This window comes from Microcaecilia unicolor, chromosome 7 (genome assembly GCF_901765095.1).
Source record: "Microcaecilia unicolor chromosome 7, aMicUni1.1, whole genome shotgun sequence".
NCBI classification, from domain to species: Eukaryota; Metazoa; Chordata; class Amphibia; order Gymnophiona; family Siphonopidae; genus Microcaecilia; species Microcaecilia unicolor.
Genome location: NC_044037.1, coordinates 49,647,531 through 49,791,709, shown reverse-complemented (window position 1 = coordinate 49,791,709; position 144,179 = coordinate 49,647,531). Strand labels below are relative to the sequence as shown.

General features: G+C 42.5%; 2 protein-coding genes across 5 annotated transcripts; one reads left to right on the top strand and one right to left on the bottom strand.

The window, feature by feature from the left end:
- The first annotated feature begins 13,167 nt into the window (after positions 1-13,167).
- AGTR2 (angiotensin II receptor type 2) lies at positions 13,168-61,171 on the top strand. 4 transcript variants are annotated; one of them, XM_030210170.1, is made up of 2 exons: positions 13,168-13,238; positions 27,545-29,559. In XM_030210170.1, exon 2 carries the CDS (start codon positions 27,613-27,615, stop codon positions 28,759-28,761), a length of 1,149 nt encoding a protein of 382 aa, XP_030066030.1. In that variant the 5' UTR covers positions 13,168-13,238; positions 27,545-27,612; the 3' UTR covers positions 28,762-29,559. The 4 variants fall into 4 exon arrangements, with proteins under 4 accessions (XP_030066030.1, XP_030066029.1, XP_030066032.1 ...); XM_030210169.1 differs by lacking the exon at positions 13,168-13,238 and adding an exon at positions 20,564-20,648; XM_030210172.1 differs by lacking the exons at positions 13,168-13,238; positions 27,545-29,559 and adding exons at positions 20,576-20,648; positions 60,888-61,171.
- A 6,799-nt stretch (positions 61,172-67,970) lies between these two features.
- Positions 67,971-140,610, bottom strand: LOC115474101 (sodium- and chloride-dependent neutral and basic amino acid transporter B(0+)-like). The gene is made up of 14 exons (XM_030209428.1): positions 140,424-140,610; positions 128,150-128,294; positions 125,301-125,432; positions 120,699-120,860; positions 116,877-117,009; positions 108,201-108,333; positions 107,157-107,297; positions 100,748-100,976; positions 97,344-97,469; positions 95,988-96,106; positions 93,183-93,282; positions 87,176-87,285; positions 72,774-72,941; positions 67,971-68,700 (listed from the first exon to the last, which is right to left on the bottom strand). Exons 1-14 carry the CDS (start codon positions 140,490-140,492, stop codon positions 68,536-68,538), a joined length of 1,932 nt encoding a protein of 643 aa, XP_030065288.1. The 5' UTR covers positions 140,493-140,610; the 3' UTR covers positions 67,971-68,535.
- Between the last annotated feature and the right edge of the window lie 3,569 nt (positions 140,611-144,179).

Genomic DNA, 144,179 nt, shown 5'->3' with positions numbered 1-144,179 from the left:
TTCTCTGTGTGTAACTGAGGCCAGGTATTCTGTTTGCATGAATTTTCTCTTTTCTATTTTTATTTATTTGCATTTAGCTCTCACCTTCTTCAGGAGTAGAGAAAGGTGAGTTACATTCAAGTGCAGTAGCTACAGTGCTTTTTTTGTGCTGATATGCGCCAGTATGGCGTACTGACACCTTTTTTGTGAGGTTCGGTGGTATGCTGGAGCTGGCTCGCACCGGCTCGCAAGAGCCAGTTGTTTCTTCAGGGCGAGCCGGCTCTCCTCACTCCCTCCCTCCCCCGAGCTACAGGGTCCCAGTCATACCTGAAGAAGGCAACCACCCAGGTTGCCAGTGGATTCTTCGGGGCAGGCAGGAAAGATCCCCAGTCTTGCCTGCCTGCTGCCGGCGCTGACCCTCCCCCACTGCCAGATCGCTCTTTAAAAATGGCCACTGAGACTTCTGCTGAAGTCTTGGAGGCCGCCCTTGTAAGTCTTGGTGGCCATTTTGAAGAGCAATGCAGTAGCACCGCGGGAGAGTCAGCGCTGGCAGCGGGGAGGAAACACTGGAGATCTTTCCTGCCTGCCTTGAAGAATCCACTGGACAACCTGGGTAGCTGGAGGAGGGGGGCAGGGGAGCGAGGAGAATCGCTGGGTATGGGTGGCTGGAGGGGGGCAGGGGAGAGAGGAGAGTCGCTGGACATGGGTGGATGGAAGGGGGCAGGGCAGGGGGAGAGGAAGGTTGCTGGACATGGGTGGATGGAGGGTAGGGAGGAGAGGAGGTTGCTGGACATGGGTGGGTGGATGGAGGGGAGGGCAGGGGAGAGGAGAGTTGCTGGACATGGGTAGATGGAGGGGGGCAGAGCAGGAGGAGAGGAAGGTTGCTGGACATGGGTGGATGGAGGGGAGGGTAGGGGGGAGAGGAGGTTGCTGGACATGGGTGGATGGAGGGGAGGGCTGGGGGGAGAGGAGGGCTGCTGGGCATGGGTGGAGGGGGAGGGAAGAGTGAGGAAGGAGATGAGGGAAAAGGAAGAGAGGAGAAAAACTGCACATGGGTGAAGAAAATAGGCAGAAGCTGGATCCACTGGACAGTCAAGTCTGCGGAGGACCCAGCTTTTACTTACAGATGTAGGGCAAGAAATGAAGTTAAGAGGATAGATAGCAGCAGAATCAGATACTGGGCCAGCATGATCAGTAAAACAAAGTCACCAGACAACAAAGGTAGAAAAAAATCATTTTATTTTCATTTTAGTGTCTGGAATATGTCCAATTTGAGAATTTACATGTGCTGTCTTATTTTGCACTGAGTATACTGGGCTGTAACAGCTTACAGAAATTATTTATAATGAAAAAAAAAATCACTTTATTTTTTTCTCCTATACTAGTATAATATTTTCAATGATGTCTGTTTATATGTGCCACGGCTGGTATAAGGGGTGTGGCTAATGTGGGTGTGGCTGTCGCCTTGTCGCATTGTTTCTTCATCTTCGTATCCTCCGTCACCAACACCCCGAGGTCTCTCTCCTGAGTCGAGCTTACTAATCTCTCCCCTCCTATCCGGCATCTGTCTTTTGGGTTTCCGCACCCCAAGTGGATCATTGTACACTTTTTGGCATTAAATTTTAACTGCTAGACCCTCGACCATTCTAACATTCGGAGATCCCTTCTCATCGTTTCTACTCCCTCCAGGCTATCCACTTTATTGGCTATTTTTGTGTCATCTGCAAAAAGGCACACCTTTCCTTCCAACCCTTCAGCAATATCTCCGACAAATATATTAAACAGAATAGGCCTCAGCACCAACCCCTGAGGGAACTCCACTGCTCCCCTTCCTTTCCTCTGAGCGGATTCCATTTACCACCACCCTCTGCCACCTGTCGGTCAACCAGTTTCTTACCCAGTTCACCACTTTCGGTCCTAAGTTCAACCCTTTCAGCTTATTCACGAGTATTCTGTGGGGTACTGTATCAAAGGCTTTGCTGAAGTCCAAGTTGATTACATCTAGCGCACGTTCCTCATCCAGTTCTTTGGTCACCCAGTCAAAAAAGTCAATAAGATTTGTTTGGCAGGATTTTCCTTTGGTAAAGTCATGTTGCCTCGGGTCCTGTAACCTGTCTGTTTCTAGAAAGTTAACTATCCTTTCTTTCAGTAGTGACTCCATTATTTTTCCTACCACTGACGTGAGACTTACCGATCTGTAATTTCCCACTCAGTGGCGTCGCGAGGGCAGCTGACACCCGGGGCGGGTCGCCGCTGCGCACCCCCCCCGGGTGCAGCGCAGCACACCCTCTCCCCTCCGGAGCGCAACCCCCCCCCCCCCGAGAACATACCTGGAAGGCGGTGAGGGGCGGGCGGGAGAGCCAATCCACCGAGTGCACGCCACTGGGGGGTGTCGGCGCCTCACTGGTTCCCTGCTCTCTCTGCCCCGGAACAGGAAGTAACCTGTTCCGGGGCAGAGAGAGCAAGGAACCAGCAAGGCGGCAACACCCCCCAGCGGCGTGCACCCGGGGCGGACCGCCCCACCGCACCCCCCTTCCTACGCCACTGTTCCCACTTCTTCCCTGTCTCCACTTTTGTGAAGTGGGATCACATCCACTCATCTCCAATCTCGCAGAACCTCTCCCGTCTCTAAAGGTCTATTAAATAAATCTTTAAGAGGTCCGAGGGATACACAGCCATTTATGAGGATGCACAGAAAGGCCCACCTACCTTTACTGGGGAAAATTTTATGGGAGGTCTGGAGTAGCCATGGTATGACTTTCCTTCAGGTTTTTGCCAAGACCGCATTGCTTTATGCCGGTCTGTGGACCTCTTGTCCATGTTCTCTGCCACTGCTCATAGCCAGGTTATGTGGAAGATGATCTCTCAGCCATGTATGACTGCAAGTTGCAGTGCTAAAGAAAGTCGGATACTACTGCAGCAATAGCCACTGCCAACTCTTCCTCTGCTCGCTTGTGAAGAGAGGGAGTGAACTGGGCTACGTGAGGGCTGTGTGGTCCTCTCAGTGTTGCGTTGCTACCTTCCGGCTTGTTGCCCGCACTGGAGAGGGAGCTCCGACTTCTTCCGCCTGTTCAGAGCTTCCACCTCTCTCTCCTCCGCAGTGCTCACTTTACATGCTAGATCTGGAACAAAAAGAAAAATAGCTAAACACAGCTTTCATACACACTCAATAAACCTGTGTGTGAGAGCCTTGTATAGCAGTGGTTTTGCTGTACTGGGATTGTTCAGCCCTGAAAATAGAATTTGCCACCATCCCAGTGTCTGCGTCCTGCCCCTTTGGGCTTCCTGATGACTTCTGTTCTGATCTGTGCATGCGCAGGGTAGCCACGCTTAGCAATTGACTGTTTTGCGCATACCCTGGCACCTTTTCTTCTGAGTAGCATGGTAAAAGTCCATGCTGCTCATTTCTTTAGTGAATTGCCCACTATTTCCACCTTGGTAATAATTACAGGGGTGGAAATAGCAGTCGGTTGCTTCTGGGGACTTTAGTGCATCAGCCCCAGGGTGGACTGACCATTTGGGCAAATGGGCAGTGCCCGAGGGCCCAGAGGCTCTGCCCAGATGCCCACCGCACACTACATCCCTTTCCGGTCCTACCTTAAAAAGCACCGCTGGTGATCTAGTGGCCTCTGCTGGGGGGAAAAATGGTCCTTCCTGCCCGTTATGCTGCCACTATTCCCCCTCCATGGCATCACAATATTTTTAAAAAATGGTGATCGAGACTTCCTGCTGAAGTCTCACAAGTCTGTGGAGACCCTCGAGACTACCGCGGGAAGTCTTGGTCACCATTTTGAAAACACGATGGTGCCGGCAGGCAGAGGAATAGTGGCCATGCTGTGGACAGGAAAGAACATGCTTCCCCCCCCCCCCCCCAGAGACCACCAGACTACCAGGGCCCTTTAGGTAGGACTGGGACAGCAGGGGCATCATCTGCGGCGGTAGGGGGGGCAGCAACACGGCGGTAGGGGGGTGTTGTGCAGCGGCCAGGTGGGGGTCAATACCACCCTCAGTGCCTGGGGGCCCAGACTGCTCTCAGTCCACCCTTGATCAGTCCCTTTGTGAGCAATGCTAGATACTCTGCGTGAGGCTGCCATCTCCTGGCTTGAACTGGAGCCAAGTATTTGCTTAGCAGATTGCTTTTTTAGTGAGCACAGTTATTTTTTTTGAGAGGTGGCCATTCCTGGATTGAGCTGTATTACCAAGGTGGTGAAGTGTCATTTGAGCATCACTTGGTAATTTTTAGCCCCTGACACAGCCCTTGCATAGGCGAAACACAGCCAGTGTTGGGCTTGCTGGTGTTTTATGTCAATAATAAAGGTACTTGAAGCTCACACTGAGTTTAATCTGCTTTGGTTCACTGCAGTGTGACATGTAGGACTTTGAGGGGGTTGTTTTAAAGTATCACAATCTGCTGTCTGAGGCAAGGGATGAGATGGCGCCTCTTCCTTCCTCCATCTCTCCCCCAAAAAGGGGAGCCTCCTTCACTCAGAACACAGATCAGGCAGTTGCCTCCCACCCCAAAAGAAAGCAACTTATATTCCCAGGCTATATCATTTAAAAACATCTTTGCAATCACTGGTTATATTCAACAACAATAGTAGCAGTTTAATTATGTAGGTTGGGACTCGCATAAAAAAAAATTCTGACCCATACTACTGCACACTGGACTGTTATGTGTTAATAATATAAGTATATTTTGCATCCACAGAAACAACCCATGGTCTCTTCCCCAACAATAAGGGCAGAGCAAACAGAACTAGGAGACAATTCCCCAGAGAACTCACCATACCAAAATAAAATCCCATTTTGGTGCAAAGCACACCTGAACCGAGCTAGAACAGATTTACCCATATGAAGTTGATGGTACTAGGCTCAGGTTGGTGTCCCAGTGCCTCAGACTGTACTAAAGCTAGTACATCATCTACTCCTGGAAGTAAGGAATAAAATGTACAATATTAACAATCCAGTACTCCTGGTTTCAGGAAAGTCAGTTGCTGGTTCATCCAGTGACCATGGAAAAGATACTAAAGCACACAAATCTGAGCTGATATGATACAGACTTCCTCAGATGCAGTTACCAATACTTAGGTTGAAATCCACGATCTTTGGACATGCTGCCGTTCAGATAGATTTAATGAGCCAAGGGGCCTGGTTCACCATGCCCTGTCAACTGTTTAACATGAAAGTTACCATGACACCTTGCTGCCTTCAGCTAACGCAGCAGGGGGCCTGTAAGGGTTGGTCATGTGTATCTCTTAGGAGTCTTTCTTGGCAGGATTCTCTCTAGTACTGAATTCATACTGCCAAAAACGTGGTCATTCATTTTCCAGAACCTGACCTGAAGTACTTTTCAGAACTGGCTTTAGACTGTAGAAATGATTCAAACAATAAAAATGCATGCTAGTACACGATTTATTACTGTAAAACTGTCATTCAAGCCAAGTGTCATAAGTGGTAGATCTACTGTGCTGTTATCCAGCAGTCAGCTTGCTATTAACACTTCATCACATGTATTGCTCAACTCTCTTAAGGCGGATCAACAAAGCAAGCACAGGACATTAGCTATCAAGTGGATGCTGCAAATCTGTACTTACTGCCCTGTTTACTAACAGTAGTTTCAATATTTTCAAATCTAGGATCAAACCTTTCATTCTGATTCTTGTGCACACCTAATTGAAAATTAGCATCCCATTTGGAGCAGTACCTAGCAGAGAAAAACGTTAAGTTTCAACAAAAGTATAATAACCCTCAGATTGTTTTGAAGAAACAAAGCAGTGAGAGACAGAGGGGGCATTAATCTCCTTGATATTTATTATTGCTCTATTATGCTGTCACTTGGTTACCTAAAATAGAAGCTGATGTGGGTGTTCCCTCCTAGTTAAGGACTGTGAGAAGTCTAGGTAGGAAAGGGGATGGGACTTGATATACTACTTTTCTGTGGTTACAATCAAAACAGTTTACATATTATATACAGGTACTTATTTTGTACCTGGGGCAATAGAGGGTTAAGTGACTTACCCAGAAGGGCAAGGAGCTGCAGTGGGAATTGCATCCACTTCCCCAGGATCAAAGTCTACTGCACTAGCCATTAAGCTACTCCTCCACTATTCCAGTAAATGTTTGTGAGGAATGCAATTTCCCATTTTTTTTCAAGGTTCTAATTATGAAATCCTGGCTACCTATAAACCCCTTAGGGATCTTGAAAAACTCTTAGAAAGCCAAACGGAGTAATAGTATACATTTACCAATTTGGCAGACTAGATCAAGTTCAAATTCAATTTTTTTATATATATTACCTATGTAGTTAAAATTTAAAATGTGGCAATTCTATAAAATCATGCCAAAATCTAGGTGCCACAAAGGAGTAGGCTTTGCATCAATTCTATAATGGCTTCAGTTTCCTAATTCTAATTGTGTTGGTCCAGTCTCTGGTTAATGCATTCTTGTCTTCTTTTAACTCTTTCCAGAGATCTCATGTGCATTTTTCATTTTTTCACTCTCTTCTTGTCTTCTTCGTCTTCTTCACTACATCCATTTTCAGCACTGATCTGTTCCTTTCAGCTTTCTTCTATTTTTTTTCTGCCTCTCTGTCTGCTCAGATTTCATTCTAATTATCCAATCTTCACTTTCCATCTTTTTACCTCATCTACCTACAGTTTTCCATCTTTTACCCTCACCCTGGCCTGCAGATTACCTTTCCTTTTTGTTTCCCAGTCTTTCACTGAATCTATCCCTCCCATCCAGTATTGCTTTTGCCATTCAGCCTCTCTTCCCATCCACACCATCCAGCATCTTCTCTCTCTTTCTCCCAACTCCATCCAGTATCTCCTCTTTCTCTCCTCTCTCTGCCATCCAGCATTGCTCTGTCTTTCTCTACCCCTAGCATGCAGCGTTGTCCTATCTCTCTCCCTATTACTGCCCATCTTTCTCTCTCTCTCCACCTCATGCACATTGTCTCTGTCTATCTTTATCCCCTTCCATTCAGTATTGCTTTCGTCTTTCTCCCACTATCTAGCATTGCTTTATCCCCCTCTCTCCTCCTTCCATCCAGCACTGCCCCATCTACCTCTGTCTATCTCTAACCCCTCCCATCCAGTATTGCTTTTGTCTTTCTCCCACTATCTGGCATTGCTTCACCCCCCTCTCTCCTCCTCCCATCCAGCACTGCCCCATCTACCTCTCTCCCCCTCCCATCCAGCACTGCCCCATCTACCTCTCTCCCCCATCCAGCATTGCTCTGTCTCTCTTCCCCTCCTATGCAGTATATAGCTGTCTCTCTTTTCGCCTAGTCCAGCATTTCCTCTGTTTCTCCCTCCCCCATCTATCCCTTTCAGTATTATCCCATTTCTCTTTGTCCCACTCCCATCTTGTATTCCCCTTTCTCTCTCCTATCTACTCACTGCTTGCAGCATCTTCCCTCCCTCCTGCTGCTACCTCCCCTGGTCCAGCGGTAGTAAATTAATAGCAAAAGATGTGTGGAACTGTGTCTCTCTCTATGCACTGGTATTTCCTCTGCCTTTCCTGCTCCCTCCAAAAAAGGAAATTGATATCAGAGGAGGCAGTTCCAAGACAGAAAGCAATGGAATGCAGAGATCCTCAGTTCCACATGTCTTTACTGTTAATTTGGTATGGTGGGCCTGTTAGAAGTGGCAGCGGGAGGGAGAGAAGATGCTGCATGTTGGCAGGTAGGTAGGGGACAGAGGGTCAGTACAGGATGGATAAGGGGGGTGGGTATGGATAGTCACAGCTGGGGCTAGGGAACTATAGCCTCCCCATACCTCTTATATGGGCTGCCTATGGGGTGCATACCTTACTGTATTTTCAATGAAAAGATGAATGAATACATGGCATAAGCAGTAGAAAATGACATTTCTATCTAGCAAACATGAATTTTGCCAAGGGAAGTCCTTGCTTCGCCAATCTGTTACATTTTCTGAAGGTGTGAGTATGATAGGTAGATAGAGGTGAACCGGTTGATATAGTGTATCTGGATTTTTAGAAAGCGTTTGACAAAGTTTTGAGTGAATCAAAAAGCCATGTGATAAGAGATAATGTCTTGTGGATTGGGAACGGGTCAAAAAATAGAAAGCAAGAGACTAAGATTAAATGGTCAGTTTTCTCAGTGAAGAGAGGTGAATAGTGGAGTACCCCAGGGATCTGTACTAGGACCAGTGCTTTTTAACGTATTCTGAGAAATTAGAGGAGACAGGGCATTCACATGGCAGATGAAATTTCATGTGGACAAGTGCAAAATGATGCAACTAGGGAGGAATAACTCACATTATAGCAATTCTAGGTTTTACCCCAGTCCACTGCCTATGCTATATATCATTCTATGTTGTGGCTGCACCTTGAGTACAGTGTGCATTTCTGGTTGTTCCATTTCAGAAAAGGTATAACAGAATTGGTACAGAGGAAGGTGACCAAAGTGATGTGCAGCAGCATTTTTTATATGATTTTCAAATGGTGAAATAAATGTTTATCGGAAAACGTCTAAAAACTCAAGTCCATAATGGAAGAAAGAACTAAACATTTTCCGATATTTGAAAATACAGAAAAAAATGTTTAGAAAGAGGACACACTGCAAAAATCATAGATGTTTGGGGATAAATGCTTCCACCAACAAAATACAGCTGTACCTGGAAAATAAACAAAACCTCCCCCTTCTTACAGAGGCCCAAAGTTGGTGAGTAAAAATTAAATCAGGTAGACATAATTGATTGAATATGATAACATCAGTATCACCACTCTTGACAATAAAAAGTATAAAAAAAAAAAAAACCAGCTAAAACTCAGCAATGCATAAAAAGCTCAACCCACTGTCAATTAATAAGGCTGGGTATAATAAAAATATTAGGGTCGTTATTCAAAGTCTGTTAACCTGTATAGGGTTATCCAGGGATAGTCAATGACACTTGAAGGGGTAGTGCTGTTGAATATCCCCCCTAACTGCCGAAGCCAAAACCGGCTATGTTTTGGGTAGTCTGGGACGGACTCAGAGCTCAGTCTGCACTTATGTGATTAAGTGCCAATATTCAGCACTTAACAGGGTTAGGTAACCAGATAAATCAGACCACAAAAAACAAGTTTCAAGTGTATTGAAAATGTACTATCCCACCTAATGGGAAGTACCATCTAGGCGGTGTACAATCTAAAATCAAAGAGGGATTAGACTAATAAGACTAAGTACATAAGTAATGCCATACTGGGAAAAGACCAAGGGTCCATCGAGCCCAGCATCCTGTCCACGACAGCGGCCAATCCAGGCCAAGGGCACCTGGCAAGCTTCCCAAACGTACAAACATTCTATACATGTTATTCCTGGAATTTTGGATTTTTCCAAGTCCGTTTAGTAGCAGTTTATGGACTTGTCCTTTAGGAAACCGTCCAACCCCTTTTAAAACTCTGCTAAGCTAACCGCCTTCACCACTTTCTCCGGCAACGAATTCCAGAGTTTAATTACACGTTGGGTGAAGAAAAATTTTCTCTGATTTGTTTTAAATTTACTACACTGTAGTTTCATCGCATCAAGCTTCACATCCACCTGTTCCACTCCACTCATTATTTTATATACCTCTATTATGTCTCCCCTCAGCCGTCTCTTCTCCAAGCTGTATAGCCCTAGCCTGCTTAGTCTTTCTTCATAGGGAAGTCGTCCCATCCCCGCTATCATTTTAGTTGCCCTTCGCTGCACCTTTCCAATTCTACTATATCTTTCTTGAGATGCGGCGACCAGAATTGAACACAATACTCAAGGTGCGGTCGCACCATGGAGCGATACAACGGCATTATAACATCCTCACACCTGTTTTCCATACCTTTCCTAATAATACCCAACATTCTATTCGCTTTCTTAGCCGCAGCAGCACACTGAGCAGAAGGTTTCAGTGTGTTATTGACGACGACACCCAGATCCCTTTCTTGGTCCGTAACTCCTAACGTGGAACCTTGCATGACGTAGCTATAATTCGGGTTCTTTTTTCCCACATGCATCACCTTGCACTTGCTCACATTAAACATCATCTGCCATTTAGCCGCCCAGTCTCCCAGTCTTGTAAGGTCCTCTTGTAATTTTTCACAATCCTGTCGTGATTTAACGACTTTGAATAACTTTGTGTCATCAGTAAATTTAATTACCTCGCTAGTTACTCCCATCTCTAAATCATTTATAAATATATTAAAAAGCAGCGGTCCTAGCACAGACCCTTGAGGAACCCCACTAACTACCCTTCTCCATTGTGAATACTGCCCATTTAACCCCACTCTCTGTTTCCTATCCTTCAACCAGTTTTTAATCCACAATAGGACATTTCCTCCTATCCCATGACCCTCCAATTTCCTCTGTAGCCTTTCATGAGGTACCTTGTCAAACGCCTTTTGAAAATCCAGATACACAATATCAACCTACTCCCCTTTGTCCACATATTTGTTCACTCCTTCAAAGAATTGAAGTAAATTGGTCAGGCAAGATTTCCCCACACAAAAGCCATGCTGACTTGGTCTCAGTAATCCATGTCCTCGGATGTGCTCTGTAATTTTGTTTTTAATAATAGCCTCTACCATTTTCCCAGGCACCGACGTCAGACTCACCGGTCTATAATTTCCCGGATCTCCCCTGGAGCCTTTTTTAAAAATGGGCGTTACATTGGCCACCCTCCAATCTTCCGGTACCACACTCGATTTTAAGGATAAGTTGCATATCACTAGCAGTAGCTCCGCAAGCTCATTTTTCAGTTCTATCAGTACTCTAGGATGAATACCATCTGGTCCAGGAGATTTGCTACTCTTCAGTTTGCCGAACTGCCCCATTACGTCCTCCAGGTTTACCGTGAAGTCAGTAAGTTTCTCCGACTCGTCCGCTTGAAATACCATTTCCGACACCGGTATCCCACCCAAATCTTCCTCGGTGAAGACCGAAGCAAAGAATTCATTCAGTCTCTCCGCTACATCTTTGTCTTCCTTGATCGCCCCTTTTACCCCTCGGTCAACCGATTCTTTTGCCGGCTTCCTGCTTTTAATATACCGAAAAAAATTTTATTATGTTTTTTTGCCTCTAATGCTATCTTTTTTTCATACTCCTTCTTAATTTGCGCCTTGCATTTGCTTTGACACTCCTTATGCTGTTTCTTGTTATTTTCAGACGGTTCCTTCTTCCATTTTCTGAAGGCGTTTCTTTTAGCCCTAATAGCTTCCTTCACCTCACTTTTCAACCAGGCCGGGTGTCTTTTGGACTTCCGTCTTTCTTTTCTAATTTGCGGAATATGTATGGCCTGGGCCTCCAGGATGGTATTTTTGAACAGCGTCCACGCCTGTTGTACAGTTTTTACTCTCTCAGTTGCCCCCCTAAGTTTTTTTTTTTACCGTTCTTCTCATTTTATCATAGTCTCCTTTTTTAAAGTTAAACGCTAACGTATTTGACTTTCTGTGTACAGTTACTTCAAGGTCGATGTCAAAACTGATCATATTATGGCCACTGTTATCAAGCGGCCCCAGTACCATAACGTCCCTCACCAGATCATGCGCTCCACTAAGGACCAAGTCTAGAATTTTTCCTTCTCTCATCGGCTCCTGCACCAGTTGCTCCATAAAGCTGTCCTTGATTTCATCAAGGAATTGTATCTCTGTAGCGTGTCCCGATGTTACATTTACCCAGTCTATATTTGGATAATTGAAGTCACCCATTATTATCACATTGCCCATTTTGTTCGCGTCTCTGATTTCTTTTATCATTTCTGTCTAGACAAGAGACAGTAGGGAAAAGAGGGAAGAACTCCATATTTTGATTGAAAAGTTGGGGGAGGATAAAAACAATGAAGTACTCTGTGCCTTGTATCCAGATTCACAGTGATTTCACCATTTTCTGGGATAGGTAGCAATAGCTGTAAGAGTAGGAGGTGGATGGAAATTCATCTCGAAAGAGGAAGGTTTTAAGCTCTGATTTTAAATTCATTTATAGAGGAGCATTGACACAGACAAACAGGTAATGAATTCCAAAGGTCATGGCCCTGAACAGAAAAAAATTGCATGTCTAGTATGTTCATGGTGGATATCTCTATAAGTGGGTATGTGGAGACTATATTGTTGAGCAGATCTAAGAGCCCAGGAAGGAAGATATGGAATCAAATAGCAAGCTAAGTATGGGGTCTCATCAAAGGTATGTATCTTAAAGACTAGCAGTAAAATTTTGTATGTGATCTGATGCAGGATGGATAACCAATGTGTAATTTCAAGTGTGGCATAACATGGTCAATTTTGTTTTGAGACCATTAATGAGTTTAATTGCAGTATTTTGGATAATTGTGATATTTCACTTGGCTACCTACATACAATGAGTTACAATAGTCTAACTGACTAATTACCAGAGAATGCACTAAGATATTCAGAGAATGGGGGTAGATCAAGGATTGAACAGATCTAATTAATCATAATTTGTAAAATGAACACTGTGTTACTTGGGAAATTTGTGATTTGAAAGAGAGTTCGGAGTCCAGAATGACTCTAAGCAGTCAAGTGTTCAATAACTATGGGAGCACAGACAGTAGATTGGGTCTGATCAGAAAATAAATGTCTTTGATTTGTGTAGATTCAAGACAAACTTATTTATATGCAACCAAGAAGTAATGGCCTGGAGTTTAATATTAATGCTTGCAATCTATGTAAGAGAACTTAGAGGCCAAAAGATTTGAATATCATCTGTGCATATAAACATAGTGAAATCCAGACCTTATGCTAGAGTGGGCAGAGGTGCGAGGAAAATATTGAATAGCGTGGTTGAAAATATTGAGTCTTGGTGTACTCCAGAAATAGATGTGAATGAATCTGAAATGGTACAATTTGAATGAACATGATGTCTGTCATGTAGGTATGAGGAAAATCACTCTAAAATAGCTACAGTAACCCATAGATTGTATAAACGATTGAGAAGGATTTTGTGAGCGATAAGGTCAAAAACGGTGGAGAAATCTAAAGAAATCAGTAGAACTGGCTTTGATTTATTTGTGCAAATAAGTGTGGTGATCCCGAATAATGCTGTTTCTGTACTGTGATGGCATCGGAATCTTGTCTGAACTGGGTGAAGGGCATTGATTTTGGTAATAAATTCTGAGAATTGGGAGTGGACAATGTGCTCGATAATTTTAGCTACAAATGGTAGATTTGCAATTGGTCTGTAATTTGAGGAATCTAAGGATGAATTTGTGTGATCTTTGATTGTAGGGTGAATTGAAGCTAACTTCAGCTCTGGTGGGACCTTTCCTGATGTAAGAGATGCATTGATCATGGATTGGAGAAATGGAGTCTGGGCAAACATTTATGATGAGGGAAGTGGGCCAGTTCTACGTTCAGTTTCATTTATTCAGTTAAGGACTGAACATTGGCTTTAACCAAATAAGTGCCATCCGTCCACATATACCTGGATATTCAATGCCATTGTCCAGACATGGCCTGACTTTGAGTATTAGGGCATAAAGCCAGCTATCCTTCCAGTTAGCAAGAATATACACTATGCTGTATTTGGAGCAGCAACAGTGAAACTTACTAAGTACCTGCATGCAGAAAAATAATTAAAACAAGTCTTATCTTTTAGACAACAGGTTGAAATCTCACAATTATAATAGAATGACATAGTTCTACTATTAATGAGATTTTATGATTATTCACATAAGACACCATACAAAGCCCAGGCAAAACAATTTCAAGATCAATGATGGATTTTCTGAGGAGATTCTGAGGTGTATTTTTAAAACACTTAGACTTAAAAAGTTTCATAGTAAGCTATGGAACTTTGTAAGTCTAGTGCTTTGAAAATAAGTCTCATAGCTAAAATGAAATCAATCTTATCTTATTCTCATGAAATATTCATTACCACTGTAATAGGTCTTGCTCTTAAGTGAAAGCTAGAAGCCCCTTCCCTTTGAAGAACTGAAATCCATTCTTCACAGCACCTCTGCCCATTTCATAATGAGAAATAGGACCTTGATCTACCAAGCAAACCCAGGTCTCTTGCATGACAGTGCTACCCTTGAATTAGCCCCTGAACTGGCATTTAGGTTCCATTTGGGTGACTAGATGAACATTTGTTTTAAAGATGGTGTGAATCACTTTAGAAAAGAAGGAAAAATCCTTTTAGGGCAGTTTTCTGAGGCAAGCTAGTCTATTTCATGTACCTCTACAATGAAGTTGCCTGGATCTATCTATGATATGATCACCCATTGAGTAATCTGTGTAGTTCTCTTTGCCACATTTTCAAAAACTGATAGCAGAACTAGAAACTGTAGAAAAGGGTAGCAAAAATGATAAAGGAAATGGAAAGGCTCCCTTAGTGGACAAAAAGATTAAATGGATTAAGGTTCTTCAGCCTGGAGAAGAAATAACAGAGAGGACATGAAAAGGTTTATAAAGTAACTAGTAAGAAAGGCCCATTTCTGGGAGAGATGAAACGGGCGCTAGCAAGGTTTTGGGGCAGAGGGAGATGGGGTTTGCAGCCTGTAGAGGCATGTTCAGCGAGCCAGCTGTCCCCGAAGCACCCTGCAGGCATGGGGAGATAGCGTTTGGAGCCTCGTGACCGGCCGTCAGCGAGGTAGTTGTCCCCCAACCCCCCCTCCCCCGCCCGTCATGGAGGCAGCTGTCCCCCAACCCCCCTCGAGGCACCTGCGAGCTCCATGATGGTGTTTCTGTCGAGATGGCGCGTTACTTTTGTGCAGTGTGGGGCGCCGCAGATCGCGTTTGTCTCCTGCAGTGTGGTCCGCCCTCGTCGTCATGACGTTGTGACGCGAGGGGTGGGCATATGGCGCTTCAGAGTTCAGACTTCCGATTTGCAGGCATGGGCAAACAGGATATCTCTGGCGCCTCACTGTTCCGGTTTAGAGGGGCTTTTGAGGCTTCATTTAGAACGTTGGGGTTGCGAATTATATCCGGAAGGGGTGTGGCTGAGGGCGGGTCTTGAGTGACAGTGAGTGTGGTGCATGAGTGAGAGTGAGTGTTGCTGGCAGCCTAGCCTTCAGTGTTTCCCTCACACAGAGTGAGTTTCAGAATGTTCCAGGTGAGAATTATTATATAGGATGTGTGGGGTAGGACTAAGGCAGTGCTTCTCAACCCTCTCCTGGAGGCACACCTATATTGCATTTATTAGAGTAATTCAAGATTACTACAATAAATGCAATATGTGCAATACATATATTCATACATAGTCATTGTGATAATCCTTAATAGGAACCATATTTAGTGATCAGCTAGGATGCCTCCAGGAGAGGGTTGAGAAGCACTGGACTAGGGGACACTCTATGAAACTAATTAGCAGATTTAAAACAAAATTAAGAAATCTTTTTTTCAATCGGTGCAGAACTAAACTAAACTCTGGTGAGCCATACTTCAATACTGGATCAATACAGGAATGTCGGGAGTAACAGTGGTGTTTTGAGGTTGATTGCAACCGTTTTGTCAGAACATGTATTTTTCAGTTAACTGGGAGATTCCACGTCAGACCCAAGAATTCACAGGTGTGTTGTCTTCCAGAGATCTGTATTATCTCCAATATTACTTAACTTCTTTATACAGCTCATTCAAGGTAGAGAGAAAGAAGAGAAGACAGGTAATGAAGAAATATAGAGTGAAAGGTTGGAGAGGGGGTATGATAGAGACATTTACATACTCAAGGTTCTTCTATCAGCTTTTTGATTTAGGTGATTGAATCTATTTTTCAATACCTTTATTTTGGATGGCTCATTCTGTCACAGAGTCCCTAATAGGGACCCCTGAATCTTAAATATTAGACTAGAAGAAGACAAGAACTAGGAGTGTTTAGGTAAGTCTTAATGTAATTGTACCCTCCACAAAGTACATCCAGCACAAAAGGGCACACAAGAATTACTGAGAGCCAAGATTTAATCAGGAACTATTACCAGAAATGCAAGTTGCAGCTAGATGAGGGCTGGCTATACTAAACTCTCAAGAAACAGAATAACTCTTCTGGAAGGTGGCAGCCTTCCAACTCAAAAGTCACCATTTAAATCTGGCTGATGCCTGAGAACTACTAACACAGGCAGGAAAAGCTGAAATTTACCAACACTGGGAAAAACAGTATGAAATAATAAGGGTGTGATAGAGTGTATGGAATAAACCCAGTTCCCCTTAAGGATATTCCCTCACAGGGTCACAGTAAGATAGCTCTACATCTGGACTGCTTAACCAGGAGGGGGTGGTCCAGCCAGGGGGAAGTAAAACTCCAAGTCAGGAATAAGATATCGAGGTCCAGAGGGAAGAAAAGGAGCCTCCGGAACTGACTGTAGGATTGCCAGGACCTAGTGAAAAGTTTGAAACTCATGCACTGCAAGCAGTGCCGTAGCGAGGGTGCCTGACACCTGGGGCGGGTTGCCACTGCGCACCCCCACCCGGGTGCAGGACACGGCGCCCCCCCTCCGGAGCGCCCCCCCTGAAACGCACCCTACCTTTCAGCGGGGGGCAGGCGGGAGGGCCGATCCGCCCCCAGTGCGTGTCACTGGAAGCTGCATCGGCTCTGCTGCTTCCCTGCTTTCTCTGCCTTGGAACAGGAAGTAACCTGTTCCGGGGCAGAAAGAGCAGGGAACCAGCGAGCCGACACCCCCCACTGCGTGCACCCGGGGTGGACCGCCCCACCGCCCCTCCTTCGTACGCCACTGACTGCAAGCTACATTTGTACCCACGTGAACCCAGTGGTAACCGGGCAGCATACGGCACTGCCCAATTACTGCCGGGTAAACACCAGCGCTACAAAAATGCAAATATTTTTGTAGTGCCAGAAAGATGCGCACTGGGGGTGGGAAATACCGCCGGGCTGCGGTAGGCCAGCGGTAGTTCCAAATTAGCAAGCGGTAAGTCTGCGTTGGGCTTATAGCCCCCTTCGTAAAAGATCCCCCTGGAAACATTTTGCATGCCCACTTAGTTGCTACATAGGGAAAACAATAAAGGGGCTTGTGTTTTGCGTTTTTGGTAGGTGATTTTATTGAACAGCAAGTCATTTACTCTTCAGTTGTATCAACTTAGAAGACATCAGTGCATTAAAGGTAAATATTGTTGTGAAGGAGTTTGTGGAATTTAACAGGCTGTGCTGTGGAATATTCTGAATGATGCAATGTTTCAAAATGTTCTAGCTGGTTGTCTTACGGCTCTCTTGAGTTTTAAGGCCTGCCAAATGACATATGCAATCCCCAGATGCAGGAGGGATTCCTGCAACTAGTTTCCTCTACCACAAAGTACAAGAAAAATTCAGACACAAACTCCTTAAAAATAATACAACTTTCCCTTAATGTAGGTCAGGATTAGAGTGGATGGTTTAGTGGATCATTGCAGGAACACAGAAACTTTCTCCTTGATGCTCTCATTCACATCCAGCCCTGGTTAGAATGGAAGAAAAGCCATTTGACATATGTAACTCTCTAGGGGGCCCTTTTACTAAGATGCACCCAAAAATGGGCTGCGCTAGTGTAGGTGTGTGTTTTGGGTGCGCGCAGATCCATTTTTCAACGTGCCTGTAAAAAAAAAAAAGCCTTTAAAAACGTTTTGCCAAAAATGGGCGTGCTGCAAAATAAAAATTGGTGTACGTCCATTTTGGGTCTGAGACCTCGCCACCAGTCATTGAATTAGCAGTAAGGTCTCACATGTTAACCATGTGGTAATTGTCTATGCATGTAGAATGATTATTATCACCCAGTTTCTGCCATGCACCAGAAAATAAAAATTATTTTCCGGCACACATAGCAGATGCGTCAAAAATGAAATTACTGCAAGGGCCACGTGGTAGCTATGAGGTAACTCCAAACTGACTTGCTTTGGACACTCGTAGGCGCCTACATAGCTTAGTAAAAGGGCCCCTAGATATAGAAAGTTTGATCTCTGTTCAGAAATCCACTACTGCAATTGCCAACCTTGTGCATGGAATCAGTAAAAGAGGGTTTGAATTGAATCGTGTGGTAGGATCACTTGCCTTTCTAGATCAGGGTGAGGACAAAACAGTGAAGTTCCCAGAGCTCCTGTCTGTTTTACTTATACTGTAAGAACATACAAATAGCCATACTGGGTCAAACCAATGGTCCATCTGACCTAGTATCCTGCTTCAAACAATGGCTAATTCAGGTCACAAGTACCTGACATAAACCCAGTCAGAAGCAACATTCCATGCTACCAATCCCAGGGCAAGCAGTGGCTTCCCACATGTACGTCTCAATAACAGACTATGGACTTTTCCTCCAGGAACCCATCCAAACCCTTTTTAAACCTAGATATACCAACCGCTGTTACCACATCCTTCAGCAACGAGTTCCAGAGCTTAACTATTCTTTGAGTGAAAAAATATTTCCTCCTATTTGTTTTAAAAGTATTTCCATGTAATTTCGTTGAGTGTCCCCTGGTCTTTGTACTGTTGAAAGAGTGAAAAATCGATTCACTTTTACCTGTTCTACACCAAACAACAGGATTTTATAGACTTAATCATATCTCCCCTCATCTGTCTCTTTTCCAAGCTGAAGAGCTCTATCCTCTTTAGCCCCTCCTCATATTGGAAGAGTTCCAGCCCCTTGATCATTTTGGTTGCTCTTCTTTGAACCATTTCTCATTCTGCTATATTTTTTTTGAGATATAGTGACTAGAAGTGAATGCAATATTGAAGGTGAGGTCACACCATGGAGTGGTACAGAGGCATTATACTATTCTGTCTTATTTTGCATCCCTTTCCTAATAATTCCTAGCATCCTGTTTGCTTTTTTGGCCGCTGCTGCACACCGGGCAGAAGACTTCAGCATACCATCCACAAAGACACCCAGATCCTTCTCCTGAGTGCCGACTTCCAAGGTGGACCTCAGCATCAGTTAACTATGATTCAGATTATTCTTCCCAATGTGCATCACTTTGCACCTGTCCACACCAAATTTCATCTGCATCTGGATGCCCAGTCTTCCAGCCTCCCAAGGTCCTCCCGCAATTTCTCACAATCTGCATGTACTTGCCAAATATATTAGTGGAGGATGGTTCTAGTAATGTCAAATCAGCATCTCTTACAAAATTTAGGAGGGGGGGCAGTTGATCCACCATACCCCCCAGGATGCTTGTAAGCTTTTTCTGGGAGGGGGGCGAGGGTCCACTGGACTACCAGGGATTTTATTAATGTTGGGAGAGGGCTTGGGCTCAGGCTTGTTAGGGGCTTGGGGGGTTTAAGGGACTGTGACAGCAGACTTTCCAATCAATGCTCAGGCACTGACAGGAAAGTTAGCACAGGACCTCAATGGCAGCTCCGGAGCTGCTGTTAATTTTTAGCCACTAGAACAGGGGTTTCCTGTGCACTGGTTTTCTGCGCGTTGTACGTAATTGCTAATGAACTCATTTTAATACAAGCAAACTCATTAGCATGGGACTTTCACTCACTACTTCTGTGCACAGTAAAGCCATGGCTGAAAGCCTCTGTGAATTGGCTGCACAATAATGTTTCATTTAGACTGGCTAAAACCAGTCTAAATAAAACATTGCAAGCCCAGGTTGTTTTGAGCACTGGCCCTAAATCACTAAAAAGACAGTGTTTGATTATATAAATTGGTCAAAATATCCTTGATCCTGCTTTTTAATTAATCATGCCAAGATAAAGCTGTATGCTAGAAAACATATGATTTGTTTCAGTGAATTTCAGAGGTCTTTAAAAAATGTATACATGTATATAAATATGTATATGTTAATATATGTATATATGGATGTTTTTGTTTTCTAATTTGGAATAATTTACATATGGGCTCTTTTACCAAACAGTGGTAAAAAGTGGCCTTAGCGTGTCCTTCTGCAGATCATTCCCGCACACTAAAGCCATTTTTACCACAGGGTAAAATGGACAATTTTCCCGTTTTCATTATTAAAGGTTATGTTCTAAATTTCTCATTAGTGAATGAGCCCTTACCGTCACCTATTTTTATTTATTTATTTTTGGGGATTTATTAACCGCCTGTATGAAGAGATTCACCCAAGGCGATGTACAGCAGGTACAGTTTAACATAAAACTTGCAATTTTGTTAATAGCATAACAATAGTAAAATAACCAAGAATAAACATAAATACAATAAATAAGGTAAACTTGAAAACAGTAAATTAAAACCTAATAACAGAACTACCATGAAACAGTATCAAAAATATACATATTTTGTAGGCAGTAAGGGCTCACGCGCTAATGAGAAAATTAGCACTATGCACTAATTGGTTAGCGAGCGGCAATGTAGCTGCGCTAACGAATTAGCACAGAACACACCCACTCTCCGCCTCCAGACCCACTCCCAGTGCTGAAAGAGTAATTTTATATTTTAGTGTATGGGAGCGCACATTGATCCCCAAACTACTGCAGGATGCCTGCATGCGCTGCGCCCGTGGTAAGACATTTTTAGCCGCAGTAAGTATGCGTCAGTTCTTACTGCAGCTTGGTAAAAAGACCCCATAATATGGGAAGAGGAAGACTTCTAAACGAATATTTTCCTACTAGATGAGCCTTGGCAGTGTTTTGTCATTCCTCTGCTGGAGTTATGTAGGCTAAAGGCTCCCAGTGGAATAAACAGTGCTCTGTATAAGACAGAAACCAGCGTGTGGAGAATTTTTCCAGACTGGATGCAGCACAGAGCTGGCCAATACTTCATCTCTGTTCCGTGTTCATGTCCACACGTTTTAAGGTAAGTTCTTTTGTTAATAGGATACTTACTCTCACAGCTTTACCTGTTCCAAGATATTGTAGTTCCTATGATAATATTTATCGTTAGTGTATCAACAAAAAGTCCAGGATAGAGTTCACATTTGCATTTGAGGATATCAGACCAACTGTTTTAATCAGCTCATCACTGCTTCCTTTCTGTACGTTAAACAGAAAACAAAGCTAGGAATGGATGGGAAGAAATCTTGTATTTGGAGGGGAGGAGGGTAAGAGAAGTATGGCCAAGAGAAAGGAGATAGAAAAAAAAAAGACCTAGTGATATTTTAAAACCTTTTCAAATTGAAAGACCATCTATTTATTTTTTTTAACAGATAATTTTCATTAGATGGAACTATTCAGGTGTGTTTTTTTTCTATATAGTTAGTAGTATCTGAATTTATATTACAGTATAACTGTTTCATCATTTTTGGCATTATTTTGAAAACACCTGGAGTAGAAATGGAAGACATAAAAATTCATGCTTGCTGAATTTCATGCAAACATAGCTACAATAAATCCATAGGATAGTGGCAGTTTCAAGTAAAATCTTGCTGTAACGTTCTTGAAGCTTTCAGACATCATTGTCATTTCTTTGGACTATTTCAGAATTATTGCAGGTACTTTTTAATCAGTTAAGCTTATTTTTGTTTAGGTATATACTAAAGTTGACCACTATCAGGCTTATTTTCGAAAGAGAAGGGCGTCCATCTTTTGACACAAATCGGGAGATGGGCGTCCTTCTCCCAGGGTCGCCCAAATCGGCATAATCGAAAGCCGATTTGGGGCGTTCTCAACTGCTTTCCGTCATGGGGATGACCAAAGTTCACGAGGGCATGTCGGAAGCGTAACAAAGGCAGGACTGGGGCGTGCCTAACACATGGGCGTCCTCGACCGATAATAGAAAAAAGAAGGGCGTCCCTAACGAGCACTTGGGCAACTTTACTTGGTCCATTTTTTGTTACAACCAAGCCTCAAAAAAGTGCCCTAAATGACTAGATGACCACCGTAGGGAATTGGGGATGACCTCCCCTTACACCCCCAGTGGTTACTAACCCCCTCCCACCCAAAAAAAACTTTTAAAATATTTTTTGCCAGCTTCTATGTCAGCCTCAAATATCATACCCAGCTCCATGACAGCAGTATGCAGGTCCCTGGAGCAGTTTTGGTGGGTGCAGTGCACTTCAGGCAGGCGGACTCAGGCCCACCCCCCTACCTGTTACACTTGTGGTGGTGGTAAGTGTGAGCCCTTCAAAACCCACCAGAAACCCACTGTACCCACATGTAGGTGCCCCCCTTCACCCCTTAGGGCTATGGCAGTGGTGTACAGTTGTGGGGAGTGGGTTTTTTTTTGGGGGGTGAGGGGGGCTCAGCACCCAAGGTAAGGGAGCTATGCACCTGGGAGCAATTTCTGAAGTCCACTGCAGTGCCCCCTAGAGTGCCCGGTTGATGTCCTGACATGTCAGGGGGACCAGTGCACTACGGATGCTGGCTCCTCCCACGACCAAATGGCTTGGATTTGGTCGTTTCTGAGATGGGTATCCTCGGTTTCCATTATTGCCAAAAATCGGGGACGATCATCTCTAAGAATGACCTAAGTTTTGCGATTTGGGCATCCCTGACCGTATTATAGAAACGAAAGATGCACGCCCATCTTGTTTCGATAATATGGGTTTCCCCGCCCCTTCACCGGGACGTCCTGCGAGGACGTCCTCAAGGAAAACGTGGGCACCCCTTTCGATTATGCCCCTCTATGTATCACTGTTGAATAGTTATGCCTTATTAGAAAAGAAGTACACAAGATACAGATGTGAACTAGGGAGTTTTATGCAAAGGAAGAACAGCCACAGTCCTATCAATAGCTGGGCATGGTGTTACAGTGGCAGAAAATCATGTTTACTGCCACTGTGTCGAGGGATGAGTATTAATTTTGATGAAAAAAAAAATGAGAAATACAATAAAACAGGTTTGTTTGGCATCAAAACAAGATAAAAACTGGATGAAATATAATTTTTTCATTATATCAATAGTGTATGCTATTTATAAAACAGAACAAAATGTAAAAGCTAAATGTAAAAAAAATAAATTCATGGGGAAAAAACAGTCAAAATGATACAAAATGAAATAGGATAGTTTTGGTTACAAGTCGGGTACCTTTGCTGGCGGGGGTCCCCAACCCCCGCCATCTGAAGTCCTCTTCTCCGGCGCGGCCGCGTTGCTGATCTGCAAGGGCAGGCTTCTGTTTCTGTGAGTCTGACGTCCTGCAATGTCAGACTCACAGAAACAGAAGCCTGCCCTTGCAGATCAGCAATGTGGCTGCAACGGAGAAGAGGACTTCAGCTGCCCGCCAGCAAAAGTACCCGATGGCGGCGGGAAGGGTTGGCGGCAGGAGGAAGGATTGAAGAGGTCGGCGGCAGGGGGGGCAGGGCCAAATCTACAGGGGCCCATGCCCCCGTGGCCCACATAGCTATGCCCCTGCATGAGGCAGTGCCTGATTACTGCTGGGTAAACACTGGTGTGCGCTGGGGGTGGGAACTATTACTGGGCTCCTGTGGTAACCCAGTGGTAGTTTCGGATTGGTGCTCAGCAAGCCTATTGCTGCGAGCCAACCATTTAGTAAAAGGGTACCTAACATGCTTAGCGCAGAAGAACTCACTCTCTGCCCCATAACATGACCCCTGAAAATAATATCTTTTAGCGTACAATTAGTGCACACTGATTTGGCAGTTACCACAGGATGCCTGAGCGCATCCTACAGCGTGACTTTAAGCTGCATTAGGTGTGTGTTAGCATCTAACGCAGCTTAGTAAAAGGGCCCCCATGTTTGTTGGGGTAATAAATAGAAATAAAACAAACAAAGAAATAAGACTATACTTTTTTTATTGGACTAGCAAAACATTTTTTTGACTAGTTTTTGAAGGCAATACTTTCTTCCGGTCAGTAATGAGCAAACAATGACAAATATCAGAATATGTAAGTGAAACATCAAAGTTTTCCAATGACATTTTGCAGGTGAGAAGCAGACAGAGATGGATGGGTGATCAGAGGATGAAAAAGAAGTATAATTTTATGTTTAATAATATGATAGGAAACCCAGATCTTTGTTAAGTCCTGTCTGGTGGGTGTCAAAATATTTCATCATTTCAATTTCAAATATCTTTCTTGGGTTGTTTTACAATTTTCTTTTAGTATTCTCACCATAAAGTCAATGATGCAGTGCTCTGATCTTGAAAAGTGCTCTTTCACAGAAGTATGGGTTTCATACAATGCAAGTACAATGTTTAAGGTATACAGTACAGTATTTTTCAAGTGGCTACTAACATAATTTTTTAGTTCATTAATTCTGTACCAATGAATTAGCAATAACTTCAACAATCTTAGGGTTAGGTTTACTAAGTGGCGCTTTGGGCGCATTAGTATTTTTAATACGTGTAAATGGTGCACGCGCGTTAAACACTAATGCGCCCATAGAAATGTATAGGCGTGTTAGCGTTTAACATGTCTTAAATTTACAGGCACGTTAAAAATGCTAACGCGCCTTAGTAAACATTAGTTTATAAACATGGTTCAAAACTACTGTTGTGACTTTTCTTTTTGATAGCATGTAATATACTAGCTTGCTACACATACTGTAACTTAGCCCAGGTTCTTTTATCTTGTTTAACTGTACAAAGAACTTGCCTTGAGTTTAACCACCCATCTATTTATGCCAATTGACTCCGTACCACCCATCTTGTCCCCATCTATATATCTACACTTGGCCCGCAGCTACATGTTAAACTGTAGTGTAGAAAAGCATTGGCATTTCTTCTCCTTCACTGCTAACTCCAGACTCCGTTCCTTTTATCTTGCTGCACCATATGCCTGGCATAGACTTCCTGAGCCTGTAGTCAAGCTCCCTCTCCGGCAATCTTCAAATCTAGGCTAAAAGCCTACATTTTTGATGCTGCTTTTAACTCCTAACCCTCACTCGTTCAGTACCCATGCTTTATCATTCCCACCTTAGTAATTCCTTTATCTCTTATTTGTCCTGTTTGTCTGTCCTAATTAGATTGTAAGCTCCGTTGAGCAGGGACTGTCTCTTCATATCCAGTATACAGTGCTGCACACATCTAGTAGCACTATAGAAATGATAAGTAGTAGTATTATAACTGTAATCTGAATTTTCTAACACGTGCTTATTAGATGTTTCATTAGTATTCTGCTGACATTACATTATATCTCTGTTGTTTGAATTTCAGTGCTGTTAAATATGTATATTTTTATATTAGTTCATGGTAGTCCTATTATTAGGTTTTAATTTGTTGTTTTCAAGTTTACCTCATTTATTGTATTTATGTTTATATTTGTTATGCTGTTAACAAAATTGTAAGTTTTCTTTTAAACTGTACCTGCTGTACACTACCTTGGGCAAATCTCTTCATAAAGGTGGTTAATAAATCCCAATAAATGAAAGTAAATAAATAAATAGTGCACATATCTATGAGGCATGTTTTCTAAAGTACCCTAGCGTATGTTTTAGTGCACACTTTTAGTACATGCCCACCCTAATGGCTACCATATGCTAGTAAAAGCCAGGGCAGTAAAAATCCCTTATTAAATGGGGATATTGATTGGGTAGGACAAAGGCAGAGATTTGGCATTGATTATACATTGCAATTGTATACATTGTGGAGGATTGGCCTAGTGGTTAGAGTGGTGGACTTTGGTCCTGGGGAACTGGGTTCGATTCCCACTGCAGGCACAGGCAGCTCCTTGTGACTCTGGGCAAGTCACTTAACCCTCCATTGCCCCAGGTACAAATAAGTACCTAAGCTGCATTGAGCCTGCCATGCGTGGGAAAGTGCGGGGTACAAATTAAAAAAAAAAATTAGTGCACGGTAATTAGTATGTGTTAAGTGTCAGATGTGTGGTTAGGGCTAGATTCTATATATGGCGCCTGAAAAATCCAGCAGAAAAAAATACACCTAGGCATATTCTCTAAAGTACACCTACATTTTATAGAATAGGCTTAAATTTCCACGTGGTATATAGAATACACTTAGCGCCTCTCCACGTGACCAAATTTGGTCTTGTCTATTTAGACCATGGTTTACTTGGCATAAATTCCAACACCTATATTAAGCGCAGAGCGGGTGTATTATATAATAATGCACACAGATTTTAGAAACGCCCATTCTATGCCCATAAACATGCCCCCTTTTCAACTAACCTGCTTATTTTCGAACGAGAAGGCTGGCCATCTTCCAACACAAATCGTGAGATGGCCGGCCATTTCATAAACCCGGCCAAATCGGTATAATCGAAAGCCGATTTTGGCCACCTTCAACTGCTTTCCATTGCAGGGCCGGCCAAAGTTAAAGGGGGCATTTCGGCAGGGTATGGGGGCGTGGTTACGAGATGGCTGGCTTCGGCTGATAATGGAAAAAAGAAGGCCGGCTCTGACGAGCACTTGACCGGCTTCACTTGGTCCATTTATTTTTAGGACCAAGCTCAAAAAAGTGCCCCAACTGACCAGATGGCCACCAGAGGGAATCAGGGATCACCTCCCCTTACTCCCCCAGTGGTCACCAACCCCCTCCCACCCCACAAAAACATTTTTTAAACATTTTTGTGCCAGCTTCTATGCCAGCCTCAAATGTCATACCCAGCTCTATGACCACTCAAAATCTCCTAAATATTAGAATCTTTGGTAAATTCAACTAGACTTAACACCAAACCAAAGAAAAAGAACTGATGGTATGCACCCCTTGTACCTATAGGAATTTCTAAAACAGCTCTATGACAGCAGTATGCAGGTCCCTGGAACAGTTTTAGTGGGTGCTGCAGTGGACTTCAGGCAGGCGGACCCAGGCCCATCCCCCCCCCCCCCCCACCTGTTACACTTATGGTGATAATTGTGAGCCCTCCAAAACCCACCCAAAACCCACTGTACCCACATCTAGGTGCCCCCCTTCACCCATAAGGGCTATTGTAGTGGTGTACAATTCTGGGGAATGGGTTTTGGGGGGGGCTCAGCACACAAGGTAAGGAAGCTATGGATCTGGGAGCAATTTATGAAGTCCACTGCAGTGCCCCCTAGGGTGCCCGGTTGGTGTCCTGGCATGTGAGGGGGACCAGTGCACTATAAATGCTGGCTCCTCCCACGACCAAATGCCTTGGATTTGGCTGGGTTTGAGATGGCCACAATAAGTTTCCATTATTGGCAGGAAAACAATGGCAACGATCTCTAATGCCGGCCATCTCTAACGCCGGCCCAAATGTTGAGATTTGGCCAGCCCCGACCGTATTATTGAAACGAAAGATGGCCAGCCATCTTGTTTCGATAATACGGTTGGGTATGCCGCTTTCTGGGGCCGGCCTTGGAGATGGCCGCCCATATATATGGCTGGCCCCATTCGATTATGCTCCTCCACGTGACTTAGAATTTGCACATATCACATTACAGAATATATTTAGTGAGTTGTGCTGAGAGCATCCAATTGACAGTGCTGATCAGCTAGTTAACCAATTAAGTTACGTGCAGTATTATAGAATACGTTTTGATTTCCACGCGGAAATTAAGGTGCGATGTATAGAATTTCGGAGTTAGTGCAAAAAGTGGAGGTAAATGCATCTTTGCTAATTTCATTTGTCCGTAAAGTAACTGCAGAGAAAATACTAAAAATGCCTCCAGTAGTTACTGTACAGCCTTTGTACTTACTGCTTGCTGGGTTTTGCACCTACTTTGTACTTACCACACTTTAGTAAACAGGCTCCTATATGAATATGTATATCTATGTGGATATATTCCATGTTTCTCTCTCTACATTTGTCTATATAGATATAAATATATATATGGTCATCATTTGATCTAAAAGTGAATGCAATTGTCATTTTTAGGAAAGGAAAATGATGCAGAGGTCAAAACCACTGGGACTTCCAAGAATTCATTTCTTCAACTCCTAACCATGTACAATAAGAGTTACTCTCTCCTCACCATCACGGAAGAAACCTTTCAGGATCCATCTTCCACATCTGCAAACGTATCACCTGAGCAATCATCCACGGATTGTCAAAATACCTTATCAGATTACCAATCAGAGCTCATCCCGGCACTCTGTGGGATTATTTTTATAATTGGCTTTATTGGCAATGGTTTGGTAATAACAGTACTTTGTCTCCATAATGGCCGAAAAACAGTTGCCAATGTTTACATACTTAATTTAGCTATAGCTGACTTCTTGTTTCTAGTAACACTTCCCCTTTGGGCAACCTATTATGCTTTTGGTTTCAACTGGCTCTTTGGATTGATGATGTGCAAGATTTCCAGTTCACTCTTGTGTGTGAACTTGTTTGCCAGCATATTTTTTATTACCTGTATGAGTATGGACAGGTACCTGGCCATTGTTCACCCTTTTCAGTCTCAAAGGAGAACAGTGCAACAAGCTTATTTTATAGCATTCGCTATTTGGGGACTTGCTTCTTTGTTCTCTTTCCCCACTCTCTTTTTCCGAGACATACAACGTATTGAAAGCCTGGGAGTCAGTGCTTGCATTATGTCTTTCCCCCGTGAGCAGTATTCAAAATGGTGCGCTGGAATGGCCTTGATTAAGAACGTGCTTGGATTTCTCATGCCTCTAATTGTGATAGTCTACTGTTATTTTAGGATTGGACTACATTTGTGGAAATCACAGGGACCTTGGCCAATCAAGCTGAAAAGAGACAAAAGTCTGAAAATGGTTGCCGCGGTTGTTTTGGCATTCATAATATGCTGGCTGCCATTCCACATTCTAACCTTTCTAGATGCCCTGACATGGCTGAACATTGTTAATGATTGCAGGGTTATGACGGTCATCGATGCTTTAATGCCTTTTGTTTTTTGTATAGGGTTTGCTAACAGCTGTGTTAATCCCTTGTTGTACTGCTTTGTTGGAAACCAGTTCAGAGAGAAATTCAAGCATTTATTTAAACTTATGCCGGCTCACTTTGTCAGCAGCAGACTAAGTTCCTCTTCAAGAAAGGAAAGTGGCCCCAGAGAAACCGTTAGAGCTGGCAGCCCTGAAGAGGGAAGGGCAAGACTGATGAACGAATATTGTTTCCAGATGGAGAGAAAATAATTTTGTTTTATACAATACCTGATTAAAATTTATCTAAATCATATTGTTCCTTCTTAATTGTTCTTGTGCATATTTTCTGACAGAAAAGTGTTTGAAGAAATAAGCATGTACGTCCTATCAATATTCTTAAGTGATTTGCCTATCAAGTGTTGTAGCTTTACTTCACAGAATTGCATGTGTGATGAAACAGGCAAATGCATTTAGAGCACTGTGGGGCCTAGTTACTAAACTGTGTTGAAATTTTGCTGTCAATGGTGTTAACAGCAAAAGTTAATCTCCGATAGCTGCTAAACCTCCATGACAAATGTTGGGGTTGTTTCTGGCACTTTGGGAGAGCCAGCCATGCCACTAAGGTGGGCGATGGTTGTTACTGTGCATAACAGCATGGCTGCAAACATGGAATGCAGTTAGTACCTCTGGAAGTCTTGCAGGTGTATTATTAGTTAAATGTTCTGTGTTATCTCCTATATCAGCAATTAAAGCATGTGAATAAAACCCATGCTAACTGGAAGGTACATTCCCTGCCTCTTCTATGTTATGTGTGTAACGTGACAGTTAATGTAAGCTAATTGTTAACTCAGCACCATAACTGTTTCAGCATTACTTTAACAGTTCAAGTGCTTTAAAACCTTTAGTTACACACCAAATATGGTTCGATGAAAAGGCCCCATATGCTTTTTCTAGTAATTCCACTGTGTTTAATGCAGTGTTTATGTAAATAAAGTTACATTCTTATCAGGGGCGTAGCCAGACTTCGACAGGAGGGGGGTCCAGAGCCCGAGGTGAGGGGGCACAATTTAGCCCCCCCGCCGGCGCCACCGACCCCCGCCTGCCACCACCGCCAACTTTCACCCCCCCGCCCACCGCCGCCAGCTTTCACACACACCCCTGCCGCAACCCTCTCGACCCCTCTTCCCGCCGCCAACCTTCTCCCGCCGCGTACCTTTGCTGGCGGGGGACCCCAACCCCCGCCAGCCGCAGTTCTCTCCTCAGCCGCATGGCGTTGCTTGCTGAATGATCTGATCAAGTTTCTGTGCATGCGTCTGACGTCTGTGCAGGACGTCGGACGCACGCTCAGAAATTTGATCAGATCATTCAGCAAGCACTGCCACGCAGACGAGGAGAGAACTTCGGCTGGCGGGGGTTGGGGTCCCCCACCAGCAGAGGTATGTGACGGCGGCAGGGGAGGGTTGACAGCGGGAAGGGGCGTCGAGAGGGTCGCGGCAGGGAGGATCCAGGGCCAAATCTACAGGGGCCCAGGCCCCCGTGGCCCCATAGTAGCTACGCCCCTGATTCTTATATATCATTCAGAATGTGCAGGGTGAGACAAAAGAGAGAAATCCCCTAGAGTTTTTTGTTGTTTTCTCAGCAATCGTTTGAATTTCAATGAGAAATTATATGTATTTATTTAATCATCATACTTATGTGTTACTATTAAACAACATTTAATTATCTTAAGCTATGTTGATGTTATTGACATTTTAGCATTACTACCTAGCGATTTTTGCACGTTAAGTGTGTGAGCTAAAACACAGTAAAATAACATCATTCAAACAATGCAGTTAATGTGTCAGAATTTTGCAGTCACTGTGAATGGTGCAAGTGTGTCTCCCCCCCCCCCCCCCCCCCCCGCCCCCAGCTTTAATACAGGCATTCGGTCGCTATGGGAAGTTCTTAACAGCCTTGTCGATTGGCCCTTGTAGCAGACTGTCCCAGATCATCTGCAGCGCTTCCTTGAGTTTGACAATTATTTGAGGCTTTCGGTGGAGCTTGTGATAGGCCTCCAACATCACTCCCCAGACAAAAGTCTACATCACTGTGACATCATTAAGAGTAAACTGATACCCCATTTTTATTTCAAATTATGGTAGTTTTACAGCTCAAACATTTTTGAATACGCAAAAACCACTGAATGGTAATGCTAAAAAGTCTGTAACTTCACCGTATTTAAAGATAATCTCATTCCACTCAGCTCATAAGCATAGCTAGTAACAACAAATAAAGCTATAACGTTTCATATTGAAATTCCAAGCAGTTGCTGAGGAAACAGCAAAAGTAAAGGGGTTTACTTTTTTTTTTTTTGCCTTGCTGTGTTTCAAAACAGACAAGGAGTCACTTGGCAATGTGTAGACTTAAGGGCCCTGTTTACTAAGGTGTGCTAGCATTTTTAGTGTGCGCTAAAAATTAGCACGTGCTAATGCTAGATACAGGGTGTTTCTAGCGTTATTAGTGCGCGTTAATTTTTAGCGCATGCTAAAAACGCTAGCGTCAGCACGGCTTAGTAAACAGGGCCCTAACTTACTTATTGAGGCATGAGTTATTGAGGACAAGAGTCAACTTTTGTCCTCAACAGCTCATGTCTTAATAAATTGATTTGTGTATAAGATGCTACCAGCCTCTTTGACATTTTTATTTATTACATGTAACCTATTAGTGTACTCTGTTATAGCTGAGAATAACAGATCATAACAAGAGACCAGAACATTTACTATTCATAAAGATTTTATTGTACTTTTTTGTGATTAATACTCCATTTTTTTGCTTTCTCAAAGTATAATCAATAAATATATATATTTTAAAACTTTTTCAAAGAACACTTTTCCTGAGTGTAATCACTTTTTCCTCTCAACTGTGCAACAAATCAGTTACAGTAATTCCTGTAGTAATAATATGATTTTTTTTGAGGGGGAAGGGGGGGAGATTAGAAGACATTTGGCCTTTTTTTTGGATGACACTAAGACCTGCAACAGAGTACATATGCTTCAATGAGAAGTGACTTAAGAAAACTTGAGGAACAGTGAAATTATTGGCGGTTAAGATTTACGTAAAAATAATGCAATATTAGACATTTTGGGGTGCAGAAATCCAAGACCTCAGAACAAAAGTTTTGAGGAAGGATATGTTAATGTGCACTAAGAGAGAGAAAACTACCCCCGTGGAAAGGCATGACCTAAGTACTAAAATATCTTCAGATAATTGTGATTGATGATTTAAAGTAGGCTTTTCCAAGTTCAGTCCACAAGGGTCATAAGCAGGCCAAGTTTTCAGGATAAACCCCAATGAATTTGGATACACACTACCTCCACTATATGCAAATCTTTCTTTTGCATATTTATTAAGGATATCCTGGAAACCTGGCCTGCTTGTGGTCCTAAAGGATTGAACTTGGATAACTCTGTTTTAAAGATGGCCAAGTAGATGGATAAGGTGGTGACCAGAGTCAGAGAGGATACTAGTGTGCATAGGGAAAGCTAAAACCATTAATGTAAAGGGGATGATAATATCTCTATATAGAGCATTGGTGAGTCCTCTCTTAAGCCTCTCTCGTCTCTTCTAAATGACATCTATTGGGCGTTTGATAAAGGATCACAGGTTCTTTTAATTTCCCTGGACTTAACTGCTGCCTTTGACTTAGTGGATCACCCTCTCTTACTCTCTCACCTCATCTTCCTAGGTGGTTCTGGAACAGTTCTCTCTTGGTTCACTTCTTTTCTGTCAGATTGCAAATTTGTAGTTAAGACATCCCATGTACTTCTCAAACTTTTCCCAGTGGTGTTCCACAAAACTCTATTCTCTCTCCCCTTCTCTTTAAATTTTTTCTATTCCCTTTGGCACCTATGATGCAAAATCTGGGTTTCCATTTTTATATTTACGCAGATGAAATTTTTCTAATTTCTGTTCAAAAGCCTATTGCACCCAGTCTTTGTGCCCTGCAGGGATGTCTTCACTCTATTTATTTATTTTTATTTATTCATTCTTGTATCCCACGAGTATCCAAAAATTAAATTTCGGTTCAATGTGGCTTACAACTGATTAACAAGATGAGGTTACTATCTGGATGGACCCTTTGTCTATAAGCACTGGACAGAGATAAAGTAAATTGCTTAGTTTAGTACGTCTCTGTAAAGATATAGGGATAATCTTGGCTTTCAGCACAGAAGGGGTAAGATCTATTAGGGTAGCAGTTTGTGGTTAGTATATGCTTTGAGCAACCACTTTATTCTTTGACATATGATACATATCTAATATCTAAATTTAAATAAAGATATTAATTGTAGCTATTTTATTTTTACTTGTTTTTTTCTGTGTTGTCAAACAATTATGGATGTAAGCTCCACCCCTGGCCCCACCCCTAATCCCGCCCCCTTTAGCCTCCCCAAACAGTTGGGCCACCGACCGCCTATGACCCTAAGTAATGAACAGTCCTATCATCGTTTTAAAACTGCTCTTAAAATTCATCCTTTCACCATGGCTTTTCAATAGACTTCTACTCTTAACACTTAACTAACTGACTGGTCAGCTTTTTGTACTCTCTTGCTACCATTCTCTTTTAATTGTCTTTGCTGTTTTCTCTTTCTCTTTTTCAGTTGGCATTCCTTTCCTTTCTTATTGTGCTTTTATTGATTTTAATTGATAACTGCTTTGATTTTATGAAAGGCAGTGTATCAAATGTGAATAAACTAAACTATTTGGATTTACACGTGCTTCTGCCTGTACACTATTCTGTAAAGTAGTACTCCGTAATTGTCTCATGCACAACCAAAAAGATGGTATGGCTATGGTAGAGTAGGGGCATGGGCGGGTCAGGGAAGTTCCCCTAACTTAAGTGTGATGTTATTAAATTCCAGGGTTGCATGTTCAACTTGTGCACCAGGATTTACATCAGGTTTCACTTGGAGTAAGTTCACGTGCCCAAAGTTCACCACGCTAATCTATAAAGGGTGCTTGGCGCAGAGTGCCCTTTATAGAATGTGATTTCAGTGCAGATCTTTCCTGCACCTAACTTTATGTAATGTACTGAATCTAAAGTGCACGGAGAGCATATTCTTCTTAGAGTGTGCATTCTTTCCCCAAAAGTGCACACATGTGCAATCCATCACACATGCACACTCTATCTGGAAAGAGTGTGTACTTTTTAAGAAGTGTGCATCTGCTGTGCACATAGGGGTGAATTCTATATATGGCACCCCAAAAAAAAATCAGTGTTGATAAAAGCAGTATTCTATTAACTGTGCTTGTGTCCTTCTGTCTGTCCTACCCTTATCCCTTATTGGTCCTGTCTGTCCATCCTGATTTAGATTGTAAGCTCTTTTGAGCAGGGACTGTCTTTTCTTCGTGTTCAATTGTGAAGCGCTGCGTACAACTGGTAGTGCTATAGAAAAGATTTATAGTAGTAGTTGTAGAAGTGTGGTTTATAGAATAGCACTTATGCCTGGGAATCACACCTCACTTTAGGAGTGGCTGTTTGCACCAACTAAAACAAGGTGCAAATGTATGCTCTTAAATTAGGCATGTTATCCCCCTTATTTTATAACTACGCATGTAATTTTTAGGAATGCCCCCATTCCACCCATGATCCTCCCTTTTCCATGCCCCCTTTTTAACTCATGTGTAAGATCCGCGCCTAAATTTATGTATGTATATTTCAATTAAATCTAATTAGTGCCAATAGTTGCTCGTTAAGCCAATTATCAGTGCTAATTGCCTCATTATTCAATTAAATTGAACACACAAATTGGGTGCATGCCCAAATTTGCTTGTGCAATTTTTAGCGACTTTTATAGAGTTCAGGGGATAATGCGCATCTCTATTCTCCTTTACAGGAACTGAGAGCTTACTAAGTCACTGGTCACTTACTACGTTATCATATAGGAACAAGATTTTAGAATGTGTTTTTTTGTAAATCATTATATATATCATTTTTCATACACTTAATAATTCCGATGGTGATCTGGTATTTATTAACTTGAAAATGTGGTACAAATTTTTGTTTTGTTGCTTTCATTGCTAAACAAGATATTGGTCAAGAACTCTGCTGTTCATTGTGACATCTTTCATTGCTAATAACGAATCTCTTAGCAATCACTTGTGGGTAAAAGATGACCGCAAGAAATAATTCAGGCTAAGTGAATTGACTAAACAAAGCAATGTACAGTACATTATGTACTCTCCTTGAACAGCTATAATATATATATGCTCGAACGCAGATCGACTAATAATACAAAAACAAAAATTACAGATCTGCAGTCAAAAAAAGATTAGACCCTTGCCGCACTTAATAGCAGTGGAAAAAGCCTCAAAGTCCCTTTAAATCTGAGTGAACATAAAAGTTCTATTATAACCAATCGAATTGGTCTCCCATTGGTAACACACTGTAACATTCAACAACATTCTTTTGAAGATTTAAGATGTGTAGTACTTCAAACCATTTATCAGTCCCAGAGAGGAGGTGAATATCAAAAGCTCCTTCTACAAAACGAGCAAAAGTGGATATTTAGGTTAAGGTCTCTGCATCCGACAGGACTAAACCATCGTATAGAATGGAAACTTTTTTTGTAAACACCCCCCTGGATCGTCGATGCTTTTAACAGCGTCTGACGTCAGTGAACTGTTTATAGAGAAGCCATCTTTGATTGAAAAGTTAAGCAGTAAGGAAGTGTTTAACGAAGCTGTCCTCTCAACTCGGTGAGTGTGGTAGTTCTTTATGATTTTCAGTGTGTAGATTTATAGTATTAGGTTATGATATGGGTATCTTTCAACAGATAGTGCGGTAGAAGCCCTGAAGCAGCCTTGCGAAACGCTGGCCACCGTCGGCCCTGCACCAGTTGAGAGCAACGAGTACAGCGCAGTTAAGCTGCAAGCATCCACCCTAAAGATAAGTGTGGAATTAGGTGTTTACCATAACATAATCACGGTTAATCATAAATGAATAGTTGCACAAGCAGTGGTTTTTTATGCCAGTGATGATGAAAGAGGTCATTTGACCCGTTATATCTTTTTGAATCAATTCAAGATTTAAAGGGACTTTGAGGCTTTTTCCACTGCTATTAAGTGCGGCAAGGGTCTAATCTTTTTTTGACTGCAGATCTGTAATTTTTGTTTTTGTATTATTAGTCGATCTGCGTTCGAGCATATATATATTATAGTTGATTCTAATTTAGTTGGTTCGTTTTTGAAGAATGACTTCTCAATCTCACACACAATCCTGGAAGACAGGACATGGCTTCACTACTGATCACATCTCAGACACTCTTAAAGGCGTGTCTCTAATGCAAATGCAAGAATCATCAAGTTCTACAACGTCTTGGAGTGCTTTATCCAATGGAATGAAAAGATTAATTAAATCAGAATTACATAGTGCCACGTTAATTGAGTATTGTAAAAATGAAATAATACCACGTGGTTTACGAATTGTAAAAGAACCAAAAATATTTTTGAATGATAAAGATTTTCTACAGAAATGGGCGGGCATATTAAACAAATGTTCATTGGACCTAATGGTTTTGATTATAGATAAGACCACAGAAATTACTTCAAATATTAGAGTTGAAATCAATACACTTACAGAAGGTTTAAAAGGGAAAGAAACTCTTGAAACTTTTCAAAGGCAGCATGACGATCTTCAATATAAGATTGATTTGTTCAGATCGGATCTACAGAAGCTCAAAGTTAAGAAATTTCAAAGAGATACGAAAGATCATGAAAAAAATATTTATTCCTGGTTAGATAGAGCAGATGAAAGTACCTCAATACCCTTCGATGAAGATGAGAGAGATATTTCTGAAGATAGCTCATCCAGTGTAGAGAGGCCTTTTTTATCGAGAGGCAGAGGGAGACGAGGCAGAGGACGAGGAGGCAGATCGAGAAGAGGTGGGCGGACGGTAGATTATCCCACACAAGAGCCCATCCAACAGAGGCCAACTACTCGGTCCCGTCCTCAATAGTAGAAACTGTAGTGGTAAATTTATCAAATCATACACTATCGGAAGATGAGATTAAGTTATTATCCAAGGGTCTTTCTTTTGTTCCCGCAAAATATGTAGATTCCTTTCAAATAAGAATGGAACTAGAAAAGTTCATAAGGAAACTGCAATTGAGAGTATTTTTTGGCGAGGAAGAAGATCAAAGACCGGATATTTCTATTGTTAAAAGAAAATCCAAATGGGTTCCTCCTGAACCACTGCATCCGGTTTTGTCTGCGTTCCGTACATTAGTGTTACAAGATTTTGAAGTTATTGAACGGAGTCCAAGAAGTAACTTCAAAAATAATTTGACAAGAAAAGAAAGGGACGCTATAGAGTCCCTAAAAAGTAACAAAGAAATTGTTATTAGAAGAGCAGACAAGGGCGGAGCTATAGTGGTCATGAATCGATCACAATATAGAGCTGAGATTTTGACTCAACTCTCAGTATCTACTGATTATTTACCTTTGCAAGTAGATCCTACATTACAGCTCCAGGAACACATTTTTAATGTTACTAAGAGAGCATATGCAGCCGGAGTCTTGACACAGAAAGAATTTCACTTTTTGAATACAATGAATCCCAAGATACCGGTTATCTATGCGCTACCTAAAATTCATAAAAGACTTGTAGATCCACCAGGCACACCGATCATATCGAGTAGAGGCTCAATTTTAGAGCCTTTATCGATGTTCGTCGATTGTTTTTTGCAACCTTTTGTAAAAAGTGGGGCATCCTATTTAAAAGACACAACACATTTTTTACAACTATTGGATTCACACAATGGTAGAATTAACGGTATGTTGATGGCTACATTAGATGTGTCTTCTTTATATACAGTCATACCACAGGATGAAGCCTTGGAAGTAATTGAGATGTTTCTAAATGAAAGAGAACAAAGTAGGTTTCCTACCTCTTTTGTTTTAACTCTTGCTGAGTTAGCAATGAAAAAAAATTTTTTTCTTTTTGAGGAGCAAATATATCAGCAAGTGTCAGGAGTAGCCATGGGTGCAAGTATGGCACCCTCTATAGCGAATTTATACATGAGAGCTTTTGAGGAGAAATTTATATATACCACTGAGCTTTATCGGTATGTAGCCCTCTGGGTTAGATTTATAGATGATATTTTTTTACTATGGACTGGTCATGAAGAACTTTTAATGCAATTTGTATCAGTTTTGAACAGTAGTCATCCACGCATTAAATTTACAGCACAGATAAATGCGATACAGATTTCATTTTTAGATGTACTTATTACTAACAACAATGGAGACATCAGTACATCTGTATTTCATAAACCCACGGATAGGAATACATTCCTTAATTATACCAGTTGTCATCCTAGATCTTTAAAAGATAATTTACCGTTCTCGCAATTTTTAAGACAACGGCGGATTTGCTCCACTGACATTGAATTTAAAAAACAATCCAAGAGATTAATGCGTAAATTAGCATTGAGGGGCTACCCTGATTATATACTTCGGAAAGCATACAATAGAGCAAGATGGAATACTAGAGAATTATTATTGACTCCAAATGTAAACGATCAGTCTGACTCTGATACATATATTACATATGTTACTCAATACAACGTGAATTCATTTGAATTAACAAAGACTTTAAAGAAACATTGGTCTTTGATTAAAACACTACCGAATTTTGAAAATATTAAATTGAGGTTAGCGTACAGTAGGAGTTCTAATCTCAAGGAACAACTTTGTCCATCTGTATTGCCTTTAACTACTTTGCTCAATAATGGACATAAAGGGCACCAGAAATGTGGAAGCTGCAGTTATTGCTCCATTATGGAAGAAACCCAGGAATTTATTAACCCTGTAGACAACAAGAAATACGTATTGAGACACAGTACGAATTGTAAAACTAGTGGAGTGATCTACAGTTTACGATGCCCATGTAACAAAATTTATATTGGGCAAACTAAAAGGTTGCTAGCAGTGAGACTGAGTGAACATAAAAGTTCTATTATAACCAATCGAATTGGTCTCCCATTGGTAACACACTGTAACATTCAACAACATTCTTTTGAAGATTTAAGATGTGTAGTACTTCAAACCATTTATCAGTCCCAGAGAGGAGGTGAATATCAAAAGCTCCTTCTACAAAACGAGCAAAAGTGGATATTTAGGTTAAGGTCTCTGCATCCGACAGGACTAAACCATCGTATAGAATGGAAACATTTTTTGTAAACACCCCCCTGGATCGTCGATGCTTTTAACAGCGTCTGACGTCAGTGAACTGTTTATAGAGAAGCCATCTTTGATTGAAAAGTTAAGCAGTAAGGAAGTGTTTAACGAAGCTGTCCTCTCAACTCGGTGAGTGTGGTAGTTCTTTATGATTTTCAGTGTGTAGATTTATAGTATTAGGTTATGATATGGGTATCTTTCAACAGATAGTGCGGTAGAAGCCCTGAAGCAGCCTTGCGAAACGCTGGCCACCGTCGGCCCTGCACCAGTTGAGAGCAACGAGTACAGCGCAGTTAAGCTGCAAGCATCCACCCTAAAGATAAGTGTGGAATTAGGTGTTTACCATAACATAATCACGGTTAATCATAAATGAATAGTTGCACAAGCAGTGGTTTTTTATGCCAGTGATGATGAAAGAGGTCATTTGACCCGTTATATCTTTTTGAATCAATTCAAGATTTAAAGGGACTTTGAGGCTTTTTCCACTGCTATTAAGTGCGGCAAGGGTCTAATCTTTTTTTGACTGCAGATCTGTAATTTTTGTTTTTGTTTCTCTCCTTGAACAGCACAGTTTTGCTGAGTTTTGGCATGAGCTCAATAAGTGTATTAAATAATCTTTTGCTTACTTTAGACCAGATTTTCTCTTCGTTGGTTGGACTAATGAGACTATTTTCTTCTTAAATACAATAATGCTTAAACCTCATTTTGATTAGGTTCCAGCAAATGAGGGAGGCATCATATCGGCACCATTTCTAGACAACTAATTAAATGGGAAAAAGATGGAGAACAGGAGAGAAATTTGGTACAAAAGGATCAAGACCAATTAACATTTCTGTGCCTATCCCATAGCATAGCCCACTGCCTCTCCTGCAGACAATGTAAGTGCTTTGCTAGGCATCAGGGCCTTTTATGCTTCCAGAGCTATAGCAAGGGATTTTGAAGTCTAGAAAAGTTTTCAGTTTGGTCTTTTTCGTCATCTCGTTCTTATACACTATCCTGCTCATATCAGTTTTCTGCATTTCTTTCTTCTCTGGTCATTACCTCACTTGCTTTCTCTTTCCTCCTTTCTCCCTTTTATGTTCTCTCTTCTCTCTTTGTCTCCTTCAAGCTGTCCAAAATTGGATTTGTGATTTTAGGGAGACTGGGGTGGAGGTGGTGTAGAAATAAGGAAAAAGAGAAAATTTGCAGCTTGACGCCACCCCACGCATTAAGATTGATAATGTGCTACCAAGTACAGAGCAGAACCACGAAGGAGTATCTATCCATCTATCTATCTATGAAAGCTTAGATCCAAAATTTTGGAAACTAAGGGGCCCTTTTACCACAGCAAAAAATAGCATACTGTGGGGCACGCTGAGGCATCCCACAGTAATTTCAGGATGTCTGTGCTCTACTTACGTGCTACAAAAATAAATTAATTTTTTTGCGGTCAATGTATGTCTGGAGGTAGAGAGTGGGCGTGTTCTGTACCAATCGGTTAGCATAAGTACATTGCTGTATGCTAACCGATTAGCATGTGAGCCGTTATCATTTACAAAATGGATGGTGGTAAGAGCTCACATGCCCTTCACCCCTCAGTCTTATATAATTCTAGTACACTAATTCACTATTTTGGTAGCCTTGCTCTGATCCATCTCTAGAATTGTTACATGCTTTTGCAGGTATGGCTTCCAGAACTATTTAACCGGCCAGGAACGGCTCCTGGCCAGTTAAATAGGGTTTACGTGCCTAACCACAGACACTAAAGATCATAATGCTCACTAAACAACTATACCGATGCACAATTCCTTCATGTGGTTCTCCCACATGAACCTTTCTTATCACAATCATAAGCTTGTATTTGTTTACTCCGGAGACCACATACACCTCTCCGGTACTATGTATGCCACATTGAGCTTGCAAATAAGTGGGAAAATGTGGGGTACAAATGTAATAAATAAATAAATAAATATTCAGCACCTAACCAGCTATTCAAAATAAGTCACTTAAATAGCAGGCCTATTTTTGACCACTAAAAAGTTAACTTTTTAGTGGTCAAAATAAACCCAGATATTCAATGCTGGTCACCGGATATGGCCAAGCATTAAATAGAAACATAGAAACATGACGGCAGATAAAGGCCATATGACCCATCCAGTCTGCCCATCCTCTGTAACCCCTAATTTTTCCTGTTCCTATGCGATCCTACATGCTTATCCCATGCCTTTTTAAATTCTGGAACAGTCCTAGACTCCACCACCTCTACCGTGAGGCCATTCCAAACCTCCAACACCCTTTCTGTGAATTAGTACTTCCTTAGGTTACTCCTAAGCCTATTCCCTCTTCACTTTGTCATATGCCCCCTCATTCCAGAGCTCTCCTTCATTTGAAAAAGGCACTCTTCCTGTACATAAATGCCCCTGAGATATTTAAACGTTTCTATCATGTCTCCTCTCTTCCAGCGTATACATGTTGAGGTTCATAAGCCTGTCCCTATAATTTTTGCATTCAAGACCGCTTACTAATTTTGTAGCCGCCCTCTGGACCGACTCCATCCTGTTTATATCTTTCCGTAGGTGCGGTCTCCAGAACTGCACGCAGTACTCCAAATGAGGCCTCACCAGAGACTTATACAATGGCACTATCACCTCCTTTTTCCTGCTGGTCATGCCTCTCTTTATGCACCCAAGCATCCTTCTGGGGTTGACCGTCGCTTTTTCTACCTGTTGGAAGCTTTATGGTCATCAGACACAATCACCCCCAAGTCCCGCTCTTTCTTTGTACACTGAAGCACTTCATCCCCTATACTGTACCATTCCCTCGGATTTTTGTGACCTAAGTGCATGACCCTGCATTTTTTGGGTTTAAACCTTAGTTGCCAAATATCCGTCCATTCCTCCAGCTTCGCTAGGTCCTTCCTCATGTCATTCACACCCTCCAGGGTGTCCACCCTGTTGCAGAGTTTAGTATCATCCACAAAGAGACAAACCTTACCAGACAGCCCTTCCACAATATTGCTCACAAAGACGTTAAAAAGAGCCGGCCCTAGGACCGATCCCTGTGGTACTCCACTGACGACATCCTTTTCTTCAGAGCAAGCCGCATTTACCACTACCCTTTGTCTCCTATCATTTAACCAATTTTTAACCCAATCAGTTACTCTAGGTCCCATACCGAGGACACTCAATTTATTTATCAGTCGCCTGTGCTGAACCGTGTCAAAGGCTTTGCTGAAATCCAAGTATACCACATCAAGCGCTCCTCCCACATCCAACTGTTTGGTCACCCAGTCAAAGAAGACAGTCAGATTCGTCTGACATGACCTGCCACTAGTGAAGCCATGCTGCCTCGGGTCCCGCATTCCATTTAGTTCAAGAATATATGGATTTAATGCCAGCGGCAGACAGAAAATGCGCTGCCCGCTGAATATCAGGCCCAATATTCCCAGTGAGGTCTCACCAATCAATCTTAATGGCCATGTACTAATTCTATCTGGTTCTTCTATTCTATCTGGTTCTTATATATCGACCATTGTTCCGAAGCTGGATTCACAACGGTTTACAGAAAAGAAGATCTCGTCATATGAGTGAACAGTTTACAGAAAGCCTAGGATCTCAGTATGAGCACTGGGTTAACCATCGTATAGATGGGTTTTGAGCAGCTTCCGAAAAAATATACATGAAGGTTGTGTTTTCAGAAGCAGCGGAGTGCATTCTATTGACGTGCCCCCTGAAAAACGAATGGTTTTAATCTAACATTTTTTGTGGAAGGGTAACTCAGTGTTAAAAGGTAACAGAGGTTTTTTGTAAAGTGAGGGAACTCCAGCAGGTCCACCAACCCTTCTGCATTAGCACATGGCCATTAATACAAAAAAAATTGGAAATTCTGCCATTTTACCCCAACAGTAAAAACGGCCTTAGCACATGGGAAAAACCAGCATAAGGGCGCACTAAGGCCACTTTTTACTGCTGTTTGGTAAAAGGGCCCCTAAGTTTAGTACCTGAATTAACCTATTTTCAGCCAAATTTGGAAGCATACATTCAACTCAATTAGAGATCCTAAAAGGATCATTTGTTTAGATTTTGTGCATTCTCTGGCCAGCTTGTGGGTTCTATTTCTAAGAGGACTAATGACAGAATATGTGACATTTTTGATAGGTCATAGAAGTAGGAATTGAGATGTACAACTGCATGTCACATAACTTTTATACATATATGCAGTAATGCAAATTTATAAAAAAAACCCTTTTCTGCTTATAAAACAGGATTAACATGCTGCAGAAACTGTATATAATTGCCCCCCCCCCCCCCAAATATGTATTTCAGTGTAAAGTAATTTCTAAGGGGCCCTTTTACCAAGCTGTGTGTGCTTACCACATCATGTGGGGTGCGCTGAATCATCCTACAGGAATTTTATCATGCATGCGCTACTGGTGCACTAAAATATAACATTAATTTTATCATCAAGGTGGCATGTTTGGGGGTAGAGAGTGGGCATGTCTGTGCTAATCAGTTAGCACATCTACATTACCGTGAGCTAACTGATTAGAGCAGGGGCGTAGCTAGACCTTGAGGTGGGAGGGGCCAGAGCCCAAGGTGGGGGGCACATTTTGGTCTGCCGCCCCCCCTCTGCCTCACAGCCCCTCTCCGCTGCCTCGCCACCCTACCCACCCATTGCTGCCACTGTTAACATATCTTGGCTGATGGGGGTCCCCCAATCCCCGCCACCTGAAGCATTGCTGCCACAAATACCTTGGCTGGCAGGTCAACCCCCAGCATCTGAAGCCGTTAGCCAGCGCTGGTTTCCTACATGGCCGCATTGCCTGTGCTGCTCTCTCTTCCCCTCATGTCTGGCACGCTCCTTTTAGTAAAACTGAGCATGCTCAATTTCACTAAAAGGAGCATGCCGGACGTGAGGGGAAGATAATGCAGGGCAAGCAATGCAGTGGCACTAGAGACCAGCGCTAGATCAAGGCTTCAGATGGCGGGGGTTGGGGACCAGAGCAAATTTTTTTAGGTGGGGGCCCAGGACCCCGTTGCCCCACATAGCTACACCACTGGATTGGCGCAAGCTTAGTGCGTGAGCTCTTACTCCCTGCAAAATAGGTGGCAGTAAGGGCTCATGTGCATTTTCATTTATTTAATAGGATTTATTTACTGCCTTTTTGAAGGAATTCACTCAAGGCGGTGTACAGTAAGAATAGATCAAACATGAGCAATAGACAATTACAGCAGTAAAAATATTCAAAAACAGTACAAAGTATGGCATGGTATACTATTTACAATGTCAACACAATACGTAATAGAACATTATAGGTGATAGCGAAGGGTAAAGCAAAGATGTATCATATAGAAGGGTGAGAAAGTAGGAAGAGTTAGAAAGTAAGGTGATTGATTTAAAGAAAATTGCACATGAGGTCAGAGAAATGATTAAATGTTATCTTAGCTAGGGTATGAGATGATAAACATGTCCCGCTGCAGTATATGCAGCCTGAGTACTCCTTGTGTGTGTGAATGAGACTAACGAGTTAGTTACCTCTTCCATTAAAGGCTTGGTTGAAGAGCCAAGCTTTCACCTGCTTCCTGAAGTAGAGATAGTCTTGTGTTAAGCACAATCTTTCAGGCAGTGCATTCCAGAGTGTGGGGGCTACTCCGGAGAAGGCTCGCTTGCGGGTATCACATCGTGTAATGTCTTTTGGAGAGGGTATGGTTAGCGAAAGTCCATTAATCTTAGCACATGGCCATTAAATTGGAAAAAGGAAAAATGGACATTTTCTGGTCGTGGCAAAAATTGGCCTTACTGCATGAAAAAGACCCACATAAGGGCGTGCTAAGGACACTTTTTGCTGCAGCTTAGTAAAAGAATGTCTACGTAGGTGTATTTCCACAAGATGGCAGTCAAGTAGTAGCTAATGGCTTCAAGAAAAAATGATCTGTACATGCATCACACATGTATTTTTAAACTTTTTATTTATGCAGTTAGGGCTAGATTCTATATATGGTGCCTGAAAAATCCACACGGAAACAAAGTATGCCCAGGTGTATTATCTAAAGTACACCTACATTTTATAGAATAGGCTCAAATTTCCATGCGGTACATAGAATACGCTGAACAACTCCCCATGCAACCAAATTTGGTCACTTCCATTTAGACCGTGTTTTACTTGGCTTATATAAGCACAGCTCGAGTGTATTCTATAATGATGCACAAAGATTTTAGAAAAGCCCATTCCATGTCCATAATCACACCCCGAGTTGAAATTTACATGTACTCTTAGTGAGTTGTGCATGTAAATCATAATTAATACCAATTACTGCTGATAATTGCTTGTTAACATCCAGTTGGCAGCGCTGATTAGCTAGCTAACCAATTAAGTTACACGCATTGTTATGGAATACGCTTCAATTTCCGTGCAGAAATTAAGGTGCCATATTGTTATGACTGGAGAAATGTGAGCCCTTGTGCCCCGACTGAGCACAGCTAGGATGGAGTGACACCGCACTCGGTCAGGCAGCCAGACAACCCCTAGCTTCACCTGGGGAGCGACCGCCGTTCCCTGGGAGTTGAGCCCCCAGGTTTGGGTAGCCACCAGGACTTCTGGAACCGGTGGGGTTGCACGACCACTGACCAGACAGGCAGGCAAACAGACACAGTCCAAAAGCCAGGTAAATCCGTAGGGCAAAGAGTAGTCAAAAACAGTCCAAGGTCAAGGCAGGCAGCAAACAAGCGAGGTCTAGAACACTGGAACTGAAGGCAAGGAGCACCGGCATGGACCTCAAGCACAATTGAGGCTGTAGCAATGAAGGACTGGAGGCAGGGCTTTAAATAGTGTAAGAATCAGTCTCAAACATGTGCAGCTGATCCAAGATGGCTGCCCCCATCAGCAGAGTAGCACAATGCCCAAATATGGGCTTCCTTCCTGTTCTCATATACAAGATGGCTGCCCCCTCCTGAGCTAGCCAAGATGGCTGCTGTCCTTGCTCCAAGCCGGTGATGGCTGCCAGACTAGGAAACCGAAACATGGCTGATTCCCCTGAGTCAACCAAGATGGCCGTGGTCTTGATCCAAGCTAGATGATGGCTGCCAGACTTAGGAAACAGAAACTGAAATGGACCTTCCTAAGCCTGATCCTCAGCCCTTTCTGAGGAACCCGTCGCCCGAGCCAGTCTGGAGGAGCGCCGAACAGGTGAGGAACGTGACACATATATAGAATTTGGAGGGTATTCAATTACATCAAGAAGATCTTGAGAACACCTGTATTCATACATATGTGGAGGGTAGTTTCTAAAGCCATGCCTAGATAACACTCATTTTCATGTACTTAGGGGGGATCCTTTTACCAAGCTGCGGTAAAAAAGGCCACGCGCTAGCGACGGGGGCCGCTTTCACCGCATGCTGAGGCCCTTTTTACCGCAGTGGGTAAAAAAGTTGAAAATAACCATGGCCATGCGATAAGATTGCTCTTAGCGCGTGGCCATGCAAGGGGAACACTTACCACCACCTATTGAGGTGGCGGCAAGGTCTCCCGCACTAACCCAGTGGTAACTGGGTAGCGTGTGACACTGCCCAATTACTGTTAGGTTAGCGCCATGCATGCTGAGGCTGGAAACTAGTGCTGGCATCCACGTAGCTCCAGATTAGCGTGCAGTTAGCCTGCTTTGGACTTACCACCGCTTTGTAAAAGGGCCCCTTACTTTACAAACTCAAGTATGAGCCTATTTGACTTTATGAAATACAAACAGGCACAAAATCCACGCATATGTGTACACATCAGCATTTACACCAGCATATATTTTGCAAATACGTGTGTAAATTAAGGAGTTTTATGATTTATGGAGGCAGTTCTACGGTTGGACACCTCAATTTGGAAACCCCAAGGACCCACGGTTGGAACCTATTTTTTAATTGCACCTGGGTTCCCAGGTTCCATTTGAGAATGCAAGTGTAACCCCCAGTATCCGTCTTTATTTTTATTCAGATTTACTATACTGCCTTACGTAGCTAGCAATTCCAAGCGATTTACAGGCTAAAAACGCACCAAAGTGAAAAAAAGAGAGAGAACTACAAAATCATATAGGAAAGAGACAAACTAGTGTACAAGGCACATCCAAACTATAGGAGGTATCAGGCAAGGGAAGGGCAGAACCAAAAACAGGGTAAAAGACCCACAGTTGGTCAGCAAGGAATTGTCCGGTTTCATCAAAGTACATCGAGGAAAGTCAGGTTGTCAAATGAACAGATTCTGACCATAAACAACTGAAACTACCCAATTTCTTTTGAAAACAAGTCGAAAAAGCCAAGTTTGAAATTCTGAATGAATTGTCAAAGGAAGGGAGTTCCAATAAAATGGAGCCTCAAAAAAGAAAGCACGATGTGTAGTTGATTCCAGTTGGGCAGAATGTGGGCCGGGAAGCACCAAATGATAATCATTTATTGATCAAAGTAAATAGAGGGAGGGGGTGAATAAGGAATAGCGAGAGTTAATAAATATGGAGGTAAGCCTAAGCTTTGTCTTGGCTTAATGTCGTCCAGGACCCACACAAGAACCAGTGGCCAGCACATACCTGGAGAGTCTCAGATATTCAGTTCTAGCACCTGGACATGGCTCAGCAGTGACTACCTGAATCTAAGTTAGCCACCCATGGTCAGCACTTTTAAAAATGGCTGACTATCGTGGGGGTGGGTTGGATCAAATTGATTTGTCATCCTTTTCAAAATTTAATCTATGCTTAAACATTAAACCCTGATAAATTGGACGGAGACAATTTGGTTCTCTAGAGCTGTTATTCTGTATCTTTAATCCTGGTCATCACTGGCATTCTTTTTCCAATGAAGGAGGCAGTCACAATCCTTGGTATCACCACTGACAATAAATTGTCCTTTAAGACCCATCTTTCCTGATTGACTAGGAAGTTTCTCTTTGTTCTTTGACAGATTAAATTTCTTAAGCCTTTCTTGAAGTTTCGCTCTCTTTGTATTTTATTACTTGCTCTTGTACTTCCAGCTAGCATTAGATTTGAATGTACTCGTCATGCTGTTTTCTGTTATATCATGTGTTACCATTACATCTTAGAATGGAAAACAAGTTTTTTGTGGGAAGACCATTCAGGTCTTCCTGGATATTTTCATCGAATACTCAGGATCGTAGGAAGACTTCTCTGGCCTTAAAAAGTAGAGTAGTGGCCTTGGGAGCCACTTTTTGCCTTCATTTCCCCTATAAATGTTTAGTTACATTTTGAGAGAATCAATATATTTTCTATGCTGGAGTAGAGAAATCTTTATTGGCGCTCGTTTTCCTCCCTGTTTATTAAGCCGCATTAGTGGCTGCCATGCGCTAATGCTGACACAGTCCATTCAGCGCACTTTAGTAAACATTAGATTGTGAGCCCGACAGGGACAGAGAAATACCAAGAGATACATTCCGAAAGGGACGTCCATGTTTTGATATGGACGTCCTCGCAAAACATCCCGATCCAGGGGTCGGGAAACCTGTATTTTCAAAACAAGATGGACATCCATCTTTCGTTTCGAAAATACCGTTAGGGACGTCCAAATCCTTAAATTTGGTCGTCCCTAGACTTGGTCGTTTCAGATTTTCGGCGCTAATGGAAAGTAAGGACGTCCATCTCAGAACGAGCCAGCATTTGTAGTGCACTAGTCCCCCTGACATGCCAGAAAGAGAAGGACACCCATCTTTTGACATAAATTGGAAGATGGACGTCCTTCTCTCAGGGACGTCCAAATCGGTATAATTGAAAGCCGATTTTGGACGTCCCCAACTGCACTCCGTCACAGGGGCATGTTGGAGGCATAGCGAAGGCGGGATTTGGGGGTACCTAACACTTGGACATCCTTGACCCATAATGGAAAAAAAGAAGGACATCCCTGAAGAATACTTGGACGTTTTCACCTGGACCTGTTTTTCTTACAACTAAGGCACAAAAAGGTGCCCAAATTGACCCGATGACAACCGGAGAGAATCGGGGATGACCTCCCGTTACTCCCCCAGTGGTCACTAACCCCCTCCCACCCTCAAAAAAACCATATTTAAAAATATGTCGTACCAGCCTCAGATGACATACTCAGGTCCGTGACAGCAGTATGCAGGTCCCTGGAGTAGTTTTAGTGGGGGAGTGCATTTCAGACAGGCGGACCCAGCACCATCCCCCTCCCCCCTGTTACATTTGTGGAGGAAACAGTGAGTCCTCCAAAACCCACCAGAATACCACTGTACCCACATCTAGGTCCCCCGTTCACCCATAAGGGCTATGGTAGTGGTGTACAGTTGTGGGTACTGGGTTTTAGGGGGGTTCGGGGGGCTCAGCACACAAGGTAAGGGAGCTATGTACCTGGGAGCAATTTATGAAGTCCACTGCAGTGCCCCCTAGGTTGGTATCCTGGCATGTCAGGGGGACCAGTGCACTATAAATGATGGCTCCTCCCATGACCAAATGGCTTGCATTTGGTCATTTCTGACATGGACGTCTTTGGTTTTGAAAATCGCTGAAAATCAGAAGCGTCCATATCTAGGGACGTCCATCTCTAAGGATGACCAAATTTAAGGATTTGGATGTCCCTGACGGTATTTTCGAAATGAAAGATGGACGTCCATCTTGTTTTGAAAATAAGGGTTTCCCCACCCCTGGATCAGGACTTTTGCAAGGACGTCCAAATCGAAACGTGGACATCCCTTTCGAAAATGCCCCTCTATGTGAGCAATGGTTGATAGTATATCAAAGAAATGAATAAAACAACCTATCTTTCTCTGTGACAATAGTATATTTTTCTTTATAAGAAAAAATGTTCTTATTTCCTATGAAGGAGTGGAGGAGTGGCCTAGTGGTTAGAGTGGTGGACTTTGGTCCTGGGGAACTGGGTTCAATTCCCACTGCAGACACAGGCAGCTCCTTGTGACTCTGGGCAAGTCACTTAACCCTCCATTGCCCCAGGTACAAATAAGTACCTAAGCCGCATTGAGCCTGACATGAGTGGGAAAGCACGGGGCACAAATAATTAAAAAAAAAAGTATAAGAATTTAGAAGCGTAATGTAACTGTGAATGCTCTGGTATCTTTGTACTGTTTATATAAGTAATTTGCAAGCTCCTGTCCTCCTTCCCTACCCCTGGGAAGCCCTTTAAACATGTCGGTATATTTCATATGTGCATTTAAAACTCACAGATGAGAGATGGAGTTATTTATGTAGGTCTGCCATTCAGAAGGATCACTGGCAAATTATTGGTCATGCTAAATCAGGGGTCCTTTTACAAAAGTGCAGTTAGATTTTGCACTCACTGCATATTACTTGCAAAAGCTAGTACACAATAAGTGCAAAGCCTTTGCGATAAATGCAGGAGTAGTGGTCAGCATCTGCCTTACATTTACCACACTTATCACATGAGCACCACATTACACGTGGTGGCAGATTGTGCAAGTGCACCCGCGCTTTCTGCCACTGTATGAAATGTGGTGCTGACCAACAAATTCACCAAAATAATACCTCCTAAATCTGTTCCCATCCCCCTGAAATACCTTTTCATCTGATCTGATCCCCTTCTGAAAGACCTCCTTGAAACATCCCACCTACTCCAACCCCCCCCCCCCCCCAAGAATCATCCTATCTGACCCCACCAAAAGACCCTCAATCAATCTGAACCCCCCTGCAGGAAGCCCCTACTCAAGATCACTACAGAAGAATAGAAGCTCCCCTCCTTAGTGAAGCTCCTAAACCTCATTCCACCCAACCCTCCTGTCGCCCCTGAGTAGGAGGAGGGAAGCAGAAAAAGTGAATGTGACTTTAGGGGCAGGAGTCAGAAATAAATCAATGGGGGTCCATTGTAAGGGAATCACAACTGTATGTTTACCTAAGGGCCAACACAGCCCTGGTACTGAACTAGCTAGGAAGCTCTTTTTTAAGCTTTTGACCAAATCAAAATAGTATCAAACTCAATGAAAAATACTGGCATTAATTCCTAAAGTACTTTTCCATGTTGTTAGCTGATCCAAAAATAAATGACTCCCTAGACAATCTCAAGATGACACAGTCAGAATCTTTCCCAAGTTTTCTTCAAGTATATTTATTAGACTCTGGAATACACTGTTCTTTTCTGAATCAGTTTCTCCCAGAAATCATTGTCGTAATCTCCAATGAGAGTTTTAAAAATGAATAGGAGACTGACTAATAACATTGGTTTACACTTAATGTTACTGTTCTATTCCTCATTTATTTCCATATATACACCACCAGCCACCACACACACTTTACGGCCCGTGTAAGTACTTTGCTCCTAAATTACAGGTGTGTATTTTCATAATTATGTTAGTATTCTATAAAGGGAAAGGGAAATTGGACTTGATATACCGCCTTTCTGTACTTTTTGCAACTGCTTTCAGGGATCTTTTGACTAAGGTGCGCTGAAAAATGGCATGCAGTAGTGTAGGCGTGGGTTTTGGGTGTGCGCCAATCCATTTTTCAGTGCACCTGTAAAAAAGGCCTTTATAAAAAATTTTGCCAGAAGTGGACGTGCGGCAAAATGAAAATTGCCTCGCGTCCATTTTGGGTCTGAGATTTTACCACCAGCCACTGACCTAGCGGTAAAGTCTCACAAAGTAACCAGGCAGTAATGACCTGTGTGTGCCAAATGCCACTTGGTGCATGTAACTGACGCACGCCAGAAAACAAAAAAATTTTTTCGGGTGCATGTAGCGGGCATGTGGCAAAAATGAAATTACTGCAAGGGCCACGTGGCATCCGTGCAGTAACTCTATTTTGGCACACATTGGGCACACATAGACGCTTGTGCGACTTAACAAAAGGGCCCCTCAAAGTGGTTAACATGGTATATACAGGTATTTATTTGTACCTTGGACAATGGAGGGTTAAGTGACTTGCCTAGAGTCACAAGGAGCTGCAGTGGGAATCTAACCCAGTTCCCCAAGATCAAAGTCCACTGCACTAACCACTAGGCTACTCCTCCACTAGCAACATTCCATGTAGAAGCCTGCCCTTGCAGATCAGCAACAGGGCCGCGCAGGCTTCTGTTTCTGTGAGTCTGACGTCCTGCACGTACGTGCAGGATGTCAGACTCACAGAAACAGAAGCCTATGCAGCCGTGTTGCTGATCTGCAAGGGCAGGCTTCTACATGGAATGTTGCTAGTGGAATAGCAACATTCCATGTAGAATCTCAAATAGTAGCAACATTCCATCTAGAATCTCAAATAGTAGCAACAGAATCGCAACATTCCATTTAGAATCTCAAATAGAGAAAGGGAAATGGGACTTGATATATCGCCTTTCTGAGGTTTTTGCAACTACATTCAAAGCGGTTTACATATATTCAGGTACTTATTTTGTACCAGGGGCAATGGAGGGTTAACTGACTTGCCCAGAGTCACAAGGAGCTGCAGTGGGAATCTAACCCAGTTCCCCAAGATCAAAATCCACTGCACTAACCACTGGGCTATTCCAAGTAGGTGCCTAATTTTATTCATAGAATATACTCCTGCCAGGTGACCATAATGCCTATTTTTATGTAATAACCCCTGAATCTGTATATGACACCCAGAATTGCACACCCATCCTTTTTGTGCTTCCAAGATGCACGTGCAAATAAATTTGATAAGGAGCTCTGAACTATCAGCAATTGGGTGCTAACAACCAATTATTGATGTTAATTGGCACTCAGTAGAATTTGTGCATGCATCTGGATGTGCGCTATTCTATAAGACACAATACCTAACTCCCATGATGTGTATCTCAAAAGGAGGTGTGGCCATGGGTGTATCAGGGCATTCTGAAAAGTTGTGCATGGAGCTACAGCATACTGCCTGTGTCGAACTTGGGTACTGGCATTTATACTGAGTTTCAGCAGGCATGTCTTATGCCCAAAAGTTAGGTGGAAACCAGCATAAACCATTGCGAGGATGCATGGCAGTTTCTATATGTTATAAGTACATAAGTACATAAGTAGTGCCATACTGGGAAAGACCAAAGGTCCATCTAGCCCAGCATCCTGTCACCGACAGTGGCCAATCCAGGTCAAGGGCACCTGGCACGCTCCCCAAACGTAAAAACATTCCAGACAAGTTATACCTAAAAATGCGGAATTTTTCCAAGTCCATTTAATAGCGGTCTATGGACTTGTCCTTTAGGAATCTATCTAACCCCTTTTTAAACTCCGTCAAGCTAACCGCCCGTACCACGTTCTCCGGCAACGAATTCCAGAGTCTAATTACACGTTGGGTGAAGAAAAATTTTCTCCGATTTGTTTTAAATTTACCACACTGTAGCTTCACATGGTTTATGCTGTTATTTTGACACCTTACTTGAAATATTACCGGAACATACATTTCTCAGGATTTGTTTATAGTAAGGATCAATAAATAGCCCCTGACGCAGCCCTGCTGGGCGAAACATAGCCTTTGTTGGGCAATAAACTCTAGATGTTATTTTATTAATAAACCTTGTTTGAATTTACTACTGATCTGCTTCGTTGGTTTCCATCTTCTATTTTGCGGATCGTTTGCCTTGCTGTTTTCTTGGGCCCAAAAGTTAGGTGCAGGATCCATGCTAAGGGCCAGATTCTATATAAGGTGCCAAAAAAATTCAGTTTGGTAAATACTTCTGCTTAAGTATATTCTATAAGCGGCACTTAATTAGGTGTGATATATATAATAGGCTTAGTTGATATTCTAGTGCCTAAAACTATGCATGTCCATTTATACCAAGGAAAATGTGGCGTAAATCCCTGTGTGTAAATTTATGCACACTGGGCCATATACTATAATTATGCATGTAAATTTCAAAACACCCATTTCCCCGCCAATGGCCATGCCCATTTTGAACTGCACGCATGAGAATGTAGGCACAGTATATTACTGAATACACCTAGGGATTTGTGCACATAAATTCTAATTATTTCTAATTAGTGCTCATTATTGCTTATTAAATGCTGTTATCAATGCAGATTAGCTTGTTAAGGCATTTAAGTTGCGCAATTTGCACACAACCCACTTACCCTTATTCTATAAACATTGCTAAAAAATGCATGTGTGCTGAATTTGTGCGCTCCATTTATATGAATAATGAGCTAATTAGTGCCAATAGTTGGTTTGTTAACAAGAAATTATTGGCACAAATTAGATTTAATTGGAATTTTTGATCAAGTAAAAAAAAATGGGGCAGCGAAATGGGAGGGTCATGGGTGGAACAGAGGCATATATGCACATTGTTATAGAATAATAGGGGTATGTGCCTAATTTAGATGCATTCATTTGCACCACATTTTAGTTGGTACAAATGTACACACCTAAAGTTAGACGCAATTCCCAGGCGTAAGTTCTATTCTATAAACCGTGCCTGGCTTTAAGCATGGCTTATAGAATAGTGCTTTTATTGATGCTGATTCTTTCAGCACCATATATAGAATTCACCCCATAGTGCACAACTTCAAAGGGACATACACATGGACAGGGGTGGGTCCCACACTTACACGCACAACTTATGAATATTATACATTACAAAGTAAAGTACAACATTTACGTGGTAACATTTATACCTGCTTTTTAATTGGCATAAGGGGTACTGCCTAAATTTTGGCATACAAATATTTATGTTCTATTCTAGAACAGAATTTGGGCGCCCCGATACCATTATAGAATTCATTCTTAATGCCCTGTAATTTAGCATCCCACTTGGGGTGACTTTTCTAGAATTGCACCACTCCCCCTCGAGTGTGCATTCTGCAGAATGCCTAGCTGATGTTAGGGTGGGTTATCATTTGTAACATGGAAAATGTCAGGGGCCCTTTTACTAAGCTGCCTACACGCACCCAATGCACGTCAATTCAGAGTTACCGCAAGGCAACCACGTGGCCCATGCGGTAATTTCATTTTTGACGCATGTCCGCTATGTGCGCTGGAAAATAATTCTAATTTTCTGGTCCATGGCGGAAACAGGGCAGTAATCGTCATTCTATGTGCATAGACGATTACCACATAGTTAACGTGTGAGACCTTACTGCTAAGTCAATGGGTGGTGGTAAGGTCTCAGACCCAAAATGGATGAGCGCCAATGTTTATTTTGCCACATGTCCATTTTCACCCCAAAAAAGGGTCTTTTTTGCAGGCGCGCTGAAAGGACCTGCGTGCGTCCAATACACACATCTATACCAGTGCAGGCCATTTTTTTTGGCGCACCTTAATAAAAGGACCCCTCAGTGACATACCCCATGTCACTGCATGTCATTAGCAAATGAAAACAAGCAAAAAAATAAAAACCATGACATTTGTGCTTTTTCGTTTGCATATTACTTTCAAATAGGGTGCCTTTTTTGCAAAGAGTGTGTACTCTTCTAGAATGAATGTAAATTCTTTTCTGATAAGCAGTCTCTTTGCCAAAAATGTGCCCTCTCTGCAAGTGGAACACAAAGGAAAAACACAAATGTTATGTTTTTTTTTTAATGCTCGTTTTCATTTGTTAATGACCCGTGCACCCTTTCCAAAAGAGTATGCCTTCTTTGTAAGACCTAACCATCTTCCGAAGGCTACTGAAAACAGGTCTTTTCAAGAAGGCATACCATAAACATCCATCTTAAAAACTAAATAATAACACTATACACGATCTATACAAAACTGAGCTCTTATCACATGACTGATTAACCTCTTTACTATTAATGATCAAGCTCTACCACCTTAAACCTGTGCCGAATAGGGTCTCTCTATAGTCGATGACCTAATGTATGCTACAATCCAATCTATTACTCAGGAACTTTCATGCAATACCATAATGTATTCTTCTTTACCATGTATGTATGCACATGATAGATATATATACCATGATCTATTCCATATATCTTATGCTCCATGTATGTTACCATGTATGTATGCATCTTAAAGCAATACCATTTGTAATTCTGTTACCCGGAAATGACAACCGCCATTACGGCAAATGTAAGCCACATTGAGCCTGCAAAGTGGTAGGAAAATGTGGGATACAAATGCTATACATAAATAAATAGTGTACCCTCTTTGCAATGAGGCTATACTGTTAACGACATTGCTCCCGTAATGACAAAATGGCCACAAAAGCATAAATGACACGAAAATTTCTGCAAACAACATGGGAAACGATATGAAACGAAACAAACATTTTCCAGCTGTCTGCCCCTCGTTGATGGACTAGTGATTCTGAATCTCTTGATGCAGATTATAAAACATGATGTCATACCGTGATTTCACAGCATTAATTAACTTTTTATTCAAGCTGAAATTCATATTCAGATAAGGGCAAAATTTTGTTTGATGGGGATATTTATAAATGGCTGGCTTTTCACCATGTTGTTTAATGGACTTATGACGAAACGTTTGAGGTAGAAAACATGCAACTTATTTAATGTTGCAAACTTTTATCACTGTGTTTGAAGGTCCATCACTCTTGATGTATGATTTATTTGTTTTGGGCATATTATGTAGCCTGCACAGTAAAGTGATGTTTTTTTAGCTGTGTTTTTGCCCTTATAAAACAGGCACAATGCATGCATCTAGGTGGCCTTCCTGTGGAGTGGAATGACAAGAGGAAAGAGGGAGGGACAGATGGAATGCTGCAATCATAGCCTTCTCCCTTAGAAGTGTACAAGGCACATCCGTCATAGAGACATGACTTCACAATCAACTTAAGCCTGCCTTTGTTTGTGAATTCTAGAATTATGTCTTGGAAAAGGTCTCAGAAATCCCTCTGTTTGACCTGCTTGTTCAACCTAAGGCACATTTCAATGCAGCCTCATATGACACGCTGCTGCTACCAGCATGGGGCTGGGTTCCTCAGTGTAATCTCAGGTGTCCTTATTTTCATAATTTGTAGACTTCTATGGAAAAGACTGAAGTCATTTAAGGTAAAAAGGGCTTCTGTACATCATGACACGATTTACATAGATGTGTATTGTGAGGTTGGGATTAGTACATACATAGGATAGCGAAATAAAAAGGTAGCTGAAAATAGAAAGATTTATTTGTGAATATAGTTGAAGTTGAACAGCTGAAAAACGTACAGAATGCAGCAGTAGATAAATAGACTAAGCTAAGAAATGGAGGACAACAAAGGAAATTATGTACTGCCACTTTTAATCAAAGTAGCATTTGATTGTTATGATAATCTTAGTGTAACTATGGGATTGATGTGATACAGGTTTTTTCCTAATTTGTATCTTTGGGAATGTGTTTGGTAATGGCTGAGAATGCGAGCTAGTACTGTACATTTCAGTCCTCATCAGTTAAATTATATTACACGTTGACTGCATTGAACAGATGTTGACTGTATTGGTGATGATAGTATTTGAAAATATTCTTGAAATTAAAACAATCAGATGATTTGAAACAAACAAGAAATGACTAAACATCTTGCCTTTCTAAACATTATAAACCATATAAATCAACTTGCCTAATGCCGTTTGATCACCCATCCATCGCCCTCCTGTATCTTTTCCCTTTATCACTGAAATATATTTATAATTCACTTCTATTTTCTAGTATTGCCATCTTTTGATCATTCTGTCCTGACTTGGGCTGTGGGAGAGTTAGATCCTGAAAACTAGTGAAAAATGGATTAAATTAGTCTAATTGAAAGGTTTCACTTTATGGGCTCAATATTCAAAAGGATTTATTAATTTACCAGGGACTGGTCAAAGTATAAATCTGCTGACCACTGCTTTTCAGCAGCACCATAAGGATAGTACTTGTGAAAATCAATTTAACTACTTTGTCACTACTGTACCAGAATTAAGGGTCAATTATAACCAGTGCATTTTCTTTTCTAGCAAAAAAGGTGCCGGTACTCAAATGCTAGGCCACCCTTCAGTGCTGTGGACTATGCATGTAGTGCTACTAAATATAAGTATTATTTAAAATTCTACAGCCACCATTAAAAAAGTTATACTGACCAATAGATCTGAATATAGATCTATTTGTTGTATTGTTTTTATTTATTAACACATTTCTATTGCTTACAAAAGGTCACCATAGCATTTTGACAGGTGCAAATACTGGTTTGCTGGAAAACCAGTTTCAAAAATGCACTTCCTAGGTATGGGGTTAAATACCTAGCTGTGATTAGCTGTCCATGACATTGGTTCATGCCCCTTTCCATTGAGGAAGAGATGATATCCAGGGCTGGATTAACTCTATGGGCTCCTTATAGAAAGTGGCGCTACCGATTAGTGTGAGCTGAATGTGAAGAAGCCCATGGGAATTGAATGGCTTTCTTCACATTTAGTGCATGCTAATTGGTAGCACCGCTTTGTAATAGGAGCCCTATATTAGGCACTAGGCAAGCATACATTTGTGGACCCTTACCATAGACCCTCCCCCCTAGAGTTAAGGAGTGGAGGAGTAGCCTAGTGGTTAGTGCAGTAGGCTGAGGAACTGGGTTTGATTCCCACTGCAGCTCTTTATGACCCTGGGCAAGTCACTTAGGGATCCACTGACCAAGCTGCACTAAAACATGGCCTGCCCTATCCCTAGCGTGGGACTTTCCCTTGCACTGAGGTCGCTTTTAGCACAGCAGTAAAATGGCTCCATTTTCCATTTTCTCTATTAATGGCCACATGTTAATTTTCCCATTAGTGCAAGAGGCCTTACTGCCACCCATTATGTAGGTAGTAAGGGCTCCCGTACTTACCTCATGCTAATCGGTTATTGTACGGCGATGCAGCTGTGCTAACCAATTAGAGCAGGCGCAAATGGATGCAGCTAAATTTAAGCACGACCCCTAGGACTTAAGCGCTATTCTATAAACCGTGCTTAACTTTAGGCCTGGCTTATAGAATGGTACTTAAGTGGTTTTGTTTCACACCAAATTTTTAGGCACCATTTATAGAATTCACCCCAAACTGATATGAGGGACTACAGAAGCAAATACTTAGCCAAGTGATTGATGTGGTTAGAGCAGTGATCTGGGAACTAAGAAAGCCCAAGGTTCAAATCTCACTGGCATTTCCTGTGACCTTGGGTACAGATATTGTAAGCTTTCTTGGGACAGGGAAATATCTACTCTATCTCAATGTATTTCCCCTTAAACTACCACTGAAGAGCATGAGTTAAATCTAAAAAATAAGCAATGAATATTTCCCTATAAATACGTATTTTTGTCCATCATGGTACTTTTTACCTGCAGTGGAAAAGGGGCAGGAAGGGCAGCAACGTGGTTAAGGGAAGATTATGAGAGGGGCTTTCATTTTGTTATGTGCAATAGAAAAGCACATGCTCTCTCTGCATTACCTATGAAGTATCTGTATTGTTGCTTGTTTCTATCTTTCTCTTATGTGTGAAACTTGTTTTTGCATGTTTTTGCTCATGCTTCTTTGTGTAACTGTTTCTTCCTGGTATCTGAATTTCTTCATATTAATTATTTTACCCTGCTTGTCTAGAGCCTGTAGCTGCCTATTCAAAGACATCCAGTAGCATGTAGGTGCTTCTGCAACCAGTTTCCTTTCATCCAGGCATGATGGTTAAGAGATGCTGCCTCCTGGAGGTATAGTTCTATGCACTACTTCCTTTTCTGCGTTGTGCCTATTGCTTTTTCTGTTTTGCTTTTGTGAAGTATCCTGAGTCAGTGCCCTTTTTTCCTCTCTTTTTAAGCCTTCTCTGGATATGTGTATGTTCCACTTCTGATCTGGCAGGATAGGGGGAGCAGGCAACTTTCCAAAGGTGAGGGCAGAACTCACAAAATACCCTTCCAGAGGGATGACGGGCTATTTTATTCACATTTTCTCCTTTTTTCTGTGTTCTGTGTGTGCTGTTGAATACATTTAGTAGTGTGCAAGTGAGAATGATGCTGGAACATGGGTGAAAATAAACAGGGTGGGACAAACCATCTTCCATAAATTTACAAGGGAAGGATCTCAAACGATAAATAGTTTTCTCTCTTTAGAAAGAACGGGCATTGGCAGGCAAGAACAGGACCAAGAGGACATCTGCTCAGAGCAGCAGTAAATCTATTAAAGGTAGAAGCCTAGAGGGATGAATAAAAGCCATGTATCTAGTTGGGTGAATAACCCTTTGGAGGACATAGTTGAAGGCAGAGTGGAATGAGGTGATAGAGGGTATAAGCAGGCAGGCTCTGCCTCCTTTAAGGTTTGATTCTAAGTATATTCTGGTCCTCCCAAATATGTTCTTGTGTTTCAAAATAACATGATTAGTGGCCAGTTGTCCTCTCTTATAATGAGATTCTTGAAAACTCCATAGGTGTCTGCTGTTGACCTAGTGGATGGTCAAGGAGAGTAAATCATGAAAACATGCAAGTCAATTTCCATAAGGACTTCTATGTTTAGGGGGTAATTTTCAAAAGGTCTCTTAAAGTTAGGTCCCTAAAGCATGTACATTGACCATGAATTCTATAATGGCAATCATGCATGTAATTGCCATTATAGAATACTAGTGTAAGTTCACAGTTATTCACCTAACTTTAGACGTGGGCTCTTAGGCTAGCTCAATGACTGCTATAAATGCTCATGCCTAGCTGCTATCAGTTAGGCACATAACTGAAAATATTCTATAACCTTAGATCATAGGTTCTAGGCATGCCTGACCCACCCATACCCTTCCCATGTCCATACCCCCTAGCAGTTACGTGCTAAAGAAATTACGTGCTAAGATGATAGAATATCGACTAAGTGCTGTTCGGCATATAACTACAAAGTAATATCAATTAGCATCAATTAACTCCAACTATAACTAATTATTGCCTGTTAATACCAATTAGCACCTAATTTAACAATTTGCACGTGACTGTCAGTATTCTATAACCTGTGCTTGCAATTTTGCATACTGAACATGAAAATGGGCCTCAAGATTATAGAATTGTGGGGTTAATCGGCACTGCTTATCAATGTTGCCTATAAGCTGAGCATGTGTTCTCCAATTGCATTGCTATCACTAGGGGGTGGTGCTTCAATATTGTGTTTTCAATCTCTAGGGACAGGGAGGTTCCCTAGAGTCCTGCAGAACTTCCCTGTCCCTAGAGATTGAAATTGTGATACTGAAATGGCACCCCCTATTTTTAAAAAAATGCTCACCTTCAGTGTTGAATATTGGCTTCATAGAATATGATGGCAGAAGAGGACAAAATAAGGCAGTTAGTCCACTCTAGATTTTTTTAATCAATGAAAAAACAGCTTATGTTCTTTATCTGCAAATTATTTCTCTAACAGAATGAACCACCCGTAGAACATAGATCAAGGGAAGAGAATAACCAGCTGGACACCAACAGTAAAGCGTTTCTCTCAGCGAGTGATATGTCCAAAGAAAGCCCCAATAATGTTGAAGGCACCATCATTATACAGAAGAGGATACTAGTGAACCTTGGAATCATAGAATGGAAATTAACAGAGCTGGAACGATTTTTAATTAAAAAAAGAATAAAGCCTTTGGGACGCCAGAAATGTATGCTCTCTTTAGACTGCACAGGTTGCAAAAAAGAAAAAAATGAATAAAATGTGATATTCTTGCTTTAAGAACTGGAAATTTTAATTCTAAATGTTTACTTTTCCTAAGCTTCTAAGACTGTATGATTAGCTAAGACCTATTTCTTTTGGCATTAAGCAGCTAGCGTGAGTTTAATCAAGTGGTATACATTAGCATAGACCCATGGTAATGGCTATTGTGCATTAAAACTAGCCAGTGCAGTAGAAAAATCATACTAGTTGCTTAATGCTGGTAGGATGGATCACAAGCTAGCTGTCATGACTGCCAATGGTGTTGCTCCACTGAGCACCAACTCAGGTGCTTTAACTGTCAAAAAAAAAGATGAAGCCTTGGTGGCGGATCACCTCCTTCGATCCCCCTGGCACAAGTATCGCCCTTCTGAACCCTATCCCCCAATAGACCCTACTCCCCAAACCAACCACAACTCTCCCCCACATTCTTGGGACACACCTGGGGGTTTCATGGTAGTCTAATGGGATGGGACAGGGAAGTGGTCTCCTTCCATTTTACCCCATCTGACAATGGGTGTCAAAAATAGCGCTGATGACTTCTAACAGTAGCATCATGGTGCTACCATTAGGGTCATTCTTCCATATAGGGGCAATTTCTCCTTATATGGAAGGATGACCCCCCCCCCCCCCCCAGCAGTAGTATTATGAGACTACCACCAGGGATCATTAATACTATTTTGACATCTTGAGATAGACAGGTGGGTGCAGAGAGAGAGACTTCTGTCTTATTTCACTAACTAAAACAAACAAACAAAAACAAAACACAGAGGAACACCAGAACTCTGTTGTAGAAGAAAAGGAGCTGAAAAAACAAAAGGAGATAAGGATATCACAGAAGCCATGCTATTGCAACCAGTTTATTGATATGACCCAACATGGCCATTTTCCTGCATGTGCTGCATCAGGGGTCCTTAATTCACTATGCCCAGAACTCTATGATTTGTATATCAGCACATTGATAATTGTTCAGAAAGATAGGTAAGTTTCAAGAGTAGCTGCAACATCTATTTCATCTACCATGATAGAATAATGAACTTCAAATAAAACGGCTTGTCTTAGTATAAATCCCCAAACCTAAATTAGGTATAGATCCCCTTTATTCTATAACAATAGGCATAAATTAAACGAACTCCCCCAATCCACTCATGATCTTCCCATGGCTGTGCCCCCTTTTTGAACCCACACCTAAATATACACACATAAAGTGTAAATAAATCCAATTAGTATCAATAATTGCTTGTTAAAATCTCAATTATCAATGCTAATTAGCTTGTTATTCAGTTAAATTGTGCATAGAAATTGCATGTGCACCCAAATTTGTGTGCACAATTTTTAATGAGTTTTATTGAATTAGGGGGATGGTGCTTTTAATTTCCAAGATTAACAAAAATGAAAATATTTGACATCAGTTTGGGACCTATGATTATACAATGTAGAATTAATAACACTCCATTTAGAAGATAGGATGTCTGCCTGCAGCAGTGGTGTAACTACAATGAGGTCTTGAGGACCTGCCCCCCCCCCCAACCATACACACACCCCTTGGGCTCTGGTCCCCTTCAAAACTGCAGCACCTGTTTAATGGCTGGCAGGGATTCCCAAGCCCCACCAGCCAAAGAGATCCGCTGTCCTTCACTCAAGCTGCCTCAGCAGCAAAGAAGTCAGTGGTTTGGTTTCCAAACTCTGACACCTGCACTCGCTGCACATGCTCAGTTCACGCATGAACTGAGCATGTGCGGGGTTGTGCTGACATCTGTGGTTAGAAAGCACACTGCCAACACCCACGGTTGCCAGATGGGCAGTTTTCCTGCCCAATTGGGCGGTTTTCCACAACCCGCTGCGGGAAATTTTTGCCCACTGCGGATTGCGGTGTTTTGGGCTCGTTTCGTTTTTTCTGTGTGGGCTTTTGGGCGGTTTTTCGTCCGACGGGGGTGGGGCTAATGGCGTCAGAAGTGGGGTTTGTGATGTTTTGGGCGGGGTTTGCTGACGTATTGGGTGGGGTGATGACGGCGGGGCAGGGCTGATGACAGCGGGGGTGATGATGGAAAGGGTGGGGCTGATGACGGCGGGGGCGGGGTTGATGACGGCGGGGGTGAGGTGTGTGGTTTTTGGGCGGGTTTTTGACGGTTTTGTGTGGGAATTTTTTTTAAAATCTGGCAACCTTGCCAACACCCTCGCTGTGGATGTAGCATGAGGGGAGGGCAGTGGACCTCTTTGGCTGGTGGAGCTTGGGCATGTTCGCAGCAAAGGTAACATTTTTAATGTGGCAGCAGTGGCAGTGGGGAGAGCAGAGAGGAAAGGAGTAGCCCCTTCAGTCTACCCCCCCCCCCCAAAGATGGACTGCTGGCTACACTCTTGGCCTGCAGGGCTGATTTTTAGAATTACTAATAAGTTTAACAGGATAGATCACAAATTGCATGTCTTAGACTGCTATCCCGACTTGTATTTTTATATTTAATATTATTATTATTATTATTTATGACTTTATAGTGCAAACCAGATATACTCAGCACTGTACAAAATCATATGAAGGGCAGTGCTATAAAGAGGAACCTATATTTAGGATCTAAAAGGTGCCTACCTTGAGCCTTATCTATAAAGGAAAGTAGGCACCTTCTTCCTTTCTAGAATACTGTAGATATTCATATATGCACACAAGGCTGGTGTTGGGGGGGGGGGGGGGGGAGGCAGTTGCTCTAGGCTCCATAGCTCCAGGCGACCCCATGGTCCAGGCATCTCTTCCCCTTCTCCCCACCATAGTCCCATCACCTCCTCCCTTCCTGATCTTCTTTAAAAATGTATTTCCTTCTCAAAGGGGCTCCGGTGCAGCAGCCATTCTCACAAATCTGCCTGCGACTGCCCTGAAGCGTTCCCTCTCTGCAGCGATCTTCCTCTTCTGATGTAATTTCCTGTTCCTGCCAGGGTGGATTGCAGCAGAGAGGGAAAGCTTCAGGACAGCCAGAGGCAGCTTGTAAGGATGGCTGCATTGCTGGGCCTCTTTGAGAAGGGAAATACAAATTTTAAAGCAGACCACAAGGCCTAACTATGCACCCACCCATGATCTGCCCAGACTGTGCCCAAATACATATGCCCATATGTACTATGCGCCATTGTATTTAGACACCATTTTATGGTCTTCTATATAGCCAAAACATTATCATTTGCAAGTATATGTTCACACATGTTTACATATATGCTAGTATTCTTGTCATTTACATGTGTTCTTGGTGCCAACATGTGGGCACCTTCCTTATGGAATTATTCCCAAAATGTACAGTCCCTACTCCTTGGAGTTATCAGTCTAGTGAAGGAAGTCAGAAAACACAAGGAAAACAATTAAGAGTTAGGACAGCTAAGAAGATAGATGGGATCAAACAGAGTGACAACTGATTATCACATATGCTGTTTGGGGTCTGGAAATATTTGAATAGTTAATAAGTTGTTGCTGATCAGCCTTCACTAGTACAGCATGAAGTAGGTACAGAATTCTTTCTGGACAAAAATAAATGAGGGGTTTTGAGTTAAAACAGTGAGGCCATGGCTGGGAAGCATTAAACCGGGTGGGTTATAGGCGGGTTGAAAGGAGAGAGCAACTTTAAGTGAGTAAAAACACAAGGCTCCTTTAAATCTAAAAGATTATAGCTAATGAAATGGATAGGTGTGATTCTACTTCTTGGTAAAGAGTTGAGTAATATTATACTCTGAGACGCCAAACAAACGCCTAGAATCATTTGCATTTAAATTTAGTTTAATACTGTTGTTTGTAATTCTAAATAATTCACTGTAAAAGATGAGGACATGGGATAATGTTTAAAGTTTCATGGGAAGGGTGTAACTAAGAGAAGACACCATTTAAAACAGGCAAAAAAAAGAGAGCTTTGGTTACTGCACCCCCCCACCCCCAAAAAAAACTATATGTGAAAAACTTCAGGTGCGATTGGGTGTAAAAAAAAAAAAAGAACTTTGGTTACTGCCCCCCCCCCCCCCAAAAAAAAAAAAACTATATGTGAAACCAGGCAGGAACAACCATAGTTCATCCGCTTCCCATGCAGACCCTGAAGCAGCTAAAGCTTGTAAGTACAGCGAAATGCTGGCCATCGTCGGTCAGGGATGAGGAAGTCATGTTAACAGAATTTTGGGACTGTGCATACGAATGACCGCCGGAGAGCTAAGTGATTTGTCCTTTCAACTTTTTTTGAATTTATATGTGAAGAGTTGTGAGACACTTAGCAGCAACCCACACCAGGATATTGATATTAATAGACATCGTTCTGAGGACTAATAGGATGTTTCTCATTATTTTTCCTCTTTTTTGTTTTTGTGATCATTTATGATATTGGGAAGGTTTTTTGCCCATGATGAGGAGCGGATCCTCTTAAGACCAAGAGATTGGCCAACAGGATCACCTGTTGCTTAGGAGATCGATTGATCCGAGCACCTTGAGGCTTTTTCTTCCCAAATATCTTAAATGACATTTTGATATTGTATATTTTCCTTTTCATGATGCTGTGGGAGTTTTGAATGCTAGTATATGTGAAAAAGAGCAGGTGGGATTGGGTGTTTGAAGAATATAGTGGAAAGATTTCAAAGCAAAAATGGTGCCATTGTCTAATGGAGGAGCAGCTTAATGGTTAGTGCAGGGGCCTAAAAAACAAGAGAACTGGATTCAATTCCCACTGCAGCTCCTTGTGACTCTAGGAAAGTCATTTAACCCTCCACTGCCCCAGGTACAAAATAAGTATCTAATATGTATACCACAGAAAGGTGGTATATGGATTTATTTGGATTTTTGCTCACACCTTTTTCAGTAGGTAGCTCAAGGTGAGTTACATTCTGATACACTGGGTATTTCCCTGTCCCTGGAGGGCTCACACTCTTAAGTTTGTACCTGAGGCAATGGAGGGTTAAGTGCCCCCATTGTGCCCCAAATCACAGGGAGCAGCAGTGGGATTTAAACCAGCCACTTCTGGATGTCAAGACTGGTGCTCTAACCACTAGGCCACTCCTCCACTCCACTAGGTTATGCCTCCACATGAACATGAGAGACATCAGGTACCTTCTACTATCACTTAAATCTACAGTATTCCAGAAGTTTATAAACAAAAGCTGAATTTGTCTTTAAGCTAAATTGGTAAAACTGATACATGGAAATTCTTCTTCAGCAATGTTCCCTCTAAGCTGTGAGGGAGTCCTCCAAAAGTATTTCTGCTAGTGGAGAGTGGTGCTTCAATATCATAGTAACCCTTGTTTACTCCTCAATCAGGGTCACTGGCTAAGCTCCCCAGTACCAGGATTCACAAAACAGATTGTACTTAAGATGAGCTGGGCGCAGGCCATGACCAAAGAAAATCTCTGGTAGGCTGAAGGGTATTCTCACCCTGGGGGATGCAAGAGTCCACTTTCAAATAACGACTAGCAGTCTCAATAGGTAAATTTCAAACTTTCTTTTACTGGATTAACTCAAACCAACAAACAGTTCATAAACCAACTGTCATTCTTTCAATTCAAGAACATAAGAGGTCAAAGTCACATCCAATCAATGTCCATTATAGGTGTCCCATCCCAGAATAGGCATCATCTGGCTGGCTGGCAAAGTCCCAGGAGTGGGGTTCCTCCATACCCACTTCCCTCCCACCTGGGGTGTCTTTTTCCACCAGGGTCTTCTCATGGTTACCTGCAAAGGAGAACCAACCCAGATCCCTTCTGTCCCTTGGCAGAGGTTTCAACAACCAGCCACATCAAAGTCCACCTGCTCAGCTCCAGGACCTCACCCCCTCAGTATTCAGGGGCTTGGTGGAGGTAAGGCAACCAAAGACCCCAATCCACTATTCACAGTCCCTTTTAGCCATTCTTCTGCCCTTCCTCCACCAGGACAGATTTACCAGCCCCATTACCATATGGACCCCCAGAAAATCCTCCTATGTCCTGCCTATAGCAGAGGCATTTTTCTGGGGGAAGGGTCACAATATGTTCTCAATTGCTAGGGACAGGCAGGTTCCCTGGAGACCTGCAGATATTGCCTGTTCCTTGCTATAGAAAATCTGATACTAAAATATCACCTCCTACCTCCACCAGCAGGAATATAGGTGGAGAACTCCCGCACAGATTAGAGGGGCATTGCTCTCCAGTAAAGATTTATTGATTTTTAACTGGGTGTGAGTAGCATTGGTGGTAGGGAAGGACCTCTGTGCCATGACAGAGTTGAAGAAGAAGCCAATGTATAGTGTTTGGCTAGTGAAAGGTTACACCAATGTTCCAATATCCCAGTATATCACATTTCCAGGATTATTCCAGTTTACAAAAGCTTCATAAAATCAGTATCATGTTTATCATGATAAGAGGTGTACTAGTGCAAACATACTGGACCCGATATTCAAAACTATTTAACCGGCTATATGGCACAACATAACCGGTTAGGTGCAAATATTCAGTGCTGAACCGGCTATGGTTGGCAGTTAAATGACAGGCCTATCTTTAACTGCTAAGCACTTAACCATTTAGTGCTGAATATTGGCTTAACTGGTTAAGTTTCCGCAGTCAAAAACGAAACTAAATAAATGCCAGTTACCAGGAACTGCCTGGCATTGAATATCCGGGTTTAATGCTAGCAACAGACAGCAAAAGCATCATCACCTGCTGTCGGCTGAATATCGGGGGGGATTGGTACTTGCCAACTCTTGCTTGATATTGTCTGACGGTGAAAACCCATCCTAGAACCAGTTTCCTATGAAACAGCTACTAGGATGCAAGCTGATTCCTGCTATGCCATGTAGCTGGTATCATTTATGGCATGAAGAAAGAAGAACCACCTCAAAGGTGGAGGTACACTGAGATCCTACGCATGAAAATGCACAAAGCAAGGAGTAGGAAAGGTAGGCTCTTCCAAAGAAGCCGGAGACGACGTATGTAGAAAGTCAAATCTTTATTCAATCGAAAACACTGACATACTTGACTCTGACTCGACACAGCTGTGTTTCGGCGTCAAAACACGCCTTCATCAGGAGTCTTATGAAATACAGTTTGTGGTATGTATTCAATAATCAACTGTATGATGATTGTAGTGTCAGATGTGACTATCATCCCAGACATGCATACAAGCACTCAATCAGCCTTTCACAGGGCCTACGTGAATGCCACAACATTCTGAATTTTTCCAAATGTTGTCAGCTGAGAATGGCTATTATTGGATATTATTTCCAATTATAGAGTGAAATCCTTGTCGGTGACATTGACTCTGTTTTTCACATATGGTGCTCCTATGGTGTTCATACTACTGCCAGCAAGAGCGTAAGCTTTTAAACATCGCTGAAAGTCTGATGGCAGTTTCTAAGTCCTTCAGTCATAATGGATTCAGAGAGAAACCTCACTGTTCAGGCTCAAATGAGGCATTAACTTTGCCTACCACGGTTGGTATTTCCAGATCAATGTTATCATGTTTCAGGTCTGCTAGGTGTTTGTATCTTTCTCCCCAGTTTTGCTCCAAGGCCGGGCCCCAGTTGGGAGCTGCTGCAGCACTCTTTACAATCCTCTGCAAAGAAAACAAAATCAGTAATTCCTTACGAGTCTTTAGAAAATGTGATTGCTGTTTGTTGAAAGCACTGAACATATGCCAGTAAAGTTTTCGAGAGAATGTGCCATGGGAAAGAGCTATTTACAAGAAGATAATAAAAATAACCACTGAAACTATGTGGTTATTGTGTCATCAAATCTCTAATAATCATCATTCTCAAATCTAAGTGTAGATTCTTGGAAAGAGTGGCTTTTTTAAATTCATCTTCCTCTACTTTTGGAAACTCGCATGAGTCTGGTGACTGACTGGATTTAGTAAGTGGATGGGATTTTGATATACCACCTTTCTATGGTTACAATCAAAGCAGTTTACTTATTATATACCGCTATTTTATTTTGTACCTGAGACAATGGAGGGTTAAGTGACTTGCCTAGAGACCCAAGGAGTTGCAGTGGGATTTGAAGCCTGTTCCACTGTTTCTCAGGCACCTGCACTATTAGGCTACTCTTTCACGCCACATATTGAGTGTGCTTTGAAGGAATTCCTTTCTAATCAAATATAATTAAGAGCTCTTTTTTCTGGCAGATGTTCATATGTCCCTGTCAGTGGCGTAGCCAAGGGTGGGCTGGGGTGGGCCCAGGCCCACCCACTTTAGGTTCAGGCCCACCAAGTAGCAGCACATCTATAATGTGGCTGGCAGGGACCCCAAGCCCCACCAGCCAAAAACTCCCAACAACTGTTTGCTGCTGGTGAAAATCTGCTATTTAAAAGGTATATGGGGGAGAGGGGATGTTTGAAAGACCATATGGCATGCAGGTGAAAGAAGGAGAAACCAAATCACTTGTAGGAGAAGGCGGAGTTCTGCCCACCCACCTTGGGTCCAGGCCCACTCAAACTTGGGTGTCTGGCTACGCCCCTGGTCCCTGTGATCACCTCACTTTCATATTTACTGCACATTTTAGTGCAGGAATGAGTGTGAGGGACACCTGCTTTCAGTCAAAAGTATCAGGTATTCAATTCTTAACATATTCTCATGAAAAATGGCTAGCAAACAGAGGCAGCAGGGAAGGCAGATAGTGGCATCAGCTCACTGAAAAAGATGTGCCAGCAAGGGTACCTGCACCAGGGCTGCTTGAGTTTGCCAGCTGGGGAGAGGAGATTCAAAAATAAAGGGAGAAAAAGTACATCAACATTAAAAATCATTGCTATTCAAATTTACTGTGTGAGTACATGGTGAGGAAGAAAGAATCATAATCATAGTCCCCTCACCTCTAATGACTGAGTGAGCATGTAGCTTCAAAAAGGACAGGCTGGTTTAATTAAGAAAATGAGCTATGGCTCTGAACAATGAGGCCCTTATTTTAGAAGCACTTCTACGTGTGAATGTCTAGAGACATATAATTGCTATTTGAGTACAGGGGCCATTCATATGTGGGGAAGATAGATTTCAAGGGGTGTGGGTTGGGCAGGGAGAGGGAGTGTTCTGGGTTAGCCTATAATACAGATGTGCATTCCCTAGGTCACATAAAGAATCCACATCTGTACGGAAAATGATAAAAAAACAGTATTTGCAGCTGCTCAAAGGCATGTATAAGTGCCTTCTGTAAATGGCAGCTGTATATCCTGACATTTGAGGCCCCCTGATCACCAACCCCAATGTGCAGACCCCCCCTTGACCATCCTCCTGACATCCAATTCCCCTTCTTCTTCAAGGCATCTGTCACATCGATGGCAGCACTCCATCTAATGCAGGGTCCCCATGTATTGCAGGCACCCTCCCTCTTGGTAATCTCCCCATTTTGGTTCCCCTGGAGCAAAGCCTGTCCAGTTGTGACACCCCACGTGGGCAACCACCAAATATGTGGCATCCTCAAGCCCAACCCCACCCCTAAGACTCAAATATAAAAAAAAACAGCAGCTCCTGCAACCCCACCTCCACCCTCATCCCTGAACCAATCCCCAGGTTTAGCTGGGAACCCTGAAGCCTAGTGGATTGGAAGAGATACCCACTCATTCTCACACTGATGATCTGGGGGCCCTCAACGGCCACCGAGACCTCTAGTGGTAATATGGTAGCCTGACCACTAGCGATAATAGCACAATATTACCACTAGAGGTCTAAGTGGCCATTTTGTATGCTCAGATAATTGAGGCGGGAGTGAATGGGCATCTCTCCTGCTCCACTAGATCTCAAGGACTCTTAGCAAGAGCAGAAAGTGGGTTGAAGGGGAAGTTGCTAGGAGTGCCATTTTCTATGTTTGAGCCTCGGGGGGGGGGGGGGGGGAGGGAGTTGTGCCTGGGAGAATGCTACTTGTTGGACAGTTGCCCACAGATGAGGAGCTTCATCTTGAGGGAGGTCACAGTCCTGGTGGTTTGCTGTGGGGAGTTGGCTATATGGGAGAGGACCTGGCATTTAGGAGAGAGCTATCATTGAGGGGTTGATCCAGCATAGGGAGAAGTGTTGTCATTGGAAGGGGGTTTGGCAATGGGAGACCTGACATCAACAAGGGGCTGAAGAAGCTAGGATTGTGGCTCTTTCCAGAGGAAGCAGTGATATCTATGGTTTTGTTCCTCACATGCAGTTTTCTAAAATCACTGTTTCTTCTGTATGTGGAGGGTCTTTAATGAAGCTCCACATTTGGAAGAGTCTCATGTAAAACAGTATGGGAATTCCCCAAATCCTGACCTGGACACTTGAATTTCCCTCTCCATGTACTATCTAAAATCTGCCTGCAGGTCAGCACAAAGCTTCATAGTTGAGTGAGTCTTTTCTTTACCTCAGACAGGGCCAGCTCAAGGCATGAGTCAGGTGGTGTGGTGTACTAGCTCAGAGCTCCAAAAATCTGCCTAACCAGCTCAGCCTTCACAGCAGTGAGAACGTGTTTTGCTCTTGCCACTGTGCTTTCTTTTCTGTATGATGTCCGGCACCGCTGTGGGTTTAAAAGTGGAAAACAGATACATTCTGTTCTCATGTTTAAAGCCAGGGGTGGTGCCAGCAACTGAGCATATAGAGCACAGCAGTAGGCAAACCAACATGATTCTGCTGCTATACTACTACTACTACTATTTAGCATTTTTATAGCGCTACAAGGGAGAAGGGAGGTGGCAGGGAGGACACGATGCCATCAGGAGAGTGGTGTGGTGGGACACGGAGGTGTCAATGCAGATAGGGAGGGGGGCACTAGAGCAACAGTTGGCTCAGGGTGCAACAAACCCCTGAGCCAGCATTGACTTCAGATCAGCCTCTATATGAATCTAAGCAAGTCGCATACCCTAGTTTACCCAATTAGAGCACTCCTGTTGCTCCATTACTTTCTTATATATGTAGTCTATTAGATTGTAAGCTCTTTGAGCAGGGACTGTCTTTCTTCTATGTTTGTGCAGCGCTGTGTACGCCTTGTAGCGCTATAGAAATGCTAAATAGTAGTAGTAGTAGTAGTAGTCCACACCATGAGGCTACCAAGGGATGTGTAATATATGTTTCAAATGTACTCAATTTTAATAGAGAATTTTTTAGCTTAAAGGTATTATAGGGTACACATTTAAATTAGCACGAAACTACAGGGCCCTTTTACCAACCGGTGGTAGGGCTAATGCTGGGGTAGCACACAGTGAACTGGCCTTACTGCCGGGCTCTCCCAGGAGCCCGGCAGTAGTTCTGGTTCCACTGCGTGCTGTTTCCGGGGCTAGAAAATAGCTTTTATTTTCTAGCACCGGTGGGCAGAGAGTAGGCATGCCTGGTGGTAATCGGGCAGCACCAAGCACTGCCTGATTACCACCAGAGCCCTCACTGCCTCTGTAAGGACTCCAGCAGTAAATGGCCGTGTGCCAAATTTTTAAGTAGCAGATGGCCATTTTCTGCTTCTGTTGGGAAAACGCCCTTTTACCTGCTCTAGTAAAAGGTGGCCTCAGCACATGGCAATCCAAATCCCACGCCACTGCGGGCCACCTTTTACCGCTGCTTGGTTAAAAGGGATCCCTCCCTACAGCTGCTTATGTGAATTATAGAAATGAATGCAGAAATACAAAATATGATGTAACGTTGAGAATCATGCTAGGCTGAAAACTGAAACATTATCTTAGATACTCGCCTGCCAAAGGTTTCCTTTAGTTTTGCAGATTTTTATTATAGCAAGGATGGGAATCCAGATGATGCAGAAGATAATCATACACCAGCCCAGGGCTTCTCCCCAGCTAGGATACTTTATATTATCATAGACGGGTGTTTCAAGTGTTGCCAGAGACCAGACTAAAATGAACTGTTAACAAAGACGTAAAGTTGACAAAATCAGACCTGTCTGAAGTGATTATAGCATGCATGAAACTGTGACTCAGACTTGTGAAGAAAATAGTATTAGTGTTTAGTTTTCTGGATAAACAATTAAACTAATTTCTATGGCTCTCTCTCTCTCCCTCTCTCTCTCTCAATCTCTCTCTCTCAATCTCTCTCTCTCTCTCTCTCTCTCTCTTTCTTTCTTTCTCTCTCTCTCTGCTCCTCCCAACCTAGAAATGGTAAGACCTGTCATTTGCCCAGAGGGGCTGATAAAACCTGTTTTTGATTTAAAGAAGCACAGGAACATCAAAGTACATATCTGCTATGGTAACCTGCAAGGCTGGATTTAGGTGGTGCAAGATTCTGGAGTAATTGTAAAAGCAGATTCCATCCTCAAAGGAGCCCTGTAACATAGCAAAATGGCACCTAACGTATTTCATTTCCAGAGCCTTTTCTCAGGTGCTATGTGCTGGTACACAATATCAATACCTTTTACCAGTGGCGTTCCTAGGGCGGCTGACACCTGGGGCGGATCGGCTATGCGCCCCCCCCCCCGGGTGCAGCACCCCCCCCCGGCAAAACGACACCTCCCCCCAGCGAAGCGACACCCCCCCGGGTGCATTTTTACCTGCTGGGGGGGGGGGGGGTGCCGCGCGCCTGGCGCATCGCTCGTTCCATGCTCCCTCTGCCCCGGAACAGGAAGTAACCTGTTCCGGGGCAGAGGAAGCACAGAATGAGCGGCGCCGACAGGCGCTTGGCACCCCACGAGTGGCGTGCACCAGGGGCGGACCGCACCCACCGCTCCCCCCTAGGAACGCCACTGCCTTTTACAGCTTGCCAGGAATGCTCAAATGCGACTAGCACCAGCAGAAGTAAAAGAAAAGAGCATCTTATGGCCTTAAGGCCTGTGAAAGGGCTCAGGGAAAGGAATAGGGGAGGGTCAATTAAATTCCAACAAACTACATAGGTGAATAAACATACATAAAGTGGTATTTATTAACAGACCAAAAAACAATATGGTTAAAACATCTTCTAAAACCAATAAAATACAAAAACAGATTGACTGATTCAATTACATACAGAAAAAGGTTTGCAATACACTTGACAATGTTGTCAGACTTGACATAGATCTGTGTTTTGGCAATAAATGCCTGCCGTAGAAGTCACAAGATCTAGCCAAGACTGTATGTGACTTGTTTATAGGCAGATATTGTCAATGAATTGGCACGTATTGAAAATTACCTTTCTCTACTGCTGAATTCATTCCACTCCCTCCTCACTCAATAATCAAAACCATTTAACCGTCCAGGAACAGCACCTGGCCAGTTAAATGGCACTTAACCGGCAATCCGGTGATATTCAGCGGGAATAACCGGCTATCCCCTGATGAATATTCCCAGTTAGTGACTAGGAGATAACTGGCTATATCGCACAATATAGCCAGCTATCTCCCAATATTAAAGGCATAACCGGCTATTGTAAGTGGCCATATTGGGCCATATAACCCTAGAACGCATATTGGGGGCCTTTTAGGCCCCCATGCTTACATTTTTGCTATTATCTGCAAAATTACTTTAGTTAGAATTTTGAAACTCAAGGTATTACTCAAGTATGTCATTGTTGATAATATCCAGTTGTTCATATAATTTTTTTTCATAGGCATTATGGTGTAACAATGCTTGTTTGGTGAAAACTACATCTGTACGAATTGGGGGCCTTTTAGGCCCCCGCTGTTTTTATCATGTTCTCAGAAGTGTTTGTGTCTCAAGTTACTTTATTTGTACTCAGTAATGCTGGTGGAGGGGCCAGGGTGTGGATAATAACATGTGAGGATGTCATGTGATTTTTGGAGGGAGTGATAATGCCATGACATCACCTCAGGTCCTCTGAACACTGAGGACAGTATACACTGTGAGCTAATTGCTGAAGGACCTGTGATAAGATAAGCTGTTGAGAGGAAATTTGTTTCATTTTCTAACATCTAGTCAGCAATGGCACAGTCTTCCTCCAAGTGTCTGACTGACCAAGAGATTGAAGCGATTATGTTTCAAAGCGATGATGAAAGTGAACTATCTTTGTCTGATGAAGAATATCTGCCACCAGCTAATCAAACATCCTCATCCAGTGATTCTTCTAATGATGAAGAAGTGAATCTAGTGGATCCTCAAGAAGTGATAAGTAGAACATCCAAAACGAATGTTTTTTGGGACAGTAATCCTACATTAGTCGGACGTACTCCAATACACAATATTGTGAGACAGGCTCAAGGAGCTGTGGGAAGTCCCAGTTACTTTACCCCTAAAGATGTATTCTGTACTTATTTTTCTGACAATATTGCAGAAGAGGTCCTATTATGTTCAAACCTAGAAGGAAGACGTATCGCTTCAGCAAAAAATAAGTCCTGGAAAAATATCTCAAAAGAGGAACTTTATGCATATATTGGACTTTTCCTGCTGGCAGGGAGTCAAAAATCGTATGATGTCCCAATACGAGAATTATTTCTGGACCCACTTTCTGATCCACACTATAAGGCGACAATGTCAGTGGGCAGATATGAGGAAATTAGAAGGATCATTCGCTTTGATGATAAGCGAACTCGTGCAGCGAGGTTTGAAACAGACAAATTAGCCCCTATCAGTTATATCTGGAACATATTTATCAAAAATTGCACAAAACTTTACAATCCTAGTACTAATGTTACTGTAGATGAGCAACTTGTACCGTTCAGAGGACGCTGCAAATTCATACAATACATGCCCAGCAAGCCAGCCAAGTACGGTATAAAAATTTTCTGGATGTGTGATTCTGCAAATTATTATGGCATAAATGGCATAATCTACTGTGGCAAAGAGGTTGGTGCACCAGTACAGAAGGATCTGGGGTCTGAAATAGTCAAAAACTCTTGCTGTTCCAATATTCAATTCAGGTAGAAACATCACCATGGACAATTATTTCACCAATGTTGAACTAGGCAATTTTATGCTTGCAAAAGCTATTACACTTGTTGGTACTATAAAGCAAAACAGACGAGAAATTCCAGCAGCACTCAAACACAATCGTCAGCGAGCACTTTATGAGAGTGTCTTTGGATTCAATAACAAAGCGACTTTGGTATCTTACAAGGCAAAGAAGGAGAAATCTGTAATTTTACTCAGTACCATGCATCACAATTGCAGTGTTGACAGCAATAACCAAAAATTGAAACCAGAAATCATCCTGCATTACAATGCAACAAAAGGAGGTGTAGATAAAATGGATGAGATGGTGGGAGAATATTCGTGTAAGAGGCAAACAAAACGATGGCCTGTAGTACTATTTTCAAATATGCTTGATGTAGCAGCCCTAAATTCATTCATTATTTATACAGAAACTCATCCTGAATTTCATGCACAGAGGAAGGACAGGAGACGCTTATTCTTGAAGGACCTTTGTCATGAACTTGTAATACCTCACATGATAGAGCGAAGCGACTTGAAATGCTTGCCAAAGAAAACTAAAGAAGCAATGAAACGGTGTGGCGTACAGTTTCAGATTACTCCAGAGCCAGGAGAAAGAAAACGAAAGCGTTGTTTCATGTGTCCAAGAAACATAGAGAGGAAAACTGAGCGATATTGTTCCACTTGCAAGGAAACTGTTTGCAAAGAACACTCTTCTGAAAAAATAACATGTCAGAATTGTTTGGAAGACTAATATAATAGAAAAGAAAGTTAGAATAAAAATGTAGCTGCAGCTAGTTTGCTATAGATTTCTATGCATTTTTGTGTGTTTTCATGTCTTTGCGTGAAATTTGGGAAAAAAAGATTTTTTGGTGTTTTCTGTGAAAAATTATAATTAAAATGTTGGGAGAGTAACGTGATGGGCTGAGGGAAGAGGTCGCATTCCTTTTCACTCTCGGGTTCTCCCTCCCTCGAACCCTCCACAAACTGGATTGACTTGCTGAAAAACGAAGGAACGCAATCGGAAACAAACTTAAGACACATGGACTCTTATATCATCCGCGAAACTAGAGCGATGACGGGGAAAACAACAAAAAAAGAGCCAGAGAAGCAGCGAGGGGTCGGCGAAAACAAGATGGCGCCGAGTCCAGCGTCAGATTCGGCGCCAAGGTTCCACCAGGCTCAACTCGAACAGCTCACAGAGGCGGTAAAGTCCGCTTTGGAACCGCAACTAACCCAGATTGCTGAAAGGCTAACAAGCGTAGAAACGAAACTTGGTGAAACAACAAAAAGAACGGGCGAACTTGAAGCACGTGTGTCGGAAGCAGAGGACGCCGCAGTTAGCGCTGTGGCGTCGTTGCAAGAGCTACAAAAAGAATTGAAAGCACAGGCAATGAAAATGGATGATCTTGAAAATAGATCTCGAAGATCCAACTTGAGACTTATAGGTGTCCCGGAGTCGATACCGGATCGGGCTCTGGCGGAACAATTAGAACGCTGGTTAAAATCAGAATTTGCCCTTTCTGACAGCATGGGACCACTCTGCCTGGAAAGAGCTCACAGACTGGGGAAAAGACTTAATAATGGAACTCGACCAAGAGCAGTGATTGTTAAAGTACATAATTTTGTACATAAAGAAGAAATTCTAAGGGGAGCACGATTAAAATGGGATTCCTTAAACTTGAATGGAGTTAGTATTAAAGTGTTCCAAGACTATTCTCAGGCGTTACAGGAACGCAGGAAAGCTTTTACCCCGATTTGCAGACAACTTGCAGTGAGGAACCAATGGTTTTTGCTACTATATCCAGCACAATTAAAAATCAACATGGACGGCATCTGGAGATCCTTGGCTCTCCAAAAGAAGCTCAAGAAGCACTTCAATTCCAGGATCATAAAAACTCTGAACAGGGGGGAAACAACAGTTGAAGAACATAACATAACTCTTTGAGAGCTAGAAACTCAGTAATCTAAAGTTAAGTCTCAGTTGGACGCCAGAACGTTGGCTGAATAGCCAAATGTTGAATAGTAAGTACTATATGAAGTGATTTACAGCGCTGTGTTTTTCCTGCAGAGAGAGGTGAACAAGTTTGAACTGTGAGATACTATATATGGCAAGTGTGGAGGGGGGAGGGAGGAGACCCTACCATCGTTGACTCAGCACACCTGATCTAAGATAAGAGAGGGGAGTGCAAGGTTGGAGTCAAGGGGGATAGGGGGGGAGGGGGGAGGGGGGGAGGGGAGGGGGGGGCGGGAGAGAGGGGGGGATGGGAGGGAAAGTAAAGTGCAAGACTTTCTGGGACACATATAGAGAACAACACTCTGGTGGACACATAGAAAGGGGAAGGGCAACAGAACAGGTCACTGGAGCCATGTGGTCAGATAGGAAGGAACACGGGTGGAGCTGGGCCCCGGGGTTCCTCACAAAAAAAAAAATTTCACCGCTACACGACAACTGGACATAGTAATGACTAAGCACAATTTAGTTCGGTTCCTCATTTGGAATGTGGGAGGTATTTCATCCCCAATCAAAAGAACAAAAATTCTAGCAGCCCTTAAAAAACATAGAGCGGATGTAGCCTGCTTGCAGGAAACCCGTCTCAATACAGAAGAACATCAGAAACTGAAGCGGGCGTGGGTAGGAGAAGTTCATGCGATTCCAGCTGAGGGGAGGAGTAAAGGAATAGCTATTCTGATCCGCAAGGGATTAGTGGCCAAATCGGAAGTTATAGAAAGAGATTCTCAGGGGAGATATCTGATGATTCATCTATGGATTCAACATCGAGAATATATGCTGGTAGCACTGTATGGGCCAAATCTATTTGACAAATCATTCTATGAGCGGGTGGCCCAACGATGTCTCATTCGCAGAGCTCTCCCCCTAATTATAGTGGGAGACTTTAACCTCGTAGCAGATCCAACATTAGATTGCTCAGCACCTAGACGGGCCAACAGGGGAGGAATGAGATCGAGAGCCCTTCCACAATTCATGCAATCACTAAATTTGGTGGATGCGTGGCGGACTCTTCATCCAGACTCACGAGACTATACTCACTTGTCACGGGCACATGGCAGCTGGTCCAGGATAGATTACATCCTTGTAGATCAAAACATGTTTCATATGGTAGCAGACGCAGTAATAGGGCCAGAAGAGGTCTCAGATCACGCGATGACATGGATAGACTTGACAGATCCAGAATCATTTGGAGTCGGGGCGGGTTGGCGCTTTCCAACATACTTAGCCGCAGACACTGAATTCAAACGTTATATTCAAGATAGCTGGGAGGAGTATGAAAAATTTAATGCAGCCCACAAAAGCCAGCCATCCTTGTTTTGGCAAGCAGCTAAAGCAGTATTAAGAGGGGCAATTATAGCATTCACAGCTAAAAGAGAAAGGCGAATCACTAGAGCAATCACCAACCTAGAAAAAAGACTCCAAAAAGCAAAGCGCAGGTATATTAATAATCCCAATACATTCTTCAAAGAGCAAATGCAGTCAGCAAGAATAGCGTTAGATACCCTCCTACAGGACCGAGCCTCTAGGGCATTAATACGTAGGAAATATCGGTTACAACGCTTTGGGAACAAATCGGGAGGCATGTTAGCACGTGTAATAAAAACTTGGGGAGGAAGCAGAGTAATAATGGCGGTCAAGGACAAGGAGGGCCATATTCAAAACCAAAGAGACAAGGTAGCGAAGGTGTTTCGAGATTTTTATCAAGACTTATACTCTACGCCAATGCCCCACTCTACAGACTCTATTAATCAGTATCTAGAGCGGGCAGGGCTAACCAAGCTAGGAGAGATAGAGTTAGAGGAACTTAATTCACCAATAACAGGGAAGGAACTACAAGACATAATTAAAACGTTGCCTAAACATTCGGCTCCGGGGCCTGATGGGTTCTCTAGTGCATTCTACCAAATATTAAACCAGCAAATAATAAGACCTCTGCTCTCATATTATGAAGAGGTGGTGGAACTTGGAGAATTCCCAATCTACGCTAATGAAGCGTTAATCACATTACTTTTAAAGCCAGGAAGAAAGGAAACACAGGCAGACTCCTATAGGCCCATATCACTAATCAATGTGGATACAAAAATCATGGCCAAGCTTCTAGCAAACAGAATTCAGAGAGTGTTACCGACATTAATAGAACCAGAACAAGTGGGTTTTGTACGAAATAGGCACTCCGCAGTAAATGTGAGGCGTCTACTCATGGCAATGGGACAATGTAGTTGTACAGAAACAAAGGCAATCTTGGTGAGTCTGGATGCCGAGAAGGCGTTCGACAGAGTGGAATGGGAGTACATGTTTGCAGTGCTACAACACATAGGTGTCAAGGGATGGGCATACCAGGCAATTCAATCATTATACTCGGGCCCCACAGCTGCAGTACTGATCAATGGCACAAGAACAGCACAATTTTCTATAGCAAGAGGCACGAGGCAGGGCTGTCCATTATCTCCGGCCCTCTTCCTCCTCTCGATAGAACCACTGCTGAGGAGCCTGAAACGAGAGGGGGAGATAGCTGGGGTAGAGGTGGGGGGAGAGACTGTGAAAGCATTAGCGTTTGCAGACGACTTATTGATAATGACCTCAAAACCAACAACGTCACTGAGTGTGCTGATAAACAGGGTCTCCCAATTTGGTAAACTTTCAGGCTTTAAAGTCAATTTAGAGAAATCTAGTGTTATGCACATTCAGACCAGCCCCGATGATATGCAGAGATTTAAATTCCCATTACGCAGAGCGGCAGGAACCATCAAATATCTGGGGGTGCAGATCCCGAGCGATTTATCCCAACTCTATAATCTGAATATTCAAAAACTGCTGACTGAAACAGCAACAAGGCTGGGTCATTGGCAGGGGCTACCTCTCTCTCTCACGGGACGCATAGCGTTGTATAACATGATGATAGTTCCACGCTGGCTATATATCTTTCAAGTTTTGCCATTGTACCTTTCTAGTAAAGATGAAAAGCAGTTGAATGTAATGCTAAGAAAATACCTCTGGCAGGGGAGAAGACCGCGACTGCCTCAGACAGTGATGGAGATACCAAAAGAATATGGGGGAATGGGAGTGCTGAGTATGCGGCAAATGACGGTGGCCTGTGCAATGAGACACATCAATGACTGGTTCCGTAATACATCAGATTTTTCAGCGACTCAAATGGAGAAAAACTTATTAAAACCCCTTCACTTCAGTAGTGCCCTTCATGGATTGGGTAAGAGAACATTCCCAGTTTTGACGGCTACTAACATTCTACAGACTGCGCAAAAAACCTGGAAGTGGATTTGCAGAATGCATCAATTCTCTTATAAAACTACTCCATACTTGACACTGAAGGGGAATCCAGACTTTCCTCCAGGAGATTTATACACGGTGTTTAAACGCTGGGAAGACCAAGAAATAATTTATCTTCAACAAATACTAACAGAGGAAGGGAAACTAAAATCATCTACAGATCTTCAAAGGTCAAAGCTGATAACTCCGAAAGATTATTTTCATTATTGGCAGTTACAACATTATGTGTCTAGCCTGGAATGGGAAGACTTAACAGAAGATGTCCAAGTGGAAGTGGCGGAGGCATTCTCATTCAACTCTCAACAGAAAGTGCCTTTGAAATACCATCACAGACACATCAAAGATCATAAACTGGAATTGGACTATGATAAATACGCTGGGGAATGGGAGAGTGACTTGAATATCACAGTAACGTCTGACATGTTCAAAAGACATGTCCTGACAATCCAGCGATCCTCCTTACTATCAGCACATTGGGAGATGCAATATCGATTTGCCCTCAGACTACACATTCCCCCACGGCGAGCGTTTCACATGGGAGCCTCCCCAGATGGAGAATGCCCCAAGTGTGGGAAGGAGGGAGCGACTTTGGGGCATATGTTCTGGCGCTGTGCACAGGTGGAGGAATTTTGGAAGAAAATTTTGAGCCAAGTCTCTAAATTGTGGGCTATAGACTGGCGATATTCCCCGTTGCTGCTATTTGGTAATCCTGAGGTGAAAGCCCCGGTTCCAGGAGGTTGCATTGCATTCATAAACCGGGCCATAGTCATAGCGAAGGCATCAATTCTGGTGGATTGGCTCTCTCCAGATGGTCCCTCAGTACAGGTGTGGAGAATGAAAATGGTGACTTTAATGCGTTTGGAAAGACAGATGTGCCAAGGCAGGCCAGAATCAGACTTGCAGCAATTCTTAAAGAAATGGAACCCATTTATACAGACATTACCACATGCTTCAAAGAGCTACCTGTTGAACTTCTAGTGACTACAGCTTGTATTCAGACTGTCGGAAAGTATCCTAGATCTTGAAGGGAAGGGAGGGTAGGGAGGGAGGGTTTGATAACTAGGAAAGGCAGGAGAAAGGGGTTAATTACGGATTAAAGAGTTACACTATGGTTCATTGTGGAATGTGAAGCGAAACTTGATAATTCCATGATATAAGATTGTTTATTACTATACGTTCTGAAATAGTATGTGTGGTCTCTGTTAATATCAACTACAATGAATATAAACAGATTTAAAGTAGAGGGATAAGAAACGGGGGTGGGGTGTCCGGGGATAAAAGAAATTTCATTGACTGTGAATTGCTGACTGATGTTCTTGTACTAGATTAGTGTTCAAGTTGATGTTTTCTGTTTATATGTACTGACCTTTCAGTCAATAAAAAAGATTTAAATATAATTAAAATGTTGTCCACTATTCATATTTTATTGAGCAATTTTGAAATAAACTTGTGAAAGTTATTTAAGTGTGTTTTTCTACATTATGTGCATGGGGGCCTAAAAGGCCCCCATGACGTTAATATGCTGGAATATCTTTGGCTGGTTTATACTTAACTGGCTATCTCCAAATATTAATATAGTCAGTTACGTTTAAACCAGCCAAAAAATAAACCGGATATTCAATGCCAGTCACCAGAAATGGCCCGGCATTGATCATTCAAGTTGACCACCAACTGCGGGAGTTAGCCGGGCTCCCTCTCACAGTCTGACTATCGGCCCCATTCAATCTTCCTATATTTTTTTCATTTCTAGGTTGTAAACCACTTAGAAGAAAATGTTTGATGGATGGTATATCGAATGTTATTAAACTTGAAACTTGAAAAAGGCAGAACAATCTTCAAGGGTTAACAAACAGACAAGCATTGTGATTCTAAACCAACTTCTCCTTTTTTTGCTTTGATTCTGTGCAAATGCTCAGCATTTGCTAGTCTGCATCAGAGGGGGTGAGACCTGCAAATGCTGAGCCCACACACACAGGCTTTAAGGTCCCACACTGTTCTTTACTTTTACGTCTGTTAGAGATCCAGGAGGATAGTGGCAGTGGCAGCTGGATCAGAAACAAGAACAGTGTGGAAAAGAAAATAAGGAAGGATACTGGGCCAAGGAGACAAAGAATAAAGGGAGAAGTGAAGGGGGAAATGATCTGAAGGTGCTGGGGCAGGGCAAAGGAAAGAACAGGAAGATTCTGACATTGGGGAAAGGGTGGAAGGGAAGAGAAGGGAAAAATGTTCGAGCGGGAGGGAGATGATATGACAGGGAGAGATTTTTGCTGGCGCATATGAGAATGAAAAATATTTGGAGTTTTCAGTCTCAACTTGATGTGTGGCGGTGTAGGCTATGTTTACAATAAGGAAAGCAGCAAAAAAATCTGTGCGCACAGTTGCTAGGCATGTGCACTCCCTTTCTGACCTGTGTGAGTGTGCACACATTCACAGCGTAGAGGGAACACTGCTGCTGGAAGGGGGGAAAGGAAGCAAAGAGAGAGGGAAAGTGCTGGACATGGCGAAGAAAAGAGAGGGAGAGATTCTGGGCAGATTGAAGTGAGGAGGAGATGCTGGACATGGATAGAGAGAGGGAAGACTAAGGGGAGATGGTGGATATAGAGGGGAAAAAGTAAGAGAGTGTGATGTTCTGTTAGGCAAGGATGGAAAAGTAAAGAGAGGGGGGAGTAAGGAAAGAGATGGTGGAAGGAAGAGATGCTGGGCAGGTGTGAAGAGAGGAGAAGATGTTTGACCTGGATGGGGGTAGAGAGAGGGAGGAGAAAGGGGAGATACTGGATGTAGTTGGGGAAGGGAAGGTAGGCATGGATGGAGGAGGGAAGAAAGAGGAAAGATGCTGGACATATATGGGGGAGGGAAGTGAGGAAGAGATGTTGGGCAGAGAGGGAAAATGTAAGAGATGGAGAGATTCTGAGGGTAGGAGGGGTAGGAAATAAGAGAAAGGAAAGTTGCTGGACAGTAGAAGGGAAGAGAGGAGAGGTGCTGGATATGGTTGGGGATTCTTATGTTTTCAGTTCAGTTTTCTCTGCACATTTGTATTTCAATTTGTGGTTCCTTATTTTGAATTTGGTGAGGCTCTACCATGTTCTGCACATTTGACTGAGGTGAGTTATTCAGCTGATATGTAGTTTCTGTTTAGAGAATCCTGCTTATTCTATTTTCTCAATAAGACGTGTTGGTATTGTAATGAAAGAGGCTATTAGAGCCAAAAGAGCATCCTTCAAAGAATGAAAAAAAGGATCTGAATGAAGAAAATAAGAAGCAACATAAACAGTGTCAAGCTAAATGAAAAGCACTGATAAAGAAAAGAGAATATGAAGAAAAACTTGCTGTGGAGACAAAAACTCAAAGTAACAACTTTTTCAGGTACATCAGAAACAGAAAGCCTGTGAGGGAATTCATGGGATCGTTAGGTCATGAAGAAGGCAAAGGGGCATTCAGGGAGGACATGGCCATAGCGGAGAGATTAAATTAATTCTTTGCTTGGTCTTTATGGTAGAAGTTGTAAGAGATCTATCTGTATAGGAAATGGTTTTTCAAGGGTGAGGATGTGGAGGAAGTGAAAGAAATATTGGTGAACTGGATGATGTAATGAGCCACATTGACAAGTTAAAGAGTGATAAATCCCCTGGACCAGATGGCATACACCCCAGGGTACTGACAGAACTTAAGCATGAAATTGCATTATAAAGAGTAAAATTACGAAACACGTAGACAAACATGGTTTAATGGGACAGAGTCAGCATAGGTTCAGCCAAGGGAAGTCTTGCCTCACCAATTTGCTTCATTTTTTGTAAATAAAAATATGGATAAAGGTGAGTTGGTTGATGTAGTGTATCTAGATTTTCAGAAAGTTTTGACAAAGTTCCTCATGAGAGACTCCTGAGAAAATTAAAAAATCATGAGATAGAAGGCACTGTCCTTCTGTGGATTAAGAATTGGTTATTGGACAGAAAACAGAAGGTAGGGTTAAATGGCCATTTTTTTCAATGGAGGAGTGTGACTAGTGGAGTGCCATAGGGATCTGTACTGGGACCAGTGCTATTAATATATTTATTAATGATCTAGGAAATGGAATGATCAGATTAAACAAAACTATTCAAAGTTGTCAAAACACATGCGGATTGAGAAAAGTTTCTGGAATACCTTAGGAAACTGGAAGACTGGGTATCCAAATGGCAGATGAAATTTATGTGGACAAATGCAAAGTGTTGCACATTGAGAAGAATAATCTGAATCATAGTTATTTGATGCTAGGATCTAGCTTAGGAGTCAGCACTCATGAAAAAGATCTAGGTGTCATTCTAGACAATATGCTGACATCTTTTGTCAGTGTGCTGCAGCAGCCCAAAAAGCAAACAGGATGCTAGGAATTATTAGGGATGCAAAATAAGACCAATAATATTATATTACTCTGTATGCTCCATGGTGCAACCTCACCTTGAGTATTGCATTCAGTTCTGGTCGCTGTATCTCAAAAAGATATAGCAGAATTAAAAATGGTTCAAAAAGAGCGACCAAAATGATAAAAGGGATGGAACTCCTCCACATAGGAAGAAAGGCTAAAGAAATTAGGGCTTTTCAGCTTGAAAAAGAGACGGCCGAGGGGGGATATAAAATCCTAAGTGGTGTAGAATGGGTAGAAGTGAATCGATTTTTTCACTCTTTCAGAAAGTACAAAGACCAGGGGACACTCAATGAAATTACATGGAAATACTTTTAAAACAAATAGGAGGAATTATTTTTTTCGTTCAGAGAATAGTTAATCTCTGGAACTCGCTGCCAGAGGATACAGTAACAGCAATTAGCGTATCTTAAAAAAGGTTTGGACAAGTTCCTGGAGGAAAATTCCATAGTCTGTTATTGAGATGAACATGGGGAAGCTACTGATTGCCCCAGGATTGGTAGCATGGAATGTTGCTACTAATTGGGTTTCTGCCAGGTAGTTGTGACCTGGATTGGCTACAGTTGGAAGCAGGATACTGGGCTAGATGGACCATTGGTCTGACCCATTATGGCTATTCTTATGTTCTTATGGACTGGTGTAATATTTGCAATGCTGCCTTTTCATATACTCTGCAGCTGGATGAAGGGGGGTATGGCTACTATGGGGGAAGATCCAAGGAAAGTCACCCCAGCCCTTAAAGTTGGCCCTGTATGTGAGTACCAGCACCTTTTTTCTAACCCTTTAGAGGGTTGGGTTTTTTTTTTGCTGTTTTCTCAGCAACCGCTTGGAATTTCAACATGACATTTTACAGCTTTATTTGTTGTTACTATCTACGTTTATGTGCTGAGTGGAATGAGATTATCTCTACACATGACAAAATTACAGACTTTGTAGTGTGACCAACCATTGATTTTCACGCATTAAAAAATGTTTGCACTGTAAAACTACTATTATTTGAAAAAACGGGGAACCACCATACGGTTAATGATGTCACAGTGACATAGACTTTTTATAATCAATACAGTAGAAGTCCAAAATCTGGACTGTTCTGGGTTCGGATCAGTCCAGATTTTTGGATTTTCCAGATTCCGAGGCAGCCTTTCTGCATCACTCTCCCAGCCCCTCCTCCCCATGGCTACTCCTCCCCCTTCTTTCCCTCCTTCCCTGCACAATCCAGTGCCTTTTCCCCTACTCCCGACCCTGCCTGCTTGCTCCCTCTCTAACCTCAAGTCCTGAAGTCTTTGCAGTACTAGTGGGGTTTGTTATAACTACGCACATACATTTTAAGAATGCCCCCATTCCGCCCATGACCATCCCATTTTTGTTCCCCCTTTTCCACATGTATATTTCGATTAAATCTAACTAGTACCAATAATTGCTTGATAAACCAATTATTGGCACTAATTATCTCATTATTCAATGAAATTGTGCACGTAAATTGGATGCACACCGAAATTTATATGCACAATGTTTAGCAACTTTTAAAGAATTTGAGGTGTTAATGTATTTTTTTGATATCCCCAATGCTATTAACTTACTATTAATACCACTGGGGTAATGACAAACCAGCAGGCTCTCCACCATAACCAGAAACAAAAATTCTTCTTCCCAAGCATCATTTCTATATCTTGAATGAATCGGTTTCCACCTGTAGACAAACAGTTAAGCTGAGTATTTTAAGCAATGACCATATTTTTTCTTCATTTGTATTTAAATGCCTTCTAATTACTAACAACTCCCTTAAAATGAAGCAGGTACATTTCTGAGGTTTTAACTGAAAATAAGAACTGTTAGTTATGATCACTTGTAAACATTTGGAGAGGGCAGTTTTCAAAATCTTATCACATAACAAGCACGACCACCTTAAACCTTATGTCAAACAGGGCCTCTCTATAGTCGATGACCTAATGAAGATTATAATCCAATTCATTACTCAAGAACCTTCATGCAATACCATAATGTATTCTTCTTTACATGTATGTACGCACATGGTATATATATATATATATACCATGATCTGTTCCATATATGTTATGTTCCATGTATGTTATCATGTATGTATGCACCTTAACGCAATACCATTTGTAACTCTACTCGGAAATGGCAACCGTCTTTACGGCAAATGTAAGCCACATTGAGCCTGCAAACTGGTGGGAAAATGTGGGATACATATGCTACAAATAAAAAAAATAAATACTTCCAACCAGCTAGAAAGAGGATGACTTGACTATAATTTTTTTGGGGGAGAGGGGTAAAACTTTTCCCTATGCAGGGCTGCTATAGTTACTTGCTAAAAAAACCAAAATGGGTACTTTGGGAGGTAGGCTTGAGTTAGGTGAGAAAACTATGTTCGTATATTGAGGGGTCCTTTTACTGAGCTGTGGTAAAAAGTGGCCCGGGGTATTGTACTCTCTTTTGGATGTGTGCTAGGCCAGTTTTTACTGCATCTGGGGAAAAGGGCTTTTTTTCAATGGGCATGGAAGACGGCCTGCAGTAAAACTGACACCAGTGCGTGCCTATTTACGGCTGGAGTCCTTAATACTGCCCTTTGATCTAGAGATAAGGGCTCATACGCTACACGTGCAGTGACTGGTTGGCATGTGCCAACTGCCAAATAACTCAGAAATGCCATATGCGATAGGAAATTAACAAATAATTTGTCCAGGTGTTATGGCACACGCCAAATCCAAAATTACCGCCAGGGGTTCACACTATCCTGGCGGTAGTCTCGTTTTGGTGCATGCCGCATGTGTGTAGAGCCAACCACGTCTTTGTAAAAGGGCCCCTAAATTTTCAAATACACGCAGTAGAGTTTTCTCAAAACAACCAAAAAGGAGGAATAAAACCTCACGAAGCCGTGAGAAGTAAAAAGAAGACAGTGAGGTAAATCCAAAGAGGATAACAAAGAAGTCTTTATTGAAGATATTTAAAAACCAACCGGACACAGCCGTGTTTCGGCCCGAAGGCCTGCCTCAGGGTCTTGGTAATATCAATGATGAGACCTCTTGAACTGTTGATCTTCAGACTTCGGGTCGTTTTTTTAAGTATCTTCAATAAAGACTTCTTGGTTATCCTCCTTGGATTTACCTCACTGTAGAGTTTTTCTCTTCATAACAATATGGTAACTAATGAAAATTGGTTACTTGCTGGTCTGTGTGGTACAAAGTAGTATTTTTGAGGACATTTAAGATCCGATAAGCAATCTCTTACTACCCTAAAAGACTCTCTCAGAATCATACTTTTTTTCTTGGCTCATAAGGACCTATTGTTATTACTTACCAGCAAACAAAAATACATATCTTTTGTTAGCATGGATTTAGTTCATTAGTGCATCTTAAAAAATTAATGCACTTAAAATCTATTTAATGTGTATCAACCTATAAATTAAGGGGAATGGGACTTGATATACTACCTTTCTATGGTTTTTGAAATTATATTCAAAGTGGTTTAAATAGTATATGCAGGTACTTATTTGTACCTGGGGCAATGAAGGGTTAAGTGACTTGCCCAGAGTCACAAGGAGCTGTAGTGGGAATCAAACCCACTTTCCCAGGGTCAACATCTGCTGCACTAACCACTAGGGTACTCCTCCACTTTCCACATGTCAAACTATTCTAATGGCTATTTTAAAAAGAAGTTTGAAATGACCTGGAAATTAGGAAAATGTCTTTAAATGGTCTGAAAAGACTCCAATCCCCCCCTTCCCATATTTAGCTGTTTTAATACCTGAATATTTAGCACTGGAGTATCCAGCGAGTAGCCACCTGAACAATTCCCACCCACCAACTGCCCTTGCGACAATTCTTATCTAGGCAAATTTCCCTCTGACAATTTCCCACCTGCCCAATTCCCCCTGGTTAATTCCCACCTTTGGCAGTTCTCAGCTCTGCAGTGCTCTAGCATCTTACCAGCATTTCCGCAACCAATTTTTCAGTTTCTGTTTTTTAGTTTCCCTCCCGCAAGTTTTTTTTTGGCATCACTGGGCCTGGATCAGGCAATCTTTGAGTATAGCAGCTGCTGGCATTTGAGGGGCAAGGGCTTCGTCCTTGTTGAAAAGATATGTCCAGTGGGGTATTCCCAGAATGGGAGATATTGTAACACGCATAGGGGAATATTAGTTGGCACAAATTCATTGGGTGGGCATTGGCATCTCCAGGTATAAGAAAGTAATAGGAGAAACTGTGTTAATGTTCAAATATGTGTAGATAGGAATATAAGTAACGTAGTAACATAGTAACATAGTAACATAGTAGATGACGGCAGAAAAAGACCTGCACGGTACATCCAGTCTGCCCAACAAGATAACTCATATGTGCTACTTTTTGTGTATACCCTACTTTGATTTGTACCTGCTCTTCAGGGCACAGACCGTATAAGTCTGCCCAGCACTATCCCCGCCTCCCAACCACCAGCCCCGCCTCCCAACCACTGGCTCTGGCACAGACTGTATAAGTCTGCCCAGCTCTACTTCTCGCCACCCAACCACCAGCCCCGCCTCCCCAACCACCGGCTCTGGCACAGACCGTACAAGTCTGCCCAGCACTATCCCCGCCTCCCACCCCCAGCCCCGCCTCTCAACCACTGGCTCTGGCACAGACCGTATAAGTCTGCCCAGCACTATCCCCGCCTCCCTACCACCAGCCCCGCCTCCCGATCTTGACTAAGCTCCTGAGGATCCATTCCTTCGGCACAGGATTCCTTTATGCTTATCCCACGCATGTTTGAATTCCATTACCGTTTTCATTCCACCACCTCTCGCGGGAGGGCATTCAAGCATCCACTACTCTTTCCGTGAAAAAATACTTCCTGACATTTTTCTTGAGTCTGCCCCCCCTTCAATCTTGTTTCATGTCCTCTCGTTCTACCACCTTCCCATCTCTGGAAAAGGTTCGTTTGCGGATTAATACCTTTCAAATATTTGAACGTCTGTATCATATCACCCCTGTTCTCCTTCCTCCAGAGTATACATGTTTAGTTCAGCAAGTCTCTCCTCACACACCTTGAATTATTTTCAGAAGACTGTGTTCGTTGGCCAAACCAAAAAGTAGACAAAGTGACGGTAACATATGGGATGCTAGAAGAACTTAGGGAAGTTCTGGCGGCTCCACTGTCTGACTTTTTCAATGATTCATCCTAGAGGACTGGAGGAAGGGGCAATGTGATCCTCTTCCACAAAAATGGAAGGAAGAAATAGGTTGGAAACTATAAGCTGGTTAGTCTGACTTCTGTAGTGAGTAAATTAATGGAAATGATTCTAAAATATGATAGTGTGGTTTCAGGAATGCAGTGGATTGTAGAATCTGAGGCAACATGGCTTTACGAGAGGTAATTTATTTTGATTGTGTGACCAAAGAGTTAGATTGAGGGAGAATGCAAGACGTGGCATACTTAGAATTTTAGCAAAGCGTTTCATACAGTTCTTCATAGGCAACTCATAAATAAACTGACTACCCTCAGTATGGGCCCTAAAGTGACTGACTGGGTTAGGAGCTGGTTTGAGTGGAAGGTGATCTGATGAAAATGGCATTACCAATGGTGGCTGGAGGGATCAGTTCTTTGTCCAGTAGCTTGTAAACATTTCTGTAAGTGATATTGCAGAAGGGCTGTCTGATAAGGTTTGCCTCTTTGCAAATGATACCAAATTTTGCAATAGAACAGACAACCTGAATGGTATGCAAAACATAAAGCGGGATCTAGTGAAGCTTGAAGAATGGTCTAGAATTTGGCAGCTTAGACTTAATGCTAAAAAAAAAATGCAGGGTCATGCATATGGGCTGCAAAAACCTATGGGAGCAATATAGTATAGGGATGAAGTATTTCTGTGCATGAAAGAAGAGTGGGTCCTGGGGGGTGATCAAAAGTAATGATCTTCAGGTGGTCAAACCGGTAGAAAAGATGATGGCAAAAGCCAGCAGGATGCTTGGATGCATAAGGAGAGGAATGACCAGCAGGAAAAAAAGTTGTTAATGCCTCTAAATAAGTCTCTGATGGGATCTATTGTAGACTACTGTATACAATTCTGGAGACTGCATCTTTAAGATGTAAACAGGATGGAGTCAGTCCAGACAGTGGTTATTAAAATGGTTAGTGGTCTTTGTCATAAAGCATATGGGGACAGACCTAAAGATATCAATGTCTATGCTTTGGAAGAAAGTTTGAGAGAAGGGAGATGTGATAGAGACATTTAAATATCCAAGTGGCATAAAGGCATAGGAGATAAGCCTTCTTCAATTGAAAAGAAGCTCTGGACCAAGGGAGCATAGGATGAAGGTCAAAGAAGATAGAGTCATGAGTAATCTAATTAAGTACTTCTTTAGGGAAAGGATAGCGGCTGTGTGGAATGACCTCCCAACACAGTGATGGAGACAAGGACTGTGTCTGAATTCAAGAAACCATGGGAATAGCACAGAAGATCTCTAAGAGAGTGGAAAGGATAGTAGAAATTACTAGTTGGCATGGATGGGCAGACTGGATAGGCCATATGGTCTGTATCTGCAGTCATTCTCTCTGTTTCTGTGTTTTACTTAGATATTTTGCACAGGTTTTTAAAGGGAGAGTATGTGCATACTATCAATTGAAAAATCACCACAGATGTGCAGTCTCTTACACTTGCTTCTTCTGTAGGCAGAATTCTGAGGGAACATAAGAATTACCATACTACATTAGACCAGGCCATTAAGACTAATATTCTGTTTCCAACAATGGCCAATCCAGGTCATGAGGATACCAAAAGTACATATATTCCATGCAGGAGCAAGCAGGGATAAGCAGTAATTTCCCCAAGTCCCATTTAATAAGTTCCTCCAGGATGTTGTCCAAAGTGTGTATTTGAAAATGCAATTTACTTTGTACATTTCTTGTCCTAATTTAAAAGCACTATCAGAAATGCTTCTTGTTAGTTTACCTCACAGACTATTAGCTGCATTACAGATGAACAATTTCCAGTTGATTAACATGGGTAAAATACTTTTAATTTGCATAACTTGCTTTGAATAATGCCCTCCCTAGCATTAAGACATGATGGGGTGTCTGTAGGATGAGTTACTTGTGCACATTATTCTCTCATTTCAGTTGTCATAAAACATCTGCAAATGGTAATCCTGGCTGAGATATTATTCATAAAGTCGGGGCTAATAACGGTGCAGGCAGTAATAGTAGAAAAAGAGGGAGGAGACAGTCAGTGGAAAAACAGTCACAATAGCAGTACTGTGCAGTATAAAAAGATTTCAGGGCACTATCCCCCCCCCCCCCTTTTACAAAGCCACATTAGTGGCTGCCGGTGGGGCAATGTCGATACAGCCCATTCAAAGTGAATGGGCTGTGTCGGCATCATTGTGCAACAACTACTAGCGTGGCTTTTGTAAAAGGGGGAGGGGGGTATTAGTATAACTGATGCTAATAACTGCTGGACAGTCCATCAATGTTGGGCTTTTATCAGTTCCATGTCAGCAGCTGTATTTATCATCTTGTTCAAATGGTAGTGAGACAACCACTTCCTTGACTGGCACAAATGCTTTAATGGCACTAATATTATCAAAAGCTTACCATAAACCCAGCAAATTCCTACAACCTCCAGTATTGCTGCAATCAGTATCGCCCATCCACCACAGTAATAATCGATCAGATTGACCCAAAATATTCCTGCCTTTAGAAGAAATAGTAGTTAGATTCAATGTATTATCAACTTCAATTCTAACATCCTATTACTCAAAATAGCTGTCACTTCAGGAACCATGGGGAATCGTGGTGCTAAATTTTTTATTTTAATTAATTTCTTAAAGCAGTGTACATTCAGGCACAGCCGGTATTTTTTAGTCCCTAGAGGTCTTTCAATCCGTACCTGACAATGGAGGGTTAAGTGGCTTGCCCAGTATCACAAGGAGCTGCAGAGGGGATGTAAACATGGCTTGCTGGTTCTCAGCCCGCTTCTCTAACCATTAAGCTATGCCAGCACACCAAGATCTACAAGGCCATTTCATATTATAGACGTTCCTATGCAGCCACAATTAAGTCCATGTCCCTTGTTTTTGCCTCATCATAGTTTGGACATTTCAGTTTGTAAAATGAATATTCATGTTGGATGTAACCAGTATATGAACATCCATTTTTATTTTAGAGCAGGCTGTATGTTGATAGATCCTGTTCTAAATACCAGCACTACCAGCAACACACAGACCTGAACATCCTTATTCTGAGTTGGACATCCTTTTTAAAATGCTGTTCTATGTGTCTTTATAAAATAGGATAAAAATATGCATAATCTTCTTTCTCAACCTAGACAGCTGTTTATAAAATTATTCCCCCAAATCTAGAAGAATACCTCTTGATTGCTACAGTAAATAAAGCAACTTAGGTGTTCAAGGTAGATACAACAACACAGTTAATATAGCAGCTAGTTCTGTAAGTCTTTTCTAGGAAGATTGATAAAGGCTGTGAATGTAGCAGAAAGGAGGCATACAGTATCCTGGCTTTTCCTCAAATGTTCTTCAAGATCCTGGTGGATCTGTAAGGTCATACTCTGAAAACATGGTGCTAGTTGGTAACATTCAGTCTTAGAAGGGTAGGGATTCAGCAGCTTGGGTGACCTTTCCATCATAGTATTGATAATTCTAAAAAGTTATTTGATAGAATTCTGAACTTTTGTAATGTGATTGTAATAGTGGGATTTCTTAGACTTCCTGATACAGTTGTTGGAATTAAACAAATATGATAGTTAATCATTTATTTTATTTTCATCAACATGAGAGCTCTGCCATTCATATTCCAGTCTACGACCAGTTTGCTTCATAGTAAGAATCTCATCAGGGAACCAAGGAGGACATATCAAATACCTCATATTTTCCTTTTAGCAGGAGGAATATAATACCAGTCTGTTGTTGTTTTACTGATTCAATTGAACGTGGAAGTCCTTCCATTCAGGTAGCATGGGTTACTACCATCACTATGGAGAGATCTGTGTATTTCACATTGGATCCTGGTAATCTCAATGCCAGTGAATCTATATACATAAAGCAGAAGCGTGTGTTTGTTTATCTGGCCCCCCAAAGAGCTACGGCCACCAAACCCGGCAGGCAGACTCTACCCACCATTACCGAGATTATTGTGTAGTTTGAAGAAATTCGGTTCACAGGGGCACTCAGGGGAGGGGGAGCAATTCCTCCATCCATTAAACAAATAGGCTGCAGGTTAAAAAGTTCTTTCTTGCTGTTGCTAAGCGACAAACTGATTGGGACAGGGAGGGTGAGGGCTCAGAGACATGGATAGTAGCTGTGCAGTTGTCCCTCTCTCATTCTCTAACAATTTCATAACGAGGGAGGTTCAGAGAATGGTGGGAACAGGGTAGGGAGAAAGTATTGGGGTCAGACTGGGAAGTGTGTGTCTGTGAGTGAATTCACTGCCCCACTAGGGGAACGCTCCTCAAAAAGGGCGGGAAAATGCATTTCCATATGCCCTTGAAAAGAAGGCTGTGTTTTGACAGGAAAACGGTGAAAGCCAAATGGCAGGCACTTGCTAGATTGAAAGAAACAACTAATCAAGAAAATCAACCTAAACAAATTGATCGGAAGAGAAAAGTTAGTGCTAGGTAGGGATCAAGTGTCCACATTTTCTGATTTAAGGGAGTATTAAACTCATTGACAATGTCACCCTTTCTCACACACCCCTCAGCAAAATACCCCACTCACACTCACCCTTTCTCACTCATCCCTCAGCAAAACAACCCCACTCACACACCCCGGAGTAGCACCCCCCCACTCACACGCGCCCCTTAGTACCACACCCCACTGACACTCACCCATTCTCACACACCCCTGAGTAGCGAACCTCCATGCACACTCACCCCATAGCATTATACTCTCACACACCACAGAATAGCACACCCCTTTCAAAGTCATCTGTTTCCACACACCCATTAGCAAAACACCCCCACTCACACCCCCATTTCACACACCCCTCAGCAAAACACCCCAAATCAAACCCTTTTCACCAGTATAACCCGCATTCACACTCATTTATTCTCACACTCATCCCTCAGCAGTACACCCCCACTCACACATTTCACCCCCTCAGTAGCATACTCCCTTGCACATTCACCCATTCTCTCACCACCCCTCAACAGTACAATTCCTCATTAGTGCACCCTCACTCAGACTCACCCATTCTAACATATCCATTCACAGTCACTCTCAGCAGTACACTCCCACTCAGTCATTTTCATACACCCCTCAGCACTGTCAATGTTTAAGGCTCATTTAAAGTAGAATATAATGTATTTGAAGCCACAATTACAAAGTACTAACCTATCATTGAGCAATGCCAGCGGGGACAGCTTTTAGCTAATAAAGTACTTACCTGAGTGACACAGACGAGACCAAGAAGAAATAAGAATATACAGCAACCAATAGTGATAGGGATTCTCATTTTTTTCATTGCTTTTGGAAAGGCATCCTGTATAGCTGTTGTAATTGTTTCTGTAAAGAACAAATATAGTTATACATAGTAATGGGAGTATATGGTGGCAGGAAAAGATTAGTTGGCTCATCCTGCTTGTCCAGTCTACAACATTATTCTAACCTATACTGCTTAGAATTCCATTTTTTATTCAAGTCCATTTTTATCATCTACAAATTCTTGGGACAAGCGCATGCAAGTTCCAAGGATTCTCATAATCTATATCTTATTTCTCAGAGTTTATCTTTCCGATAGGTGTATGCATTCATTGGCATGCACTTTTTTAGAAAATCTTTAAAAATTTGGGCCCTTTTACTAAGCTGCACTACAAAATAGGCTTAGTGCATCCTTACGTGAGCCTTTCCTGCACGTTAAGCCCATTTCTCGCGTCACCATCAGAAAGGCATTTTTCCTATTGGTTTTAATTATGGCCATGCGCTACTGTTAGCATTAGCTCACAGTCATTTAAAAAAATTACTGAGGAAGCACTTACCACCTCCTATATGGGTGTATCAGCACACTAGTTGGTTAGTGCATCCATGCCCAATCTCTGCCCCTGACATGCCCATTCCCCCAAATTTTTAAAAAAATTAATGAAACCACTCCCACCCTAAAGGGAAGTTTTAGTGAGAAATTGGGGAGAGAGGGAATCTTTGGTCACAGTGAGGCCGATTTTCAAAGAGATTTAAGTGGGCAGGAGCCCATAAGGTGGCGTCACATGAGTACGATGTATTTAGAGCGCTCAGATGGCAAATCTAACACAGAATGCTTTACTATATCCTGTGTTAGGCCATGTTTTCTGCATTAGGCGAGCATTAGTGCCTAATGCAACTTAGTAAAAGGGCCCCTTAGTATGTGTAAAACTAATTTAACACACATTAACCTAGAAATTAATGCCCATATAATTGGGTATGTATTAAAAAGTTTGAGTGGATATTAAAATTTATTACAAAAATGAATGACTGAATCAACTTGAAGAAAAGTCTGAAAATCAGGAAGAAGTTCAAAATATCTGAAAATAAGCTAAAAAAAATTTTTTTCCTCATGTATATACTAACTTTTTGGATAAATAATTTAGGGACCCTTTTTTCTAAAGCTTACTTAGTATGTGCTCAGAATTATTGTGCACTAAATGATAAGAAGCTCATTTTAATATCTGTGGGCTTCTTAGCACTTAGCACATGCTAGGCTTTAATAAAAGGACCCCACTGTTTTTTTGTGGCTGATAGCTTTACTGAGGAACATTACACAACTTACCTATCAGTGCAAACTGTGAATCCAGACCCAAAGTCAGAAGCATAAAGAAAAACAGAATGGACCAAAGAGGAGAAACGGGCAACTTGGTCAACGCTTCTGGATAGGCCATAAATGCCAAGGCAAATCCTAATTGAAGAAATTGTCAGTGTTACTGTTTAAGATAATTGAAATGATAATAAAAATATTGACCCCCTCCCCCAATATTGAGTCTGTGTTGGTCAGCGAATTTAAAGGCACTGACCACTAGTCTCAATATGACCCATATAATCAATGCTGGGCATAATCCAGGTATGGACATTGCATATCTGGGACATAGGCATCTGCCAAAAGTTATCTGGCTTCCAGCTAATATTCAGACTGATACATGGATAACTGGATAGATATAGTTTGGACAGCCTTTTTGCTCTCAAGTTTCTCTGGACATGTACCTGATTAATAGACTAAAAATCACTCTTTACCGGGTAAGTCCCAGTTCAAGCCTGACTCTGCTCCCAGACTGCCTTGCCACTGACCATATATTGTCACAGAGGTCAGAGCACACATTCAGTGACACTGGCCAGTTAAATGTTGCTGAATATGTGCTCTGGGGAAGGCCAGTAAGATTTGACCAGGCAAGAGCCTTCCTATCTGATTAAATCCTTTTCAATATCTACCCCTTAGTTTATTTGGCAATGCTTGCCATTAGATTCAGATTGGAGGAATGTCAATATAATATTGCTTTATCCTATTTACTTTATTCGCTTTTCTAGACTATGTATTATAGACTATGGCCAGTGCCATTGTTAATTTCTGCTGCTGCTGGATCCACTTTTTATGGTGGAAATTAACCATGGTATCAGCCTTGTTTGACTGCAGTCATTAACTATTGCTGCACTGGTGGGGCAGGACTGCCGGGGATCACTAGTGCTGTATGAAGAGAGTATCATGATGGATGGATGAGGGTCTGCATGGGGGTTGGCAGAATAAGGGAGGGTTTGGGCAGCTTTTGAGATGTCCTAAATTAGGCCACTTACAGCCTTATTTTCGAAAGAGAAAGAAGCCCATATTTCGACCCAAATCGGGAGATGGGCGCCTTTCTCCTGTGGGCGCCCAAATCGGTATAATCGAAAGTCGATTTTGGGCGTCTTCAACTGCAATCTGTCGTGGAAATGGGCAAAGTTGATGGGGGCGTGTCAGAGGCGTGGTGAAGGCAGGACTGGGGCGTGTTTATAAGCCGAGGAGAGATGGGTGCCTTCGGGCAATAATCGAAAAAAGAAAGGTGTTTTTAGCGCGAATTTGGGTCATTTTTTGGACCTTTTTTTTTTCATGAACAAGTCCCAAAAAAGTGCCCTAAATGACCACATGACCACCGGAGGGAATCGGGGATGATCACCCCTGACTCCCCCAGTGGTCACTAACCCCCTCCCACCATATAAAAACAAACTTTAAGAACTTTTTTTTCCAGCCTGTATGCCAGCCTCAAATGCCATACCCAGCTCCATCACAGCAGTATGCAGGTCCCTGGAGCAGTTGTTAGTGGGTGCAGTGGACTTCAGTCAGGTGGACCCAGGCCCATCCCCCCCTACCTGTTACACTTGTGGAGGTAAATGGGAGCCCTCCAAACTGCCCCCAATACCCACTATATCCACATGTAGTTGCCCCCTTCAGCCATAAGGGCTATGGTAATGTGTAGAGTGTGGGCAGTGGGTTTGGGGGGGGGGGCATTTGAGGGGTTCAGCACCCAAGGGATAGGAGCTATGGACTTAGGAGGTATTTAATTCTTTTTTTTTTACTTGTTACAAGTGCCCACTTTAGGGTGGTTCAAGAGGAAGGACTCCGTCAGTCTTTGCATCTCTCTTTTTTTCACTAGCAATTCATACATTTTTTCATATTCTTGCATATGAATTTGGTAATAGAAATATTTCTCTAGTTGTTTCTGTACACAATCCCACAACCTGGAGTTGTTGGTTTGAGGCTTTTTCCCCTCTCCCTTCAAGCTGGCATATTTGCATGCTGGGAACAGGTGTTAAAGCCCATATTGAAATGAGGAATATGTGTCTATATTTTTGGCTTGCCCACACCATGCACTACCCGCATCCAAACCATGCCCCCTTGTATTCTCAGCATGGTGTGGATCTCCACAGGTAAATAGCACATTTCTAATGCTATTATCTAACTGTGGAGGTACTTCTAAAAAAAAAACCCATAGAGGGGCATAATCGAAAGGGACATCCTCGTTTCAATTTGGATGTCCTCGTAAAACATCCCCATCCAGGGGTGGGGAAACCCCTATTTTTGAAACAGGATAGATGTCCATCTTTTGCTTTGATAATACAGTCAGGGACGCCCAAATCCTGAAATTTGGTCATCCTTAGAGATGTTCATCCCTAGACTTGGTCGTTTCTGATTTTCGGTGATAATGGAAACCAAGGACGTCCATCTCAGAAACGACCAAATGCAAGCCATTTGGTCATGGGAGGAGCCAGCTTTGTAGTGCACTGGTCCCCCTGACATGCCAGGACACCAACCGGGCACCCTAGGGGGCACTGCAGTGGACTTCTTAATTTGCTCCCAGGTACATAGCTCCCTTACCTTGGGTGCTGAGCCCCCCAAACCCCACTATCCACAACTGTACACCACTACAATAGCCCTTACAGGTGAAGGGGGCACTTAGATGTGGGTACAGTGGGTTTCTGGTGGGTTTAGGAGGGCTTGCTTTTTCCTGCACAAATGTAACAGGTGGGGGGGGGGGGATGGGACTGGGTCCACCTGCCTGAAGTGCACTGCACCCACTAAAACTGCTCCAGGTACCTGCATACTGCTGTGATGGACCTGAGTATGACATCTTAGGCTGGCATAGAGGCTGGCAATCAATATTTTGGAAGATGTTTTTTGAGTGTGGGAGGGGGTTAGTGACCACTGGGGGAGTAAGGGGAGGTCATCCCTGATTCTCTCTGGTGGTCATCTGGTCATTTTGGGCACCTTTTTATACCTTGGTCGTAAAAACAAACACGACCAGGTAAAGTCATCCATGTGCTTGTCAGGGACGTCCTTGTTTCTTTCGATTATGGGTCGAGGACGTCCAAGTATTAGGCACGCCCAAGTCCCGCCTCCAATACGCCCCCTTGAACTTTGGCCGTCCCTGTGACGGAAAGCAGTTGGGGACGTCCAAAATCGGCTTTCGATTATACCGATTTGGACGACCCTGGGAGAAGGATGTCCATCTTCCGATTTGTGTCGAAAGATGGGCATCCTTCTCTTTAAAAAAATGAGCCCAATAGTGTCCTAAACTTTTGCACTGTCAGTTATATCCAACCAAACATCAACAGCTGATCTTGACAATGACTTAGGATGAGCAATTAAATTATATTGACAACAATGACTATCAAATAGTTTTTATTTCCCCTATTTACTGTTAAACTTACCTTCATTTACAACTTCTGGAACAGGTTTCTTCAATGAGAAAGCCATGTGTCCCATGATTGAAAAGATAGCGAATCCAGCAAATAAACTGGTTAGGCAGTTTATCACACACACCACGATAGCATCCAAATAGCAGTTGTTGTGAAATTTATTGTAGGAAGCCAAAGCTACTATACCACCCCATGCTGTTGAAAGAGAATAGAAGAGCTGTGTGGCAGCATCTTTCCAAGCCTAAAACATGAACAAATTGACATCAATTGTGTGATTTTAACTGAAGCTGAAGTAGCTCATGACTTCAATAGGATCATCCTAAAGTAACTTCTGCAGGTAAAAAGTGATGGCAATTTTGTAAGTGCCTCCTGGAGGGTTTAAAATGGTGAATTATGTGATCAAATTGCTTATAAAATGATCCCCAAATAACTAATAGCAATATATTTCGGGGATCAGTGGACTGAGGGGAATGGTCACAGAAGTATAAAGGCTCTCCTTAAAACCATCTGCTCAATTCCCATCTAAGGTGGCCTGTATGAAATTAAATGCTGGTCTCAGTCCAGTTCAAGGACCATGGCAGAAACATTTATTATGCAACTCCTAGTAGATTCCTCTGAAATCTGCTGAACACCTCACCATGGATTTGCGAGAAGAACATGACGGGAGAGAGTAACATGTGGCATGCTAAGCTAATCTTATTAATGCATTTCATCATTGATATATAACAACCAGGGTGTCAATATTCAGCCAGCAGCAGTCAATGAGCTTTGGCTGCCACTGCCTTATCCTAGGATATTCAATGCCTGGATATGTCTGGGCACAGATTTTGACTATCCAAATATAAATGGCTGGATAAAATGTATTGAAAAATCACAAATATAAAAATTGGTGAACAAAATCACACTTCTAAATCTCAAAAAAAATAATTTTTATCTGAACATTGAAGGAAGAGAACTAAGTAGCAAAAAACATTTAATAAATGAAACTTCAACTACTACAAAAGGTCTACGTGATGACTCTTCACAGGTGGCTACAATCACTGGTTTCTAATGGAGCTCTGAAGAAAGTACCAGTAGAAAACAACTCCCAAAATGGGAGAAAAAACTACTGCTACAAAAAAAAAACAAAAAAAAAAAACGGACACTACCGTTATTACAAAATTGTAAAACAGTCTCTTCACTATCAATGTTCATATACAGCCATTAGCATAAGTTGGCATTTCTGTGCCAACATTTAGGCATGTCCAATTACACCAAGTCAATAGCAGGCTTAAATGCACGAACCTAAATGTGGCACTTTGGTGAGTAACTTACACTGCTCTGTAAGTTATGCCCTTAAATGTGGGATCTGCAGATTAAGCCCCACCCATATGTTTGCCCCTTGCATTTACACACTAGTAAATTGCACACCTGTGTTATAGAATAGAGCTTAGCGCTCAGCTAGCACTTACAAGCATAAGTGTACAATTCACACACATAAGTGCTAGTATTCTATAACCTTAACGAGCACTAAAGTTATAGAAGGAAGAGATAATATGTGAGTAGTCTTTACTTATTGCATGTGCAGATTTGAAAGTGGCATGTTCTGTATGTGGTCTGGCCAAGCCTTCAAAGTATATGTATACTCTCTATTTTACAAAGGAAATACATTGGGGGGGGGGGGGGGGGGGGAAGGACAATTATATAACAAGGTGCCTAAAATTAGGCATCTGGAGGGCACACAGTAGAAGCCTATTCAATAAAGGAAAGTAGGTACCTAATTCCTTACAGAATATTAACGTAACCAGATATATACACGCATAGGGCCAGATTAGGTAAATGGCACTGATAAATAGGCACTGGGAAAAATCAGCGCTCAGTGCTAGTCTAAACAGTGTTCTGGGATGAGCGCCTTTTATAGAATAGCGCCTAGTGAGGATTCTCACACCTAGCTTTGGATGCATGGACTTACACCAGCTGAAACACGGTGTAAATCCAGGCATGCAACTCCCTCAAATTATATAATAATGTGCATAATTCATTGGATTGCCCTTGACCAACCCATGCCCCTCCCATGGCCATGCCCCCTTTTGGGTTGCACATAAGAGCATTTGGGCACAGATCATTATGGAATTGTATGTAGCCAGATCCATACACAAATCCAAATTAGTGTCAATTAACATCAATAATTGATTGTTAGCAGCCCATTATTGATTTTTAACTGCATGGATCTGAGGATCACATGCAAATCTAGAGTGGAGGAGTGGCCTAGTGGTTAGGGTGGTGGACTTTGGTCTTGAGGAACTGAGTTCAATTCCCACTTCAGGCACAGACAGCTCCTTGTGACTCTGGGCTAGTCACTTAACCCTCCATTGCCCCATGTAAGCCACATTGAGCCTGCCATGAGTGGGAAAGCACAGGGTACAAATGTAACAAAAAAAAATCTGGGTGCCATTTATAGAATGGGGGGGGGGGGGGGGTAGGATTTTGGAATGAGCACATATGCCAGCCAATAAGCTGACTCTAAGTGTTTGCACCTGTGTACACCTCCCATGCTATGTATTTGTAGAATAGTATTTAGGTGGCATGCTTGCATGTATGTATGTAAGTGCACACATATCCATATTTATTCCAGTAGTCTAACCATTTACGCATGTAATGCCCACTGTTCCCTCTAAACTGAGAGGGAGTGCAAACCCATGTACTTACACATGTAAGTGTGGGTATTTTACAAAAGGCTCTATATTCAGTGAGCCTTTTGTAAATACTTTGCAGATTGTGAACGTTTTACCTCGGATGCTCCTTTGCCAACCTAGATGACCTGTACATGTGTAACTCCAACTACAAAAGTGATTAGGTTTTCACAAGACAAGTTAACAAAGTATTGATAAAAATGTGTGTATGTGTATGGGGTTTTTTTTACATGACTATTTATTTATTTAATTTAGTTCTTTTTGATTCATCAAGGAAGTTTGAGGCAATGTGTAATAGCAAATTATTTAATAAGAGATTGTCCTGAACATAAATTTCCCTGATTTTTCTCTTCCTATATTAGATGTTAGAGAATAGGAAGGACAATTTTCAAAGCGATTTACCTAGGTAAAAAGTATTTTACCTGCGTAGGCATCCTTAGATATTAGGAGTTTTAAGGAAACTGAAGCCACTCCCATGGCCATAGACCATTGTGGGCACTGAACCCTTAATACAAAAGAAAAAAAAAATATTTATTTGCCTTATTTTCTAAATGTGCTGCTTATTTGTTTGACCAGAATTCAGCATTTTTCACCAACAATTCTATTCGGAGCTGTCATGTCCTATGTGGCTTATCTCAATGGCTGGAATACTTGAGGCACCCTTTCTTAAACTAATATATGCAATCTGTGAGGAATGTAGTCATGATAGTCGAAGGTGTCCTTAGAATCCATAACCAGAGCCCTCCTTTCATATTTACTGTCCCAACCATAGAAGTCAGCTCTGTGGGTGCCAGTGGGTGCCAAGCACCCCTAATATTGAGCAAGTTCATTCACTGTGTGGAAGGGGTAATTTATATGATGTTTGGCACCCTCAGTCATTTTGAAATGCTGGCACCTATGGCCCCAACATCATGTTTGATGATAATCTAAACCTTGCTTTCAACTACACTGTCCTGTTACATGCTTTTTGTTGTGTGTCCTGTCTCTCTGTCTTGACTATACTATAGGCTCCAGAAAATAAGGACTGTCTAATATGTGTCTTTACATATATCTTGTACACCTTATACAAATCATGATAATACTAATAATCATTTGGCCCCTCACCCCCAAAAGCATGAGGACAATTCCTCAATTCTGCCCATTCTGACAGCCCCCAACATCTTCAATAAAGTTCCTTTACCCCAGATAGCTCACTTGGCTCTTACCAGAGGTTCCCTGATGTCTAGTTGGGGGGGGGGGGGGGGGGAAGAGTGATCCCCAAACACTCCTATCTCATTGGTGGCTGGGTACAAAATGGAACCTCTGACACTTAACGATAGGAAGCAGAGGAGCCATTTTGTACTAGGCACTGATTGAGCAGGAGTGTGTGGGAATCCTGGTAAAAGTCAGGGAGCAGTTGGGAGTGGGGTACTTGATTGAATATGTTAGGGGCTGTGAGGGGGATGCAGTTCTTTAATGAAGATGTTGGTGGGATATTTTGGGTGGGGAGTTTCTGGAGCAGAAATCGAGGTTTGGGTTTATCGTTTGTTGTAACAAATATATTAAATACTAGTAAAAAAGGCCCGTTTCTGACACAAATGAAACGGGCGCTAGCAAGGTTTTCCTCGGAGTGTGTATGTTTGGGAGAGTGTATGTGAGAGTGACTGTTTGAGAGTCAGAGTGAAAGTGTGAGTGTGTGAGAGAGAGAGTGAGTCTGGGTGTGAGTGTGTTTGTGAGATAGTGTGTGTGTGAGAATGAGAGTGTGTGCAAGTGTGTATGTGAGACACAGTTTGAGAGAGAGTGTGTGTGTGTGTGTGCGAGAGAGAGAGAGAGTGTGTGTGTGAGACACAGATTCTCTGTGAGAGTGAGTGTATGAGACCAAGCGAGTGTGTGAGTGACTGTGTGGCACATAGAGAGTGAATGTGATACAGTGTGAGACAGAGTGTGTGAGAGTGAGAGTCAGAAAGACATTGTATATGAGAGAGAGAGTGTGAGCCCTGCCCTCCCAATCCATGCCCATCTGTCCCCTGCCCCCTCCATTCATCCTTTTCCAGCAATTCCCCTCTCTCCCTGAGCCCTGCCCTCCCAATCCATGCCCATCCAGGCTCCTCTGTCACCTGTCCCCTCCATTCATCCCTATCCAGCAATTCCCCTCTCTCCCTGAGGCCTGCCCTGCAATCCATATCCATCCATGCCCATCTGTCCCCTCCATTCATCCCTATCCAGCAATTCCCCTCTCTCCCTGAGCCCTGCCCTCCCAATCCATGCCCATCCATGCTCCTCTGTCCCCTGCCCCCTCCATTCATCCCTTTCCAGCAATTCCCCTCTCTCCCTGAGCCCTCCCCTCCCAATCCATGCCCATCCATGTTCCTCTGTCCCCTGCCCCCTCCATTCATCCCTATCCAGCAATTCCCCTCTCTCCCTGAGGCCTGCTCTCCCAATCCATATCCATCCATGCCCATCTGTCCCCTCCATTCATCCCTATCCAGCAATTCCCCTCTCCCTGAGTCCTGCCCTTCCAATCCATGCCCATCCATGCTCCTCTGTCACCTGGCCCCTCCATTCATCCCTATCCAGCAATTCCCCTCTCTCCCTGAGGCCTGCCCTGCAATCCATATCCATCCATGCCCATCTGTCCCCTCCATTCATCCCTATCCAGCAATTCTCCTCTCTCCCTGAGTCCTGCCCTCCCAATCCATGCCCATCCATGCTCCTCTGTCCCCTGCCACCTCCATTCATCCTTTTCCAGCAAGTCCCCTCTCTTCCTTCCATGACCCCCCCCTCGCATCCATGCTCCTCTCTCTCCCATGTCCCAGCCTGGCCCGCCCTCTTCCCCCCCCCCTTCGCATCCATGCCCCCCCCTCGCAGCCATGCTGTCGTTTCTCCCCTGCCCTCCCGCTCCCATTGTTCTACTTTACTGGCCACCCTCTTCTCTCCCCCCAACATCCCTTTTTGTTTTTTTTTCTTCTTTTTAAATTTACCTCCGTGGCGGTTCCGGCAGCGAAGCGTCAGGGAGGGAGGCGGCGCTCCCGACGTCTAGCTTTCCCTTCGCTGTGTTCCGCCTTCTTTTGACGCCATCCTTGACGTCAGAAGAAGGCGGAACACAGCGAAGGGAAGGCTAGACGTCGGGAGCGCCGCCTCCTTCCCTGACGCTTCGCTGCCGGATTTGTTTGGTTTTTTTTCCGCCCTCGACGTCATGACGTTTGACGCGAGGGCGGGGCAGAGACGGCTGGCTGGTTTGAAGGCTTCACACCACGAATCCACGAACCCTTCAGCCTGGGAGTGACGTCAGATGGCTTCAGAACGTTGTCCTCAGAACGTTGAAGGTGCGTTTTATTATATTAGATTAGATATTGCCACTATCATAGATGCATTTGCTACCTCACGTTGCCGTCCATACTTATAACCCATCCATTCTCCACCCTTCACTTTCCTTGGCAATTCATAAGCTACGTCACAGTTGTATGGTAACTGTTTTCATGTGGTAATTCACACGATAACTGCTTACCACACTTTAGTAAACAGGCCCCTAAAATCAATGCAGAGTTCCAAAACAAGCCTATTTTTAATGACATTGAAAGGAGGCTATTCTGGGGACATGTTCAGGTCAGGAGAAAAAAAATAATTGCAAAGACCAGGGATACAAAATACACATGGACTTTGTCCTAATGTGACCAATATGAAAACTGCTGCCTTAAGATACTGGAAAACAAATAATAAATCCTTTCTTTCTTTGTACATATCGTTTGTTAATGTTATTATAAACTCACCTCTGCGTTCTTCAGTTTCGACATATCAGATTGTGTTCCAATAAAGTAATTAATGCCATCTCGTGCACCTTCCAGCGTAGCGCCTCGGATTAGAAGAATAAGCAGGACAACATATGGGAAAACAGCTGTAAAATACACTACCTGCCAACAGCAAATAGGGATATCTGATTTAGCCGTGTAGTGACACTTCAATATTTTTGTTATGTTTTGCAGAGACAATTTTACAGAAGAAGTGCCTAGGTAAATTACCCCTTAAGAGCACTCCCTCACCAGACTATCTTAAAAATATGTTTTGTGGCCTGCTTAGCCAGGAGGGTGGTGCTCAGTCAGGGAGGATGTTAAAACCCTAGAGTGGGAACAGAACAGGGAGGCCCCAAGGAATGAATCTTCCAAGCTGATTGCAGTACCAGGAAGAGGAGTACTGGGAAAAGAGAAGCAGCTTCAAGCTTAGCTTTCTACAGTCTATAGGTAAAAGACTATCAAGGTAGGAAGTGCCTTAATTTATTTGTGAAAATCCTGGACCTGGATGACCAAGTGGGAACCATGCCTGGGCCTCTTTGTGAGTGGATTGGAATTGTACATTGTATTTGGGCCCAGCCAGAAGGCAGTCCTAATAGTTGGATAGATACTTCATTGGCACAGTATTCAGCCTATGAAGCAACAGACTGCTTTACCTATTTGAACACCACCCATACTACTACAAACCTGATTCATTAAGGTCTTTTCCTACAGACAGAGAAAAGTACATAAAACCCCATAATGATCTTTGGTGGACCAATAATTTGTTAGGATTAAATATTTTGCTCATGTTTTTTTCTTACTAAAAAAGATTTGGACAATTTCCTAAAAGAAAGGTCCATAAGCCATTACTATGATGGACTTTGTAAATCCACTGTTTATTTCTAGGATAAGCAATGTAAAATCTGTTTTATTCTTTTTGAATCTTGCCATGTACTTGGACCTGGATTGGCCGCTTTTGGAAACAGGATACTGGGCTTGATGGACCTTCGGTCTGTCCCAGTATGGCAACGCTAATGTTTTTACCTTTCCTGAAGATTTTATTCCTTTAAACAATGCTGCTCCAACTAATATCCATGCTAAGAGGAGGCAAAGGGCTAAATGCCACACAACCACGCCAGTCTCATCTAAGCCACTGGATCGACGGAGTGCCACATTTCTAGAAATAATAAGTTTCAAGTTTATTAATGATTTGATATACTGTCATGGAGAGACCTGTCAAAGCGGTTTACAATAATCATAACAAATTGTATTTCTATCACTCATAACTTATTGTAAGCCACACTGAGCCCGCAAAAAGGTGGGAAAATGTGGGATACAAATGCAATAAATAATAATAATAATAATAAGAAGAAGAATAACAATAGGTGATGTAAGGAAAAGAACTATAATAGAAGACTGGAAAGAGGGGACAGGAAAACAAGGAGGATGCTTAGGATGTGGGGCGAGAGGAAAAGACTATCGAAAGCTGAGCGATCAACACTGTCACATTTACAAATTTTGTTTATTTATTTATTGGGATTTATTAACTGCCTTTATAGATTCACCCAAGGTGGTGTATAATTTACAACATATGGTTACATACTGTAGAATGAAATAGCTTCCATTGCTTTAAAATATATGAACAGTTACAGTATAGGAACATAATTCTACAAACAATTCTAACTGAACCTTTCACAATTTTACATTTACATTCAAAGAAACAGTATGCTGCCATTTAGGGAAAACACCATAATTAGTAGAGTAATATAGGTGGATGTTTATTCTGGTCAAAATTAAGAAGGATATATTCACAACCCCTTTAGGAAAACGGAAGCCTTCCTCCATCATTACTCAATGACTCCTACTGGCTGACCTTACCAGGTTCCAGGGAGTTTTGAGGTCTGTAGTTGCAACAAGTTGGACAGACTAAATGTATGTACTGTATTTTTGTGTATATACCCTGCACTCATGTACAACCTGCAGGAAAGCACTAGTTTTCGAGGTACAAGTATAGATAGCCCACATCTTTGAAAACCCACAAGTCCAATAAATTCTAACATTTTGATTCTGTAATATAAACTCTGAACATCTGGTTTGTTAGGATGTTCTTCAGCATTATGTTGGCATCAGCATTTTAAAAAGGAGATAGAGCAGCTTTTAAACTAGAAACAAGGAGAAGGCCGACAGGCGCTCAAAAGCGCATGGTTCAGGATAAGGTATCTTTCAAAGATATCACCAAAACAGGGAATAAAGGGGTATCCTGATAGTGAGGTTGCAAAAGAGACCATAGTAGATCAGGTGTCCTTAAATAAAAATAAAAATCAGACAAAAGATTGCAAATTAATACTGTCAAGTACTAAGCATGATGTAAATAGGAACAACAAACATAGTTTGAAATGTCTATATGCGAATGCCAGGAGCCTAAGAAATAAGATGGGAGAGTTAGAATACATTGCACTAAATGAAAAATTAGATATAATAGGCATCCCTGAGACCTGGTGGAAGGAGGATAACCAGTGGGACACTGTCATACTGGGGTACAAATTATATCATAGTGATAGGGTGGATTGAATTGTGGAGGGGTAGCATTGTATATTAACAAGAGCCTTGAATCAAATAGATTGAAAATTCTGCAGGAAACAAAACACTTCTTGGAATCGCTGTGGATTGAAATTTCATGTGTAAAGGGGAAAAGGATAATGATAGGAGTATACTACCATCCGCCTGGCCAGGATGAACAGATGGATGCAGAAATGGTAAAGGAAATTAGGGACGCAAACAAACTGGGCAACACAATAATAATGGGTGATTTCAATTACTCCGATATTGACTGGGTAAATGTAACATCGGGGCATGCTAGGGAGGTAAAATTCCTTGATGAAATGGAGCAGCTGGTACAGGAGCCGACAAAAGAAGGAAAAATTTTAGACCTAGTCCTTAGTGGAGTACATGATCTGGTGCGGGAGGTAATGGTGCTGGGGCCGCTTGATAACAGTGATCATAATATGATCGGATTTGATATTAGCTTTGAAGTAAGTATACATAGGAAATCAAATACGTTAGTGTTTAACTTTAAAAAAGGAGACTATGATAAAATGAGAAGAACAGAGAAAAAAAAACTTAGAGGAGTGGCTGCGAGGGTCAACAAATTACATTAGGCGTGGATGCTGTTCAAAAACACCATCCTGGAAGCCCAGGCCAAATATATTCCGCATATTAAAGAAGGAGGATGGAAGACCAAACGACAGCTGGCGTGGTTAAAAAGTGAAGTGAAGGAACCTATTAGAGCTAAAACAAAATCCTTCAGAAAATGGAAGAAGGAACCGACTGAAAATAGTAAGAAATAGTAAGAAACAGCATAAGGAATGTCAAGTCAAAAGCAAAGCGCTGATAAGGAAGGCTAAGAGGGACTTTGATAAAAAGATTACGTTGGAGGCAAAAACATATAGTAAAAATGTTTTCGGTATATTAAAAGCAGGAGGCCGGCAAAAGAATCGGTTGGACCACTAGATGACCGAGGAGTAAAAGGGGCGATCAGGGAAGACAAAGCCGTAGTGGAGAGATTAAATGAATTCTTTGTTTCGGTCTTCACCGAGGAATATTTGGGTGGGATACCGGTGCCAGAAATGGTAGTTGAAGCTGACGAGTCGGAGAAACTTAATGAATTCTCTGTAAACCTGGAGGATGTAATGGAGCAGTTCTACAAACTGAAGAGTAGCAAATCTCCTGGACTGGATGGTATTCATTCCAGAGTACAGATGGAACTGAAAAATGAGCTTGCGGAGCTATTGTTAGTAATATGTAATTTATCCTTAAAATCGAGCGTGGTTCCGGAACATTGGAGGGTGGCCAATGTAACACCAATTTTAAAAAAGGTCCCAGAGGAGATCCGGGAAACTATAGACTGGTGAGTCTGACGTTGGTGCCGGGCAAAATGGTAGAGACTATTATTAAGAAACAAATTACAGAGCATATTCAAAAGCATGGATTAATAAGACAAAGTCAACATGGATTTAGTGAAGGGAAATCTTGCCTCACCAATCTACTACATTTCTTTGAAGGGGTGAACAAACATGTGGATAAGGGTGAGCCGGTTGATATTCTGTATCTGGATTTTCAGAAGGCGTTTGACAAAGTACTTCAGGAAAGACTCCAGAGGAAATTGGAGAGTCATGGGATAGGAGGTAGTGTTCTATTGTGGATTAAAAACTGGTTAAAAGAAAGAAAACAGAGAGTAGGGTTAAATGGTCAATATTCTCAATGGAGAAGGGTAGTTAGTGGGGTTCCTCAGGGGTCTGTGCTGGGACCACTGCTTTTTAACATATTTATAAATGACCTAGAGATGGGAGTAACTAGTGAAGTAATTAAATTTGCTGATATTCAAATTGGTTAAATCGTGGGAGGATTGTGAAAATTACCTTAAGAGACTGGAGACTGGGCGTCTAAATGGCAGATGAGTTTAATGTGAGCAAGTGCAAAGTGATGCATGCGGGAAAGAGGAACCCGAATTATAGCTACGTGATGCAAGGTTCCACGTTAGGAGTTACCGACCAAGAAAGGGATCTAGGTGTCGTCGTTGATGATATGTTGAAACCTTCTGCTCAGTGTGCTGCTGCGGCTAAGAAAGCAAATAGAATGTTAGGTATATTCGGAAAGGAATGGAAAACAAAAATGAGGATGTTATAATGCCTTTGTATCGGTCCATGGTGCGACCGCACCTCGAATATTGTGTTCAATTCTGGTCGCCGCATCTCAAAAAAGATATAGTAGAATTAGAAAAGGTGCAGAAAAGGGTGACGAAATTGATAAAGGGGATGGACGACTTTCCTATGAGGAAAGGCTAAAGCGGCTAGGGCTCTTCAGCTTGGAGAAAAGGCAGCTGAGGGGAGATATGATAAAGGTCTATAAAATAATGAGTGGAGTTGAACTGGTAGATGTGAAGCGTCTGTTTACGCTTTCCAAGAATACTAGGACTAGGGGGCATGGGATGAAGCTACAAAGTAGTACATTTGAAGCGAATCAGAGAAAATCTTTCTTCACTCGGCGTGTAATTAAACTCTGGAATTCGTTGCCAGAGAATGTGGTAAAGGTGGTTGGCTTAGCGGAGTTTAAAAAAGGTTTGGATGGCTTCCTAAAGAAAAGTCCATAGACCATTGTTAAATGGACTTGGGGAAAATCCACTATTTCTTGGATAGGCAGTATAAAATGTTTTGTACTTTTTTGGGATCTTGCCAGATATTTGTGACCTGGCTGGATTGGCCACTGTTGGAAACAGGATGCTGGGCTTGATGGACCTTTGATCTTTCCCAGTATGGCAATACTTATGTACTTATAAAATCATATATTGGCCGCAATCATGTCTACCCTACATCCTAGTGCAGCAAATGTAAAATCACAAATTCCCCATGGGTTATATATGCAAAAATATGGTAATAACTGGGGAGTGGGCTATTTTTATTATCCAAACTTTATCTGGGTGGCTCCCAAAATTATTGATTTGGAGCTATGGCAAGTTACAAAAAGAGTGCTCTGGTGTATAAACCTATTCACTTAACTTACTTCAGACCTGATCTCTGGGACTAGTCATTTTTTACATAGTTGACCATAGTAATACTTTTCATGGTCTGCTAATGAGTCTTATAATGTTGAAAGCTTCCCCCTGGAGGAGGAAGTGATTACTGACAGGGGATGAAGATAAAAGATTAGAGAATGTACCATGATGGAGGGCCCAAAAGCCAGGGTGGTAGTGAATATGTAGCAAGTCTAGCTGCATAGTGTACAAGGGAGGCAGGGGTGCCAAAATGGGGGGGAGGGGATAGTGCTTGGAGGTGTGTTGTACAGGGCATGTTTCTGGGTAGCTTCACCTCTGCCAAAACCAGTGAGTGTGAATGGAATGAGCAGAAGCATTGACTGCAAGAGGCCAGAGCACCAGAGGTTGGATATATAACAGGCTAAATAGTGGCAGGAGACATTCAACAAGAACAATAATAGAAATTTGAAAAGAGTTTGAAGAGAGAGTTGAAGGCTCAAAGGTTTTAGGTCAGGAGTATTCCCCCCCCCCCCCCTCACCCCACCATACCAGATTCAGTTTTTCTTGGAATCACGTTATTTGGAACTGCAGCCCAGAGCAGATGGGACCAACACAGCATTTGTATTAGCTGAATAGCAGAAGAGTGCCAACCCAGCAGCAAGATAGGCTGCAAGACCCTATCTGAAGAGTGCCAATATAGCACCAAGACAGGCTATGAAGCCAACACAGCACCTAGTTAGGCTGCAAAGCTCTGCAGAATGTATGGCTTAAGATTTTTACATGTTTTTGTTTGCATTTGTTTGATATAGTTTGTTAAATGTGTTTATATTCCTTTTATATAGAAACTATATTGATATCTATTATTATAGGAAGGTAGTTAAGCAAATTTATGAATAAATAAATAAATAAATAAATAAAATAAATAACAATAAAACATCTGAAGAGCACCAAGACATGCTGAAAGGCTCTAAAACATCTCAACAGAGCCAACCCAGCACCTAGCCAGGCTTGAAGGCTGCAGTCAGTGGGAGTGGAGATGAGGTCAGGTAGGCTCTTGCGCCTACAACTCACCAGTCAATATTCAGCCAGCAGTGGTCAGCATTGTTTTATGTGCTGACCATGACAGCTACTTTAAGCCCTGATATTCAGTGCTTGGACATGTCCATAAACTGGCATTGAATATCTGGGTATCACTAGATATGTGTTAGCTACCAGAAGTTATGCAGTTCCAGCTGATATTCAGCCAGGACCCATATAAGGGGATCAATAATTTTCTCTCCCTTACCTGATTCTGAACCTCCTCATGAATCCCCCTTCCCCACCCCCACCCATGAGAACCGATCTCCCTCCCCCACCCAGTCACCTGTAGACACACCCTAGGCCTTCCCTAAACTCCCTGGTGATTTAATGAAGTAGACTAGGCAAGAGAGAACCCCACTTGCTCTTCTGCTGGCAGCTCTGTTTGTAAAATGACTGCTGTGACCTCTACATAATTCTACAAACTGTTGCTATGCTCGTCTTAAAGAAATTTCTCTTTAGCTTGGTGTGTATATTATAGGGGGATAGGTATACTTCTAAAATGCCCTGTCTTTTCCTATCCGAATGTACCACTGCTGGTCCTAGATGTCTTACATTCAATACCCTATTTCCTTCTATGATCATTTCCGTCTATCCTTTACAAGCATTATGGTATGATGAGACTAGACTGTAAAGTCTTTTATAGTAGTTCTTTAGAAATGATCATTAGTAGCAATGGTAGTAGAACTCCTACTACTGTATAATCTCTCACACTTTTAGGCCAAGGTTCCTTTAAGAGCCTAGCAGATCTCCCTTTAATCACTAGTGGTTTCTTGCTGATGTTCTAGTCAATTTGGGAAGCCTTTGAGTAGATAGCAATGGAGAATTCTTTCTCTAAGCTAAATTAGCCTTGAAAATAACACATTCCTGAAGGGTTTTTAATGTGTCACAACAGGTTAAAATAAATTATGTGATCACTAGGGAAGCAACATTTTCTGTTGTTGGCCCATTTTTATGGAATCAGTTGCCTGAACGGTTGTGCTTATTAACCGAGTTCTCCAAGTTTAAGAAACATCTAAAAACATATTTGTTTTCTCAGGCTTTTGAAGTAGCTCTGGAATGAGGGGGCATAGGATGAAGGTGAAAGCAGTCAGACTTAGAAGTAACCTGAGGAAATATTTCTACACAGAAAGGGTGGTGAATTCTTGGAATGGCCTCCTGGTGGTGGAGGTGGTGGAGATGAAAACTGTATCTGTAGATGGCATGGATGGGCTGACTGGATAGGCCATAAGGTCTTTATCTGCCTTCATTATTTTCTGTTTCTATATAGTGCAGTGAAGATTCTATGATATAGTATTGGGTATATGGCATCTTTTGCTTTAATGAATGGAGATGGGATATAGGGTGTCTCATTTTTATTATGTATAGTTTTTATGTTGTTTTAAGATTGTGTATGTTTTATTAAAATCTGCCTAGGTAACCGGCGGGCTAGAAATGGATAAAATAAATAAACAAATGTACTAGGATTTCCAGTTCTGTACAGCCAGTGGATTAGAGATAGTTACAAATTGCTTCTCTCTGCTCAGGGGAGTAGCTACGGGTGGTCCTGGACGGGCCCAGGCCCACCCACTTTTGCTCTAGGCCCGCCCCAACCCAACAACATCGCTGCCGGGAGTGTTGCCTGCCTGAAATTCTTCTCCCCGCTGCTGCCTCGGTCCCTGCAGTATTCTTTTTTTTCGCCCGTGACCAGCAGCGCTACGATTCACAGAGGCCGCTCCGCTCCCCACTGCAGCGTCCATTCGGCCCTACGAAAACAGAAAGTGCATCAGAGAGGGCCGGATGGACGCTGCAGGGGGGAGCGGAGCAGCCTCTGTGAATCGTGGCGCTGCTGGCGACGGGCAAAAAAAAGAATGCTGCAGGGACCGATGCAGCAGCGGGGAGAAGAATTTCAGGCAGAAGTTCTTCGAGAGTTGCTGCACAGGGGGGTAAGGAGTGAGGGAGAAAGTTGGACATGGGATGGGAGGGAGAGATGCAGAAGAAGAGAGAGGGAGAGAGAGAGAAAAAATGTTGGACATAGAAGTAGGAGAGAGGGTGACATGTGGGAGTAGGACAGGGGCAGAAAAAAATGTTGTGCCCATCCAATTTGGGCTCAGGCCCACCCAAAATTGGCTGTCTGGCTACGCCACTGTCTCTGCTTGTGAGAGAGACACTGATGACTCAGCTTTCACTGAACATTTTCTTTTCTATATCACTGTGACTAGTGAGTGATTACTGCCTTGCAACATGCATACACACTGCATTTGCCCTTGCAGCCCTGAAAAAGTTGTAAACCGTTAAACACCCTTCTTATGCTTCTATAGCACATATCTTTGTTACTCATTAACAATACTATCCTGCCTCCCACTGTCTCTGGCAGTCCGTTTGATCCCCCCAAACAGCCAGATACACAGACTAACAGTTCCTCTGCAAACCCCAGCAGCAAGCATGGAAAACCTGTTAAAAACACCCCTAGTGCTAACATCTATCTGTATGCTCTTTGGATTTTTTTTTAAAGACACCTTTTAAAGTTCAGCAGTTTTTTTTGCTGAAGCTCTGGAGCAGGCAAAGAAACATGGGATCTCCACTCTCTCTCTGAAAGCCTCAGAGAAAATGGTTTCTTGCCCTGATACTGGCATTTGGATAGATCAGGCATGGATAGCCTTGTTTGGCTGCTTGTCTTAGAGTTTCAAGATGTCTGGCCAAAATGCCTCATGCTTTTGGCTTGCCCCTCACACCCTTTCATTCTACCCCTCCTTGAGTTGCACCACTGTGTCTGTGCTGCTAATAGTTATGTGTGTCCTTGTTGATGATGTTTGAGACAAATAGTGATTTGTGTAAATTCACAGCCCCATGTATCCAGTTCAGTTGCATTAAAATTAACCAAAATCACATTTTACCATTAGCGCAAAAATGAAAACCTTTCCACAGCTCACTTTCATTTTCAATATTTGGCAATATCCACAAAGGGAAACTTGTGAGTGAGTGGGTTTCAAAATTGTGGGCAGTTATAAAATTTCCACTATAATCCTCTATATACATCTGGTATATTCTATACAAAGCATGATCATGGTAACAATAGTAATAACTCTGACAATTCTTTAAAAGATGAAGTTTCTGGAAACGTGCATACTTACTTCCAGTACTGCTGGCTTGGGAGTTCAGTATTTTCTTCTACTGTGCTATTGTCAATACAGGTTAAATTATTGTCTTGTACCCAAGTTAAGTTCACTGTAAAGATATCAGCTCCTGAACTTATATTACAAAACCCTGTATGAAAAGAAACGTGAGCTTACATTAATATGATTGTTTTAAGGACCACCATAGTACTATTTTTTTCATTCTAGATAAGGGATGGCTTCCACGTGAGAGAGCAAAGTTATCATAATACTTCTTAGTTATCAGTTGCAGAAAATGTATCCTTCCTTTCTTTCTTAAGCCTATTCATGGATGATGTATGGGGCCATAACATGATTGCATCAGGACACTGGCTCTTCTAGTAAAGAAGAGCTGATCCTTTGATAGTTCTTAACTGTTGGTTCAGACTGTACCAGCTAGGCTTGTTTACTCACTTTGGAGCCCTTTTACTAAGCCGTGTAAGCATCTATGCATGCCCAACATGGGCAAAAATGGCGTTACCGCATGGCTACCATGTGGATCTTGCGTTAGTTTTTATTTTTGGCGCATGTCCGTTACGCACGCCCCCCCATTTTTTTGTTATTTTCTGGCGTGCATCAGCTATGCGTACCAAGTGGCATGCAATGCTGGTAACTTAACAAGCTTAACAAGCTAATGAGCACTAACAGCACTTAAGCAATAATGAGCATTAATTGGCACTGATTAGAATTTAGATGCATAACTCGCTACGCGTATTCCATAATGTTGTGCGCCGAACATCTAACACACACAGGCAAAAAAGCCTCTATGACAGCTTCAGATGTTATGGCTGGTCCTATTAGAGCAGCAAGCAGGTCCCTGGAGTAGCCTAGTGGTCAGTGCAGTGCACTGTAGAGAAGGAGACCCAGGCCCATATCCTGCTCTACCTGTTACACTTGTGGTGGACTGTGTGAGTCCTCCAAAACCCACCAAAAACCTACTGTACCCACATATAGGTGACACCTGCAGACATAAGTGCTATTGTAGTGGTGTACAGATGGATACACTAGGTTTTTGGTGAGTTTTGGAGGGCTCCCCATGCATTATAAGGGGGTAACGGTGAGATGAATACCTGGGAGCTTTTATGTGAAGTTCACTGCAGTGCCCCTCAAGGTGCCCCACTGCTCTGCTGGGATATCTGTGTGGCCAGTCTACAAAGAATGCTGGCTCCCTATACATTCCAATGGCTTGTTTTTGTGTGTTTTTTCCCTTGACCTTTTTTTCTTTTCAAAAATGGTCACAGAAGTAAAATACACAGAGCACATGGCCATTTCAGAAAAAAAAAAAATAATAAACATTTTTCTGCTTTGAAAATGGCCATCCTTTTTGGCCATTTTTCACAAAATCTCCCAAATTGCATTTAGATATCATATAAAAAAATGCCCTTTCACATGATTCAGTTTCAAGATTTATGTGATAAGACTGGCATAGAATGAACTGTATAGGTTTCTCTAAAATTTACATATTTTTACATATATAATACGTAACCCATACATGATTTTAAACAACAAAATTGTGATGTTTTATGTTTTTGAATGTATATTTACTCCACCTCTTGTGAGAAATGAAAAATATTGATGTTTACATGAAAATTTCATTTTAAAATGGACATAGCAAGTTTTTGAAATAAGCTTTAGAATTAGAGGTTATGCCCAACATTTTTATTACAGGTTATGCATTAAAATGTCCATTAGCACACAATATTTTACTTGCAATTAACACAGAAGCACTCTTATTTAGGAGATGGTAAGTGGGCCTTTGCTAACTGCACAGTTGTGTCAGTTATCACAAGATAGTTGTTGCACACTAAGGTTTTTTTTTTTATCAAACCATGCTAGCTGTTGCCACTTGGCAACTCCGATACAACCCATTCAAAATGAATGGGCTGTGTCAGCATTACTGCACTGGCAGCTGCTAGTGTGGCTTGATAAAGTGGGCCTAACTGTAATATACTTTCCTCACCTATTCTCCACCCATGCCCAGCCTAGTTACAACCCTAACACAAAAATTTCCTAACATGCAAATTAGTTTACAAACGTGGAGTGTGGTCTCTGGCCCTGATGGGAATATCTTCATCGATATCTTCTGTGATTTGGCAAGTCAAGATCTGATTTTGTCCTATTTCCCTTTCCTTTCTTCTCTTTTTCTGTTCTTTTCCCTACCTGCTGCTTATCTGCTTCATTGTGCACCTATTCTCCCTTCCCTTTGCCTTTAACTGTCATTGTAGTTCTTTTCTCTAGTTCATTGTAAGCCGCTTTGGGGCTGCATTCCATGGCAAAAAGCGGGGTATAAATGATCTAAATAAATAAATTTGCATGCTAACCCACTAATTCTATAAAAGTCACAAAAAAATTGCATGCAAAAATTTGGGCTTGCCCCAATTTACGCCCACAATTTAATTGAATAATTAGCTAATTAACACCAATAATTGACTTTTTAACAATCAATTGTTGGCACTAATTAGATTTAATTGGCATTTACACATGTAAAATTAGGCACCGGATCCGTGCAATTGAAAAAGAGGGCATGGAAATGGAAGGGGCATGGGTGAAACAAATTAATGCATATGATAGAATAATGGGGGTACACATCTAATTTAGGCGCATACATTTGGACCACATTTCAATGGGTGCAAACGGCTGTGCCCAAGGTTAGGTACAAATTCCGAGTGTAAGTGCTATTCCATAAACCATACCTAACTGTAAGCCAGATTCTATAAGTAGCACCTAAAAATCAGCACTGAAAATATAACACACTTAGGGGGTCTTTTACAAAGGCACGGTAACATTTTTAGCGTGCAATAATGATTAGCTCATGCTAAACGCTACAGATGCCCATAGGAATACATTTAGTGCACACTTATTTTTAGCGTACATTAAAAACGCTAGTGCATCTTTGTAAAGTACCCCTTAGTGTGATGCTATAAGGGGTAAATATCCTTTATGGAATCATGCTTAGTGCATAACTGCACCTAATTAGGTGCCTGCAATTAGACCTGTTATGAGCATGCCTAGTTATAGGCACCTACAGTTGTAGGCACCTACAGTTAGGCACGATTATATATGTGCATGCATAAAATTTAGGAAAACCCCCAAAATGCCCTAAAAGCACCCCAGCCACACCCTCAAATTGTTATGCGCTATAGGATTTATGCACTGATCGTTATAGAATACGATATGCACGTAAATCCTAATTAGGGCCAATTAGCGCTGATTAGTTTGTTAGTCAATTAAGTTATATGCATTAAAATGGGCACACATCCAATTTAACGCACATAACTCTGGGAACCATATAGCTAGTGTGGCTTGATAAAGCGGGCCTAACAGTAATATGCTTAGCTTTTGGCTATAAGTGCCTAAATCACTTTAGGAAAAGGACCCCTGAAAGAACACAGAAGACAAGATCCTGACACACCAGAAGGAAGTAATTTTATAATACTTTGCACATGTACTTTGTGCTCCTATAGGACTATTCAATATCACCCATTACTTTGTTCTATGTTAATCTAATCTAACCTATATAAAATATACCCAGTAATAGAATAACATGATAAATTGTATTGGGGTCTATTATACTTAACTTACAATATCATTAGTGCATAATTTATTTGAAAATTCTCTTCGGAAAAATACCATGATAAACTTCCTGCATTCAAAGCAATGCGGTAGCATCATATTAATTCCTAAGTTTTAAACACCATACAAATGTTTTCAACTTATCCTAGCTATCTTTTTTTTTTTTAATCATTTATTTAACATTTCTTGTTATTTCAGGACACTAGTACATCAAATGAACAAACGCACCTCTAGAAGTCTGGCTACATTTTTCATTTGCCCAGTCCATGCAGTCAGACCATGGTAGCACACGTGTGAATGAGGCAAATAAATAGTAGAGACTATAGGCAACAATGACATTATAATAAATAGATACGAGTGCTGATATCAGGACCATAGTGATACCCACTCCTAGAGAAAGGAGACAATAATAAAAACAAATAATTACAAATCCAAAACATGAAATTCCTTGGACTTGATTCAAGATTCCCATACTGCAATTTGATTTATAGAATTTTAATACTTAACCTGTGAGTACAAATGCTTCTAGAATATTTCTTTTCATTGGATGACATTATAGTCATAGATTTACAATGCTGTTGACGGAGGTTATCAAGCTATGTTACAGCTACAATGCACATTATTCATCATCATCATCAACAACAACAACTTTATTTGTTATACTGCAAATTCAAAATTATCTAAGTGGTTTACAAAGTAATAAACTAAAAAGGAGACAATAGACACAATAACACAGAAGAAGATGAAGGTAAAATTTACAATATGTATCCATTATGCTACAAAATTACCTTAACAAAAAAAAAAAAAGAAACAATAGAGAAACACAGAATCACAAACCCTTAACACATGTTAAAGGGCAGTAAGGCAAATTTTAGTACTGTAAAGCATGATATTTTAATTTGCCATAGCATACATACTAATGAGATGCAAAACATGCAAATGCATGTAAAATAGCCCATCCATATGTAAATATAATAATATAGCTTGTGGTGAACACTGCAAGCCATATTTGGAGTTATTTTACTGTCCAAGAGCATCAACCCACAAAGCCATCTTAAAAGGGCTGTCTGTACTGTGTCATTCCCCTAATCAAGACCTCTCCCTCAACCAAGAATATACCAATCAGGCCACCCCTGATCAAGGCCGCCCAATGATCATGGTCAGAATCTTAAAGAAGCCATCTTTGTTATTCTCCCAATCAACTGCACCTTGACATCATTCCCCTTAACTCTTTTGTTCTCAATGAATATATTACTAGGAACCCCAAGTTTATGAGTTGACGGCATTGCAGGACATGTATTGTCATGTAGATGTGGATGAATTATAAAATCAAAACATGGTGTCTGTAGATTACATTAAACACTGTCTTCCCCCAAATATTGGTTGCTACTTGTCCAGGAAAGGAGAAAGATCAGATCCAGATGTGGTGGGGCCTGTGAAATTTCAGAATGAGTGCCCTGAACTCATGGGCAGAGAAATATGCCCAAGCCAAGTGCCCTGATATCAGGGCCAGTTTAAGGGGTGAGTCAATGAGGCAATGGCTCAGAGCACTGAAAGTCTGCCACAGTAGCTTATTTATTTATTACATTTTAAAACTCACCTATCCAACATCTAGGCGAGGTACAATAAAACATTCATAAAAAAAAAACACAAACAGTACACAATCTTACAAATTACAAACTCTAAGAACTGAGAACCCTCATCAGCCAACTGCCCTAGAAAATAGCCAGGTTTTTAGCAATTTCTTGAACTGGAGAACAGATACCGATTGGTACATAACCAATGGTAACAAATTCCACAAATGAGGACCAGCAATAAAAAAAACTTGACTACGAATTTCCTCCAAACGTACCAGATGAAAAGATGGAACAACCAATAAATTCTGGTTTTGAGACCATAACGCCCGAAAATGACAATAAGACTGTAAACTGCACACTAAGGCCTTAGGAGCAACATCCTGCAATGCTTGAAACACTAATAACAAAAGTTTAAATTCAATACGCTGCACCACAGGCAACCAATGCAACAATCTCAACCAAGGTGTAATATGTGCCTCCCGACCCAAACACAAAAAACCCCGTGCAGCAGAGTTCTGTGCAACCTGTAAGGCCCACAAAGTTGTACGCAGCAACTCGCACAACAAAGCATTACAATAATCAAAATAAGGTGACACATAATTCTGCAGCACAGTATGAAAATCCTTCATGGAAAAAAAATGTCTGAAGTCTAGATATCATCCGCAGTTTAAAGAAAATAATCCTAACCATAGCACCCACTTGTGGTCTAAAAGACAGCCTCGTGTCCAAAATCACCCCTAAACTATGAAGCGAGAAAACCACTGGCACAAAAACAAAATCTAACTCAAATCCAGAAACTGGACATGGTTCTCCTAAATGGGACAACCACAAAATTTGTGTCTTCGCTACGTTCAGCGAAAGACCATTCGCATACATCCAAAGTTGCACTCTCTGAAAGGAAATCCTCACCAATGCAATAACATCATGTTTCTGAGAAGGAACAGGAAAAAAAATTGAAGATCGTCCGTATAAAGACGATAACTAATCCCCAGTTCAACCAGCACCTGACACACAGGACACATATAAAATTAAACAAAATTGTTGATAAGCAGGAGCCTTGTGGCACTCCAGAACCACAGTCTCGTGAGCTTGTTCCTTTGCTCCTGCTGCTGTGCTGTTCTTCAACCAACACAGGCACTAACTAGAACCACAGCACATTATTGTAAGGTGAAAACAGACAGTTCTTGTTCTCACATTTTAACGATGCTACAGTGCCAGCATGAGCACCAGCAGAAGAACAGCAGCACCATGGCAGGAGTGAAAGAAGAAGCTTCCACTATTATGGATAGGGAGGTTTGGGACTGGAAAGGGTAATTCTTAGGCCTGGGACTGGAAGGGGGGCTGATTTGGGGGCTAGAGAGGGGGAAGCAAGAGGGCTGGTGCTGTGGCTGGGGGAAGGGGGCTGATGATAGTAGATGCTGGCAGATGCTGGAGGAATGAGAAGGAAAAGGAAAACAAATACTATGCAGGAAGGGAGAAGGAAGAGCATATGAAGGGAAAATGGAGAAGGAGGGGCATAGGGAAAGGAAGATGCTGCAGAAAGGAGGCGGAGAGATAAGGTTGATGAATAGTGCAGAAAGAAATGGACAGGTAGGAGCTGTGAAAGGTGAGAAGGAGGCAGGATGGCAGATATTGGGAACGTGTGGAAGAGCAGAGATTCACTCTTAGGTGGAGACTTTAAGACTGGGTGTAAGATCAGAAGAAAATAGATTCTACGATTGGTTGAGTATTAAAAGTGTAAGTAAGGCATCTGAAGGCTTGGGAGGGATTGTATGTGTGGATTCTGGGAAAAAAAACAAAAACTAGGGGATTAGGTGGGAGAGATACTGCGGACTAAGAAACTGAGCAGAAATTGAAAGGATAACAAGGACTAGGTGAGGGGTATGAGTAGAACTGTGAGACCAAACTTAGGGGCAATTATACCCTTTATAAAATAGATTCCCAGGTCCAGCCCTAATAGTGCACTCATTCTGATCCACACATTTATATCTGCTCTAAGAAGTGTATTCTGTATATATAACCAGTGGCGTACCAAGGGGGGGGGGGGGGGCGGTGGGGGCGGTCCGCCCTGGGTGCACGCTGCTGGGGGGTGCCACGGCGCGCACCTGTGGGCTCCGACTTCACTAACTTCGCTCGTTCGCTGCAGCTCCCTCTGCCTGGAACAGGTTACTTCCTGTTCCGGGGCAGAGGGAGCTGCAGCGAACGAGCAAAGTTAGCGAAGTTGGAGCCCACAGGCGAGCGCTGCGGCACCCCCCCAGCGGCATCCACCCGGGGGGGTGTCATTTCACCGGGGGGGGGGGGGGAAGGTGTCATTTCGCAGGCGGGGGGGGGGGGGGGGCGCATCGGCGATCCGCCCAGGGTGCCATCCAGGCTAGGAACGCCACTGTATATAACACACCTATTTTACAAAATTCATACATATATTGTAACTAACAGACACTGCTCAAACTCCATCCCCAGGAAAATCCACGAGAAGACTGCATAAAAAGTAGGTGAATTCTTTCCAGACATCTATGTTTTACATGTGTCTACAGCTGCACGATTTTATAAGTACCAAATTCCAAGTGTAAACTATATTTTACATATGAAAAATGCTTTTTTAAAATTACGGCACCCTCCAAATGGACACGGATCTATTTTATTTATATGGAAATCATAACATAAATGAGATGTAATCCTTAGTTTTGTATCAAACATAGTACACATATTGAAGTTGAGTCCATTGAAGTCTGGGGCTTTATGATTCATTATAAATAAACACAGGCCATGTTTCACCCACATAAGGGCTGCATCAGGGGCTATAAAATAATAAATAATCAAAATGACACATTGGTCAAAAAATAATAATCATCATGACCTTGGATTGAGTGTCATCAATAAAGATTTCTTTGTGCTTTCTATTGATCTGCTTGGTTTGTTCCCACATTGGAGTTTGCAGATCGGTTGCCCTGTCGTTGGCTTGGACTTAGTCTAGGTTATACCTGCTGGACACTGTATTGGGTGAATTTCTTTAAAAAGGCAGTAAATAAATCCCAATAAGGGACCTGTTTACTAAGGTGCGTTAGCATTTTTAATGCGCCTAAAATTAGCGCACGTGCTAACTATGTAGGCACCTCTAGGCATATTAAAGACGCTGACACACCTATAACGTGGCTTAGTAAACAGGGCCCTAAATAAATACATAAATAAAATTGAAGAATAACATAACACTATACAAAAGCAACACAGAAGTGAATGGAAATACAGTACTAACCTCGTAAAATCGGCACTATCCTCCATATTGCTACTGGTCCTAGACTAGCAAACTGTCCAAGTGAACATTCCATGAAGAACAGAGGCAAGCCAGCAATTGCTAGCATAATTATGAAAGGAATGAGAAACGCACCTGAGGAAAAAAAATAAATAAATAAACTTAGCACATGTTCTGCAACGTTTGGAGAATGACATGGGGATGGGGAACCATAGTAAATTCGCAGTAACAGCAAAATTGTAAGAAGAATTACCATGGATGCAGGAGCAAAACTTTTTACTGCCCGATGAAAATGGTAAAAGCTTTGTTCCCATGGTCAAAACAAAATGCATTGTCACCACATATTACCACCAGCATCCACTATGAGCAGCTTAGAGGGGCCAGCTGCAGGGCTGTTACCTGTCCCGTGGCCACCAGACATGTGGAACACTTCACAGGGCCTGCCGCAGCTCCAAACAGAGCAGGAATCCTGGTAGAATGAGGACAGCGGGCCAATAGGGTCCCTATCTCTAGCAGGAAAGCGCATGAGCAGCAGTGCCCCGGCATTGCTCCACCACCGCAATGTGCTGAGGAGTGCCAGTGCTGCCAGCTCACCTACCACCAGCAGACTGGCAAGGGGTCAAGAGGAGCCCATCGTCTGAGGGAGCCACGGCTACCGCCTCTGCTTGGCCACCAGAAAGCTTCTGAAGGAGTCGAGGAAGCTGGGGTTTGCGGGCTTCCTATGCTCTTTGTGCCGGCAACACTGTCACTGCCACTGGGGCTTGTTCTGGATGCTTATTTTATAATGGCAATGTGCCTTTATCAATTCAATGGCCCCTAGTAGTGCTAAATGCTCTTATACAAACTGACTCCTGCTCTGAAGGAGCAAATCTGCACACGCACATTGCAGCTCCACCCCAGATCCACTTCAAACTATTCCCTTCTGAAACACTCACTTACAGGTTGTTTAAAAATAGGTTCAATTTTGTAGTGCACCTACTTGTTAAGTGTGTAAACTTTATGCACAATTTTTCACAGGTACAACATGTTCAAATGTTGTACATGTGAAATGTGAATAGAAAGCTTTATAAAATTGCTGTCTTACTGACAGGGCCCTGCAACAAGCCAGATAGTTACATACACCAGCCTGAGTATTGCATTAGTTTCAGTGAAGTTTCCAGGAAGAGTTAAATCTATATACAAGAGCATATTAGATACGTGTAACTGAATCATCCCCATTTTAGACAGCTCATAGAAGTAGGAATTGAGATGGCAGGTCAATATAGCTCAAGTTTCACCAGTATTTTAGAACAAAATCTGCCGACATACAGCCTGTTCTAAAATACAGGAGAAACGGACATTTATATGCTAGGGGGAGATTCTATATATGGCGCCCCAAAAAATCGGTGTTGAAATCAGTGCCGACTAAGTGTATTCTATAATCGGCACCTAGATTTAGGCACCAATTATAGAAACATTTCCGCGCGTAAATCCCAGATTTTGGCGCACTGGGCCATATTCTATAACTGTGCATGTAAATTTTGGAATGCTCACAAAACGCCCATTTCTCCACCCATAACCGCAGCCTAATTTGTCTGCGCACATTAGAAGTTTGGTGCACGCAGAATACGCTTAGCGAGTTGTGCGTGGAAATTCTAATCAGTGCCAGTTAGTCCTCTTATTGCTTGTGAAGAGCTGTTATCAATGCTGACTAACTTGTTAAGCCAATTAAGTTACACACGATGTTATAGAATCTGTCCCTTTTTTCCATTTGCATGCACTTGATATGTTTGATACATGCATATCCTGGCTTTAGGGACTTAGACATTTATGCAAGACTAGTAAAAAAGGCCCGTTTCTGGCACAAATGAAACGGGCACTAGCAAGGTTTTCATCAGAGTGCCGCCGCTCACCCCTGCACCCCCCCAGGGTGCCAGCGCTCCTCCCCTCAACCCCCCTACCCCGAGGTCGTCGTAGCCACTGCTCCCCCCTCCTCACCATACCCCCCCGAGGTCGCCGCCGCTCCCCCTCACCCTGTATGCCCTTCTCCCCCTCTATGGTCTCAGGACCCCTCTTCCATCCGCACCTCACTGGTCTCAGGACCCCTCCTCTCAGTTCTCAGGATCCCCTCCCCCCATCTGTCATCCCTGGACCCTCCCCCCTCTCATCCCTGGCCCCCCTTCCCCCCCTCTCTCTGGTCTCATGCACCCACTGTCAGTGTCTGTGGCCCCGCAGTGCAAGCAGGACGTGTGCTACAGCTGGTGCTCCCGTTCACTGTTGCGCTGAAGCTGCTGCTCTGTACTTGCAGAGGCTGAGTTGTAATATTTCCCAGTTGACTCCTAAGTGGCTAGATTTAGAACCTGTGAGCTGCTCCCGAGTGCAAAGACTGGGAGAAACAAAAGTTTCAGTCTTTCGTGCTCCTATGTGAAGGGTGACGTGTGCTGCAGCCTCGCCCCTTCATTAGTGCTGGCTGTTGTAAAAAAGAGTGAATGGGAGGACAGACAGACGCAGTTTCAGGCTGCCTTAACCTTTGTTTTTGCTTTTGTTTCAGCTGTTCCTCTGGTCCCGCCCTCATTTCCTGTTTGCGGAACAGCTGAAAGAAAAGGCAAAGCAAAGGTTAAGGCAGCTTGAAGCTGCGTCCGTCCATGCTCCCCTTCACTGTTTTTAAGAAGATCGAGAATTAATGAAGGGGAGAAGCTGCAGCACATGTCCCCCTTCAGATAAAGCGGATATCTCGGCCGCCTCAAGTTTCCGGCTTGAGGCTTCATTCAAATGTTGGAGGTGCCTTTTATTATATAGATAAATATTTTAGTGCCAGTTTATGTACGTATCAAACTCAAATAGGGTTTGTAAAATGAGGGTCAATGTCTTACCTCCACCATGTTTGAATGCTATGTAAGGGAATCTCCAGACATTTCCCAGTCCCACTGCATATCCAATCATAGCTAAGAGATACTCTGTTTTACTTGACCAGTTTTCACGCTCTAAGTTTTCACCAGTGTTAGTCACATTGGAATCCTGGTAATAGAAAACAACAAATCTGAACATAAATTACAATCTTGATGTTGTTAAAATTAACATTTAGCTTATTACGTCTTAGTACTGTGTTTCCCCGAAAATAAGACACTGTCTTATATTAATTTTTGCCCCCAAAAATGCGCTAGGTCTTATTTTCAGGGGCTGTCTTATTTTTCGGGGAAAGATCGGGGTTGGATCAGGGTTGGCCCGCCCGCTCTCCGTCGCTCCCGGAACTAACCTTAAACACCTCCTTTCACCTTTGCAGCAAGCAGCAGCAGGGCAGGCCATTCCTTCCTTCGGTGTCCCGCCCTCGCCTGACGTAACGTCCACGAGGGCGGGGCACGGAAGGAAGGAGAGGTCTGCCCTGCTGCTGCTTGCTGCGAAGGTGAAAGGAGGTGTTTAAGGTTAGTTCCGGGAGCGATGGAGGGTGGGGGGGGGGGGGGGTGGCCTGGAGGCGGCCTTGTCCGGCTCTCGGCGACCCTGCTTTCAAACAAAAATTTGCTAGGTCTTACTTTTGGGGGAGGCCTTATATCTAGCAATTCAGGAAAACCTCTACTAGGTCTTATTTTCGGGGGATGTCTTACTTTCAGGGAAACAGGGTATATATAACTTTTCACCAATTTATTCATATTACTTCAGGCTGTATTTTTGACACACAAAAGCATCTGATAAGCTAAATTATATAGACTTGCAGCATTTAAAACATCAATTGAAAAGAGAAAAAGAAGTAGAAGTTCAGTTATCAATGTGGGCTACTATTAAGATGTGCTATTTCACTGTTAACCCCAGTTATTAGTAACTAGGTCTCAGTGCATAAAGTGGGACCTGAGTTAAAATAGCATACGTTGACGGTAAAACAACGTGTCTAAACAGTAGTGGTAAAATAACATGTCTTAACATTGATCACTACACTCCTAATTGAATTATCTCGAGTTATACTATATTTAACTGTTCTATGATACATTACCCTTGATGCAGCCTGAAGGCAAAACATGGTCTTGTCAAGTATTTTAATAAAACATTTTATCTATTTATGACTCTGCTATGGTGATACTTGTAGTTTTTGTCAAATGAGAAGTTAGCCAACTGTGTGCATGACTCAAAGCAGGTGGTAATGCTGATGGGGATATGCACCAATGTGATAAACACAGTACATGCTCTGACCTGAAGATGCCACCAGATGGAGCTCTCCCAGTAAAAGGCTAGTATAATGACCAGAAAGGGCCACTAAAGGGAGCTCCAACTTACAGAAAGCTGGAGGGAAATGGTCTGCCCCTTTTTAGGATTAAGGACAGGAAGGCCCATCACAGAGGTGAAATGGGCATTTCTCTTTTAATTGGTGGACCTAGTTAAGAAGATTCTAGGCCCTTCTAGAAGTAGGAGGAAGAGCCCTGAAAGTCACGGAGAAACTATTAATAGCCCCATAAAAAGGCACTTTCTAGGAGAAGGAGATCTTGAAACAGAAGGAAGGATGCCAAATGACTGGTGATTGGAGACCAGCAAGATGGACCAAACCAGGCTGGAAACCCCGGGATACAAACCCCAAAGGAAAGGATCCATAAGAACTTAAGAAACAAGGTACTTATCTAAATCCCAAAATGATAGGAAGGATAAAGGACTATGTTATGGACCACAGTGTGAAGGTAACACTGTGTCCTTTGAACTAAGACTCTGATATTAACAGCTGGGGGTGGAGGACAGGACTGTAAAGTTATGGAGAATGTTAAGTGCTGTCCAAGGGCGGAGGCTGTTTTACTGAGACTCCAATTCTTCTTAAGGAGGGCTCAGTTGGAAGACTATTTTATGCCTTATCTGTGTGAAGAAGTCCCCACCCCCCCCCCCCCCACACACACACACACACCGAGTGGATAGAAAAGGCTAGAGGAAGCTAATTTGAATAATGGCAGTATGAATACAAAATAATTTGCATATTATCTTCAGCCTGATAACCAGTGTGTTGAATTGCATGATAGGAGCCAGATGACCAAGGAAAAGTACCAGAATTGTTAAAAAGTCTTTGAAAGACCATCCCGGAGGTGTTAGGAAAGAAGAACCAGGGTTATACAATAGTCACCTTAAGGTTAAAGAGGATCCCTAACCTTGACACCGATCATATTAGCTGTTATAGAGAGAAGCTGTCTCTGAGCAAAATTCATGAAGGTAAAACTGCTGTGAGCCATGCAGGATTAGGTTGACAGGCTGTGGAACATAAGGGGATCATCTCAGTGGAGTGGGTTGTTGGCTACAAAGGGCTCATCACAATTATTAGTATAAAAATGTATATTATTTAAGCGCTGCCCAAACTACACCCTGAGCATCCACTCTCTACATGATAATGCATGTACTTACAAATAGTGAATTTTAAAAAATTGCTACTTATATGTATAGCATAATGTGCATGTGTAAATGTCATCTAAGCCTTCTAAAATTGCCTCCATAGTGTCAGAGCCTCAGTACTCAGAAAACCTGATGTTGAGTCAGATCCTCTAACTGTATCTAAATCTGCTGCCTTTCTAGGTTTGGGAAGTGATGATGCAGTGATTTGTTGCCTGCAGGTGCGCATAATGAGTAGTCAGTTTATCCACCTGAGCTAGGCCAAAAAGAGAAACCAAGCTGATAGTCCTAGAAGCCAGTGTACCCTACCTAGGAGGAAGTGTTAACCATGATGTGGCAGAGGGGAGGGGAAGGGAAGGCAAGGGAAGAATTATACCTCCCAATGCCCAGAGAAAGAAGATAAGAATGAAGGCACGAGGGAAATAGCAGAAAAATGTCTTGTGAGGCATGAGACAAACTTAGGGGAGAAGTTTAAAGCCCCCCCATACATACTATCCCATCACTCAGAGTCCCCCCACTCCAACCCCAGCCTCTTACCAATTTTTCTAGAAAATCACCCCAATAAAATGGTTGGTTGATGACCACCACAGGAATTCTTCCAATTCAAATCTTAGTAAATAACCCTAGATTTTGATGAATATTTACAAAACATGGCAGTTTTTTGTATGTAGTCTTTGTACCTGTTTGGGTACAAAGATTACATACCTGTTTGGGTTTCTTCTGGGTACTTGTGACCTAGACTGGACACTGTTGGAAGCAGGATACTGGGCTAGATGGACCATTTGTCTGACCTAGTATGGCTAGTCTTAAATTCTTATGACCTGTATTTATAAACATATAAAAATTGAAATTTACTATATTCACACAACTCTATCACTAAGAAACTTCAAGATGTACATAACACAGCTATCAGGCTTCTCTGCCAAGCTGGCCAAATATGACTGGGTATCTCCTCTCTTCAAAGAACACCATTGGTTGCCTGTTGTCTTCTGGATACAATATAAAATGCTTTTGTTGGCCTTCAAGGCCTTTCACATTGGTTGCCCTCCTTATCTCACTTCCCTCCTAATTCCCTATACCCCAGGTGAGCTTTGCAATCCCTTAATGACTATCGGATGGTTCTTTCTAGCCCCCGTCTTGCCAATCTTGCCAAGTACAAAAGGACTAGAAATAGCACTTTCTATTTTCTGGCACCTATGATGTGTACAGTTTCCCTAGCAAGATCCGTACCGAGCTATCCCTGCCCAAGTTTAAGACTGACATTAAGACATGGCTTTTTCAGCAAGCTTTCTGTGACTAGTTAACTAGACCTCTGTGGGTTTTGACCAAAATGATAAAGGGGATGAAACTCCTCCCATATGAGGAAAGGTTAAAGAAGTTAGGGTTCTTCAGCTTGGAAAAGAGACAGCTGAGGTCTACAAAATCCTGAGTGGTGTAGAACAGGTATAAATGAATCAATTTTTCACTCTTTCAAAAAGTACAAGGACTAGGGAGCACTCAATGAAATTACATGTAAATACTTTTAAAACAAATAGGAAGAAATATTTTTTCCACACAAAGAATAGTTAAGCTCTGGAACTCTTTGCCAGAAGATGTAGTGAGAGCAGTTAGCATATCTGGGTTTAAAACATTTTTGGACAAGCTCCTGAAGGAAAAGTCCATAGCCCACTATTGAGACAGACATGAGGAAGCCGCTGCTTATCCTGGGATTGGTAACATGGAATGTTGTTGCTATTTGGGTTTCTGTCAGGTACTCGTGACCTGGATTGGCCACTGCTGGAAACTACTGCTTATCCTGGAATTGGTAGCAACAACGAGGGTGAAAGTGTGGAAAGTTCCAAATGACCAAGGCAAACAAGGAATAAGAGCATCCAAGAGTTTATTTGCCAAAAATATATTGAAACAAAGACCCTACTCGGGCCATGTTTCAGCACAAAGCCTTCCTCAGGGGTCACGACAGTGCAAATAAAGTAAGCTTCGCAGAGTCTTTTAAAAAGGAAAAAAAAACTAAAAGTGCTGGAACAAAATACGCTGTAGAGGCCAGATTGCTATTTGGGTCTCTGTCAGGTACTTGTGACCTGGATTGGCCACTCCCAGAAGCAGGATACTGGGCTAGATGGACCATTGTTCTGACATAGTATGGCTATTCTTATGTTCTTATATTGAAAACTAGTAAAAAAAAAAAAAGCCCGTTTCTGAAAGAAATGAAATGGGTGCTAGCAAGGTTGTCCTCTAATGGCAATTATGTTTTTAAGGGAACTGTTAGGAGAAAGTATGTGTGAGAGAGTGAATGAGTATGTGTGAGAGAGAAAGAGTGTATGTCAGAGAGAGTGTGTGATTGAGAGAGCCAGAATGTGTGTGTCTGTCTGTGTGAGTGAGAGAGTGTAGTGTGTGTCCCTTGTGCACCAATTATGCTCTCTCCCCTGCATTCATCCATATGCAGCAAACGTCCTCTGTGCCCTGCCCCCTCCATCCATCGTAGTGCAGCAATTTTCCTCTGTCCCTTGCCCTCCCCCCCCCTACATGTGCATCAACTCTGCATTCTCCCCTGTCCTCTCCTCCATCCACCCATATCCAGGGCCCCCCTCCCTCCATCTCTCTCCCCTCTGAGTTCCAGCCCCCCTCCCCTTTGAATTCCAGGACCCCCTCCCTCCCCTCCCCTTCCCTTCGAGTTCCAGGATCCCCTCCCTCCCCTCCGAGTTCCATGCCCCCCATTCTCGTTCGAGTTCCACACCCCCGCGCCTTCCTCCCTTTCTCCCTCCCCTTCGAGTTCCAGGATGACCCCCCTCCCCTTCCCTTTGACTTGCACGATGCCCCCTCCCTCCCTCCCTCCCTCCCTCCAAGGTCCACGCCACCCTCTCCTCCGACTTCCACGCCCCCGCGCCTCCCTCCCTCTCTCTCTCTGCCCTCCAAGCATGACCTGTCCTCCGGCAGCCCCTCGCCTTCCTAAGTGCTGGCTGTATTTTAAAAATTCTTATCTTGGGGTGCGGTGTCCACAGTGAAGGCGAGCAGCGCATCAAATTGCCTTCGCATGTGTCTCAGCTCTGCCTCTGGTCCTGCCCTCATTTCCTGTTTCCGGAAGGGCGGGACCAGAGGCAGAGCTGAGATGCATGGAAGGCAGTTTGAAGTGCCGCTCGCCTTCACTGTGGACGCCGCACCCCAAGGTAAGAATTTTTAAAATACAGAAAGCACTTAGGAAGGCGAGGGGCTGCTGGAGGACAGGTCGTGCTTGGAGGGCAGAGAGAGAGAGAGGGAGGGAGGCGCGGGGGCTCAGAGTTCCCTCAAGGGCGGGGCGATTACAAACACTACATGGCTTAACGGCTTCACTGCCACGCTGCCACGGAGTCAGCTTCATAACGTTGGAGGTGCGAATTATTATATTAGATGATGATTCCAGGGACACTGTGAGGGTAATTCTATAAAGAAAACACTAACATTTATGTTTCAAATACACATGTAAACTACGAGAGTACCTGCATCTATACATCTTTATGCACACATGTATGTAAATGCCAAAATTCTGACTATGCGCAATTAGATAAATGAGTATATTTTCAATAGCGCATAATTGTAAGATGGGTGGAGTCCAGGCAGATCATGGGTGGGTCTCACTTTACAGTGGGTCTCACATTTACAGTACAGACTCGATTATCCGACCTTCACTAATCTGACCATCCGGCATATCCGACAGACCCTCCCCCCCCCCCAGGTGACACCATCGTATTTATTTCTATTAAAAATCTTTGTTTTAGAACAATTTTTGAAAATCTGGAACTCTATGCCTTTGGTTTATGCATTGTTTGAGGGGTTTATGCATAGGTGGTCGGTGGCCCAACTGTTTTGGGGAGGCTAAAGGGGGCGGGGATAGGGGTGGGGCCAGGGGTGGAGCTTAAATCCATAATTGTCTGATAACACACAGAAAAAATAAATAAATAAAAATAAAAGTCACAATTAATACCTTTTATTAAATTTAGATATTAGATATGTATCATATGTCAAAGAATAAAGTGGTTGCTCAAAGCATATACTAACCACAATCGCTCAACTGCAAAACACTATGCACAACTTTGTGCGAAAACACACTCAGAACCTTACTGTACCATAAATATTACACTGGGCAGAACCTAATACACCAATATACCACCCATATGGAAAATGCAGACCATCAACAATATGAAACAAGGGATCATAATATCACAATTCTCATGTAGAGCCACAAAACATCCTAATTCATGTTTAATGTGGGATAAAATGCCATACATAAGTAAATAAATATAAACTTTTAATGTTGAGCACCTGATTCACAAAGTGGACATATTCCAAACACTATAATGAAAACAAAATGATTTTTTCTACCTTTGTTGTCTGATGACTTTGTTTTTCTGATCATGCTGGCCCAGTATTCGATTCTGACGCTATCTGTCCTCTTAACTCCTTTTCCAGGGCTTCCTTTCCATTTATTTCTTTACTTTCTGCCTTTCTTCTTCACTTCTTGTCCTACATCCGTAAGGCCCCAACTGTATTATCGAAATGAAAGATGGCCAGCCCAAACTGCTTCGCTGACATTATTGACAAAATCTTTGGGCGGTCCCAGCTGCACTGTGTTTTCGGTGTCCTCATTTCGATTAGGGGTGATAATGATAAACGTCCGCAGTGCTGGGTGTTACCTGGTAGCTTAGCATATACTCTCCATTCTCTACCCTCCAGGTGTTCCTTGCTGTGTGTGTGATGTGCTCCCTCACTGCCCCCCATTCTCTCTCTCCTTTGTTGAAGCAGGCAGCCTCTGGTCCCTTGGAGGCAACACATTCTTGCACCTCAAGTTCAAGGTAAGCTCATACCTCTCAGCCACCTCTTCCCTTTCTGCTATGTAGATGCTAAACAAACACTTCTTGCATCTTGCAGGACAGCTGGTCGAGGATTGCAAGAGACAGCAGTGGACTGTAATACACTGCACTCTGAGAGCCATGATTGTTTCTACCCAATTCATTGTACAGATGTCTTGTTCTCTATTGGACACACTCAGTTGTGGCTGCCTGTGGGGTGGGGAGGGGGAGAGGCCCTGACAATGGATGTGTGCATCCCTCATGGTCAAGGGCTCCCCATTCTATGTTCTCTGCATTCAAATCTTACCTCTATTTTCAACAGGTTCACGGGTATCCACAGCTGGTAGTTTTTCTCCCCCTTTGCACCTCATGTGTCTCCCCGCTAGGTTCCATCCTTCTTTATGTGGTGAATCCCAGTCCCCTTTTATGAAGTTCCCACCCATTCTCAAGGTTGCTGGGGGTGGGAAGGAATATATGCACTGAATGTCTTTTCCCACATTATTCAGCACAGTCCTGCAATCCTCCATAGTTATGGAAAAACAACATTTCTACATTCTATCCTGCAAACTATTTTCAAGGTGGCCACAGATGCGTGCCTACCACGGACTTGAGCCCTTAAGTCATGGTGAGGGAGAGGGTTTCTGGTTACAGTTCCTAATCCAAATGACCTGCAAGTGGCTACAACATGGTGGCTAGAGTGGCCTAGTGGTTAGAGCACCAGTCTTACAATCCAGAGGTTGCCAGTTCAAATCCCACTGCTGCTCCGTGTGACTTTGGGCAAGTCACTTAACTCTCCACTGCAAACTTAGAGCTATCCTGTAACCAAGAAATATCCAGAGTACCTGAATGTAACTCACCTTGAGCTACTACTGAAAAAGCTGTGAGCACAATCAAAATAAATACAAAAATATACATTTGTCCCCTAGCCTGTGCCCTTCTGTACCTGTTGTATTATATTGTGATGATGTAAACATCCATCTAATGCTTTTACCATTGTTTTCCCTTTTCTCCTCAGCACTATATACCATTGCTCATTGTGAAAAGATGACCCAGCTGTTTGTAGCTCCTTTGTGGCCCCCACCAATGTGGTTTGGTTGTGGGTAAGTGTGTCTGGTGATCAGAGAGCAAACATCATCTAGGTGCTACCTATGGTTATCTGCAAGTTTCTACTTGGCAGATCACTAGTGCTAGACAACATACCTATTATTTACACAACTCTGTGCTGTGGGGCTCTATGGTAAGGGGAGGGAAAGCCTGGATGGATCAACCCCAGCATTTGATAATATGTAGTGCACAAAGTAGAGACACACACTCTGTTATATTGACAAATATCAAATGTGTAATTTACAACAAAAAACATAAGTGTTGCCATACTGGGAAAGACCAAAGGTCCATCGAGCCCAGCATCCTGTTTCCAACAGTGGCCAATCCAGGTCACAAATACCTGGCAAGATCCCAAAAATATACAAAACATTTTATACTGCTTATCGCAGAAATAGTGGATTTTCCCCAGTCCATTTAATAACGGTCAATGGACTTTTCCCTTAAGAAGTCATCCAAACCTTTTTAAAACTCCGCTAAGCTAAACCGCCTTTACCACATTCTCTGGCAACAAATTTCAGAGTTTAATTACACGTTGAGTGAAGAAAAATGTTCTCGGATTCCTTTTAAATTTACTACATTGTAACTTCATCGCATGCCCCCTAGTCCTAGCATTTTTGGAAATCGTTTCAAATCTACCCACTGTCCAAATGTGGTGTTACTGGTGGCCACGTCCTCCTCCCTGAATGGCCATTTGTAGCAGGCTAATGAGCAGCACCAGGAGCAACCTCACTGCCCTAAGGTACTGCTCATTAGCCTGCCACATTGTCCCCAACTCCTGCCTCATTCCTGACACCTCCTGCAGCAACTGGTTTTGCCCATCAACAAGTTGCTGTGCTGGGGCAGGAGATGTGGCTGGGGCAGGAGATGTGGCTGTGGCAGGGGATGTGGTTGTGGAGGGGGATATGGCTGCGATGGCTGAAGGTGGTGGGGCCACCTCTTCCACGGCCTTCTCCTCCACGATGATGTCCTCCTGGCCTGCCTCCTCCTCCTCGGCCGCCTCCTCCTCCTGCTGCTGGCGCCCTGTGTATGTAAAAGGATTGTCTTTGAGATCAGCACATCCAACATGGCTTGCATAGTGCAGGAGCTGGCTGGTCTGAGGCGGGGGAAGGGGAAAGGTGTGGGGGTGGGGTATGAGATGCATGAGATGACATGACAGGGAACCCTGGATGCTGGTCTGACAAAGAGTACACAGGCAGACCACACTCATTGCTCAGCAGCATGTTTGCATTATGATTTCTGACTATGGTTGGCTTAACATTTTGGTTTTGTGCTTTTTTTTTTTTTTGGGGGGGGGGGGGAGCACATAACTTTAATATGAGGCCATGACATCCACTAAGAGTAGGACCTCAGGCAGGAATACCATGCACCCCAGAAAGGGGGATACAGAAGTGAGGCATGTCATCTCATTCATCTCAGAGGTGGTTAGTTGGAAGTTGCAGCCACACTCGTGGGAGGGTAGCTGCAACCTCGGGCCTTGAACTGGGACAGAGGTGTTATGACTTACTAGTTGCCTATTAGCCACATGGAAACTGATATTGTACAGGACATTTGCATTATTAAATAAATACATTTACAAATGAGTACAGGTGCCCTGTTTATAATACTTACGTCGAGCCCTGAGGCGCCGTCTCACTGCCCTGATTATTTCTGGGTTGTCCCCCCTGATGCCAAACCATCTGCAAGATACAATTTTGTACACCAGGAGTCAGGGGATGGCCCTTCTTGCCCTCACAACACAAATGATGGGGGGGGGGGGGGGGGGGAACATTACATTGGTACAGATGGTGTCATTGAGGTGGACATGAGGACAGAGACTACTGTTTGTGTGCAGTATTGTAGGGATGTGGGAATGTTTTTGCTTTCTAGTACATAGATTCTATTAATGAATGTGCATGTTCACATATCAGTGATTACCATTGAATGCAGATTCCAGTTTGTGCTTACACTGCTGAGGGAGCTCTTATATGTGTAGCTACAGGAGCCCCTGATAGCCCAGGAGGGGTGGGGGAGCAAACACTTACCTCTCCAGCCTGTCCCTTATCTCACGCCAGGCTTGGATACAGAGAGTCCTGGGGGGCAGGTGGCGGTGGTGGGAGAACAGAATACGCCTGTGCTTCAAGCACAGGTGTACTAGCAGGAGATTCTCTCCGACAGAGAAGTTTGGCTTTCTCCTCAGAGCCATGTTTCTCAGTGAATAACCGTTGGAAAGCGTGCATCGCCTTATATGGATGCCCATGCGTGATGGACGTCCTTACATGCACAGCTCCATATATGGATTATCATTCCATATATGGATGTCAGTACGTGCAAGTCTTGGTATCTGTAATGGCTCCACACATGGACGGCCGTGATGCATGGACGTTCATGGACTGTCGTCACGCATGCGGGGCCTACATGTGGAGTTTTCCTTATATGGGAGTTTTCCTTATATGGATCATTATCAAATGTGCGAACTTCACATATACACAAAATTCCCATAACTGCATGTTCCGCAAGTACAGTGCATGTAGTTGCGGACATCCAGGTACGGGGAAAATATAAGGAGCATTGAGAAGTATAAAGTACAGTAACAAGGACGTGTTTCTCACATAACCCGTATTTTTCGTATATTTTGGCCGCCCCTGATTTGGCCGGTTTCAACAGCGATAATGGAATGTCTAATGGCGGCCTTTTTCCTATAGTTTGGCCGTCCCTGATTTGTCCGGCTTCGACCGTATTATCGAAAAAAAAGATGGCCGGCCATCTTTTTTTGAAAATACGCTTGGCTGTGCCCATTTCCGGGGCCGGCCACGGAGATGGCCGGCGCCGTTCGATTATGCCCCTCTTGGTCTGTCCAAGTGTGGCAATACTTACGTACTTATATACTTATGTACTTATGCAATTTCTCTAAATGGGTTAGTTTTGTGCATACCATGACAGGAACGAACCTCACTCCTCAACCAGAGTATATGGAGTATGATCTCAGTCTCTCAAATCATCATAGTGCTTGAATTGTGCCAAAGAAATCTTTTTGGAGTTCATAAGATGTAACATCTATAGGGAATCTATCCAGCTGTGCTTGGAAGTTCTTTTTAATCAAGCCTGTGGCACCCAGAATTATGGGAAAGACTTGTATATCTTTCTGCTACATTTTCTTGGTCTTGGACTATATTTCTAGGGGGGGGGGGGGATCTTCCATCTCTCCATGCAATTCACCGAGTAAATGCTTTGGGTCGACACCTCTATAATCAATGCTGTTCTGGTGTGGATTTTTTACCACTCTGGTTTTCTGGCATTCAGATTTTTATCAGTCAGGATGGGGATGTCCCTGGTGATCATAACCCCTTTGTTTTCCACATTTCTCTTAGGGTCATGATTCCAGTGCTTTTCCAGTACGCTGATGTTTAATGCTTATAGAGTTTCCAATGAATGAAATGTGCCACCTTGTTGTGCCTTTCTGTATAAACATTTTTCACCATCAGCATTTCACAGCCAGCCGTGAGATGAGCAACTGTTTCTAGCTCTTTAATATCTACAGATGTGTGTTGTAAATTTATGTCTGCTTCCCATATTTTCTACATTAATTTATGCACATGAGCTTAGATTTTCAAAAGTATGTCTGCTAATTAGTGACAAGCCTGCTCTAGCCCTTTTCCAGGGAATACTTCTGCTCAGTCCAATAAACTTACATATGTGCATATAGGCGGTGCACACATAATTTTACTCACATATTGGATAAGTAATTTTATATAAGCTTATTTCTGCAGAAATAAAATTGCAGTTTCCATCAAAGACCTTGATGGAAATAACATAGTTTTTCTACCCAATTTCAAACTCCCATACAAATACAACGTTCCTATAGGGAATGATCATATAGCAAAGGACTCACGGTTTTCTCTTTCTTCTTTCTGCAGCAGTTGAAGAATCCAGGCAGTGAGATGCTGCTTCTGTTACCCATCTCTTTCAACTACCCTTTGTGAATTTGGAAGTGAATTATTGGAGACACTCTGCTCAGTGCTGTTCCTTCTTTATTTCTGATTGTCTGTTCCAGATGTGCTCAACTTAAAACTACCCTGACCAGGAACCAGGTAAGGAAATAAGCTGGTTGGTGCTCTACTATTAGGTTGAGTAAGATAGGTACAGTAACCACCACCCATTGTTGCAACAACAATAATGGAAAAAGGACTATATGTTTGCCTGGTGCAGGTTTTTTTTAAATGAGGTTTTGTAAACACAGGGCACAGATCAGGAGGAAAGTCTACTCTTAGTACTAGGACTGAATTCTGCCAATTTGGTTAGTAGGGAATTATTCCTATTACAATTACACTCTTAGCTATTAAGAAAATACAATAACAGGATTCCAGGGACACTGTGAGGGTAATTCTATAAAGAAAACGCTAACATTTATGTGGCAAAGAAAGTACAATAACATGCAGTAAAACTAAGTAAAAATATTGTCAGGAGTGATGCATTTTACCAGAAATAGAACAGCTAAGCCTGATACTTACTCATACCAAGGAATTTATTCTGAAGACAGTTCTTACTTATTTTTATATACCAATTTAGTCCACAAGGAGGGGCATAATTGAAAGGGATGTCCTGGTTTTGTTGAAGTCGTCCTCGCAAAACGTCTCGATGGAGGGGCAGGGAAACCCGTATTTTCAAAACAAGATGGATGTCCATCTTTCGTTTCGATAATACGGTCAGGGACGTCCAAATTTTGAAATTTAGGTTGTCCCTAGAGATGATCGTCCCTAGATTTGACTGTTTCTGATTTTTGGCGATAATGGAAATCAAGGACATCCATCTCAAACGACCAAATGCAAACTCTTTGGTCATGGGAGAAGCCAGCATTCGTAGTGCACTGGTCCCCCTGACATGCCAGGACACCAACTGGGCATCCTAGGGGGCACTGCAGTGGACTTAATAAATTGCAACCAGGTACATAGCTCCCTTACCTTGTGTGCTGAGCCCCCCCAAAACCCACTACCCACAACTGTACACCACCACCATAGCCCTTACGGGTGAAGGGGAGCACCTAGATGTGGGTACAGTGGGTTTCTGGTGGGTTTTGGAGGGCTTGCTGTTTCCTGCACAAACGTAACAGGTAGGGGGGGGTATGGGCCTGGGTCCACCTGCCTGAAGTGCACTGCACCCACTAAAACTGCTCCAGGGACCTGCATACTGCTGTCACGGACCTGAGTATGACATCTGAGGCTGGCAAAAAATATTTTGAAAGATATTTTTTGAGGGTGGGAGGGGGTTAGTGACCACTGGGGGAGTAAGGGGAGGTCATCCCCGATTCTCTCCGGTAGTCATCTGGTCATTTCGGGCACCTTTTGTGCCTTGGTCATAAGAAAAAACACAACCATGTAAATTAATCCAAATGCTCGTCAGGGACGCCCTTTTTTTCCATTATGGGTCGAGGACTTCCATGTGTTAGGCACGCCCAAGTCCTGCCTTCGCTATGCCTCTGATATGCACCCTTGAACTTTGGCCGTCCCTGCGACGGAAAGCGGTTGGGGACGTCCAAAATCGGCTTTCATTATACTGATTAGGAGGACCCTGTGAGAAGGACACCTATCTTCCGATTTATGTCGAAAGCGAAAGAAGGGCGTCCTTCTCTTTCGAAAATGAGCCCAAAAGCCAGTTCCAAAGTTTAATGCCTTTGTCCTCACTCAGCATCTAAATAAGTGATACAAATTTTTTGTTTTGGAAGCAGAGACATTTGAAGTACTGAAATTACTGAACTTCATAAATATTTTTAAATGCAATTGAAAACTAGAACTAAAATTTAGCACCTAAAGTTATGTGCCTTTTATACACTAAGTGCTGGCTAGTCTATAAAGGACATGTACCCTTTCTAGAATAGTGCTCAGTGCATAAAATTTTCAGTGCTGGTTTTTTAGAGCCACGTATAGAATTTACCCCCATATATAAGTAGAGAGGTGTGGTAGCCGTGTTAGTCCACTCTTAAAGGTTATCAATAGAAATCAAACAAAATAAAACATGGAAAAGAAAATAAGATGATACCTTTTTTATTGGACATAACTTAATACATTTCTTGATTAGCTTTCGAAGGTTGCCCTTCTTCCTCAGATCGGAAATAAGCAAATATCTGCTACCACATTTGCTTATTTCCGATCTGAGGAAGAAGGGCAACCTTCGAAAGCTAATCAAGAAATGTATTAAGTTATGTCCAATAAAAAAGGTATCATCTTATTTTCTTTTCCATGTTTTATTTTGTTTGATTTCTATTGATAACCCCCATATATAGAATCTGGGTTCATATGTGCACTCAAAAATTTTCAAGACCACAAAATATTCCTAACATCAGCGGGAGATAAAAGTCCTGGCATTGGAATTAAAGCTTTCGGAGTCACAGCTCTCCATGTCATCAAATGAGCTAAATAACTATAGACACTGACAGGAACATGTAATCTGAAAATGAATGGGTAGGAAATTATTTGTGTTGGAGTAGGCAGTTACATGCAAATCTATAGGGTGTAGGTTGTAATTTAATAACTTTACTTCCTGACATGTTGAAATAATGAGGCTAGATTTATATAAGTACACAAGTATTGCCATACTGGGACAAACCAAAGGTCCATCAAGTCCAGCATCCTGTTTCCAATAGTGGCCAATCCAGGTCAAATACCTGGCATGATCCCAAAAAAGTACTAAACATTTTATACTGCTTATCCCAGAAACAGTGGATTTTCCCCAAGTCCAATTTAATAATGGTCTATGGACTTCTCCTTTAGGAAGCCGTCCAAACCTTTTTAAAACTCTGCTAAGTTAACCACCTTTACCACATTCTTCGGCAACGAATTCCAGAGTTTCATTACACGTTGAGTGAAGAAAACTTTTCTACAATTCATTTTAAATTTACTACTTTGTAGCTTCATCGCATGCCCCCTAGTCCTAGTATTTTTGGAAAGCATAAACAGGCGCTTCACATCTACCCGTTCAACTCCACTCATTAATTTATAGACCTCTATCATATCTCCCCTCAGCCGCCTTTTCTCCATGCCGAAGAGCCCTAGTCGCTTTAGCCTTTCCTCATAGGGAAGTCGTCCCATCCCCTTTACCATTTTTGTCGCTCTTCTCTGCACCTTTTCTAATTCCACTATCAGGCTTATTTTCGAAAGAGAAGGGCGCCCATCTTTCGACACAAAAATCGGAAGATGGGCATCGGCATAATCGAAAGCCGATTTTGGGCGTCCTCAACTGCTTTCTGTTGAAGCGATGACCAAAGTTCACGGGGGCGTGTTGGAGGCGTAGCGAAGGTGGGACTGGGGTGTGCCTAACACATGGGCGTCCTCGACCGATAATGGAAAAAAGAAGGGTGTCCCTGACGAACACTTGGATGACTTTACTTGGTCCTTTTTTTCTTACGCCCAAGCCACAAAAATGTGCCCTAAATGACCAGCTGACCACTGGAGGGAATCGGGGATGACCTCCCCTTACTCCCCCAGTGGTCAATAACCCCCTCCCACCCTCAAAAAATGTTTAAAAGCAGGTCCCAAGAGCAGTTTTAGTGGGTGCAGTGTACTTCAGGCAGGCGGACCCAGGTCCACCCATCCCCCTACCTGTTACACTTGTGGTGGTAAATGTGAGCCCTCCAAGACCCTCCCGAAACCCA

Excerpts from the sequence above, each read along its gene's own strand:
- LOC115474101 (XM_030209428.1), bottom strand. The coding sequence starts at position 140,492 with ATGGGTAACAGAAGCAGCATCTCACTGCCTGGATTCTTCAACTGCTGC. Across the intron at positions 117,010-120,698 it reads ATGTAGCCAGACTTCTAGAG|GGTTTTGTAATATAAGTTCA; the intron begins GTGCGTTTGTTC and ends CTTTTCATACAG. Across the intron at positions 72,942-87,175 it reads TTACCCCAGTGGTATTAATA|TTCATTTTAGTCTGGTCTCT; the intron begins GTAAGTTAATAG and ends CTTTGTTAACAG.
- AGTR2 (XM_030210170.1), top strand. The coding sequence starts at position 27,613 with ATGTACAATAAGAGTTACTCTCTCCTCACCATCACGGAAGAAACCTTT.